At 38.3% G+C, this 144,179-nt stretch overlaps 4 protein-coding genes and 2 pseudogenes across 8 annotated transcripts; 4 read left to right on the plus strand and 2 right to left on the minus strand.

The window, feature by feature from the left end:
- Positions 1-28,828: 28,828 nt before the first annotated feature.
- LOC149845919 (uncharacterized) lies at positions 28,829-29,263 on the minus strand. Its single transcript, XM_089989782.1, has one exon. The coding sequence runs from the start codon at positions 29,261-29,263 to the stop codon at positions 28,829-28,831; it is 435 nt and encodes a 144-aa protein (XP_089845908.1).
- A 5,040-nt stretch (positions 29,264-34,303) lies between these two features.
- Positions 34,304-47,591, plus strand: LOC149845920 (cytochrome C oxidase assembly factor). The gene is made up of 4 exons (XM_089996079.1): positions 34,304-34,646; positions 35,049-35,161; positions 35,771-35,869; positions 47,432-47,591. Exons 2-4 carry the CDS (start codon positions 35,093-35,095, stop codon positions 47,471-47,473), a joined length of 210 nt encoding a protein of 69 aa, XP_089852205.1. The 5' UTR covers positions 34,304-34,646; positions 35,049-35,092; the 3' UTR covers positions 47,474-47,591.
- Positions 47,592-49,311: 1,720 nt separating this feature from the next.
- On the plus strand, positions 49,312-99,505 carry LOC149845921 (RNA-binding protein 1-like). 5 transcript variants are annotated; one of them, XM_089996081.1, is made up of 7 exons: positions 49,312-49,517; positions 59,983-60,095; positions 60,192-60,447; positions 60,548-60,609; positions 60,693-60,774; positions 62,074-62,186; positions 62,319-62,681. In XM_089996081.1, exons 1-6 carry the CDS (start codon positions 49,430-49,432, stop codon positions 62,166-62,168), a joined length of 696 nt encoding a protein of 231 aa, XP_089852207.1. In that variant the 5' UTR covers positions 49,312-49,429; the 3' UTR covers positions 62,169-62,186; positions 62,319-62,681. The 5 variants fall into 5 exon arrangements, with proteins under 5 accessions (XP_089852207.1, XP_089852208.1, XP_089852210.1 ...); XM_089996082.1 differs by having other exon boundaries at positions 60,195-60,447; XM_089996084.1 differs by lacking the exons at positions 62,074-62,186; positions 62,319-62,681 and adding an exon at positions 99,343-99,505.
- On the plus strand, positions 77,565-87,206 carry LOC149845922 (oligopeptide transporter 7-like; annotated as a pseudogene).
- An 18,649-nt stretch (positions 99,506-118,154) lies between the features above and the next one.
- On the plus strand, positions 118,155-132,244 carry LOC149845923 (oligopeptide transporter 7-like; annotated as a pseudogene).
- Positions 132,245-132,398: 154 nt separating this feature from the next.
- LOC149845924 (U-box domain-containing protein 44-like) lies at positions 132,399-137,198 on the minus strand. Its single transcript, XM_089997789.1, has 5 exons — positions 137,181-137,198; positions 135,460-136,975; positions 134,970-135,273; positions 133,725-134,215; positions 132,399-133,542 (listed from the first exon to the last, which is right to left on the minus strand). The coding sequence occupies exons 2-5, from the start codon at positions 136,672-136,674 to the stop codon at positions 132,538-132,540; spliced, it is 3,015 nt and encodes a 1,004-aa protein (XP_089853915.1). The 5' UTR covers positions 136,675-136,975; positions 137,181-137,198; the 3' UTR covers positions 132,399-132,537.
- Between the last annotated feature and the right edge of the window lie 6,981 nt (positions 137,199-144,179).

Raw genomic sequence — 144,179 nt, forward strand, 5'->3', positions numbered from 1 at the left:
GACCACAGTCCGCAGAAAAATATAGAACAACATAATATAGTGAAACAATATCAATGTGGCTTTTGTGATGCATTAAAATAAGTAAATGAGGAGCAATCTACACTCAAGACTTACACAACCCACAATGATCCATTATTTGATCATTGATGCATCATATACAAAAATCATAACAACATGTCATATATGCAATGATGTCCATGTGCTTTCTAATGCTCATTCATATATGTCAATTTAATAATGTGCATGAAACAATAACATTCATATGCATGTGCATAAGTTCACACATTCATGTTAAGTGTATGCATTCATTCAACACTCAAATTCATGTTGCATGCATTCTTTCATTCATAAATCATCTCCATTTGAACATATGAATATTCATGCAATAACGCATATGTGAAGCACACACTAATTTATAGTAAACACACACAACATATTTAGAATAACACCTTGAATAAGCATATCATGACAAATAGGCATGTGAGACACACATAAAACAAATAAATGTATGCATATGTACATGTTTCAAAATTTGCAGAAAGTTGCGCCTGAATTTTTGACACTCAGGCTAGTTTTGTTGAACCCAGCCTGCTGCACCTAAACAGGTGTTGCAACTGTTGCCCACCCTGCGCAACAGACTGATAGCATTGGTTGTGTTCAGCAGGGTGCAGCGCCTAGCTGTTCAGCCACAAATTAGTAGTCGGTTGGGGGTTGACAGACCCCAGCCAGTCTACATAAGTCTCTTTTTTTTTTTTTTAAACATTCCAGCACATACCTGTTGGGCCTAGCAGAAGATGGTTATGCTCAGCCTAGCCGAGCTGGGCTACCAACCAACCCAGCAATGTCACACAAGATAACACGAACAACTTCGAATGTGCAAGGACAAACTATGATTTGTTTTATTTTGGTTATGCTTGCATACAAATGTATATGGTCAATATCTATACACGTTCAGTTGTCATGTTCATAAATGTACATATGAACACCCAGTTCCAGACATGCATATACAGATTCTTGGCATCTAAAGTTTCCTATGAATCTATAAGAACAAATTGACATGAAGCATTAAATAGGGCATGATATTCTCGCATGAGCAGTAAAGAAAAATTAAAATAAAATTTATGGTTTAACATGTCAGCAAGTATGCATTAAAAAGACCTCTTGTAGAGTATCTACCCAATCGAGCCCACTCGACTGGGCCCTGCAGTGCCTTGATCGGGGTCGGATAGACCCCGGCTATGCTGAGGCAGTCCAACCTGTCTGGTCTAGACTGACAGATAGTAATTACTATAGAAAACCAATGTACATACATATGCAGATTTATAATCTGGTTTACATCACTATACAAATTTATATTCGAGAGTACATGTTTATGCAGATTCCTAATCAGGTTCATCAGGTTCACATGAATATGTAGATTCATGTAACGCCCCGGATTTCCAAAACAACGCTAAGTTAAAATTTTCATGAATTTCTTTTTTTTTTTCTTTGCAGCGGAACTTAGAAAAGCTTTTAGCAGCGGAATCAGACGATAATGAGTCGTCAGTTTTAGAAAACTCCAAGCACGTTGCAGGTATGTGGCCAAGCAACTCATTGACCACCAAAGTGTTCCATTTTATCGAAAACATATGTTTATTACAACACTACTGCTTAGAAAAGCAGTATAGGTTCAATAAAAGGAAGCAATACAACTCTGTCTAGAGAAACCCTGGAACTTGATGCCGCCTTGCTCCGCATATCGCCACGCAGGTCCAACACCTGAAATCCCCATAAAACGGGGTCAGAACCACTGATGGTCTGGTAAGTATGCAGTCATACATCCAGTCAACTCAAATACAATAATGACCACTCAGGGTCGCAATGCGCAATAACGACGCTCAAGCCTCCAAGACTTAGCGTATATCGCAAGAGCCTCCTCAGGGCTATGAGTTTGAACATCCGCTCGAGTCTTCATGACTTAGAGCAAGCCTTTTCCGGGCTGTGATTTGAATAGTCGCATAAGTCTCCACGACTTAGCCATGACCTCTTTCGGGTCTCAAAGTGATGTCTAGCTCAAGTCTTCATACTTGGCACATCCGTATCCCACGCATCTAAGGACAACTCCTCGAGCTTCGCTTAGTCGTGCGGATACAACACGGGTCTTTGCCCAGTCGGTCCAGTAGTATACCGAACATGACACCTTCACAAAGGTTATGCAGGACTGACTCAACACGTCATCCACTCATACATTCAAAGCATCGCTGTACCTAGAACTAATGCATTGTTTGATAATTAACCGCTCCCGCCTTTGGTACGCAGGTAGAGCTATTGTCCGGGCATCAACGCGACGTTCTGGGGGTTGATTATTCTATGTATTTTAGATACCCCAGAGGCCTGTTGACCCTATCCATAGTAGGGCAGTGTGTTTCAACTGGGAGAATCCTACTAGGCCCATATTCAGATGCATCCTCTACTTGCAGTAGTTGGGTTCAATCCTTAGATCTTAAGGATAACCACGACCCCAAAACCCATGAGTGACTGAGGCCATCGTGGACTCTATCAGGTCCAAAGTAAAATACATGTCACTCAAGGCTGTACCATCACTGTCATTCCACAGTGAGCATAATTCCTGAAGGGGTCTGCCAGTCTTACAATTACTTGGACAGAATCTGCATGCCATTTAGGCAGCCCGTGCTTTCAGCACTACGGGAGTATGTACCCGACCCCATTCAGTCTTCCCCAACACAGTCATTACTGAGGGGGTACCCCTAACACGATTTTCAACCGCGGGGTATGTGCGACCTTAAGTCTTATTCATATGCATGCAGAACACCGCTCTTTGGCACTTCGGCCACCACGAGCATCACACCTCTTTGGGTGGAAACAACACACTCTGGCTCTTCGGCCCTTACGAGTCTGGTTGTGTAACCGTTCTCAATGAGCATGCATATGACTCGATCTAAATAGATCGGCTACTCGGCGTATTTTTACGCAACGAGTCCAAACCTAGCCAAGGCGCAACCTCTACTCCGGCTCAGCGGCCCTTACGAGCAAGGTGCCCTTGCAGGCACAAGGATACGAGCCGATCTGGCATCGTTCCATCGACGGACATCATTATGCCGTTCCATTGGTTCCGGCAGCTCTTCTGCCAACCATTTCGTCAACACCTCCCCTGCTCTACCGGCAGTGGTGCGACGAACCCTTCTACGTTGTAGAGGGCAAACCATGAACTGGGTAGCACTCTGCTATATGTCAGAGTATCCTGCTACGTTCTTTCTGAGCTATTCATAGCTTCTTCAGAAATTTCAGCAGCACTTCCTCTCTTTTACGGAGAAAGCGTGCGTTTCTTTTATCCATTTCAGCGGCATCTCCCCTCTTTGGTAGGAAATCGCCACGCTTAATTCGGGAAATGGATGCGCACCGTTGTGCGTACTTTGCATCCATCAAGGTTGCAGGAACCCTTGGCCATAGCCAGGCCATACGAAATTGACTTAGTCATTACGTAAAGAGCATTTTGCCAAAAAACCGAAGCCTTTCCAATAGGGGCTTCATTCGTCAAGCAGAATCTTGAACGAGGAGCGGTCAAGGAATCGCATGGGCGATTTGGAGTTTGATCTCCATTTGAACGCTCATTTATGCGCTATATATGTAGTATAAGCAGAAGCCTGTGCTTTATACAGCGGCGGCGTAAAGAAATGCATATACTATTGTTCAGGGTGTGTAACTGAACGAAATATTCTACATATATAACAAAGCAGAAGCCTTGGCATCGTTCGACGCGACGGCGTAAGTAATTGCATAATCGGAAGTGCAGAAAACAGGGAGCCTTGGCATCATACGACGCGACGGCAAAGGTAAATTACATAGCCTGTGCGATATAAGACGCGTCGGCAGAATCAGCAGATATACACCTAGATCCGCATCCAACGATAGTTACGAGGCGAGCGGGTGAACACCGAAGTGTCCTAAAGGGCTCAACCAAGAACTAAAGCGAGATACCATTTTGAAGAACGCATATACTGCGTGTTTGAACATAGATATATCCGACGATAGTTACGAGGCGAGCGCGTGAACACCGAAGCGTCCTAGAGGGCTCAACCAAGAACTAAAGCAAGATACTACTTCAGAAAGTATATTCTATATACAAACAATCAACTACTTGAGAGAGATGGATCAACGAAGCGAACTTACTTCAAATCGTGGAAGAAACGGCTCCGGGTTGCTTCTTGGGCTTCGAGCCTTCCTTCGAGAGGTCAGACTAAGTCAGATGAAGCTGACTTAGTTGAGAAAGAGGTAGAGCAGGTCAAGCTACTCAACCTAAGTGGTTTGAACCTAACAGGGTTCAATCCAAGTCAACTGGGTTCAGCAGGTTCGAACTCAGCTCAAGTAGGCTAAGTCTGGGTTCAGAAACCCAAACCGGAATTAGGACTAAAAAGGACTTTGACTTTGACTTTAAACCCAACTAGGTTCAAGTCAAGTCAACTGGGTTTGGACCAGGTCAAGTGGGTTCAGACCCAGGTCAGGTGGGTTAGGACCAGGTCAGGCAGGCTCAGGCTAAGTCAGGCAGGCTCAGACCAGGTCAGGTGGGCTCAGGTGGGCTAGGCTAGGTAGGGGAGGTTTAGGAGAGAGAGAGAAGGCAAGAGAGAGAGGGGGGGTCGATTTTTATGAGAAGAGAGAGAGTGGGGAGGGCTATTTATAGCCCAAACCCACCTCCTCTTGGGTTTTTCCATGCCCAAACTACCCCCTTGGCTTCTTTTTAATTCCAAGAGGTTCCTTGGTGTGGGGCCCACTTGGATATTCCATGGGATATTTTTGTGGGTCCCACCAGATATTTTCTGAGGAATATTTCTGTGGGTCCCACCAATATTTCCGTGGGTCCCGCAAGAATTTCGGGTTTCCGGCGATTTTTTTCGAAAAATTCTGAGTACGCCATTTTCTTCGTATTGACGTAACTAAGAAAGTTGGCTCGTACGAATCTATTGATTTCGTTTAGTTAGGAAGTTATGGCTTCCCGAGTGTTTGAGCATATATTCGCGATTCGACGAATATCCTAAGTATAGCTGGCTCGCAGGAATTGATTCGTTTTGCATTCTGAGAAGAAATGCTATTTTTACCGGTAAATGCCTCATGAATTTTATTCAGATATTTTCTGAAAAATTGCGGGTCTTACATCATTACCCCCTTAAAGGAATTTCGTCCGCGAAATTCAGCTAAGAGTACAAGGTGAAGAGTTCAGGATATTTATCCCGCATATCCGATTCGGGCTCCCAAGTGCAATCATCGATTCCATGATGCTGCCACCTCACTTTAACAAGTGGAATGACCTTCGTTCTTAGCACTTGCTCCCGTCGGTCCATGATCTCCACTGGCCTTTCTTCTACCGTCATATCTTCTCGGATGTCAATGTCTTCATGTTGAATAACGTGAGAAGGATCATGAACGTACTTTCTAAGCATTGATACGTGAAATACATCATGTATTTGCGCGTATTGTGGTGGCAATGCTATTCGGTAGGCAGTCTCTCCGATCCGGCTCAAAACTTCGAAGGGACCAACGAATCTGGGGCTGAGCTTCCCCTTCTTTCCAAAACGAAACACACTCTTGGTTGGAGAGACCTTGATAAAAACCTTATCTCCAACCGCAAAAGTGAGTTCCCTACGCCGCTGATCGGCGTAGCTCTTCTGTCGACTCTGAGCAGTCAGTAGCTTCTTTCTGATCATGTGGACTTGCTCAGTATAATGCTGCAACACAATGGGCGAGTCCAAGGTTCGCTCACCCACTTCACCCCAATGGATCGGTGATCTACAGGGTCGTCCATACAAGGCTTCATACGGCGCCATCCCAATGCTAGCATGGTGGCTATTATTATAAGCAAATTCAGCCAACGCTAGGTGGGAATCCCAATCACCTTTCCATTCCAGCATACAGGCTCTGAGCATATCTTCAAGAGTCTGTATGGTTCGTTCTGATTGCCCATCTGTTTGGGGATGGAATGCTGTACTGAACTTGAGTTTCGTCCCCAGGGCTCTCTGAAGCTGCTCCCAAAAGTGAGAGGTGAACTTCGGGTCACGATCAGATATGATCGAAATCGGCACTCCATGGAGTCTAACGATTTCCCGAATGTAGATCTCCGCCAATCGTTCTGTTGAGTATCGAGTGTTGATTGGCAGAAAGTGAGCAGACTTGGTGAGTCTGTCCACAATCACCCAGATTGAGTCATGCTGTCTCTTGGATCGAGGCAATCCAACGATGAAATCCATCGTAATGCCTTCCCATTTCCATTCTGGAATCTCGATCCGTTGCATCTTTCCACCAGGGCGCTGATGTTCGATCTTAACTTGCTGGCAGATCAAACACTTCGAGACAAACGTAGCCACATCACGCTTCATACCCTTCCACCAGTACTTTCTCTGCAAATCTCGGAACATCTTCGTACCCCCAGGGTGGATAGTATATTTGCTACTATGGGCCTCCTGGAGTACTTCCTGTCTTAGCTCAGGGTTATTTGGAACCCAAATCCTTTCTTCCATCCATATTCCTCCATCTTCTTTCAAATGGAAGAAAGTATCATCTTTTTCAGCACGAGCTTTTAATTCCAAGTACTGGGGATCCTTGAACTGTTCGGCTACGATGCGATCGAGGAACTCAATGTGGATCGTCAAACATGACATTTGGATTCTACTTGAATCAGCCAAAAATGGCTTCCACTTGACGAAATCCTCCATCAACTTCCATTGTCCGGTTAGGCTGGCCAGAGTGCCAATAGTCTTGCGACTAAGGGCATCTGCTACAACATTCGCCTTTCCAGGGTGATAGGAAAGCGTGAATTCATAGTCTTTGAGGAATTCCAGCCATCGCCGTTGCCGCATATTGAGTTCTTTTTGAGAAAAGAGGTATTTTAGGCTTTTATGGTCCGACATGACCTCAAATTTCTCTCCATACAGGTAGTGTCGCCAGATTTTAAGCGCGAACACTACCGCGGCAAGCTCCAAGTCGTGGGTTGGATAGTTTTTCTCATGGACCCTCAACTGTCGTGATGCATAGGCGATTACTTTGCCATGCTGCATCAACACACAACCCAGACCTGTTCCTGAGGCATCGGTATATGCCACGAAGCCTCCCTGACCAGAAGGTAAGGTAAGAACAGGGGCAGTGGTAAGCCTCTGTTTGAGAACCTCAAAGCACTCCTTACACTGGTCAGTCCATTCAAACTTGACTCCCTTTTTAAGTAACTTCGTCATCGGTACGGCGATTCGGGAGAAGTCTTGTATGAACTTCCGATAATATCCGGCAAGTCCAAGGAAGCTACGAACCTCAGTGATATTTTCTGGCTGCTTCCAGTCCATCACAGCTTCCACCTTCGCAGGATCTACTGCGATTCCATCTTTCGAGATCACATGACCAAGGAACATCACTTTATCTAGCCAGAATTCACATTTTGAAAACTTAGCATAGAGTTGGTTATCTTGAAGGGTTTTCAAGACGATTTTCAAGTGCTCCACGTGTTGTTCCTTGTTCTCAGAATATACGAGAATGTCATCAATAAAGACGATGACAAAGCTATCCAAATATGGTCTGAATATCCGGTTCATTAGATCCATAAAGGCAGCAGGCGCATTAGTGAGTCCGAAGGGCATTACTACGAACTCATAATGGCCGTATCTCGTTCTGAAGGCAGTCTTGGGTATATCCTCTTCCTTTACTCTGAGCTGATGGTACCCAGACCTGAGGTCGATCTTGGAGAACACCCTCGCTGTTCTGAGTTGATCGAATAAGTCCTCAATCCGAGGCAACGGGTACTTATTTTTAACAGTTGCCTGGTTAAGCATCCGATAATCGATGCATAACCGAAGGGATCCATCCTTCTTCTTTACAAACAGTACCGGGGCTCCCCACGGTGACACACTAGGACGGATGAACCCTTGTTCCATCAGTTCTTCCAACTGACACTTCAACTCACAGAGTTCAGCTGGCGCCATTCGATACGGGGCTTTGGATATCGGCGCTGTTCCAGGTAAGGATTGAATTCCAAATTCAACCTCACGAAGTGGCGGAAGTCCTGGCAATTCCTCAGGAAACACATCGGGAAACTCCCGCACCACTTCCAAACTCTCAAGGGTTTGGTCATTGGATTTTTCCACCGAGAGACTCAACAGGAAGGCCACACAACCCTTCCTAAGGTATTTTTGTACCTTAAGTGCTGATATGAGCCTTTTCTGTGGAACTGGTTTGGATAATCGGTACTCCATCTTAGGCAATCCGGGTCGAGATAGAATCACTCTGCCCTCGCGGCACAGAATCTTGGCATTATTCTGAGCCAACCAATTCATTCCCAGAATGACATCGTACTGTATCATATCGATCAGGATGGCGTCAGTAGGCAAGTGTTGCCCTGCTATCTCAATATCCAAATTTTTCACACACCGAATACATTTGGTGCGTGAACCCAACGGGTTATATACTTCGATCATTTTATCAATCGGTTGCACCGAAGCGTGGAGTTGTTCGGTGAAATCGTCAGAGATAAACGTATGAGTAGCACCACAATCAAACAAGACGTAAGCTGCATGTCCATTAACAGGTACGGTGCCTTCAATCAGGTCACCATTTTCGACTTGTTCAGTCGTTACAGCATATACACGACCTGCAGCAGGCCTTTGTTCTATTCTAGGTGGAGGTCGTGGAAACTGAGAACGTTGTGGTGCTGGTCGAGAGGATCCGGCAGATCCGGCATTACCCCTCTGTTCATCTGCAGCCTTCTTGGCGCAATCCTTTATAAAGTGGCCCATCTTGCCACAATATAAGCACCCACCAATGTCACGAGGACATGGCTTTCCAGGGTGGTTCATACGACACCTTGGGCAGCTGAAGTTGGACTGCTGACCATTCGGAGTTGGGTTCTGTCTTGGCCTCATGACTTGTTGAGTGTTGTTCCCTCCTTGAAACTTCTTCTTTTGAAAGGGTTGTCGTGAACCCTGGCCACTTGGGAACGTCCTTTTACGATTCCCACCATTCACTATGGGCTTCTTTGCTACGATCACTTTAGATCGTGCCCAGTCCTCTTGGATTTTTGAAGCTGCTGCTACCGCAGCCTGAAAAGTTGAAGGCATGCTTGTTATCACTCGAGATCGCAGCCCTTCGCGCAGACCATTCACATATTTGTCGGTCCTTTCTTGGTCTGTTTCGAACAATCGAGAGCAGTAGCGCTCTAGATTCTGGAATTTGGTGGTATAGTCCATTAGACTCATACCGCCCTGTTCCAACTCCAGAAACTCCATCTTTTTCTTGTTTCTGGAATGCAACGGGAAGTAGTTATCCATAAAAGTCCTCCGAAAGTCAGTCCAAGGAATGACTTCGACTTGTGAGAACTGGATAAGTTTAGTGGTATCCCACCACTTCCGTGCATTATCTTTTAATCGATACGTGCCAAAGTTGGTCTTCTTCTCTTCTTGCACTCCCAGTACTGAGAAGGCACGTTCTGTCTCTTCGATCCAACTCTCTGCGAGCTCAGGATCGGCTCTGCCAATGAAAACTGGCGGGTCAAGCTTGAGGAACTTCTCATAAGTCACTCCTCCCAGGTGCTCGTTTCGTGGTGCGACTGGTTCTGGCCTCGTTTCACGGATGGCGGTAACCAGGTTGTTGAGTGTCTCCAACAGGAATCCTTGCGTATGAGACTCCTCGCTTGGTATGGTTCTCCTCGTCGTAGGAGCCATTTATCTATGCACACACCAGCACTTGTTTTTAGTTTCTCGATGTATATGAGGAAGTAAAAGCTTTATTTACTTAATATACATCACATTTACACAAGCATCGCCTTAAACAAAACGTCATGCCGCACTGGCAGACTTTAGGCGTTGAGAAACTATATACATGAGTCTATTGACTCCAAAACATCACCAGTCTCTTTAAGACTTGGATTTCTTTGATGAAGACGAACTCCAAAAGGTCCATCTATTGCCACATGGCCTTGGTGCAGGCACTACTAGCTTTGGCTTGGGCGGCACTTCCGCACTAGCAAGCGAATACTGGGGATATATGAGAGACTCCAGTCCACTTTCCCAGTCAGCAAGATCAAGACTCTGGGAGTCTGGAATAATGATTGGCGAACAGAAAGAATCCCCTCTTTTGTTCCTGCCATTTAAGCTCGGCATATGTGGTGCCGGATGGTAGCTTGGCGAGTGATATACCTCCGCAGGGAAGTTCAAATCAAAATCCCTCAGCCTTGGTAATTCATCAAAAGATGTTGGGGTATGGTTGCTCCCAACACTAGAGTGATGCGGTCCACTGACACGCGAAGTCTCATCCCTGAGACCCTTTGAAGCCCGCCGACCCATATCGGCGGTATATTTCCTTTGGCATTCGTTGGCGGAATGCCCATCTTCGCCACAATATTGGCAGTCTTGGACTTCATACGGGCATATCCACTCATCGTGCATGACCTTGCAGCGATAGCAATATCCACGCGAGTCATGAGTTGCCATCTATACAAAGATGCACCCAGATCAGAACAAAAGAAAAAAAAAACATATACTTACAGTGCGATATCGGGACCATGACGGATCTTGAACCAGGTTTCTCAGACACATGCTCTGATACCAATTCTGTAACGCCCCGGATTTCCAAAACAACGCTAAGTTAAAATTTTCATGAATTTCTTTTTTTTTTTCTTTGCAGCGGAACTTAGAAAAGCTTTTAGCAGCGGAATCAGACGATAATGAGTCGTCAGTTTTAGAAAACTCCAAGCACGTTGCAGGTATGTGGCCAAGCAACTCATTGACCACCAAAGTGTTCCATTTTATCGAAAACATATGTTTATTACAACACTACTGCTTAGAAAAGCAGTATAGGTTCAATAAAAGGAAGCAATACAACTCTGTCTAGAGAAACCCTGGAACTTGATGCCGCCTTGCTCCGCATATCGCCACGCAGGTCCAACACCTGAAATCCCCATAAAACGGGGTCAGAACCACTGATGGTCTGGTAAGTATGCAGTCATACATCCAGTCAACTCAAATACAATAATGACCACTCAGGGTCGCAATGCGCAATAACGACGCTCAAGCCTCCAAGACTTAGCGTATATCGCAAGAGCCTCCTCAGGGCTATGAGTTTGAACATCCGCTCGAGTCTTCATGACTTAGAGCAAGCCTTTTCCGGGCTGTGATTTGAATAGTCGCATAAGTCTCCACGACTTAGCCATGACCTCTTTCGGGTCTCAAAGTGATGTCTAGCTCAAGTCTTCATACTTGGCACATCCGTATCCCACGCATCTAAGGACAACTCCTCGAGCTTCGCTTAGTCGTGCGGATACAACACGGGTCTTTGCCCAGTCGGTCCAGTAGTATACCGAACATGACACCTTCACAAAGGTTATGCAGGACTGACTCAACACGTCATCCACTCATACATTCAAAGCATCGCTGTACCTAGAACTAATGCATTGTTTGATAATTAACCGCTCCCGCCTTTGGTACGCAGGTAGAGCTATTGTCCGGGCATCAACGCGACGTTCTGGGGGTTGATTATTCTATGTATTTTAGATACCCCAGAGGCCTGTTGACCCTATCCATAGTAGGGCAGTGTGTTTCAACTGGGAGAATCCTACTAGGCCCATATTCAGATGCATCCTCTACTTGCAGTAGTTGGGTTCAATCCTTAGATCTTAAGGATAACCACGACCCCAAAACCCATGAGTGACTGAGGCCATCGTGGACTCTATCAGGTCCAAAGTAAAATACATGTCACTCAAGGCTGTACCATCACTGTCATTCCACAGTGAGCATAATTCCTGAAGGGGTCTGCCAGTCTTACAATTACTTGGACAGAATCTGCATGCCATTTAGGCAGCCCGTGCTTTCAGCACTACGGGAGTATGTACCCGACCCCATTCAGTCTTCCCCAACACAGTCATTACTGAGGGGGTACCCCTAACACGATTTTCAACCGCGGGGTATGTGCGACCTTAAGTCTTATTCATATGCATGCAGAACACCGCTCTTTGGCACTTCGGCTACCACGAGCATCACACCTCTTTGGGTGGAAACAACACACTCTGGCTCTTCGGCCCTTACGAGTCTGGTTGTGTAACCGTTCTCAATGAGCATGCATATGACTCGATCTAAATAGATTGGCTACTCGGCGTATTTTTACGCAACGAGTCCAAACCTAGCCAAGGCGCAACCTCTACTCCGGCTCAGCGGCCCTTACGAGCAAGGTGCCCTTGCAGGCACAAGGATACGAGCCGATCTGGCATCGTTCCATCGACGGACATCATTATGCCGTTCCATTGGTTCCGGCAGCTCTTCTGCCAACCATTTCGTCAACACCTCCCCTGCTCTACCGGCAGTGGTGCGACGAACCCTTCTACGTTGTAGAGGGCAAACCATGAACTGGGTAGCACTCTGCTATATGTCAGAGTATCCTGCTACGTTCTTTCTGAGCTATTCATAGCTTCTTCAGAAATTTCAGCAGCACTTCCTCTCTTTTACGGAGAAAGCGTGCGTTTCTTTTATCCATTTCAGCGGCATCTCCCCTCTTTGGTAGGAAATCGCCACGCTTAATTCGGGAAATGGATGCGCACCGTTGTGCGTACTTTGCATCCATCAAGGTTGCAGGAACCCTTGGCCATAGCCAGGCCATACGAAATTGACTTAGTCATTACGTAAAGAGCATTTTGCCAAAAAAACCGAAGCCTTTCCAATAGGGGCTTCATTCGTCAAGCAGAATCTTGAACGAGGAGCGGTCAAGGAATCGCATGGGCGATTTGGAGTTTGATCTCCATTTGAACGCTCATTTATGCGCTATATATGTAGTATAAGCAGAAGCCTGTGCTTTATACAGCGGCGGCGTAAAGAAATGCATATACTATTGTTCAGGGTGTGTAACTGAACGAAATATTCTACATATATAACAAAGCAGAAGCCTTGGCATCGTTCGACGCGACGGCGTAAGTAATTGCATAATCGGAAGTGCAGAAAACAGGGAGCCTTGGCATCATACGACGCGACGGCAAAGGTAAATTACATAGCCTGTGCGATATAAGACGCGTCGGCAGAATCAGCAGATATACACCTAGATCCGCATCCAACGATAGTTACGAGGCGAGCGGGTGAACACCGAAGTGTCCTAAAGGGCTCAACCAAGAACTAAAGCGAGATACCATTTTGAAGAACGCATATACTGCGTGTTTGAACATAGATATATCCGACGATAGTTACGAGGCGAGCGCGTGAACACCGAAGCGTCCTAGAGGGCTCAACCAAGAACTAAAGCAAGATACTACTTCAGAAAGTATATTCTATATACAAACAATCAACTACTTGAGAGAGATGGATCAACGAAGCGAACTTACTTCAAATCGTGGAAGAAACGGCTCCGGGTTGCTTCTTGGGCTTCGAGCCTTCCTTCGAGAGGTCAGACTAAGTCAGATGAAGCTGACTTAGTTGAGAAAGAGGTAGAGCAGGTCAAGCTACTCAACCTAAGTGGTTTGAACCTAACAGGGTTCAATCCAAGTCAACTGGGTTCAGCAGGTTCGAACTCAGCTCAAGTAGGCTAAGTCTGGGTTCAGAAACCCAAACCGGAATTAGGACTAAAAAGGACTTTGACTTTGACTTTAAACCCAACTAGGTTCAAGTCAAGTCAACTGGGTTTGGACCAGGTCAAGTGGGTTCAGACCCAGGTCAGGTGGGTTAGGACCAGGTCAGGCAGGCTCAGGCTAAGTCAGGCAGGCTCAGACCAGGTCAGGTGGGCTCAGGTGGGCTAGGCTAGGTAGGGGAGGTTTAGGAGAGAGAGAGAAGGCAAGAGAGAGAGGGGGGGTCGATTTTTATGAGAAGAGAGAGAGTGGGGAGGGCTATTTATAGCCCAAACCCACCTCCTCTTGGGTTTTTCCATGCCCAAACTACCCCCTTGGCTTCTTTTTAATTCCAAGAGGTTCCTTGGTGTGGGGCCCACTTGGATATTCCATGGGATATTTTTGTGGGTCCCACCAGATATTTTCTGAGGAATATTTCTGTGGGTCCCACCAATATTTCCGTGGGTCCCGCAAGAATTTCGGGTTTCCGGCGATTTTTTTCGAAAAATTCTGAGTACGCCATTTTCTTCGTATTGACGTAACTAAGAAAGTTGGCTCGTACGAATCTATTGATTTCGTTTAGTTAGGAAGTTATGGCTTCCCGAGTGTTTGAGCATATATTCGCGATTCGACGAATATCCTAAGTATAGCTGGCTCGCAGGAATTGATTCGTTTTGCATTCTGAGAAGAAATGCTATTTTTACCGGTAAATGCCTCATGAATTTTATTCAGATATTTTCTGAAAAATTGCGGGTCTTACAATTCATGTATAAAAAAAATACATGCACATGCAGAACTATCATCAGGTTAGCATGAATACGCATATTCATGTTTAAGAGTACACGTATATGCAGATTTATAATCAGGTTCATAGGAATATGCAGATTCATGTTTAAGAATACATGCACATAAAGTATTATATTGCATGCTTACATGCATCTAACGATCCATAATCATGGTTCGTCAATGGAAATTGATAATATCATAACGCAAACACATAACAGGCAATTTTTATCATGAAATAAATTTTGTTTTAACATAAAAGAAAGCGTACACAAAAATTTATTTTTGACAAGGTGAATAAAATCGAAAACAAGTCTATGGAAGAGGATCCATTAACCCTTTCCCATAAATTTTACAGTAAACATGTAGATCTACTCTTTTCTCATGGATTTCTATCAAAAATCATGCAAGAAAAACCCATGTACATTCAATTTCGCACTTGATTCAAGAGAGGAGACCCGTACATTTACGTGAATTAAAAAGAAACAAAGAAAACAATGGTGAAAAAAATGGATGACTGAAGAAGAAGGCTCCTCCTTCTTCCTCTTCCTTCTTCTTTCTCTCTTTTCCTCTCCTCTCTCCTCTTTCTTTTCTCTCATTTTTTTTCTTTCTCTTTTCTTTCTTTCCTTTCTTTTTCTTTTTCTTTTTATTTAAATAGCCAAGAGGGGATGTGAGGCCCTCCTTCCTTCTCCAGCCCTCTCTAGATGGGCCGGAGAAGGAGAGTTTCCTCTTTTGAGGAATCTCTCTCTTTCTAAAATTTTCAAAACTCCTTTTTAGGTTGACTTTTCAAAGTTTCCAATTTTTTTAAAGCATTTTCTAAAACTTACTTTAGCCTTCTTAGGCACGTACAAGGACTCTATTTAGAAATCTTAAACATCAATATAAATAAAATCCAAAATTAATAAAAATTAATTAATTATCAAATATTAAATAATTAATAATTATCTATAAGCTTCCAAAAGTTGCCAAAAACAACTTGAAAAACTTCTTAACTCTAATTAACCCCAATTTAGAGTTTTTTATTAAATTTAAAGCTAGAAATTTGTTGGGCATGGTTTTGGATCTAGATTCAGATCCAAGATCCAAACCCATCTCCAAAAATCGAAATGAATTTTGGACTGGACCAAATCCAGATTAATATGAGTTTTGGATGAAGTTCATATCCATATTAATTTGGATCAAATCCATCAGATTCAGTCTGATCCAAATTTGGATTCGAACCGACAAACTGCTTCTTTTTTTTTTAAAACATAATTTTTAGGTCAACCGAAACTTGAATTTAGAAAAGTAACATATCATTGCGCTCAGCATTCTGAGACACATCTAACGATATATCACATGAATATAAATTTCAAATTTTGCCCAAAAATAACTTGAATTTTGCTCAAATTTTGCCTAAATTTAAAGGTCAAAAATAAAACTTTTTCCTATATTTTAAATGGATCATTTAGACCTAGTTGATGAGGCTTGGGTCAAGCCTAAACTCAAAAGCATTGGTCTAATATCGAAGTTGAAACAATTTTTCTCCCATACTTAGCGAAATTTTCGAAAAATCTCAAAACGACTAAGTGTGAAAATATGTGATATTACAGTCATAGAGGCTTGGAGCAAGTTTTAAAAAAAAATGAACTCTCTGATTGAATAAGATTTGACCACATAAAATCATGGTTGAAAAACTTTCATACTTTACAAAGTGACTTGGTCTGAATCATGTATCAAACAGATCAACAAGTCAAGAGACTGAACTAGTTTTGGGCCTAAACTCAGTTCAAAACAAGTGGGACTTGGTTTGCCTGGGTTTTTATCTGACACGGTTCACTCATCCAACTCATGTCATGTTTCAAGTACATATAATGTAAAAATATTCAAAAAAATAAAAAAACATGGTTATTTCATGAAAAATAGATATAAATATATTTTTATGTTTTTAATATATAATAATAAAAGATATGATATATACTTTGAATATATAATGCAAAAAAAATTACTCTCTCTCTCTCTCTCTCTCTCTCTCTATATATATATATATATATATATATATATATATATATATATATATATATATAGGAATTGGTTACTCATACCATCCATAATATTTCAAGCTATATTTTGCAAATCAGGCCCTATAGATGTGTTCAACATGATTCATTTGCTAGGAATGAGTTGTTAGATCATGTTTTCTTATGAAAAAATATAATTTTAAAGTCATTGATTTTTTATGCTTTATAAAAACTTACATGTCATAATCAGATGATTTAAAAGTTGAATATACTCAACAAACCATAAAGATCATATCTATAATATCATATTCCAATAAAATAATTAAAAATATAAAAAAATGACCATTTAAGATGTCCACACCCTCCAACTTCGGTAGAGAGAACCATATATATATATATATATATATATATATGTGTGTGTGTGTGTGTGTGTGTGTGAATGAAGATTGTGCTGCCCCCTTTTTCCTTAGGTCACTGTCAAGACACTCCAATATCATAGTTTTATATGTTTTATGCTAGATATGAACCATTAAATGTGTTTAATTATCATTGCTTATTTTAGTAAGAAGCAAGCTTTATCTTGAATTGGTTTGATGTAAAAATGTAAATATTTTAACATTTCATTTTTATATAATATCAACCATTGATTTTTTTTTCACCTCTTTAAAGTACACATCTTAGCATAAAGATGCTTAATAAAAAATATGTTCTCTATTGAATAAATAATGATAAATACATCTACTAGTTTATAGTTAGCATAAAACATATAAGGCCCTATTTGGAAATTAGTAGCTAGGATGGGAAGTGGCATTGAAGGAAGTGACAGCTACCACCTAGCTGCTAATTCCATGCTTCTGTGTAAATACAATTTCACTTGTATTCCTATCCCAAATGCCTTAACTCTTATACCAGCTATCAGTTTTCAAACAGCCACCGGGAGGTAGTTTAACCAACTTTTTGCCAAATGCTTTAACACCTTTCCTAATTCCTAGATTCCGAATGGGCTGGGCCCTAAATGATTTTTAGAGGGTCCTAACAGCGACCTAACCAAAAAAAAAGGGGCAGCACAATCCCTGCAGTGTGTGGGGAGCAATTAAGCAGTGTAAGTTGCATCTTCTTAACTAGACTTCATAAATGCATTCAACATAGTTTATTTGATAAGAATTAAGTATTGGATAATAATTTTTGGATATAAAAAAATAGAACTTATTAAGTTATCAATTTTGGTACATCATGGGGTGCCAATTTTTTCAAGATTTTAGAAAGTTTACATGTATGCCACAATCACATGATCCAAAACTTGTTGTCTGCTAAAAATTAATGGAGATCACATCTATAGGGTGATCAACAAAAAAAACAAAAAATTTGAACAATTAAAGATTCTATTAGGTGAGACTAGGTGCTCTCAAAACACCGTATCATTAATAAAACACAAAACACTTTTGCAAATATATTTTTTTAAAAGGTTTGAGATGGTTTAGGAGATAAATGGTCAGAAAGATCTCATATTATACCAAAATACTTATTAACTAAAATCAAGATTTTTTGTTAAATAGAGTTGATCTAAAACATGACTACTTAATAAATAAGCAATGATAAGCACATCTACAGGTGCACATCTCTCTCTCTCTCTCTTTATATATATATATATATATATATATATATGGAAAACCCAAAACAGTGGACAGGTTTTCCATCGAACTGTCTAATTTGCGCAAAATTAGAGCATTAGTGGTAGAAATGATTGCTGCTATTATGCATGATATCAATGACAGAAAAAGTCCAATAACAATGGATGCTTTGTGCATCCACTCTTATGGGTAGGGGTGTCAAGGGTCCGAGTACGGTGATCAATAAGAAGACCCTCCGAACCCAAAGGTCTGATTAATACATGTATCCGGGTATAGTTTGTGAAATTTTATATCAAACCTGAGCCGGCCCTGAGTTTCGATTTAGACCCACAAACATTTAATATAAAAAGGATAAAAAATATTATTTTACTAGGTATGGCATGGGTCTGGTTCATGTAGTTCTTATCGGGTCTGAGTATGGTTTCTCGAGTTTGATTAGACTCGGGTCCATATTAAAAAATTGGGGCTAATTGGGGCCAAGTCTGGTTTCACTTGGGTCCAAACCAAACCTCACCCATTGACACCCTTAGTTATAAGTATATATATATATATATATAGAGAGAGAGAAATACAACCGTCCAACCAAATGAAGGTATAACTACAACGGATGATAATCGATGATGTTCCTTCTCTAATGATCAAGTTTTTGATCGATCGAACTTTACATATTGGATTTTTATCATTTAGTGAATAACATGTTTTGGATTATGTATTTTCGATTTAAATATATTTTTTAATGTGATAAAAATCAATGGCTCAAGATACTTTATATTGTAAAGTTTTAAATGCATTGTGAAAAGTAGAAAAACATGTGTACATGTTATAAAGTCTTTGTGTAAACTATATTTTTAAAATAAATAAATTATAAAAAACTAATATATGAGGTTCGAAGGTTCGATGGATGAGATGAGATGCTCATGCATTGGAGTAGGGGAGTCGTTTGATGGTGGGTCCCCGTCCTTACGAGGGACGTGTAACGGAAATGAATTTCTGTTTCCGTTAACTTAGAAGCCCTCAAAAAACTACACACGTATAATTGGACGAACTAAAAGCTGGTACGTCTCCTTGTGGAGCTCCGCCGCGTGGTTGGTAGGAGCTGTCAGTGCACATGACGTTACAGGTTAAAACCCCAGTGGTATGTTGAATAATGTCTGGTGGGGTCTGCTTAAACCCAGCTTGCCTATAAAAAAAAATTAAAAAAACTGGTACACACAAAACAAACCTTTATTTAGGTTAAAAACAGGAAAAAACAGTACGGACGTTATGACTTTTGTGTATTTTAAAAAACATGAAAGAACGATTTAGTCGACTCGATCGAGTTTACTCGCCCAGCCACGTGTTGGGCCCAAAATGGTTTTATTCGTTTCTGGCTAATTTTATCTTACCAATGTTTTACCCCAAGAAACAAAAATGGCAATGGGTCGTATGACCCTATCCCGACCTGTACCGGGATTTTTTCTTTCTTTTTGAAAGGCAAGATGGGGTTAGGCAGACCCTTACCAGTTATACAACTACTAATACCATTGGAAACAAAGGAAAGGGTCTGATTAACTATTCAGGTCGGACCCATGAGGTTCAATTATTAAACAATCCAGATATAGTTTATGTTATATCAAACCTGGATCCAACCCCGGATTAGATTGAGATCTTTAATAAAAAAATATTATTTTATCAAGTATGGATCGGGTCTAGTTTATGTAATATTTATCAGATCCTGATATGTTTTTTCTTATAAAAAATTTGTTCTTATCCAAATCCAGATCCACTCCTCCTAATCGCATCAGGTCTGAACACCACTATTTTGGTAGAGGTCCAACCTATTGACACCGGAACTTAGGTATATGTGAGAGGTCAAAAAATACCAGAGGCAAAATTTTCAAAATATAATAATTTTTTTTCATTTTTTTTTTTAGTGTAGAGAAACCACCGCTATGGTTTGGATGTCCCGTTATGGGTTAAGAGGTGTCACATTGATTGTGCCCTGAATTGGTGTTTGCAGTGTAAAACTCCATGAATAGGTATCAGACTCTCAACCTCCTTCAACTTGAAAGCCTTAAACTATGCCCGGTATCCTATTTCTTTTGATTAGAAACACTACAAGAAAATCATGGATTAGCGATGGATGATATCCATCGCTAATTCGTCGCTAAACTGTTTAGCGATGGATTAGTGATGGATATCGTCCATCACAAATTTTTGCTCGTTATTTAGCGACAAAACTTATCTGGCATTACTTTCGTTGCTAATTTGTGATAGATTAGCGACGGACATGATTCATCGTTACATTTTTGCGACGAAAATTATCCGTCGTTAATTCGTCACTAAATTTAAAAAAATAAAATAAAAAAATTTGCTCCTTGTTGGGCGGTATTTCGGCAGCAATGCCGGACTTGTACCGCACCCGACAGGCGTTGCAAAGGGTCTTAGACCCGAACGGACCGACCCGCCACTGCGGGTCTTCTGCATAGAACCAGTGTGCTCTCCGACATCGTCGTCCTCCAGCAACCGGACGCTCTGCCTCGTTGTCGTCCTCCGTGAACCGGGGCGCTCTCCGGCGTCACCATCCTCCAGCAACAGGACGCTTTGCCTCATCGCCGTCCTTCATGAACTGGCACGCTCTTCGGCATCACCGTCCTCCAGCAACCGGCCACTCTGCCTCGTCGTCGTCCTCCATGAACCGACGCACTCTCCAGCGTCGTCGTCCTCCAGCAATCGACTGCTCTGCCTTGTCGCCGTCCTCCGTGGACCGATGCGCTCTCCAACGTCATCGTCCTCCAGCAACCAATCGCTCTGCCTCGTCGCCATCCTCTGTGAACTAGCGCGCTTTCCGGCGTTGCCGTCCTCCAACAATCGGCCATTCTGCCTCGTCACAATCCTCTGATATCATCCCTTCGACTTATGAAGTCGGTTTAAATCGCTTGATCGATTTAAATTTCGAACGGGGAGAGAGGTAAAAATTTGCGCTCTTGATGGGTCGATTTAAGTAAAAAATTTGTGACGGATTTAATGAGAGAAATTTTCCGTCGCTAATTAGCGACAAAAATTTTCCCTCGCTAAATCCGTCGCTAATTTATTTTTCTTGTATTGAGAACTAGCGACGAAACATTTGTCGTCGCTAATCCGTCACTCAGTAGCTACGAATTATCGATAAAAGATTTTCATCGCTAATCCGTCTTTAGTTAGCGACGGATTCATAATGAAAGTTTTTTCTAGCTAATCCGTCGCAAATTTACGACAAAAAAAATCCGTCACAAATTTCCGTCGCTAATTAACATTTTTCTTGTAGCGAAAGCATTTAAGGGCTTAGCCTTACAACCCTACCTTTTAAGTAAATGAAATTGGTTTAATTCAAATAGACCAAGACAAGTCAGAAAGAGCCCATAATTTGAACCTTATTAAAACTGTGCCCAATATCACAATCCTGATAGCATACGAGAACCACCAGACTGTGACTAAGACAGCATTAGCTAGGGGTGTCAACGGGTCGGGTTTGGTTCAGACTTGGGTCTAATCAGGTCTATTATAAAAAAAATTATACCCAGACCCAATAAAAATTTCATGAACCAAACCCGGACCATACCTGCTAAAACCATATTTTTCTATCATTTTTACATTGAAAATTTGTGGGTCTTAATTGGAACTCGGGTCTGATCCGGGTATGGTATAAAATTTCACAAACGATACTCAGGTTCATGTATTAATCAGACCTTCGGGTCTGGACACAGGTCTTAATCGAGTCTTCTTATTTATCCCCATATCTAAATCCTATAAGGTTTGGTTCAGGTCGTGTTCTAGTAAACCGGCCCATTATCCAGGAAGCCCTTTCAGGCAATTGCTAAAATCAATGAGGTCTTTGGGGCCTGATTTTGAAAGCCTGACCACTTGACTCACCATTTGATTGACCGAACTGGCCAATTGTTTGAACATATCAATTGCAAATAAACAACACTGGCTTTATTTCCCTAAAAAAAATAACATTAAGTTTTATCAATTGACCAGTTGTGAGGCAGTTGTACCTATTGTAGAAAAAGATAAAATAACAATAAAAAACACAAAAAAGTATAATCATTCAATAGGCCAGATTGGACATGAATAATTAGAAACCGATGGAGTAAACCTATCTCCCAAAGTTTGGTAGGTAAAAGATTGTTCAGAATGTCCTCTTCACACCAAACATCCAGACAAAACCAAGTCTTATTATCACCAACAACCAAGATCACCTCAATCAAAAGCTTTGAAGTTGTCTAGAACCAGCAACCAGTCTCTCCAAATAGCTGACCCCCTCTTCCAAGAATAAGATGCCGACCAAAAAGTTGTGAAAAGATCAGGTGCAATATGATTGCACAAATATTTGTGCATTAAGCACCTGATCACCCTTCATCTTGGGGACAGGCCCTGTCAGTTGTGGGACGCAAGACCTGATAGAGGGTGATGGGGGTGCTTAATGCACAATTTTTTGTGGAATCATATGGCACCCGATCCGGACTGGTTTCACCAAGAGGGACACATTCATGGTGAGAGTTGACAAGATGAGGACAATTGCTTCCCCAAAGGAAGTCTCGACAAGCCTTAGAAATCCTCCCAACTAAGTTCTTAGGCATACAAAACAAGGACATCACATATAGGAAGCAAACGCAACACAGATTTTATGAGTGTAGCACCCTGCAAAAGACAACAATTATGGCTCCCAAGACTGAATCCTTGACTTGACTTTGTCCTCAATGTCCTTCAAAAATGCAATCCTAACCCTTTTCCTTAACAAGATATGATCCAAATATGGCATTGGCAATGAAGAAATCTTGTATCCAAAAATAATCTCAGCACTTTCACAGGTCTCAACATCAGCATTCAACATTATTAAACTGCACTTGGCCTCATTGATCCAGTCTAAGTAGCCATGATGGAGTGAATGACCACGTTCGCCGTAAGACAACAAATTGCGTTGGAGATAACAATAAAGATATGACTGGCCACAATCTATTAGATAAGATTTTGGCAATGATCTTGTAAAAACTCTGCAACAATGAAACATGCCCCATATTTACAAATGTCTTTGGCCTCTGCAATCTTAAGCACCAAAATCAGGCATGACCTATTCAGAACATTGAACAACCTAGCATTTGAATGGAATTCTGTCACAAACTTAAACAAGTCTCCGATACAGTGGTCTCAAAACCATTTATACAAATCTAAGGGGAATCCACCCAACCCAGAAACTTTACCCTTGCCTAAGTCCCAAACAACCATTTTTAGTTACACCAAAGATAATGGAGTCTAAGGGTTGAAGCCTGATCAAGGGAAAACATAGGAGGAGAACCAGGCGAGAGACTGCTATAAATATTGTTGGAAATTTTAGCTGATTTAGTGAGTATGGCAACTGATCGGAGGCACGCATAAATGCATTGTCTTTCAAGTGATAGTTGTCTCACTTAAGATCAAGTCCTCGGTCCAAAGGGTATTCGTGCAACTATGCTTTTAGGATACGATCGCACTTTCGTCTTCTCATGAAATGATCATACCACATCCTCGGTGAGCTCAACAACCTTGACACGGACCACCTTGAATAACTTCTTGACTAGGGTTGAATCAGGTATAGATACAAGTATGAATATGGATCCTAATTGAATATGAACTGACCGAATTGGGACCAAACGAATTTGGGCTAACTGGATTTGGGTTAATCGGATTGAGATAGCAAGTAGACCTGGATCTGAATAGTAACTAGATCTGAACTTCAAACTTTGAGAACAAAAAGAGAAGAGAGAAAGCCGAGCTCGTGGAGAGAATAGAGAAAGATAGAAGAGAAGAGAGAATGAGAAGATTAAAATGAGAGAGGGTTGGGGTTCATATAGGCGTCCCAACAACTATCAATTAAGGCTATAAAGGGCCTTTAATATACCCAAACAACCAGAAATAAATGGGCTATGATTGGCCAAATACTCAACCATAAATGCCCAAATGACTAGGAAGAGAGGGTGCCAATTTTGGATCCAAAATGACCTTAAAGGGATCAAAGTCGACAAAGACTGGGTCAACTATCAAAGGTCAACCAGTTTGGGCAGCTATGGACCATTTGAACCTTTAATGCCCATGCAAAAATGTTGGGCAAGGTCCAAACGAATCATGGTCATTGTCCAAAAAGATATAAATAGTTTTAATGCAAAGTCAAAACCAATTTAATGGTTGGTCAAAGGTTAAAAAATATACTTGAGGATTAAAATTGCCTCAAATACTAAAAAGAAAGATCAGACCAAAACTTAAATCTAAACATAAATTTATATTGTTTGTGATCTAAGATCCAATATCAAATTATCAGTTTATTCAAGCACAAAAATTAATGCCCTTAAGGGTTATGCCCTGTAAGGGGCCACCCTTGTATATAAAAACAATAAAAGTTCTTACAACTTTCAATATGAGACTAAACTTGTGTACAAAACTCAAAACCCATAACTTATGCAAATGAAGAAAATAGGGCATGAAACTTAAGCAGTTTTGAGACATAATCCCAACAAATACTTGGCCCAGGTAAAATATATCATGAAAAAAATCAGTCACTTCATCGAGCAACTGATTATGTTCCACAATTTTGTCTTCAATCTTTAATGACTTTAAATAATTTAAACTTATACGAGACAAACATGAAAGAATTTCGTATTCATATCTCTCACCACCAACCAGAGAACCTGGAGCTTCTGCTTTCACATGATTTCCTCACAAATCCTCCAAATGTTGATATGATCCCTAAGGTCTCCCAATTTCTGAATGAGCAAGCCCCTCTCCATGTCACCCGCCACTCGAATATTATACTAGAGCTCTGTCACCCCTTGAATCTTACGATAATGATAAAGAAGCATAAGTGTTTTCCTTACCTTCAAGATGACCTCCATGGCATCCAAGATAAACTCAAACCTTTTTTAATTTTTTTCTAAGCATTTTTAGTAGCCAATTCAGCAACAATCATGGTGGTGGTAGTTAGGGGTGGGCAACGGGCCTAGCCTGACCTGCTAATGGACCAGACCATTGGAAAAACCCTGATGCATGGTCCACCCATTAGGGCGGGCCTATTATATTATATACAATATTATGTTATATATATGGGCCAAGCCAAGCCATGTGTAAGCTCGGTTCAGGCCAAGTCATATATGCCCTAATTTATATGGTCAAGCCCAACCCGTGATGGGCTGGGTCGGGTATACCCATTGCCTACCATTAGTGGTAGTGACAAAAATAGTGGCATCACAATGGGAAATCAAATTGGGAGAACTCTTGGAGGTTGAATCAGATGCAGGTGTCGATCCTCATGATTGAAAATTAGGGCATACACGGTGGAGGGAGGGAAGGACGAGGTTTTTAGGAATAAGGATGATGAGATTAGGGCTTTGGCTACCCCTTTCTTTTTCTCACACTCTCGAGTTTTCGCTCTTTTTCTCTTCTTTCAATTTCTATTAGGTTTTCATTCATCATGACTAAAGAGTGAAGAGAGTTCTTCCAGAGAGAGAGATTAGCATATCATTCTACATAGGCTAATGCTAGACTTATTGATGGTATTTTTTTTAGTTTAAGAAGTACACAGAAAGATCATCACTATCTACAATGCTACTTGATTGAAATATACCTAACTCCATTCACTGGGGCAGAAAGTGTTATTTCTAAATTGATCATCTTAAAAATGGTATCGTCGTCCTAAAGTCGTACTTAAGCTACTCTACCCTATCTAGAAACCCACAAGAGGTGTAAGACTCCTGATGTTTTCTTTCATAATTTTTAAAAAAAATTATTAAAAAATATCATAAATCAAAACTTTTGTTCAAAATATAAATTAAATTAGAGGATCTTGTCTTTCCAACAAGCTGAAAACCAGGTCAATACGATACCGAAGTAGGAAGTTATGACAAAAACAATGCAACTTGTTCAATAAAAATCTTGTTTTTCAGGTAAAACATACTTTAAATGCATTTTTTACCACCAAAATGATTGGATTTGATTTTGAATTAAAGTTGAGAATGTTAGTTTTTCGACTTATCGAACAGGGCCTCAATCTGACATATGGATAAAAATTTGTCGTCAAGACAGGTTACCCTGTTATAATAGATCTGAAGTACAAAATTATTTTATTTTACTTGAGGTTTTTTGGTTCATGATGTTTACCCTCTTCTTTTTAGCTAATTAATGTCTCTTTCAGGTTGGAGTTGTACTTTCAATGGTTTACATTTTAGAAGCACCCATCATGTTTGTTGGCTGCAAACAATCTAATGTTAATATAAGAGCAGGAGCGAGTCACTATCGAGTCTAGAGGGTTCACTTTCATTATTTGGTTTTTGTGTAATTATTTAGTCTATATTTTAATCTAGGGTCATATTTTGGGTCTTATTTCATAGTGAATCTATCTTAGATCTATATTGGTCATTGACTCATGTTTGGATCATAGTTTCTTAATAAATAGTAGAATTAGAGTTTCTAGGGTTTTCTTTATTTTTTGCTTCAACATTCATTATAGAGAGACAACCAGAAGGGATGGAATGAATTGTGAGCGATTTTTTTTGTTATTTTTTTGTTTTCCTAGTTTTCTCATTTTTCTAGGGTGTTGATTTGTGTGAGGATCCTCCAGCTCACTGCATCAATTTTATGCATGAGCGAGTCATTATCAGGTCTACAGGGTCCAATTTCATTTTTTGGTTTTTGTATAATTATTTAGTTTAAATTTTAATCTAGGATCTTATTTTGTATCTATCTTAGATCCATATTGATTATTGAGTCATGTTTGGATTGGATTTATCTTAGATTCATAGTAAAAATTAAGGTTTTTAGGGTTTTCTTTATTGTTTGCTATAAATATTCGTTGTAGATAAAGAAGGGGGAGATGAAATGAATTATGAGTAATTTTTAGTTATTTTTCTTATTTTCTTAGTTTTTTAGTTTTTGGAAGGGATCCTTCTGTTCACTGCATCACAATCTTACATTGATCTTAAGAAGATGAATGTGAACCCCATTGTTAAAACCCTCTTAAATGTGAGTCAATCCAAGAAGCTTAATGTGGAGTCCATTATTAAAACCCTCTTACAAGTGAAAATCTTCTTGTTTGGATGCCTGACTTTGCTCTGTAGTCCCCAATGACCTTATTGTCTTTTGACTCTCAGGTGAATTAACTGCTAATCAAGTATGTATGTACAAGTTCAGTTTATTGATAATATATGTTAATGTGATTTCTGTTTGCCTAAATCTTTCAGATTCTTAGTTCTATATGGGAGCAAACGATGACCAAATATAGAAACTACTACAACTGATGCACGATGAGGAAGGCTTTGATTGATGGGGTTTTTTTATCTCTTTTTTCCCCTTCATTACGAGCAGGGAAATCATGCCTGAAACAGACCTAGTCGCACTGGCTATTCAAGCTGAATCAGGGTTGAATTGACTTATTTTTGAGGTGGGATCAATTTGACTATTGACATGAAGCAAATAAATTTTGGACAATTCGATTCAAAACGACCGATTCAGTTTGATTCTAACAACGCTTTGGTGGGGTTTGGTGTTGTAACACCGCACTCACCTGTTTAGTAAGATAGATCTTCTTCGACATATGGGACCTCAACTTCCTCTTCTACGTACAAAGCTTCTCCAAGAACTTTGCGTATGCAAGAACTTGATAGATGACATCTAGCAAGGAGAGGTTTATCTTAATGTGCTTAAAAATTTTAAGCATCTCTTGCATGTTCACCCCTTGCTTGCCGAACGACTTCAGTTTCTTTAACGCCTCAGGAAAGGAGGCTTTTAGGATATAGGACTTGGAAGGCTCAGATGGGAAAGTCTTCTTGCTTTCCTAAGGTATATCTGACTGACTGCTCAACACTAGGTCTCACACTTTCTTTTGTAGCCTCCCTTGCTCTATATTGTGTCCCACTCCTAAAGGGTTATAACAGCTTGAGTTTGCTCTTGATGGGCATCTGTCATATGCAGGTTATGCATCGACTCCTTACCACAAGGGTTAACCAACGACTGACTAAGTAACGCTCCCTCGCTTCGCTTGCTAAGCGCCTTGGCGAGCTGTCGCATCTGCTTCTCAAGTTTGGCAATGGGATGCGTGTGGGAGCTTAAGTTTGCCTTGATGTCTGAGAAGGCCTGCAACATCTTGTCCTCGAAGGACTGACTAGATGCAGGGTTACTATAGGAAGGCTGGGCTAGAGGGTAGCTGGATCTCTGCAAACCAGACGCATAATTGCCTTGTCTGAGTTAGTTTTGGGAAGGGATGGGGGGTTGAACTTATAGATTTCTCTATGAGAAATTATGATAGTTTCGCCAACCCGAGTTATAGGTGTTGGGAAATGGGTTGGTTGTGGGCTTGGCAAAACCTTGCATCATCTGAGCTTGCTCCTGAAAAAACTCAGGGTATTGTGGCGTTGCGGGACAGTCAAAGACATGGTGTGCTGGGCTAGCACACAACGCACACACCTGCATGGCTGGGGAGGGATTCGACAATAGTTGATCCAATTTATGGGTTAGCAGGTTGACCTTGTTATGCAACTCAAGGTTTGTCCCTAACTCAAAGATATCAGGCTTCTTGGCTCCAACAAGAACAGGTGAAACCCTCTCAGATCGTGAAGTTGAAGCGTGGTGCAACGAATTCTCACTCAGGGTCTCAAACAGGCTCCACACCTCATCCTCACTCTTCAATATGAAAGTACCCCTATATGTTGCATCAACCATTTGACAATTCTTCTCGGTTAGCCCGTTATAAAAATATTTCACCAATTACCAATGGGGAACCTTGTGATGGAGACACTTTCAGAGAAGATCTTTCATCCTCTCCCACATCTCATAAAATATTCTTCTTCAATTTGTGAAAACTTGGTGATGACTTTTCGATACTAGTTTATCTTACCAATCGAAAAGTATTTCTTGAGAAACTCTCTTTGCATGCATTCCCAAGTAGTAATTTTAACTATATCTAAAGCCTTCAACCAGTGCTTGACTTTGTCCTTGAGGGAGAACAGAAATAGCGTCAACTTCATTGCGTCATCCCCAAAATTATTGATATACACCATAGAGCAGATCTCGAGGAACTCATCGAGATGACGATAAAGGTCTTTGTTGCTAAGGCCAAAGAAGGATGGTAACATTTGGATTATACTAGCCTTGATCTCAAACTGGTTTGCTCCTACATGAGGTCTCGTGATGTAGGAAGCAGGAGTATAAGCATTATGAGTGAAGTACTCTCTCAGAAGACAAGTTAATTGCTGATCCTCAGCCACATGGCCAAATCGATGGGCTCTCCTACAAAGGAACTCATGGTCCTCTAACATCTCCACGAGCTCGGGGTCAAGCGAGCGTCGCCCTTGCATACACCTCCGAGTAAACCAGTGTAGCAACCATCCTAAAAGTTGGTTTTCTACCTACTATCACACTAACGTGATCAAACCACACCACGAAAGCAGAAAAATAAGAAATAACAAACCACACACTTACAACCAACATATATTTTTACACAAAGCAAACTATGGATATGGTATCAATCTTGCACAGTCACCTCATAGGGGTAGCCTAATAAGTGGGTCGTGCAAGAAGAGTAAGATGGTCTCTAGGTTCACAAGCAGACAATTCTATAATCCTAAATGCAGAAAGCAAACTAATAGTCATAATCAATCAACATGAGAATAAAATAGCAATCCTAAATAACACAAATTAGGCAACAAAATGGGTACTCACTTCTTAATTCACCGAACCCCAACAACGACACCAAAAATTTGGTGTAAGTTTTATACAATAGATTTTTACAAGATATTTTTGATAAAGAAAAGTGTTTATGCAAGCTAGACACCAAATAATAAAAGCTGGCTCACACGAGTGGTGGAGTCTGGGTCAATCTCAGGAAACATGTTAAGTGCTTTTGTACCCCACACAAAACTACTTTTGTTGCCTTAAAAAAATAATAATTAATTAATTAACTAAATAAAAAAATAAGTGTTGCCCTCTGTAGAGGACTTACAAAGAATAATTAATGGTTTTATTACAGACCCAATGACTTAAATAAAACAAATCTTAAACTAAAAATAAAAGAAAAGGTCTTCAGTGCTTGAGCTGCTCATCCTCTTCTTGCATTTTATTTATACAATGGTATTCTGAGGGCTCCCTTAGGGACCTGAATGAGGGACCTTTTCAGGACCTTAAAGGACTCTTCGAGAGCGTGTTCGAGGGCTCACCGCATGTCTGAATGTTTTTCTAGAAGAATAAAAACACGAACACAAAAAACAAGAAGAAAAACTACCCAAAAATCTACGGTTAGTATGGAAAAAAATCACAAAAACATGCAATGAACTAACATGAAATAACAAAATATACTAAAGGACAAAATAGTAAAACTAACCATCTATTTTAAACAAAATGAACTAAGTGATTTAACCCCTAGTTGACTTAAAACAATCCAATGAGAACTACAAACTCAACTCAATAAACAAGTAAACATGAATGCAATCTAAGCACCAATTACACCAATTAACTATGAATTAATGACAGAGTTAATCAGACTATTAATTACTAGACCCGGTAGCTGCTACACCATACAAAACAAGAATTCGAAATCCGACTAAAAAAATCATGAAATAAGTAATTCTAAACTAAATGCTTAACTATGTTGATTTGGCACCCTAATCGGCTGAAGCTAAATGAGTTTAAAAATTGAAAAATGACCAAACCGACTGTGACACTCTCATTTATGAACAAAAGAAACTATGAACCAGCTGACTCAATAACACAACCACTATCTTTGTCTACACAGTCAAAGAAAAGTTGCATGATTTGATTCTCACATAGTACACCAGTCAAGAGAGATAATCCATTATATGTGCCAGCATAAAAAGAATATTCTTTTATCTACACATTCGACAATATATGTCACGATATGTTCTGGTGTAGCATGGGCAGCAACTCAATGTCACCCGAAACCCAGCGAGCGTGAATGAGATTTCACGATGGTTGTTTCCAGATTTCACAAAAAATCTAACTCAAGAAACTTTAAACTAGCGTGATATGTGATTCAAGCAGATCACGTTAGTTTAGTGCCTTCGAATCAGATCGTAAGGCGATTCAATGGCTCAAAAAAACAAATTATCTTGAATGCCCGCTACGCTGTGTTTTCAAGTCAAACATGGGAAAGGAGGACATACTAAAAAAATTTGATGAATACTCACTAAGAACAATGTCTAAAACTAAGCTACCATGCAGAAAACAATAGTATGTGATCAGACTAAATTAATCATAATGCTGAACATAAAATCTAATATTCACACTAAATCTAAGTTAGCAATATATCTACAAGAGATAGAGGAGAAGAGGTTTACATACAACTTACATCCGACAGACGGGTTGAGAAGAAGAAGTGACCTTTCCATTGCAATCACACACACCTCCAATCTCTCCGATGATGAGAGCAAGAAGAATCAACGATGATGAGGTGTAGAAGCAAGAAACAGAAAGAAAAAGAAAGAGGAAAAAGGTAGGCAACTGGTTGAGAGGAAAAAGGAGAAGATGCAGAGGTAGAGATGAGAGAGAAGGGCAAATCTCAAGAGGGAAAAAATGTCTCCCCTTTGCTGTAAAGCTCCTATTTATAATTAAAAGTTAGGGTTAATTAGGTGTTGTTAAAAAAAAATTAGAAAAAGTCCAAGGATTTGCAAATATTTTAGAAGACTTTATTTTCTAAAAATATTTTCTAAAAACCTATTCAATTCTCCAAAAACAGTTAAAAGATGACTCAAATTTGCTCAAATTAAGATTTGATAAAAATCAATAAAAACCTTAGCAAACAAGCATTTTTAAACATTTATCACACGTAATCACGCATGTAAACCTATAAAAATATATGCATAAAATTATGCATAATTAACTGTGCTATTATGGTTCCCACTGCCTTTTTCGCTCGACCATTGCTTTTTTCTGCTTCGGCTATATTTGCCAACTAAAATTCCTTAACTTATAAGTGATCATTTGTTTTATGTCATCTGTGATATCAGCCTAACAAAAGGTTTTATTTTCGTTATAAAAACAACTACCAGCCTTTCGATGCTCATCATAAACAAGGACATTTAAACATGTACCTCGGTAAAATTCTCCCATGCTCCTTACCCCAAGAGTGACATATATGCGATCACGAAAAGACTATAACAATCATAATCTAAGTCAACAACATGTAAAAAAAAAATAATTGAATTAACAAACATATAAGCAAAGTACTTACTCATTATCTTGCCGAGCAATATCATTCACAAGTATAATCGTCTAATCGGTGAAACAGTTGTAGCACATACATTCTGCAAAAAAAATGACCCTGCAACAAAACATTAAACCTGTTAAACCTACTGAGTACGAAAAAACAATCTTATTATTGTTAACTAGGTAGCGATAACATACTATGCTGATGACATTATCATATGTGGACATTATGGTGCGAAGTGAATTGTATAACATAAAGTCCTTCGCCTTCGGGTCTACAAAGAACTCACATTTTGATCTAACAAGAGTAGTCGATGGGAAGAATGCCGCAACCTCATTGAAATTACCAAAAAAGTCATCAAAGATAAAAAAACTAAAAAATTATGCGAAAGAGACTTTGGGGACCACAAGTTCGGGATCACGAAGAACCCTAGATTTTGTTCTTAAAAAGAAACAAAAATATTGAGATACTGGTACCAGATTGAAAATAACCCTAAGCAAAAATAAACCCTGATTCACACCCGGTACCAACATCTCAATCATAGAAAAAAGTGCATGTTTTAAATTTTAAAAGACATTTCACAGATTTTTTGTGTGATGTTATTTCATTTTTTATACGAAGTAACTCAAGTATTTGCATAGTTTCATAGTTCAAGTTTAAAAGAGTTTTCATATATTTTTATGCGAATTTAGAAATTTTGTACACAAAGAAACTCAAGTATTTGCGATGTTTGGAAGATTGAGTTTAAAAGAAAGTTCACTTGCACTTATTTTATGCGAATTTCATAAATTTTATGCGAGACAACTCAAGTATTTGCAATGTTTGTTGGCTCAAGTTAAAAAAAATACACCTTTTTTATGCAATGTTATTACATTTTTTATGTGAAGTAACTCAAGTATTTGTGTAATTTGGAGGTTCGAGTTTAAAAGAAATTTTACAGATTTTGTGACATTATTACATTTTTTATGCAAAGTAACTCAGGTATTTATGCAGTTTATCAGTCCAATTGGAAAAGAAATTTTGCAAATTTTATATGTCAATTTAAGATTTTTTTATGCGAAGTAACTCATGTATTTGCCATGTTTGGAGGTTTGAGAGTTTAAAAAAAGTTCTCTCACACTTATTTTATGCAAATTTTGTAAACTGTTTATGCGAGGTAACTCAAGTATTTGTGGGGTTTGTTGGTTCGAGTTAAAAAAAAATTATAGATTTTTTATGCGACGTTTACATTTTTTATGCTAGGCAACTCAAGTATTTGTGAGGTTTGTCGATTTAAGTTAAAAAAAAAATCATAGATCTTTTATGCAATGTTATTACATTTTTATGAGAGATAACTCAATTATTTGCGATGTTTGTCGGTTCGAGTTTAAAAGAAAATTCGATCACACTTATTTTATGCAAATTTGGTAAAATTTTAATTCATTAGATATTTGCGAGATTTCGAGATTCAAAGTTCAAGTTTTTATATGAAAACCCAGGCCATTCTCCGTCGCCAAGTGGTAGCTCCTTCAGTCATGATGAAATTCGCCATACTCGCACCACCAGGTGATTCATCGGAGAGTGGTTTTTGACAGGGTGATTTAGATTAAGCGTTAGATGTGGCAATGACTATCGGCGATGGCGGTGGTTAAGGTGTTTTCGATAAAGACAAAAAAACTACATAAAAAATGATAGGGGAGAAGGCTAAAAATAACAATATTTGTGATTTTGGACAATAGATGAATTTCTGAAATTTCAAGGTATTTTGAAAGAGTGTCATTTTTGCCATATAAGGTTATTTTTTTATTATATATACAGAGTAACGCTACGGTAATCAGAGTACCAACTCCTACTGAGTAGAAATCATGGTGTTGTATCTTCTAAATTAAACCTTATGGAAGTACTGAGCACAGCTTATTTCATAAGAATCATGCTTTGGATAATGTATTTTTTTGACAAAAAAAAACTAAGATTTTTTATGTTATGAAATTTTGATACATCGTGAGCCGTTGTTTTTTGAAGGATTTAAAAAGCATACGAAGATGCTATAACCACGTGATCCCAAACTTGTTTTGTAGAAAATAATGCTTATAGATGATATCTACAGGGTCAATGACTTCTGTTTTTCATTAAGATCGATTCTGGGTGGGCTCAATGAGTTAGGTTTTAGGCCTATTTTCTCCCCACCCCCACCACCACAAAAAAGCAGGCGCACACTGAAAGAGAAAGGGAGAACCCTACCTCCCTTCTTCCTCTGAACTGAGAGAGAGAACCCTACGTCGCTTCCTCCTCTTCTGTTCCTCTTCTGCGGGAGATCGAATCGCAAAGGGTGGGGGGCCAACCCAACGTGCTATTTAAAATTTTCGCCTTCATCTTCCTCCTTTGTGAATACCTTTTTGCAAGCATCCGCTCGACCGGCTGAGGATCGATTCACATAAGGAGGGGAAAAGGGGAGGCATCAAGAAACTCCCCTTGCTAGTCTTTCTTCCGACGGATTAAAGGTTTGATTGGTGACCTCCGCTTACTGTCATTATAGTTATCATTGTTGACTAATGAATGCCTGATTTCCTATTCTGTCTGTTAGAAGGTTGCTTTACTTGTTGTCCAAGTTGTTGTTGTTGTTGATTCAATATTTTATTTATACGTGGAAGATGGTTGATCAATTGGAGTATTAGCCCTTACAATTCTAAATACCTTGGCCATAACACATGTTGATAGCCTCATGCATTGTGCATTCAAACATCAGGGCACCCAATATCACCGAATTCGTCTGTGACATAGTTAGAATTCTAGCTTAATTTGCCTATTTAGGTATCAAAACCATGTGGTTTATAAGCTTATATCATTTCTTTTGTGACTGTTGGGAATCGACTTGATGGCATTGGTTGTTTTTTCTTACAAAGAAACGAGTTCGAGGAGAGACAAAGAGGGAGCTAGAGTGACGAGGATGTCAAAGTCGTGCAAAGGGTTGGCGATGGAGCTCGTGAAATGCCTTAGCGAGACAGACTGCGTCAAGGTGTTTGTTCCCTCCCACTGTGATTGTGGTCGATTTTGACATGCCTCGCTATCCTATTGTTGAGTGTTGTGAATTTTGTAGCCGTTCGACCAAAATTTATGTTTATTTTGAAACCATTGTTCTATTGTGCTTGCTCCAAAAACCTAAAAGTAAACGTCATTTCTATTTCTTTTTGTTATGTTGTTGAATTTACCCATTCATTGTATTTGGGTTTTGATGTTTATTACTACATGCGCTATATTAGAACTAAGTTGCCGGAGATCTCTCTCTCTCTCTCTTTTGTTTTTTAAAAATTTGAAGGATTGGAGCAAACTTATTTGCTTACTTTTATTTTCTTATAGATGATTTCATAGATAACCAATGCAAAAAAACAAAGAGAAGAAAAAAAAGGAAAAATGAAGAACAAGAACTAGAAATGGCTCCTGTCTTGGGTAAATGATCTTTTGGATTGCTGTCTATGTTTCAGCCTTCGTTTTTATGGGGGTTAAAAATTTGTTTGATCATGTAAGGTCTGCATGAGGAATACTTTTGAAAGGAAGGTCGTTTTAATTTGTTCTTTAAATTGTTGATGATATTGAGATTATCTTGTGTGTGAATTGGATGAATTAGGTTGAAAAGCGTTCATTCAGGGAATGTGCCAAAGACACGAGCATTCCTAGCGAGTGTGTAGGGCTGAGAGAAACGTATTTCAACTGCAAGAGGGGCCAGGTATGCATCCTTATACATTTTCTGGTTATAGCTAACAATGTTTGCTGTTGGTTAGATACTTGATCAATTCAGTAAATAATGTACCATTCAGGTTAACCAATAGGTTCATCTTCTATGTTTGCATATGCAGCCACTATCTCTGCCTTGCCCACTACTGCACCCTCTTCCCACATGCACACACACAAACATAAACATGCATGCACACACACTGGGATGACGACAAGTCGACAACAAACAATCTCACATACATCTCCATTTGATTGATTGCATGACTTGTACCATCAAGCAAGCTCACAAATTTCCAGCTACCAGGCCCACCATCACCTCCATGTTTACCACTTGGATCCAACTTTTCAACTGTGTTCTTTTGGACACATCCTGCTATGTACCTCTACACATGTACTCTCTCTCTCTCTCTCTATATATATATATATATATATATATATATATATAGCCTTGGATCACTAGGTGTTCAGTTGGTAATTGGTTTCCCTGTGAATAATGGTTGAATTGTAGTCCTAATTGCAGTGATCTTCCAATATGAACTCAAAACAGTACGAGCAAATGACTTGGTAATTGGTATGGAGGAAAAAATTTGGGTCCAAGTCTGTAGTTTGTTAGCATCCTGAAAGGCCTTTTAGAAAGTGAGTTTGTTTCATTTTCTTTCTAGGATGATCATCATGGTAATTTGGTAGTTGTACACATCCATGATTTTTTTCATGAGCATTGAAACAATATAAAAGTAGACACGATCTACTTGTATATACGAGTCTTGTATGAAGATCATCAACAAGCTAGATAGGAGTTTGCATGCTATATTGTACAAGCTTCAAAACAAAGGTGCTCTACCTTGAAGGGATTGATTTGATAAAGTTACTTAAAAGGTCATTAGGATCAAAAGCTCTTTGCTGCATTAGCTTAAAAGGAATTGCTCTTACATAGGATTTTATATAAAGGATCTATGCTATCTTGTTTTTTGTACCATTCTGTAGTTTTTTAGGTCCTTGAATGGTACTTCTATTTGGTGTTGTTGTAAGAGGGTCGTATTCATCTGATACAGGTTGACCAGGAGAAAGGGCTCACTTTTTGCATGATGTATATAAAAGATTCTGTGTGGGCTCAGCCTTCACTGCAGAAACTAAGAAAAGAGAGAGAGAGAAGAGGGAGATTCACAATGTCTGGGGGCGGCGCACGTTAACCCAACCTCCCAGCCCTAAACATTATAAATAGGGAAAAATACAATAGCTGAAAAAATTACAGACATGCCATTAATGAAATGGCTTGAGCATGTGTTAAAAGTTAAAACATAACGTGCGTATGGATCTGGATCTAGATCCATACGCATACCATATTTTAACACCCTCCCTCAAGTTGTACGTGGTCTTGGAGCATGTACAACTTGCTCTTCAAATACCAAAATTGATGTCCTGTTAACCCCTTGGTAAACAAGCCTGCCACTTGATCTTCTGTTCGAACATGACGCAGTTCTATCTCCTTCATCTCGACTTTCTGCCGTATAAAATGTTGATCAATCTCAATGTGCTTCGTTCTGCTATGCTGAATAGGATTACATGCAATGTTTATTGCGCTTTGATTGTCACATAGAAGAAATGATCGAATAATTGTCTCTCCAAGATCACTCAATAAGTGTCTAATCCATGTAGCGTCTGCCGTGCCTACTGCCATCGACCTGTATTCAGCCTCTGTACTTGACCGTGCCACTGCCTTTTGTTTTCTGCTACTTCAGGACACTAAATTGTGTCCAATATATACACAATATCCAGAGACAGATCGTCTCTCATCTGGATCCCCTGCCCAAGCTGCGTCTGTGTAAGTGATGATTTCATGCCCTCTATTCTGGTTATTGTTCTTGCGATAAACAAGTCCATCTCCTATAGTTCATTTTAAATATCGTAAAATGCGCTTCACAGCTTCCATATGACCTTCCGTTGGAGCATGCATAAACTGGGATACCTGATTGACAACATAAACTATATTAGGTCTGGTAAAAGTCAAGTACTGCAGCATCCCGCTGGTATCACTAAACATAACAATTTCAATTGAATTTTTTTAAAAGTATTATCTATTTTGAAAGTCATTGGTATGTTCAGTAATTTGTAAAAATGACATTGGCGACGCGTTCTGGTTTATGGGAAGTTGGGCAGCACGATAAATTTACTTTGCTACGTATGAACTTAGGTCTGATCACTGAGGCGTGGTTCTGTGTTCGGGACCGATTACTCTATAAGCGTTCGGCCCTTCTAATAAGAATAGTACACTAGGCCCCATTCTTAAACAACGGACCACACTCTTTTTATCGGTGGCAGCTACTACTTGGCTCCTTCTAGTTGGCTTAAATTAGGGATGGCAGTAAACTCGACCATTTATTATTTATCTTTTCTGAGACAAGTGGTGTAGGTTTTATGAAATAAATTTTTAAAACAATATTTTTGAATAAAATAATTTATGCTAGACACCAAATAATAAAAACTGGCTCGCACGAGTGGTGGAGTCTGGGTCGATCTCAGGGAACGGGAGAAACACTTTGTATTCCACAAAAAACTAATCTACTCTTTATTGCCTTGAAAAATAAAAGAATTAATTAACTAAGAGTGTAGCCTTTTGTGGAGGGCTTAAACAAATACAAATAATTAAGTGGCCATAGTACAAACCCAAAATGAATAAATCCTAAGCTAAAAAGAAAAAAAGGGGTCTTCAATGCTTGGGCTTCTAGTTCCTTTTGATGCCTATGCTTTATTTGATATTCCTTTACTTATTGTTGAGGGCTCCCTGAGAGGCTCAAAAGAGACTTTTGAGGGGACCTTTTGGGGACTTCATAGGGTTCTTTAGGGGCTTGTTTGAGAGCTCACTGCATGATCAACCATTTTTTTGCAAAACAAAAACATAAAGCACAGAAGAACTAGACAAAAATTTAATGTTAATTCAAAGAAAAATCACAAAACAAGAATCTAACTACTAATAACAAACTAACTACATGTAACAACAATGAACTAACATGTAACAAACTAATTCACTAAATGACAAAACAACAAAACTAACTAAATAACAGTAAGAATCTAACCGATGTAACAAACTAATCACTTGAACAGGAAAAACAAACTACTTAATCAACAAACAACCGTAAATCTAAAATTTAATTACTCTTGACAAACTAACTATCTAAAGAAGAATTCAAATAACAACTGATTGGCCTAATTATGAACTAAAAACAACGTGAACAATACTAATTTAACTAAACATGGCTGAAGCTAAATAAAGTCTGAAATGACTAAAATTTTAAAACACATAGATGCCAAACTAACTAAAAACAAAATATATTAATCTAATTAGCTAGAGTTAATATTGTGAAACACTTACTATGGCTGAAGCAAAAACGAAATTATGTGAACTTATGAATCATTGACTCACACGTGAAACAACTTAAAGCAAAATAGCATATAACCACCTTTGCAGAATACGCTGGTCTGCTGCGTCATGGTGTGTGTGCCATAAAACTCATATCTAGCATGCTTCTCGCAGTGCATACACAAAAACTAAAGTCCGATCACGAGTGATTCAATCATTCACACAACTCAAGGTGACTCAATAGTTTCAGCGCTATTGACGATAGTTTTCTCACAAGCCTGTAGAATTTCGTGTTAGTTACATTAGCTTATCCGTTTATGTTTATTCTTGCTAGAGTTAAGGGAGTTTAATTGCTAACGTTTTTAGATGCAGTTAAGACGTCTTATTTCAGTAATTAGTGCTTAGTTAAGTTCATGGTTTTCTCCCTTTGACGTGTTCTTGAATTTGTCTAAGTTAATCTCTTGCAAGAATTTTATTTAGTTTAGATTAGAATTGTCGTATGATATTAAATAGTTTTAGATACCACATTTTCATTGTTTAAAAATACATGAGCTCAGCCTTTGATGTAATACACTCGGAGTGCTGACTGGTTTGCAATTCGTCATCCCGGCTCTTTCTAGAAGATCAAAAGTGTATTTTTGTTGCATGAGTGTCAATGTGTCTTGTTGCCAAGGAAGTACCTCAACTCCCCTAAATCTTTCATCTTGAAAGTTTTCATTAAAAACTGCTTCACGTCTTGCACATGATTATCTAAGCTCTCAGTGATCACAATGTCATCAACATATATAAGAAGTATAACAATGCCTGTCTTTTGGTAAATAAAGAGCGAGTGGTCCAGAGAGCATCTTCTAAAACCATAGCTTTGAATTTGCATAGAGAAACTTTCAAACCAAGAACGGGACGCCTGTTTCAACCCATACAAAGATTTCCTTAGTTTGCACACCTAGGCAGTAGGATCCTTTTCGTCATAACCAGGAGGTTGCTCCATATAAACTTATTCCTTTAAAATTCCATGCAAGAATGCATTTTTAACATCCATCTAGCTAAGCCTCCATCCTCGGTCGACTGCTAGGGATATGATGACACGAATTGTACCCATTTTCACTATTGGACTAAAAGTTTCATCGTAATCTTCACCATATTGTTGTGTGAATTCCCGAGCAACAAGTCGCGCTTTATATCTGTCAATACTTCATTCAGGCTTATACTTTGTTTTATAAACCCGTTTTGAGCCAACTACATTCTTTCCTTCTGGCCGAGGTACTATTTCCCAAGTCTGGTACTCATGAAGTGCTTCCATTTCTTCATTCATAGCTTCAGTCCAATGACGAGATTGAAGAGCTTGATTAAAGCAAGTGGGTTTATCCTGTTTTGTGAGCTGAGACATAAACAACTGAAAATCAAGAGAAAAGGTCTCATAACTCACCCATCGTTGAATAGGATGCCTAATGTGTGACGGCCTTTGAGTCGGATCATTAGCGATGCTTTCCACATTCCTCTGCTTTATATTTTTGTCCCGTCTAGTGTATATCTGTCCAGAGAAGCGTTCTACCGGGGTTGGTTCAACACGCATCTGTGAGTCATCCAACCCCCTGCTCAAGCCAAAGGAAGTATAATTCGCCTGACATGTTTCTTCTGTATTAGCAAAAAGATCTGCGCTCATCCATGGATCATATATCTCTACTTCTCGAGATGGCAACGCCTCAGAGTCATTTACCTGAAAATTTTGTTCATCAAAAACAACATTCCTAGAGGTCCTAATACGTTTTGTAGTAGGATCATAGCATCGATAGCCTTTGTATTCATCCGCATACCCAACGAATCTGCACTTAACGGCCTTGTCCTGAAACTTATTTCGCAGAGATGAATCAATATGTACATAACATAAACAACCAAAAACACGCAACTCATCATAAGAAGGATGTTGCCCAAATAAAGTATAATATGGAGAGTGCTGATCCAGAAGTGCCATAGGAAGACGATTTATGACATGAACAGATGTATGAAAAACTTCTGTCCAGAGACTAACAGGCACATTGCTATCATGTAACATGCTCATCACACTCTCGACAATATGCCTGTGTTTCCTTTCCGCAACCCCATTTTGTTGAGGTGTATGAGGGCAAGAAACCTGTCGACTTATTCCTTTATCCCGAAGAAAAGCAATAAACTTGTTTGATGAATACTCGCCTCCACCATCACATTGTAAATGCACAATATCACAGGAAAGCTTTGTTTTGACCATCGAATGGAATTCTCGAAATACTTGAAAAACTTCATGCTTATGTTTCAAGAAATATATCCAAGTATAATGGGAATAAGAATCAATAAAGATAACATAGTAACGACTGCCGGAAAGAGAAGGAATAGGTGCGGATCCCCAAACATCGGAACAAATAATCTCAAATGGCTTTGAAGCCTTTTTATTAATAATATGAAACGGAAGAACATGGCTTTTGCAGAGTTCGCATGAGGAACATTTATTATTATCTAAAAATGAACATAAACTAGACTCTGAAAGAAGATTGTTGAATGCTGCCAAGAAATTACTAAATTTATTTATAATCATGCATGGGTTTTGAGCCTAATGAGAAAGTACATTGGTGGTGCTGAGTTGATTCGTACTACAGTTTCTAGATTTTGCTACAATTTTTTTGACAGTATAAAGTCTATTAAAGAATAGAGTTGCACTAAAAAAAATGGTTTCATCAGATGAGTGAAATGCATATCCTCATGTGCAAAAAAGAAAACCCAAAGAAATTGTAGATATTGTATTCAAAAGTGAATTTTGGGATTCATGCATAAAGTTGTTGAAAATAACTATACATTTAGTAAAGGTGCTTCGATTGGTTAACAATGAAGACAAACCAACTATGGGTTATCTCTATGAGGCCATGGATAACGTAAAAGAGGTCATTAGAGATAATTTGAATGAGAAGAAAAAATTGTACATACCTATATAAAACATCATTAATCATAGGTGGATTGGTTAACTTCATTAACCTTTTCATGTTGCAGCATATTATTTAAATACTACATTTAGATACTCCCCTACATTTAAAATGTACATGGAAGTCAACAAGGGACTTTTGGATTGCATCGAAAGGTTGAACCCTGATTATAGCATTCAAGATAAAAAACTTATGATAATGCATTGTATGATATGGGGAGACCTGCAACAGTGCGAAATCATGGTGCATCTAGGTAATTTATTTTGTCTATTTCAATTTTAATTTCATATTGTTATTTAGTTATGATGTTTTGTATGATTGTATCTGTTATTGTCTTATTGAATTATTATTTTCTTGTTTTTTTTAAACATGTGGCGGGTCAGGTTTGGAAGTGATGTTCCAAATGTGTGAGCTTTTGTTATTCACATTATTAACCAAACATGTAATGCAAGTAGTGCGAGAGAAACTTGAGTGTCTTTGCGCAAATTCATACCAAAAAAAGAAATAGATTGAAGTACAAAAGACTCAATGACCTTGTCTACGTTTGCTACAACTTACGACTGAGACAAAGGTATACAAAATTATAAAGTTTATTTGTCATTTTCATGTGTTTATTTAATTTTTTTTTATATAATTCAAAACTCAACTAATTTTAATTTTTTCATGTCATCTTTTTAGGCAAATCGAAAAGTTATTAGCAAGAAGGCACAAAGAAAAATTTGATCTGATCAGTTTGAAACATTTTGATGAATTAGATGCATGGGTTAAAGAAGAAGCATAAATTCTTTTGAATGAAGACGATCTTCAGTGGATTAACGTGGAAGGAGTACATGAGATAGATGATGAATACCTCACGTATCTTGGAGACGATGTGGATGTCGAAGAAGAAGAAGAAGAAGAAGAAGAAGAAGAAGAAGAAGAAGAAGAAAAATATAATGATGATGAAAAAAATGATTATGATTATTGAGGTTTTATATAATATGTTTTAAAAAAACTTGGTTATTTAATACTTAATTATTCATAAACTTGGCTTTGTTTTTGTTTTTGTTTATGTAATATGAAAGTATGAGTCTTGTGACATGTTCTTAATTGCAAGATTTTTAATATTTTGCATTTTTCTTGTGAGATATGCATGCAATATTATCTATGATTCTATATTAGTTGATGTCTTATGCTGATCATAGAGACATAAATGCTTCATATGTGATTTTATGGTTGTATTTTATGCAATTCATTATTGTTTCATATGATATTATTTTTTCAACATTTTTGCTATTTTTTTCTGATTTTTCTTGATTTTTTAAAAAAATTTATTGAAATTTTATGATATTTTAGGATATGATACTATGTTATTTTGGGCCCGATCGATATGGGTAACGATATGATACTTACAACCTTGATTTCCATCGTTTTTTCACCCAAAGAAGTGGGTTAAGGTAAAAAAAAGTGCATTTCCACCTACGTCACATGGGTGCGGGTGCGGGGATTCGGTACTTCCAAAAAACCCGGGTGCGGGGGTGCGGCAGGGGCAAAAATGTAAAAAATATATTTGTATATATTTATATATATATATATATATAAATATATATATATATATAAATAAATAAATATATATATATATAAATAAAGGGGGTCGGCGGGTTTTTTTCAAATTTCACAGCTGTCAGCTGCTGACAGAACAACTGCTGTTAGCTGCTGACAGAACAACTGTGTGTCAGCTGCTGCAGCTGTGTGTCAGCTGCTGCAGCTGTCAGCATATTTTTTTTTTAAAAAAAAATCGCAGCCCATTTGGGAAAATTTTTTAAAAAAAAATCCAAAAAATAAAATGGACCTAAATGATCCTGGGTGCGGTCAACGCACCCAGGATCGGGTTGACTGCACCCGGTGCCGCACCCGCACCCGCACCCGCGTCGAGTCGCGTCGAGGCGGGTGCGGCACCCTGCTAGCCGAATTCCTGTGACATAGATTTCCACCATTTTTCTATTCAATAAAATAGGTTAAGGTAAAAAATCTTTATTATGAGCAAAATTACAAAGTTATTATCCACAAATTTTTTGCCTTGTGGGACACTGCCCCACAAAGTTGGATCCACGAAAATTAAAAATTTATATCCACACTCCTCCAACAAAGATGGCATAAGATGATCTGGCATGATAATGGGGCACTCAAATAGTGAGTGAAAACCAATTGAAAATCGAGTGCAAATATTGTCATAATATTTTTGTTTATGTAATATGAAAGTATGATTTTTGTGGCATATTCTTAAGTGCAAGATATTTAATATTTTGCATTGTTCATGTGAGATAGTTGATGTTTGATGATGTCTTATGCAGTTCATAGAGACATAAATGCTTGATATGTGATTTTATGGTTGTATTTTGTGCAATTCATCATTGTTTCATGTGATATGATTTTTTTAGATTTTTTGCTATTTTTTGTATTTTTATTTTTTGTATTTTTTTATTAAAAATTATGATATTTTACGATATGATACAATATGATACAGTCTTAATTTGAGCCCGACCAATACGGGTAACAATACGATACAACCTTGCTTGTTCATTTTCCAATTTGTTGCTTCTTCTTCATGATGTAGCATATACTTTGAACTCGTGATGGTCTACTGGTCTGTCTTAGTTTGTGTATCCTATTTACATTGTGTTTGTATAAAGCTTAAAATTGAATGGACAATCTTTTTTTGAGAAGAAAATTGAATGGACAATCAACAACTATGAGAAGATTGTTGGGCTATCACGGTAGTCATTGTTAACATACCTTGTAGGGTAAATTCATTGTTGCGCACTCGCACACACACATATGTGGGTGTAACGTGGGTGCTTATGCACTCCTAAAGCACCCTAAGGGTGCGGTCAAGCTGCACCCAGCCATTTTGGTCCAATTTTGGACTTAATCAACTTTGACCAAGTCTATATTTGTCTGTTTAAAAGAAAATGAAAAACTTGAAAAACTTGTAATTGTATAATTGTAAATGCATTTGTGGAATATATATATATTCTCACCCCACACCCATGTTTTCTGAAATTGCTGTGTCGTACCTTTCACACCCCACCCACACGTGCACCTGTGTGACATGTGTGTGTGTAACATTGGTTAGAGAAATAAGAAACAAGAGAAGTTGTATTTCACTGAAGATGATGAAGAATGCCAATTTTTGGTGAATTGAATAGTCCAAATCCAACAATGTAAGATGATATTATGATGCTCTTCTCAAATCTGGTCTTGCATGGATTCCTGATAAGGTGGGAGTCCTTGAATTCTTTGGGGACCTATCAGGATTTATGTTTATGAGTGCCCATGTCCTGGTTTTGTATGCGTTCATCCTTGTTATTGAAGAATTTGATGTTTATTTCATAAAAAGTATCATGTTTAACGTGTACATGAAACTCTTCATAATTTTGGTAATTGATGTCCATGATTGTGTATGTTTATAATTTTATATTCTTGTCTACAATGGCAAACATGCTAAAATAGCATATTAAAGTAGTAGTACAGAATGATGATTCACACATCCAACCTCACATATGTATGCACCATTTCTTTTGATGTAATTTTAGCAGAAGATGATTCAAAGTTCCAGTTCTTATGAATTCACACATGCAGAAACATCAATTGCAGACATGCTAAAATAGCATATTAAAGTAGTAGTACAGAATGATGATTCACACCTCTAATCTCACATATGTATACCCCATTTCTTTTGGTGTAATTTTAGCAAAGTTCCAGTTCTTATGAATTCACACATGCAGAAACATCAGTTGCTGACATGCTAAAATAGCATATTAAAGTAGTACAGAATGATGATTCACACGTCTAACCTCACATATGTATGCACCATTTGTTTTGCTGTAAATTTGGACGAAGATGATGATTCAAAGTTCCAGTTCTTATGAATTCACTCACACATGCAGAAACATCAAGGGATGTGGTTTAATAAAGTTTTGTTATGGCATTCTACTTGTCTCGAGGATGTGGAGTGGACAATAAAAAAGTTGATTGATCCCATTGTTAGATAGATAATGGCAGAGGTAAATAATAAAATAACTCCCCATCTACGCTATTACCAAAGAACGTGATGTTATTCCTGGTAGTCTTCAAGCCTCGACTTTAATGTTTGAAATTACAATTTCATTCTAAAAAACATTGTATTAAGCCTCATAGGATGAAGACAGATGAGGAGTGCAAACATAATAAATTCATTCAATTTGGAGAGAAGTATTATCAGCTATACAAATGTGGCAATTTGGGACCTTTTTTTAAGTTGTGGAGTTTCAAAAGTGGTAATATAGAAGAAAAAGAGAAATAAACATGGTCATTTTCATAAAAAGTTTATAATGTAGATTTTATTGTACTTCGAAAAATAGTTTTGGGGTTAGCAAGATAAAACAAAATATATGAAGTACAAGTTTGGTGAGGATAGTGCGGCTGTTACAAGTGAGATAGAGGGCCTCATAATAGTGAAAGAAATTTTGGTACATAGGTTTAATATGCAACAGATGATGAGGCTTGATTAAGATATAACTATTAGGATCTTTGAGCTAGTTGGATGAAGTGAAGACCAGTATGCGATAAACAAATGGCCATATAATTACAGTTGCATAGTAGTTGCTTCTGAAGATGATGGACAGGTTGAACTAGAGAGGATTGGAGAGAAAGGACACTTTGTGGCTTGAATAAATTTGCCAAGTGGTTCTTGGATTCCAGCTTCTTTAGCTAGAATAATTATATGATTGTACCCATCATAGTGAAGGATATAGATGCAATTACAATTGCTGGTTACAAGAATTCAGGAAGCAATTATGTTTATATTCAACAGAATCTATATATTACAGGAGTGTTGCTGTTGATCCATCTATTTGTGCATTTCAAGTAAAACCACTAAAATTCTTTAAGCCTCTGCATATATGTAAATTCTAGATACTTTTATTTATTTGGTGAGATGTTTTCTTAAAAATAGGAACCTCACCACTAATTTGATAAGTGTGTCCCAAGCCATGCAAATTGTACATTGATTTGATCTATCATGTCAATGCTAGTTCCGACTGGTGTATAGACACTTACAGACTCTCTCTCTCTCTCTCACACACACACACACACACAGAGACAGAAGAAAACGTGCAAGTCCCATGCTGTAGCTGGTCTGCAATATTCTGGATGAGATTAAGTTGTGTGATATTGTTTTATAGAGTTTTATGGGCAGTGCTCATGGTTTTCAATTTTGTTGCAGGTGGATATGCGAGCTCGCATACGCGGAAACAAGGGCTACTAAGTGGAGAATTTTACATGGTTTCTGATATTGACTTTGTATACCCTAGTTTGATGTACTCTGGCACAGTGTAACTCTTAGATTCAATCCCTTAGTAAAGCAATTTTGACTTCTTGACTTACATGTCGATGCCTTTGGAACTTGTCTACACAAACGGCAACTACCTCTTTGATCCAAGTTGTCTTCCATCTTCACCTCCATTGTTGGTATGTGGTAAGCGGGGTCCTGTGCCAAGCTGAAGGCCCAGGTTCGAATCCCTCTACCACATGGGGCTTAAGAGATATCTGGTAGGGGTCTGCCTAACCCCAGCTTGCCTTTCAAAAAAAAAATCAGTAGCTAACAAATATCTAAATAAAGATTTTGAAAATCAACGTCACCAAAGAGTTGATAAGATCATGGCTGGCCATGTTTTGCTGCTCTTGTAACTGCATGTCACCGTTTGTTTTTTCTCAGACCAGCAGGCTGTGCTGCCCCGTAGCAGAAGAATGCCATTGTCCTTGTTAATTCACTCGCTCTGAGCTGTACAATCCACTCAGTGGATGTGGGGAAATGTTGGCTTGGGGTTGACCATGCAAACTATGCAATGCATGTGTGTGTGTGTGAGACCGGAGAATAGGAAAACACAATGAATAGGCAGACTGTTCAACTTTTTGAAGGTAAAATATTTTGCCAATTGTCAACAAAAGCTCAGGGAAGTAGAGACCTTCAAAGCCGAGACTAGGGCTGGGAAACAACACAAGCAGCTTGCTGTTCGGCTCATCTGGGCTCGTGAATTGAGTTTGGTGAGTCGAGCTATGAGTCAGCTTGATTAGTTAAATGAGCCGAGCACGAACATGGCAAGCTCAGCTTGGTTCAGTTTGTATAGGTTTGTTTTACATATTATATATATTTATAGATTATATATTTTATACATATATTATATATGATTTATATATGTATTATACATATATTATATTATTTTATGCATTATCAAGTTTTAAAAATACTTGAAAAAGTAATTTTTTTTAAAACAAGCCAGCTCATGATCCGCTGGTAAAGCTTGGGCTCGGCTTGGCTCAGGTCATGGCGAGATCAAGAGCCGAGTTCGAACAGGGGTATACCCTTAACAAGCCTAGGATAAACAACCAGTTTGGCTCGTTCATCTAAGTCGGCATGTGGATCAAAAGCAGGTCAGGTTCTGTTACAGATAGGGATGAAAATGGGTCGGATAGAGGTTGGAGTTTTTCGCAATTTTTGGCTGTTCTGGATCCAACTCCCCCTTGTATTAAGCTGTTCTGTATCCCAACCTTTGCACCCCTAGTTACAGATATATCCAAACTGAATCAGTCCATCTACATGTGCAGTGATCCAATAGGTTTGTGAACATAATGGATACGGGACAAGGACACAAATACCCCACATTGTAGACCGTTGGTTTTTCAAGGCTTATAAAATCATGCCTATTAGATGATCCAAACGTCCATTCTCACTTATCAAAACATTAGATCACATCTCTAAGGTTAATTTCATGAAAAATAAGGAAAAAACTGAATAAATGAAAAGTTCATTTGTACGTAAAAGTGATAACCCCAAACTAATGCAAACTGTAGATGGATCAGGTATGATCAAAACCCGTTTAAGTACCCAAACTGACCCGAAGCAACCCATCTGAAATGCATGTGGATTGTGGATATGAATTAACTCCAAGCCGACCCCGACCATTTTTCTGGACGCTATTTGAAGACCCGACCCGTTTTCAAGCCTATTTGGGAACAATTTAACATTTCTTCCAGTAGAAACGTGACACGTAAGCGTGGAAGGCTAGGGTTTGAATATAAATACGAGTCGGCCGTCAATACTTGGGTATGTTTTTCGAGTCGTCCTCTCAACTTCTTAGGGTTTCTTTCTTCTCTATAGTCGGCGGGTTCCGACCGGCTACTATCCGGTCACTTCCTTTCCGCTTTCCGACCTTCTTCGGCAATGGCTGACGGCTACTGGAGGTACTCAGACGGGCGGCAGGCGGTCGTCGCCGCTCCGATGGCTGGAAAACGGCCTCGTTCCGACTATGGTAGTGCTATATCTCTCTTTCTCTCTCTAAAACGTTTCTGAGTGATGCTTTTCTGCATTTTCACGGATTTGGGTTTGACATGTTATGTCTTGTATTAGCTCCGATTGGGGTTTAGCTTGCAATCCATTGGATATGATTTTGTTCGGTTTGATGTTTGCTTTGGGTATCGCATTTGAGAATGTTTCCTTTTTAAGTTTTTCCTTCTCATTGCTTGGTGGCGTGTGCTTGGTTTTGGATTCTGATCAAGAATTTCGTTGTATCCTCTTTTACCTGAATCAATATTCAGCGAGTGTTTTGAGATGTGAGAATTTGCAGTCCCAATTGGTTAGCAATCATAAGAATCAATGGTTATATTGCAGTAAGAACGAGAAGAATGTTCAGTATCTCTTCATGCCAAAATTCTTGTCAGAATGGATCATGGACTCTGAACCACCTTCAATTTTCATATATGCTTTAGGAACGAGTTTATCTCTCTTATAAAACTGGCTGCTGCTTTACTACTAAAGAATCAAGTGCACATTAAGTGTTGTCATAATCTTGATTGCTTGTTTGATGAAGAATAGTTCTGTTCACTATTTTTTTACTTGGATTGCTTCACCCCTGTTTAGGAATATCTGGTGTTGGTCAATAAAAAAACAAACAGTGTTGGCCATGGTTGGCTTTCTCGGAACTCTGTATTAGATTGCCCGTTTGCAGATCGTTGTCTCGAACAAATCATTTTTTTTTAATTTATCAAAAAAATATAACGAACTCATATATTATGATTTTATACCAAAAGAATAAAATAAGCTAAGGTCCTTAATCAATCATAAAGACTAGAGAAAAAGTTTTGCTAAATATGATTCATACTTAAATAATTTTAACATCTAAAATGAAATATCATCCCACCTTGTTCCTGAAGTAAATTACGTAGCATGTGAACTCTAGAGTACAAATAAGAATAATTATATATTTAATTCACTAAACAAACTAATTATACAAGTGAACTGCTCTCCTAGTCATCTAAGATGTACAGAATACCCCAACACATGATAAACAGAAGAGATGAAACAACCCCAGAAAAAAATACCAGATAACTAGTAAAAGAACAACGTTATGCATATCTTCCTAGGTGCCTCTATAATGAAACCAGCACTATGGATTTACCCACAAGTAGTTGCAAAATGAATTCTATAATCAGGGAGGTATGTTTCAGTAATCTTCAAAGAATTGAATTTCCCATTTCATAAAAAAAAATTCAATGAACTCTTCACATGGTGCACACTCACTCAACCCTTAATCTTTTATGATAGAGAATCATTGCAAATACACAGGTGATCTCATAATCTTCCAAATTGGGACTACGATCTCTACTTCTCTACCATGTCATAGCGTATTACAGGTCATACAAATTTTAAGGAAGAAACATCAACAATGATAACCAAACAAGCAATTTACAATTCCAATGTCATAGCGTATAATCAATAATCTGCTCAACATCTTTGTGTTGAGTAATGAAAAAATGATTGGATTTACAATCCACAAAATGCTCCAAATTAAAGAATCGAAAGCCACGTGAAACCAAGGATATCTACATACCAAACTAACATGAAGAAACTCTGGATTTGTGCAAGCGTGGAAAGGGGGAAGAAATTACCTGAATGACGTCTTTGGCGGCCATGGCGAGTTGGGCGGTGGAGAAGATGGCGAAGCCCATGGGCTGCTCACCTTTGTAGTTGATCTAGGAGGCCTCGTAGTTGGGCAGCCAACACAGGAGGTTTTGGATCTCCCGCTCCTTAATGTCGGCGGAGAGAGACCAGTGAGAGTGTGCCTTTGACCACCGAAAAATGGTGGAGGCCAGAGGTTGATAGACAACAAGGAGGGGCTGGTGAGAGTTGAGATTTGAGAGAGGGAAAGAGGGTTGAGTTATTTCCTTCAGGCTATGAACCTGCCGCTAGAAATCCAGTTTCCAATGTCGAAAAATTGTGCCAGAGGCCGGAGATGGGGGATGTTTTATAGGATAGAGGATAGAGGGGCCATGCGACAGTGAGAGTGAGAGAAGGAAACTAGAAAAGAGGGGTTTGGATGGCTAGGATTGAATGTTTGATGAAACCCATCCTATTTCAAATGATAGGATCCGTGCGGGTTGATAATCTGCCTTTCAATCACTCTTAGGGTTCTTGACTTCAGGGGTATGGTATATATTTTATTTTCTGTTTTTTTTATAACATTTTTTGACTGAGTCAAGTCTTTCGACGACTAAATTAAGTAGGGTGTTGGAAATTTCCTAGTCACAGTTTGACCTGGCTTTGGCTATATGATTGAAGTTGAACCCAATTTCTTTACTTAATCGGCACAGTTGGCTCAACCATATATAGGTCAGTCAACCATCTACAGCCTGTCTGGTCGGTTCACCCTGCTCCATGTAGGCTGGTGGCTAATTTACCTGCCCTAGAGAAGGTCTCTAATTGTATACTGGCTAATTTATTGTTTCAAATCAATCCATTGACTTAAAGTCTGGATCAAATGTACTATATTGAGCTTTGAAATTATTCATTATCAATAATGATGGTGGTGGTGATAGTGGTTTCTGTGATTATAATGGTGGCAATCACAGGAAAAGATTTTTTTCAACATAAATCGCAACACAGGTGAGTCACCCGAGTTTGACTTATGAACCGGATGAGTGTCGGTTCATAACAAGTCACCCTGGTTTTTGACTCGGATAAGTTTGAATCCGAGTTGACTTGCTGAGTATCGAGTCAACTCGGTGAGAAATTAAACCATGTTTTTTGCATTACAAAGGGGACTTAGCATTGTCATCAAGTGGGGTAATCAGGTGGTTGGCATGGTGTCTGAGGAGGGAAACATACTGAGATTGAGTTGGAGGAGCGATATAGTTTACCTTCATAATTGAGGAATATTTTGAGGTGGGTTTTCCATCCAATTCACGTGCCCCTTTGACATTCATAGGGAGATTTAGCTTTTAAATTGAAGATTATTTTTTTTCATTTTGATACCAGCTGGCAATGAAAAAATGTTATGAAACTCATAGTCATGTATGCACAAAGAAGACTAACGATTCAACAACCATTTGAAGATCTCAAATATTCTTAATAAGGGTACATCTAAATTCATGTTAATATTGAAAAAATTTATAATATGAAATGACATTGCAATATTATCTAATGCATGCCATTTTTAGCTTGCATGGATACAGAAGATCATATGTAGGGGAGAGACAAATTGTGGCTCTTTGTGTTAATTCTGACCTGTCAGCATACTATAAGTGCGAGATTTTAGCCTACAAGGGCACTCAACACTGTTCATTGGTGCAATTTCTATGACAATTGCCTCATTAAGGGCACAATGAATTTCATTTCATCTTTGGTGATGCAGCTGCAGTCTTCCAAAACTATGACATTTTAAGGAGGAAGCCTATACTTTGTCAGAGTAATAGGATGATAGCTTATGGTGGTCAGGACTCAACCACAAAAAGTGGGGTTTTCATCCAATGTAGTAAAATTGGAGGGACTCTCTATCTTGTCCAAGGAGGCAGAAGTGTCAAAACCCATCTCTGTCGACCACAAAAAGCTTACATGAGAGTAGTAATCATGAGTTCAGTGATTAGCTATATCATTGACCCATAGGTTGGAGTTAGTGGAATAAGGGTAGTTGTTAACTGGACACACTGAATTGCAAATAGTACAATAATATAGAATCATACTGAAACATGGATAAAAGAGTTAAATGAAAGGAGCTTAGTTGTCAAAGGCGCTAGGCGGTGAGCTCCTAAAAAGACTAGGCAGACTAGGCGGTGCCCCCAAATAAAAAAAATAAAAAAACTACTAAAATTAATAACAAACTACTAAAATTAGTAACAAACATGTATACAACATAAATTCAATCAACAATAAGCAATAGACAAATAATAACATCTCGTTGAACACTGTAAACTGTGAATTCTGTGTGTGGACTGTCGGTGCATGTGAACTTGTGAAGTGTGAATTCTGAAAAAGAACAATAAAACAGATGAACTATGCACAGACACAAATATATAACTTGGAAATATAACTCACAAAGAAAAATACACAACTCAAAAATATCAACCAAAAATACAACACATAAATATAACTCACAAATAGTATATAAACAAATTATATATAACTCAGATACAGTCAAACACAGAATTAGCAGTCAAGAGACCGAGAGACGAGCGAGAAACAAGAGGAGACAAAGACATGAGAGAGAGGGGGGTACACATGTCTTCTTCTGCCCTAACGAGAAAGAGGAGAGACAACGAGAAAAAAGGGGGAAAAGGTTTCCCCCTTTCATACAGTATAGTCAACGTAACAAAAAAAATTGGACTGACCTAAGCTTACGCCTAGACGGTCCAATCATAGGCGCCGCCTAAGTGAGCTAGGCTGCGCATAGGCCCTAAAATAGGGCCCCACCGCCCAGGTGGTGGTGCTACGCCTACCTTGTTTAGGGTCTGTCTTTGTCAACTAAGGAAAGGAGTTCATGAAACTGATTGTATTTGAACTTGTTTGGGATTTCATGATACTGATTTTCTTGGAAGTTATGTATTTTTTCTGCAATAACTGTTCATCTATCCCTTAATCATTATACTTTCAACTCAGTATATTTAGTAACTTGTTCATTCATGAAAAGCTTCAAGTGTCTGCCTTCAATGTTAAAGTTATAATATCATGCCAACATGTTAAAGCTCAGGTCATGCCTGCCATGAGTTATTATTCTGTCATTCTGACGAGATATAAGCTTCCCCCCTAAAATGTCACAATTTTGGAAGACTGCATTGTCCTTGTTTTCAGGAAATCATGATATAGCTGATGTCATTGGACTGTGTAGAAAGTGTCCAGTTAGGATGAAATCTCACACTTATAGAAGGCTGATAGGTTTGAATTGACATGAAGAGACACAATGTATCTGGTTTCTGCGTATGATCTTGATTATCTACGCCCGATAAAAATGAGGTGTATGAGATAATATTGCAATATTATTTCATGTTGCAATATAAAGGTGTATCCTCATTAAGAATGCTTGAGATCCTTTAAATGACTGGTGAACTGTCAGTCTTGTTTGTGCTTATCTATGTCACATAGGTGCGGGAGCGGGTGCGGCACTTTAAAAAACTTGGGTGCGGGAGTATATATATATATTTAACAGTTAACAGTAACACTAATGAAAAAAAAAATTATAATAATATCACCAAATCAATTCATCATCATGCATGCAATAAATCAAATTAACAATCTACAATTCTATTCTTTATTATAAAAACTAACGCCACAATTAAATCAATGATTTTTGCCATTGTGTTTTATTATTGAGCACAATCTTTGACCCATGGAGATTGGAGGAGAAACAAGGAAAACAGTATACTGAGAAACAGTGATTCACGTTATAAATATGAGAACGCAGTTAGGTTTAACCAAGAACTCTTTTAGTTGCCAAAAGTCTGAGACAGTATCTGGTGCTCTATAGTCAGCAGAAATTAGTTTATTCTTATCTCCGAAAAAGTTGTCGTTTCTCACAAAGTTTTGATATTTCAAATTTAGAAAAGTTTAATGCAACTACAAATTGACTATGATTTAAACATTAAAAAAATCATGTAATTGCCAAATATAGATGAACCATGGAAATCTCATGACAAAGATGAAGTTTACAAAATTTTCCTCAGTTAACGGGCTTCTGAATCACACATATATGGACCAAGTACTGGTCAAGAAAAGACCCAGCACTAGGTGGTTGGGAGGCAAAATTCACACACAGTCAAATTATATGGATACACATTATATATAAATCATACAAAATGGATGATTCAACATCATCACCCCACAGAAGAGAGGCCTTTGTAGCTTTTTATACAATTAAAAAATTTATCATCCAAATTCGATAAAGCTTGTAGTGGCCAAATTTAGTAAAATGAGGGGGTGACTGTGGTATATAACATCATAAATTTGTAACACTTAAGAAATAACCACATGATAAAAAAAGTGTGCGAGGGGAGAGATTGAGAGAGCGAGGTACACAGATAGAGAGGGGTAGGGGTTTAGCCGAGAAGAGCGAGAGAGACGAGGGGAAAGAGTTTGAGAGAGAGAGGGGTGCACCGAGAGGGGGTGGGGGTTTAGCTGTGTGTGTGTGTGTGAGAGAGAGAGAGAGAGAGAGAGAGAGAGAGAGAGAGAGAGAGAGAGAGAGAGAGCTCCTCGACGTGCCGAAATTGCCACGTTGAACCGGTCGCCTTGCTGCGACTGGGTTGGAGATGGAGAAAGAGGAGACATCGGGGTCCTGAGGAGGGGCAAAATGTTTTTGCTCTAATCCCCCTCCCAGTCCATTTCATCGGGCAATTTTTTTAAGTCCAAAAACTAGACATGTAAGACCTTGAGTGCGTTGACCACACTCAAATTCGGTTTGACTGCACTCAGTGCCGCACCTTCACTTGTCAACTCACCCATGGTCGGCTTGACCGCATTGGGTGCCGCACCTGCACTTGCACCCGCATTGCGTCGATGCTGGTGTGGCACTTTGCTGGCCGAATCCCTGAGACATAGTTGCTTATACATGATTGGGAGTTTCATCATTTTGGTGGTTGTTAGGTTCCTCCCAATGTTGTGAAAAGATTCAAGACGAAGTGAGGCGCTTCACCAAAAAATGAGGTGAGGCGTAAAGCGTAAGCCTCAAATTTTTTTTGAAAACTTCAAAAAAACTATAAAAATATCTAAAATTACACATAAAAAATTTCTATATTGATGAAGCAACAACCAACAAGAAATAAAAAATCTCAAATAAATACCGAAAAAATATGAGATTAACATGTAAAAGTAACATTAATGCAACAACAGAAAAAACGAATTTCATGTTATAAACGAACAGCAAAGTACATTTAACACAAAGTCCAAGTTAATTCGGTCTAATAGTTATGCTGACACAATTAGTGACAAAAAAGATTGCAGATAGAAAATGATAGGGTTAAAACAGAAACTGGCTGCACTGCACAAAAAGCATCAAGCACACATCCAGTCAGCCAAAAACTAGTCAAACAAAATCTTTTAATAGACTCAACTTCAAGAGGAAATAACTCTTGGCGTTAAAGACAGACCAAATGACTCTGAACCGATTCTCGTGTTTTAGTAGCAGTCTGCACTTTACACAAAATTGTGGACAGCTTGGTCACTGGCCTAGCCCATGTTTCACAGACCTAAATTTGGTTTTGAGCAAATACAGTGTTTGAGTGGAGTAGCCCACAAAGATAAGCCTAAAGCACACACAGAAAGTGGAGTAGGCCACAAAGATAAGCCTAAAGCACACACAGAAAGATTTGCAAGGCCAAGTGATCACATGTGAGATATCGTTGACAAATAAGCAATGAAAGCAACAACCTATTAGCAAATGTAAGTCAACATTCAAGCAATTGAACATACCAGCAAACCATTGGACGAGGTAAGAGCTGTAAGGACAGTGAGATACAATAACAGTATGTTCCTTTTACTAATGCAAAAGTGCATCAACTACCCAACATTACAATGATGCGTTATAAGTCACCTTAGCACCAAATCATATAGATTATAGAATATATAAGGAACATCAAGGTGTGCATTTTCTTTTTGATGGAATGTAGAGAGGGAGAGAGATACGAGAGAAAGCACACATTTTTAACAACATTGGTTCCTCCATACCTGCGTTATGCTGCCCGCTATACCACATATCATAGTCACAAATATCGCGAGATTTATAAAAATCTCACAATAATATTGCAAGAAATTGTCTGAAAGTTTAAAATGGCAATTCTTGCGGGATTTTCAAAATATCACGAGATTTATAAAAAAAACATAAATACCGCGGTTTAAATGCAATATTTATGTTTTAAATGGCTATTTATTGTGAAAATGCCGTGTTTTTATTTTTAAATAATTTTTATGAATATTTTTGAAAATGCTGTGTTTTGATTTTTAAATAATTTTTAAGAATATTTTCTTATAAAATTATTTTTTATATTTTTAACTTTATTTTTTTATTGCTGAGATTTTGCCAAAAATCGTGAGATTTATGAAAAAATTTCAAATTCTCGTGAGTTTTTGGAAAATGTTATTTTGCGGTTTTAAACTTTTGTTACTATGCCACATATTGGTTAGATCACAGAGCAAAGAAACTTTTGCCAGTTTGTCATGAAGTGGAAGTATGTAAGACGTAATATTTGCATGAAAATTCCATGTTATATATTGTTCATGTTATGTACTTAAACACCAGGACATCAATTTGTTTGTTGTTTGAAATGCTATGTATTTAAAGACCAGGACATCAATTTTTTTGTTGTTTCTTCAAAATCTTATCCAATATCTCAAATTCTCAATGAATGCAATCTGTTGTATATGTATTTTGTGTTATGCTGAAGTCAAACTCCAACAAAGGAAGTGGATTTACCACAAAAAATAGAATTCATTATGTTTTTTCACAAGTATTAATTTTTATATAATTGTATGCCTGATACACTATTGGGATGGTGTGAAAAGATCTATTTTATCTGGTAGTTACAACCCTATGTCAATGGAGAACACCCTTCTCTCAATTGTGGCGTGTTTGTTTTATTTCTGTGATTGGAAGTGACCAAGTAATTTTAGAAAAAAATAATAAATTGATGATCCAGTTTGAGTACCTATACATGGTAGACCTGAACAAAAAATTAGAGTAAGGCCTGCTGGTGATCGAGTTCATTGACTCAAATAAAACTATTGGGGTTGGATATTGCATCTACTTCAACAATTCACAGATTTACCTTGGATTTAAAATCTCAAAATTGATTAACGGGAATCTTGTTGAATGATATTTAGACTTGATATTTATGGAATCATGCCCGAAAATTTAGTGGAATATTTGTCCATGAATCTCATCCCTAAAACACAAAAAAGTGAAGCAATTTATTTATATCTGGGCATTGCATCCTCAAGAATTTCTCCAGTGAGCTGTTGTTGAGTATGGTTGGATACTGCATATACTTCAATAATTCACAGATATGCCGTGGAGTTGAAATCTCACAATTGATTAAAGGAAATCCTGACGATGACATTTATAATTTTATACTTAATGCTTATGGAATCAGGCACACAATTTTAGTGAAATATTTGTCCATAAATCTCATCCCAAAGACAAAAAATTAAGCAATTTATTTATATCTGGGCATTGCGTCCTCTAGAATTTCTCCAGTGAATTGTTATTGAGTGGGGTTCAAGGTAAACGTGACCTCTAAATGCTTGTATGTTACGATCTCACAGTTTTTGAGGTTTAATGAGAGTTGTACCATCATAACCAAGGGAACTTGCATTTGAATCCCCTGGATGTTATCCCCAGCTTGCCTATCCAAAAAAGAAAAAAGTGCTTCTCAATTTGTTTACCCTTAATCTTGCTGTAGATTATGTATTTGGTTTGTGTATTAAAGCCAATCAACATTATTGGCAACAAATTGTAATACTATGTTAATATTCGTAGAATCCAGCATCTTTGTATAAAACTTTGAATTTTTAAATTTTAGTGTACCCATATTATTAAGATTTTTTTATGAATTTTCTCTTTAAAGAAAGTTTATTCTATTTGTGTGAGCTGTTTCAGTCATCTTAGGGAAAGAGGGATTTTTTAATTGCCCAACAATTATTGATATTAACCCAATATTGGTAACGACAACTGTCATTAATATTGCTCCCATCCTATGTCACAGGGATTCAGCCAGGCAGGTGCCGCACCCGCATTGACGGGACGCGGGTGCGGCACCTGGTGTGGTCAACCTGACCCTGGGTGCGGTCAACACACCCAGGGTCATTTTTGTCCATTTTTGGTTTTTTATTTAAAAAATTTTCCCTTTGAAATGTGCTGCGGAATTTGAAATGTGTGCGGTCAACACACCCCGGGACCTGCGCCGGTGGGAACCCCCGACGCCCTTCTATATATATATATATAATTTTTTGCCGCACCCCGCACCCAAGATTTTTGAAAGTGCTGCACCCGCATCCATGTGACATAGCTCCCATCACTTTTGTGGGAGATTTTATATATATTCATTTTTGTTAAACATATGCAATGTGGAAAATAAAATAAAAATTTTAATGGAAAATTAAGAGATATGTCTATTATTGTTTGTCTGCAAGGATACTAACTAAAGTATTGGGAAACTATTAGTAAGAGAAAGTATGGAATTTTAATAAAATAAAATTTGTTTAGAAAAAGTCATAAAATTAAAATATCATTATTTTTTTGTATTCTATGGTATTTGAAAATGCCATTGTTTTCAAGGTGTCATGAACATCGCAAAATGATGTTTGGGGAGTAATATTGAGTTTATGAGAATGCTGTTGTTTATGGTTAACATTGGGCAACTTCTGTAACTTGGGCTTGATGAAGGAGCTCATTTGTATACATGGTTTTGTTTTCTTTTCCTGTTTTGAAATTTTAACTTAATATTATTCTCATGCTTTAGATGTGGGAGGCCTTCTTACTTACATGCCGCATGATGAGGACAGGTCAGGTCACAGGTTGATTAGAGATAATCAATCTATTGGAGCATCCTATGATCAATATCTTCGTAATGGGGTTTGTATTGAGCTTGAACATTGTATGAAGTGGTTGTCTTTCACATTGTTGCTGCTATGCATACACGGACATTAATATGTATGGGCATTGTTGCAGCAGATATCTTCTTATGGTGCTGGAGATCCTGGTAATGTTGCTGTTGGTGTCTTGGGAAGAGCTGCAAGTGCTGGGTTTGGTGCCCTTCCTGTCGATAATATGATGCGTCCTGGGGGCTTAGATCCTGGAATGGGTGGACAGGGCCAGAATGTTGGTTATGGGGGCGGAAGACCTGAACAGCCTCTTCCACCTGATGCCTCCAGCACTCTCTTTGTTGAAGGCCTACCCTCTAATTGTATGAGCAGGGAAGTTGCTCGTATCCTTTTAATTTGTATATGTATCAAAAGGGCACACAGTTCCTTATGTTTATGGTTATTTTCCCACATATTAGTGTTTAACCTTGACTTGTTCTCTAGATATATTTCGCCCTTTTGTAGGTTACAGAGAAGTGAGACTGGTGAATAAGGAGTCCAGAATTGTAAGCTAGCCCCTCTTGTATTAGTGTAGCTGGATTAGTAGCTGAATGGTACTTATCCGATTTCCTTGTTTATGTTCGTGCAGCCAGGCGGTGAACCACTTGTCCTCTGCTTTGTTGATTTTGCAAGTCCTAGCCATGCGATGGTTGCTTTGGATGCTTTACAAGGTGAAAATGATTTTTTCCTTAGCAAATATGTTTTTCTTTCTTTTGCCAAACATCCATTATATGGTCATGGTTTGCTCTTTGTATTGCTGCTTTTATTAATTGTTCCCTTCTATGCTAGAAGAATCTTTAGTTGTGCTTGTCTGCTTGATCCTTCTGATTGTTTAATTGATAGTAGAGGTTCATTACCAAAAGAGGGAGAAATAGTCTCTCCTTTTCTAAGTGCGTGTTTTGTCAACAACGGTGTTTGCATTCTTGCCAGATTTGGAGGTCCTTTGATCACTGTGAGCTTAGATGTTTATAAAAAAATATTGCTGTTCTTTGTTCCAAACCCAGAAAATAAAGAGTTATCAAAGCATAACAGGTACTGTTAGTATGGTAAGGGTGTGGAATTTTAATGGAAAGGAACACAAGTTGCCTGTTGCTCATCGATATAATAGGGAGTTTATAGAGATGCTTTTATAATTGAGCTGGACATCATGTATGATCGGTTAACGGGCAAGCCTGAAATTCTTGGGCAAGACTCAATTGTGCTTGTCCCAGATTTTTTTGCTGTTGAATTTCATGTAGTGTTCACATAGTCCTTGCCGGCAATCCTGCAAATGACACAAAATTGATGCTCAAGTTTGGCACCTAGTTGACAAGAAGTCAGGAGTTCAAAACCCACATTTGTGCATTGTTTGCTGTGAGGCCAAAGCTGGGTGTTCTCTGGTGGGCAAAGGGTGACATAGGGTTTTACGCCAATGAACTCAGTGAGCGAAGTGGTTTTTTCGTGGTTATTTGGGAAGAATGTTGGCATCTAGCTGAGATGTGTTGTTGAATTTTCTTTTAGCTATTTTATTTGTTTGGTTTTGCAGTATCATGTTCAGGTCTCTTTACCTATCCATATCCCATTTTGTGTCATCTTAATTTCTTGCATCAGTCTTTGGATAAGCAATTCAATATTCCCCATGTTCATTGTATAAAGTTTCTTTCCTTTCCATGTCAAAAGATTCAGTCTGAGTATCTAGATTCAACACCTGGGCTAGCTATTGAATTAATTGATGTGGTACCATGAGTGACTAAAAGCCTTAGGGAAATAAATCATTATTTAATGATGCTAAGAAGCTTTGTACTTCCAACACTTAATACAGCTTTTCTTGCTCCTCCTTTCTACGTTTAGAGTGTCATCTTTGAAGTGGCCTCTTCTGTGGCTTGCCCTATCATCTTTGCATATGTAATTGTCTGACATATAATCGAGGCGATGTTTTGAGGAACTGTCCGCACAGCCCTACGTCAAAAAATCACAATTCGGTTTTGCAGGTTATACTTTTGACGAAAATGATCGCGATACGGCCATTTTAAGGCTTCAATTTGCCCGATTTCCTGGTCCCCGGGCAGGTCGTGGCAGACGTTGATTACGCAGTTTATCAAAGGTGAGTGACACGCTTCTACGGTGAATCGTTATTGTCATAAATTGAAAAGCACCACGCTGAATCGTAGAGCCTATAGTAGTTATACAGAGTTTACGAGCAAGATAAAGGAAGTAACTGCGTAGATTTTTGCAGGTTTTCAGTAGTGAGGATTAGAGGCGAATTTATCCGTTTCTTAGGACAAGACAGATGTTACGTTTGAGCGAACTGTTATAAGTTCTTTAGATGTTACTAGTTTGGTTGTATCCGAACATCCTTGGTGGTTTTGGTGACGTGGCTGGCTGGCTGGTGCATGGTGCGATTACGGATTGGAATTGCAGTTGTTACCTATACATTTAGCTTTACTCAGTTATTGCTGTTATGGGTTGGTGTTCTACTGGTTTAAGAACTAGTGAAAACTATGGTGAAAGCATATATTAGAGAACGCGAGCTCCGGTTATGTTGCTTTCTAACGTGCCCCCCTGAATTCTCTTAATGTGAAGCCTTTCCTTGTTTTTAGTCTTGTTATTTATTGTTTTTTTTAATTATGGTCAAGCTTGGGGGATGATCCTGCTGATCTTTTGCTCAAAATTCATTACGAGGGTGCGGAAAGGGGGAGCTGGTGTATAGTGCGTCAAGCACCCCCATAAGATGCTGCATTTCTTTGATAACCAGAGGCAGTTGCCTCAAGTGTCAAAGATCCAACTCCAAAATCCCTCATCATGATGAATCGACTCATCATTGTCAGGGTTTCCTTCATCCCTTGCTTGGTAGATGTGTTAGCTCATCTCTTCTGCCATCAAGTGTTCCTCATCAGTTTTTTTTCCCGAAATTTCGAATGTTAATTTTCTTTCTTCGGTTGAAGAGTTTTTGATGTGTCTCGCTGTCACTAATCACTGATTTTTTAATCATCTTAGCATGAATTTTGATATCATACATTTTCTTGAAGTGTGCGTTTAGTATAAGTAATGTTTCTAGGTTCCTTGATGATCCACTAGTCATAAACGTGGCAATTCAGTGCGATTATATTCAAGATCATCCAAGTATGTTTCTGGCCGTTAAAAGTATGCCTTTATTCTGTTTGAGGATTAATCTGTCAAAGTGTGACAAATTATACTTTTGCCACGTCATTATCACTTCCATTTAAGATTTTTGTCTTTGTTGAATTGCATGCCAAATGGTGGGCCTTGTAATATATATATATGCCTGCTTTTTTGTTCGTTAGATTGCTTGACTTTGTTATGCCACCATTGAATGCAAAGTCAGCATTGAACAACTCTTTTGTGACATCTGTCTACCTTCAATGGCCGTTCACAGGCATTTTCCTAAATCCTCTTCACTTGTGGTTGACTTCTTTGCTTCGAAGTAGGAGACCTCCTTGATATGGATTCTTTCACCAATCTTTCTTGTACCCATGTTCCTTTTCCTACATGCATCTGGTGGATGACATGCTGGAGTTTCAAATCAAAATAGTGGGATTGATATTCTCGAGATTAGCTGGTTAAAAGTCTTCCCTCACGGTATTCCGTTCATATTGTTCTGCAAGATTTATGGATTTTGAGGATGATTGCAGAGCATGATAGGGTTTGGTTACTCTGTTGGTAAATGATCTTTTCGTGGTAGCAGTCGCCCTTGATTTCATGAGAAGTGCTATACATGAAATTGTACTTGTCATAGATGGTGTTATTGTTCATTGTTGTCCAATATACTAAAAAAAGACTTTTTCCCAACCTTTTTGCTCAGCGTCATATTATGGTAATGGTCATCATCGGTATAGGATGATTTTTAGTTAGGGTGGTGATTTTATTGGATGATACTCTTTGGATCGTTTAATCATGTGACGGTATTTGGAGATGCTTATATGTTGATCTATGCCGTAATTTATGTGATCTTCACTGTGCCTGACAGTGAATTGTAAGGGAAGACATCTAGAATTTAAAGAGTCAAAATATGTAACGATTGGCTCATTGCATTTGGTTGATTTTAATTACAATCTGCGCTGGAGCTGTTAAGGCGCCTTATGAATATTACACTTGGTTGTAAAGTGGTTCATATGTTGCCATGGCCAAAGAGGAGGAATCTTAAGCAGAAATTGGAGTTTGGTGTGGGATTTGTGAGTAAAGCTGCATCACTTGCTTATCTCGGCAATTTGAAAATATGCTATGCACAAAAAGGAAACCAATCTATACTGTATAGGATCCACGATTCCATGCCACTTTCTTTCTATTTGTATGTTCTGATGATGACTGCTGATAGACCGCGTGCTTGGGAGAATCATGTTTGTTGGGGGAAGTCATCAGAATGCTGGTATTGGCGTTAGGCATGCAATGGTATCCCACTTGTTTTTGTGAAGTTTAGTGTCCAATTTCGACTTGTGGTATTCTCTCTCCCCCATCAGGTTTTTCAAACCTTAGCGCATTTACTCTAATTATCAAAAACCTCTACTTCCTGATTATCAAAGCCGCCCGTTTTCACTTGTCAGACGTCTCTATTTATTCTATCAGTTTAATGAAAAGGGAAAAGGTGTTATAATTAGTTCCTAGCGTTTATTTTCCGTCATCAAAGGTATCCATGCAATCCAATGCCCGACTCGAGTTGGACACGTGAATTCAATTTGTTTTTGAAAAGCAGAGCATGATGCCATGCATTTTCTTATCGTTTAATTAAATAATTAATAATTTGTAATATTTTTTATTTAAATGTTGTCAAATTATGACAATAATGTTTTTGTTTAAATATTTTAAAATTATGCACAATAGAACGTTTTAATGCACAATAATTCTGATCTTTTTTTTTTCGTTGAGTAAGTTTGTTGAAGCCCCCTTCCGTTTATTAGAAGAAACGTTTACAAAAGAACTAGCTATGCGCAACCCGAAAAAGCATCACCCAGTAATGGACACAAGACCCAATAAATAAAATAAGAAATTTGGACGTATTCATATATTTCTCTGCTCCACTTCTTAGTCAATGCACGTATGACGCTAGACCCTACACTCGCTCTTGTCAACAGAAGCAACTTATTGTCCTTCCCCAGTTGCTGGCATCAGTTTAAAACCATAATACCATTGACATCCCTAAGGAAGATCTTTTACGGTACGATGGTCTAGTTGTTCTACCCTTTGCTGCATCCCACAGCTATTAACTCCAAAAAAGATTTCAGATTACAGTTAACTCCCCGCCGGTCAGTATGTGAAGCCCAAGGAGCGTATTCAAGAGAGGAGTCTTTTGAAAAAGAATGCTAGAGTAGACAAGTCAAGCTCCTGCAATCCAATAAACACCCTTCCTCATAATGCTGATCTCACATACTGTCCCTTGTAAAACATCCCAAATTTGATATGAATCTCTTTCCTCTTAGGTGGCGGTCAACGACCTGTCTCAAATGGGAGTCCTGGCCACAACTTAAAAATTCTGAGGTGATCTGGGTCTTTATAGAGTTTAAAGAAAATTCTCTACACGGTAACTTCTTTCTTCATGCTTGGAAATTTTTGCTTGAAGTGTACTTAATATCATGTCATACTCTATTCCTGACCGACCAATTCCTCCTGATGACAATGTGAAACACGTCTCCAGCGGTTGGCTATTTACCTGCCGATTTTTTCCCGCTCCTCGTTTAACTTGGTTGCAAACTATTATTCCCAAACTATTAGCATGGTGGATTCAAGGCTTCTAGTACGATTAGGTTAATCTTTAATCTGAAGAGCCTAAAAAGTTGGAGGTGGAGTCCAACCGAGATCCAGGAGACCTGAGCCATATTGATGGTGGACTGCCACCGCCTCAGGGAGGTCGCGGCCACTCTCAGGCCTTCCCCAAAACTAGCAACACTGCTTCAGATCCATGGGCACCCCCTAGTTCTCCTTCCGGCCATTGAAAGTTTCTTTGGATTAAGTGGTCTATGGCGGGAGTAAAGAACCAACAGCCCCCGATTCAGTCATTTTAGGGCGTTGCTGTAAACAGAAAACTCAGAATCCTAATCCCAGAGTAGCGCTATGCACAACTACTCGAGCCCTTCCTATTGATGGTTATCATGTGTTTTCCAGGGGGTTTGGAAGACCGCCACATGCAATATAAATTTATGTTCCAATCCCTGACCGCCATCAACGCCCAATCTTTTTCTCTACGCTGAGAGATGGGCTTTTCTTGATTACAGTCAACAACTAAGTTCATTTCAAGATCGTAACTCTTAAAAGTGCCTAGCAGGTTGCCGGTAAGACTCTGCTGACCAATGGTTGGAAGCCAGGTGTGTGCCAATATGTCTTGAAGTTTTCTCCACCATGCCTATCTGGATCCGCCTCCTGGATATATCACCGGAACTCTGTTCAGACGACATCCTTGCTGCCATATCAGAATCAATTGGGGCTCGTCCATATGTGTGGATTCCTTCACCCGGACTAAGTAACGCTGGCAGGGTGCATATTAAAGTTCCTCTGGGTTTTGTTCTCTCGCCGGAGATCGAAATCATGATTGAATCAGGCCGATCCTTTACACAGGAGTTTGTGTACAAGAACACCGTTCAATTCTGCGCCCTGTGTGCATATATAGCCCATTCTGCGGACCGTTGTGGGTCGAGATCAATCCTTAAGAAAAAACTGGCAGAACCAAAGACTAACGGGTGGATGCTATTCAAGGTCTCCTGTTGAACCCGAAATTGGCCACACCATCAGCCTCCTCTTCCTTCAGATCGCCTGAGCATAACCACCGGAAAGCATAATGGCACCCTCATCGCAACTGAGTACAACAGTTGGCCCCTGCCAGAAGCGATCCCCTAACTTTGATTCGGCGAGGGGTCCGACTCAGAATCCATCAGATCTGGCACCCTCCGCACCATGCTTGTCACTTGCCGGAGACGGGCAGCTGCCGAAAAAAAAGCGAGCAAACAGAAACAGCGATGATGCTTGATGAGGAACGTGTCCTTACTGACGCTGTGAAAGTTGCCTTCAGGTCCCCCGTACGAAAGGTGTTGGATCCCAATGCAAAGGCCCCAGCCCAGCAGGTGCTGACAGCTGTCTCATTTGCACCGCTCTTGATGGGCCAGGCCTGCCCGGTCCATTAGCATGCTGACCTGGTCCATTTGCGGGCCGACCCAGCCCAGCCCCGTGCCCACCCCTATGTGCATCAAAGTGGAACAGGTTACGCAAATGCAACACCAAGTGCAACGGCAGACAAAAGTGCCAAAAATTTGGGATTGCAATTACTTAAGACATGCACGGTCAAAGGAAGCTGCCAAAGTAGTATCATGGATCTGCTTTGTTTTAAGTGTCACTATGTTAATTTAACTTAAATATTCAAGATTCTTATATATTTGCATTGAAAAAAGAAGCTAGCAAATTGGCTATCTTGTTGGTGGTACAGATGTATAACTGGTAAGGGTAACAGTGACTACATCCATGAGCAGTGTATGATTAATCTACTCTTTCGCTGATTTTCCTTTTTGAGTCTGACATAATTAATACAGGTGCTTTGATTCTGTAAGAAAATATCAAAGTCTTCTATTTGATTTTGCACTATTCAATCAAAAGGGCCTATTCCGTAGGCCCTTAAAAAAAATTAGTCGAGAATTAAGCAGGTACCTCAATTAAAATATAAAAAAGTATACAAAATATACATAAAAAATATTTACTTTTTTTAGTAATATGATGTTTTCATTACACCAGTACAAAGTTGAACATGCTTTCACAAAAATATATTAATATACATAACTAGAATCAGAATATATATATTTATATTTCAATTATTCATAATATATTCAGTACAATCAACAAAATATGCTTTCAACCATTCATAGAAGTACAATAACACATACGTATATAAATAACATATTGCATAATTCATAATCCTAAACATGCTTTCAAGCTTTATAGAAAAATTTATCAGAAACAAACTAACATACACATAAAAAAGCATAATCAATTAAAATTAACTGTAAATACTTTTAATATTTCACAAAAAAATCCCAGAAGCAAAGTAACACACACACACACACACACATATATATATATATATATATATATATATATATATATATATATAAGCATGTTCACGATTTCAGAACAAATCACACAAACACATGTACATATATAATTATAAAAAAATAAAACAAATATATAAAAATAATAAATAACTAAATTACTCTCAACGGAGGCAGCTTAGTCACCAACTAGGCGCTTTAGTCAATACTTAGTAAGCAAAATTGATACCTTTTAAAGTGCTCGTCTAAGGATTGCAAAGCCTAGGCTTTTTACCGAGCTTTTGTCTCCATAGGTTTTGCATTAATTAAAGTTAATAATCCTGCAAAATTGTTTCATATGCTTTGATTAGACAACCCGATCCAGTGACAAAATAATGTCCTCCATTTCATTGTTAACTCATTACACTTAACAACTCATTATGTAAAGAATTTTTATTGAAATGAAAGCTTTCTTCCCGGGGATCTTAACGTTGTCATATACATATATGCACAAGGGCAACGACTACAAAATATTCCTTTTGCTATCATACAAATGACTATTTTTAAGAGGTTTTCCTATCTTGCAAATGTTCCGCATGAGGGGAGGGAGACATAGAGTGAAGAGGTTTTCCGTAACAGTGGTGCACAGTGGGAGAGAGAAGAGAGCGTTGCACTAGAGCTTAGGGATGGCCCTCAATCAGGGCGGGGAACCCCCTGCCTTGTGTCAAAATTCTGATCTCCATCTCTGCACGAGTTTTGATTTTAACCTCCATTGTAAGACTCGTATTTTAAAAAAAAAAATATTTTGGATTCAGGTTGAATCTGACCTAATTCAACCCGAATCTGGGTCACAACCGCGCTTAGCGTGGCCTATTTACACCCCCACAGGGGGGTTTTCTTTTTATCAAACCATAAACCTCTCTCACGATTTCTCCCTGAGCCACACCAGGACCTTGACGCGCTCACCTGAGCCCTGACCTCCCCTCGTCGGAGGCACGCCGAAGCCCCTTGTTCCTTCTTCTTATCGCCGACACACCCTGCCCCTCAGGTACGCTTCTTGCTCCCTCTTCCCTCTCCTTCTCTGTGGTGGCAATAGTGGCACCATGTGGGTGTCGCTGTTCCCTCTTCTTTTCCTCAGTCTGTCGCTGGCAGACCAAACGTCGCTAAGGGGGGGGGGGGGGGTGTCGACCACCCTCTCCTCACTCTTCTTTCTCCTCTATTTGTCACCGGCATACCGGATCTTGCCTGGGAGGGAGGGTGTTGACCATCGGCCGACCAGAGCCACCACAGCTAGTGGCGCTGGCTTGCCAGAAGGAAGGGTGCCGAGCACCCTCTCCACTCTTCTCTTCCCCTGTTTTCTGCAGGCAACCCAGAGCCACCTGTGATGGTCGCTCTGGCATGCCTGAAGGGAGGGTGCCGAGCACCCTCCCCCTTCCTTTTCATTTCCAGCAGCAGCCATAGGCTGCTCCTATTGTGATAGGGACGATCGACAAGGGGTGGCTGAGGCCGCTCCCCTGTCGCCCCTTTTGATTTATATCATTTACTTTGCCGCCGCACCGTATACGCAATTTTGAGCTTATGCTTGTATATTTTTTTTTAAAAGACGCAGATTTGTGCATCCTCGTCAAGTCTTTATTTTTAAAAAAGATTTTACATGCGAGATTTCAAGTTCGTACTATTTGCTATCTCGAAAGGCAAAACAACTATTTGGCGTATGCACATTTGCAACCAAGTTTTTTTCTCAGACCTGCTTAACGGAAAGACTTCGATTACGTAGTCGTAGGTGGTATGTACGTCCAACCCTTCTTTTTGGTTTCCGAAATGACTCAAATATTTCTCCGTCTAAAGCATGAGACTTTGAAATTTCTAAATAATGTTGGAATTTCTTTTCAAGAAATCAATATCTCTCTTATAGTAGTGGATGGAAGGTTTGTGGTAACCTCGTAGTTTGAAAATGCACGGTGATTAAAAAAAATCACATAAATGGTGATGATCACCTTCATAGGCAATATGCTCGATTTGGTTTAAAACACCAGAGTATGGGGAATGAGTCGTTAGTTAAAATAGAACCTGACATACCCATTCGTCTCTTTGGTTCTGTCAAGAAAAATGATAGGATGATACAAAAACTTCGATGAACAAGTTATTAACAATTATACTCTTCGAATAACAATGACTCAGTGTCCTCGATCATTGGAGTTAGGAAACTGAGCTAACAAAAATTATCCTAGGTGGTAGTTCCCATTGGCTTTTGTAGAAGTTCAGATGCATCCCTGCTGTGTATGTCTTTGAGAAATTCTCTCTCAGTCATTGGCTGTCCTCTTAAGACGAACTCAGCTATAGTTGTCTGGGGTATCAAAATACATAAAATAATAAACCCTCGAGCAGTCTCAATTGTTTTTAGGTTTCTCCTGTGCGTACTTGTAAACACCCCAAATTTTCACTCACCTCCCCGACATTTCCACCAAGCACCATCATCCAACCTTCGAAATCATCGAAGGGCAAAATGGTCATTTTCTGAGCCTGAAACTTGCAAAAGCCTAAATTTCATCTACAACTCTCAAAATTTCTCTATTTTAGCTCAGATGTTCAAAGTTTTATCCTTGATAGGAGACGAGAATCTCCAAATCCTGGTTTAAGATTACATTTCATAAGACATGTCATTGCATAACATTGCATGAACATTTCATATCACTGCACTACACAGCATGTCGTTTCGAGGTCCAGAACTCTCGATTTCAAAAGTTTTAATCCAGATTCGAATTTCAACTCTTTTCAAAATTAATTTCAAAACCCTGGGTCTTCAAAATTATCAATTCTTTTCATTTTACCCAGGACTCTAAATTTCAAAATAGTTTCTCAGGAAAACAATTTGGATAGCTTTCAATATGAATTTCAACCACTTTACCTCAGATCTTCCCATTTTGTTAGCAATTTCCAATATCATTCTTTTGCAAAATCACCCCACAGGGGCCAAATCTTTTCAAAATGTCTGTTTTGCCAATTGGTCCAGATTTTTATGAAAATTCCAAAAAGAGGTTTACTGTCTTGTCCTTATTTCAATAAAGAAGCAATGTGGGACCCACACTGAGGTGGTGTCACATAGGCTTTTCTTTTGAAAAACCTGAGTTTTGAAAAACCCAAAAATATAGGAGCCTTGTCCCTGAATTGGCGCCACTTGTCTTTTCTCTCTCCTCCCATTTACTTGCCATGTGTCAGCATGGGGTTCACCTAGAGGTGGCGCCACATGTCATCTTCTCTCTCTTTCCATTTCTTTGCCAAGTGTCAGTGTGAGGCCACTTTAAGATAGCGCCACATGTCCACCATCTTCACCTTGTGCCATGTGTCATTCCGAGGTCACTATGAGATGCCAAGTGTCATGTGCTGCCCTGTTAAAAAAAGTAAAGCTTGTCTCCTCTAAGGTGGCGCCATTTGAAGTGTGTCTCCTGCAGAGGACACATGTCAATCTCTCCCTTCTTCAGAAAAAACAGATTGACACATGTCCCTCCTTACTTTTCTCAGAAAAGTAAATGACACATGTCGCTCTTAGCTTCTTTCAGAAAAGCAAATGACACATGTCATTCTCTGCTCTTCTCAGAAAAAGCAAATGACACATGTCATTCTCTGCTCTTCTCAGAAAAAGCAAATGACACATGTCATTTTTTGCTCTCTTCAGAAAAAGCTAGAATTCAAACATTCAAATCCTTCTAGAGGTGGCGCAAATCCTGAACTTCACCTTTTCTATCTGCTCTGAGATGGTGCCACATGTACTTGTCCCTCTTTCTCTTCCCTCCGCCATGTGTCACTGCAGGATCTCCCAGAGGTACTGCCACATGTCCACCCTCCATTCCTTCAGAACCAACCTCATTTGAATTTCAAATCTGCCCTGAGGTGGCGCCATTTGAGAAGACTCCTCCAGTTAGCTGACACTTGTCAGAAGCAGAGCCATCCAAAACCGCCACGTGTCCAAATCCCCCTGCATCAGAAAAAGTAGGAGCAGCCCTCCTCTGAGGTGGCGCATTTGGCTTCCTCTGCTCCTGTCCTCCTGCCACATGGTAGTGTGGAGCCACCTTGAGGTGGCGCCACGTGTCAACCTCTGCTCCCTCCAGAAAAAACAGAAATTTGAATATTTAAACTCCTCAGAGGTGTCGCCACATGACATTCTCCCCTCCTTCCAGCTTTAAATCCCAAACACCTTTTGAGATGGCGCCATTCCAGAACCCCACTTGGCTTCATTTTTTTGTTTTATTTTATTCAAAATAAAAGTAGCCCACCATGAGGTGGCGTCACATGAGGGCTCCCTGCAAAAAGCAAACTTTGAATTTTAAACCCCAGATAGCACCCTCTGAGGTGGCGCCATTTGGGAGACTCCTGTAGAGAAAATCAAGCAAAGCTTTTGAAAATTTTCAAAATCCCCTGCTGAGGTGTCTCACCTACAAAATTATTATTTTATTTATTTCAAGAATCCAAGTGGCATGCCCTGAGATGGTGCCACATGGAGGGTTCAGATTGAGCCTGTTTGAAATTCAAAAATCTCAAAAAATGCTACAAATACAAGGTCCCACGCCCAGCTTAAGAGAGCTCATTTTGGATTTTGAACTTCGACCTAGATCTTCTTCAGAACACGATTTTGAATTTTGAAATTCACGCCCCCCTTTGGGCTCAGTGGAGAGGGTGCATTGAAGCACCAACCTCGCTCACATCAATCCCAATTTGATCTAGGCGTGGATCGATTTTTGTGAACCTTCGAAAGCCTGGATCGAAGGACGAAAGAAGCCGTTGGTAGCCGTTCATTTCGGGAGTTCCAAAGCTGCAGGAAAACACAAGATACACTTCTATCCCTATTGATTTTATTATAGTAATATCCTTACTCGATTCGTATGGTCGTTTTGAAGAAAGAGCTCATCCGAGGGATGGATCGAACTATTCTCGTAAAATGACACTTATCAAAAGATGCTTTCTTGATTAAATTTCCGCATTCCATCATGTTTATGCATTAACATAAGTTAGATTTACGTTTTATTTCATTTAAATAGCATGTTCCATGAATTTATTTAATATTTCATGCATTCAGCTTCATTTAGGTAACTCTCTGTTTTTGTCAGTCAGTCCACACGTCATTTCATGCATTTATTTTTCGTTAAAAATGCTGATAAAATCATAGTATTCCCCCTTAGGTGTCCCTAACAATCTGCCAAAAATTCGGAAGGATTTGAATTTGTTTACTACGTTAAAATTTCAAAATGGTGGGTCAGGTTTTGTTACCCGGGATACGTTTTGAAAATTCATCTCCGACTTGTAAAATCAGTATCTCTCTCATATGAGGTCCGATTTTCAATCCTAAAGATGTTCTGAACTCGGGATGATGTCTAGTTTTTAATTTGATTTTCTCAGAATTTTCTGATTTTTTTTATGTCTGACAAAAATTCGAGAGTTTGGGACACGTGTCAGAGCCTGATTTGGGCCTCTAAGACTTTGGATCGACTTAGGTCGATGGGTTCTCTTTGGGTATTGCTCCAAATCCGAATCTGTAAAAAGTGAATGTCATGTTCGGGATGTCCTTTGTTTGCATATGAAATTTTATGATTTTTAGAACAGTCTTAATAGCAGTTTCGGATTTTTCTTGTCAGTCTCCTATTTTATCACATTTGTCTGTTCTGTTGATTTAGGCAAGTAATGTCGCATTTTTATCTCTGTTCCTGTTGATCAAATGCCAAAATCATAAAAATGAAAGTTGTTCCTGCATCTGTCAGTAGTTTCTTATTTAAATATCAGAAATTTCCATGGTCGTTTGCTATTTTTTTAGAATATTTATATATTGATCAGGTCGATTTTACTTCCGTCAGAGCCAATATCCTGTTACCGAACTCACCGTAGTTCAACTTCCGAGGCTGTAAAAGCCAAAAGTGTTCAATTTCATGTCATTTAGCAGTCTGCAAAATATCAGATGTTTCTATGGTGTAATTTTTGTATTATCATATTAAGTATTGCATTTGGTTCGGGTTCATAGGTGAAATTCGCCCCTTTTAGGATTTTCTTTAAATTTCAGTATCTAAACCATGTCATTTCTTGAGTTTTATCATTCTAGGCTGTTTATCAGAATAGGTAGATGCTCCATACCAAATTTGACAGCATTTGGATTTCGTTTGATGCTCGGTTTAACCGTACCATCAAAACAGGCCCTCGCGGGACCCTGATACAAGCGAAAATCAAGCAAAATTCGTTATTTTTGATGAATAGTAGCATGTCAAAATTCTGATTTTATAGTTTTAATGTGTTTAGCAGCATGTCATCATGCTTCATACTGCATTGCACCATCATTTGGTTCAATTCGAATTTCAAAATCTCAATTTTACCAAAATTTCCTTCAAAAACCCTGATTTTAAAGATGTGACTTCAATATTAGGGGTATTTTGGTCATTTTGATTACAATTTTGAATTTCAAACTATTTCTTACTGAATTTCTTGCATTTACATCATTTCAAATATCAAGAAAGCATGAGAATAAGGTTTATATCCAATTAAGTCCAATAATTTCAGAATATTATTGGAAAATCTTGGAAAAACCCACATATCTGAGCTAACCTCATTTTCAGTTTGGCAGAGACATTCAAAAGAAGGAATTGAAGTCTGCAATTTCCCTTTCTTTCATTTATTTAGTGATGTAATAATGTAAATTTTGAAATAAGAGATTTAATTTTCTGCTTAGACTAGGATGCATATCATATAGTTTGAATTCATGCGATATCCTGTTTTTGTGATTCATGCATTTTATTTCAAAAGCACTATGAATGTACACGAATGACACGTGCACCAACTCTTAGGGAGTTGATGAACTCGGTGAAGTCCATATTTACGACCCTAGTCGAAATATGGACGAGACCCAGATCCATCATCTTTCTACCAGTCACATTGAGCCTACACTCTTAGGCTATCTTCCAAAATTCCACTGCATATTTCCAATTCTACAAAATATTTTAGAATGGACTAAGTAAATTATAAATATATTCACGGCCATAGTCGGAATATGTGACAATTCTACTTAGTTTAATCCTAAGATAGCATATTTTGTAAAAAGAGATTTTTACAAAATGACATTCATTCATATCACTTGCATCATGAAATCACTGGCTTCTTTCAAGATTTTCTCAAGAAAATTTCATTCTCCAGAAAATCGATTTCTCAAGAAACTCTGAAAACTTTCAAAGTTGGATTTTCCAAATCAAGTTTCCCATGATTTTCCCTGAAAAATATTCTTTTCTTAAGATTTTCAAAAAAGGAATTTCTCATCTTTCTCAAGATCAAAATCGATTTTCCAGTATTTTAGGGATAAGATTCTTAGGATTTCAGTTTTCCGAGTGTTGATTTTCCATCTCCAAAGAATTTTCCAATGAATCTCAACCATTTTTCAAAGAAAGCTTTCAAAACTCGAAGCTTTTCCTGACAAGCATCTTCCCTTCAAATGTTCACCCTTTTTCTAAGAATTACTTCCATTTTTTCAGGATTTTCAACCCTTCATGATTTTCTCACATCCTCAGAAACTTTCTTATGATTTTCAAATCCTTTTATTAGAGTTTTCCTGAGAGATTGATTTCCAATTTTCCTTAGAAACATTTTCCAACTCCAAAAGCATTTTCCAAGCATACATCATGTTTTCCCAACTTGCATTTTACAAAATCTCATAGCACATGCCTGAATTCTCTGTGCATTTAGGGTAAAACACGATTTTGATGATTCAACTAAGTCAAACATATTTTTGGTCTTTGATTCGATTACCCCTGTTAAAGGCGGCAGGAATGGTCGAACCTCGTACCGACAGGTCGAGCCCCCATCCCATGGATTTTCCCGCTATTTTAAAAACGGAGGCGAGTATTTCAAAACAAATTTCCAAAAATCCGATCAAGTTTGAATCGTGAAAGCATGTTTTCCTCTTTCTCTCCCGCAAGGGAAGGGAAGACGGAAAAATTTTACGACGATAACAGTACTCCCAAGACAATTAATATCGAAACAAGATTATCATGTTTATTTTACTTATTCTGAACTGCACATCACGAAAGGAATAACATATATGTTTGTTTTGTTTTGAATTTTGATATCTATGCACCTACCAATTTTTTATAAGTTTTACCCGTTTTACGAGTTCAGGTGATGATTAGGCCGGTATGAGAGACAATAACGTGATGATATCAAGATCCCACTATTTCTCTGAAGTTTCATTCTTGAGCACGTTTTGAAATTTTTCATAAGAGTTTCTTTTAAAATCCCTCTTTTGTATAAACTTTAATTATCAAAAACTTTGTTTTAAATCTATTTAGTTTCAAATGCTTATACAGAGATACAAATCTTTTGTGTAAAAGAAAGTTTGCTTGTAATGCGGCCAAAGTCCATTGACTTGTTATTTCAAACATCATTTTTCACTAAACTGCCATTTTAAAACTCTGAAAAAGATTGATTACCAAGCATTTAAATTTCTCCTAAAATATTACAAGTTTGAGATTTTGAGGCATTACATCCATCCCCGCCTCCTTTCCCGTTTCATGTCCTCCATCCCCGGTCCAAATGAAACCATTTCCCCTTGATCCATTGCCATCCTTAAAGAAGGATTGAGGATGGAACATGATGAGGCAAGGCGGCGATCGAGACGGGGCAGGATGGAGAAAGCGTAAGTCCATCCCCACCTCCATCCTTGGTCCAAATGGGACACGGTGGGGTGGGATGGTGAAAGCGTAAGTTCATCCCCGCCTCCATCTTCACACAGGTTTTGATTTTAGCCTCTATCCTCGTTTCATGTCCTCCATCCTTGGTCCAAACGGGATGACGTGGGGTGGGCCCCTTTTCCATCCTTACTAGAGCTAGAGTTAGCTCTACGATGCTGAAAAAGAGGCCAACCATGGACAAAAGAGGGTGAGAACTGAGAAGTGAGGTGTGGGAAGGAGATACTTGAATAGAAACCAAGGGAATCAGCCGATTAGAATTTGAATTGCCAAAAAATTGATTCCCTTCTGGTCGAATAGAGCCCACCTAAAAAAAAATCAGCCGATTCAATCCCGATTCGGCTTGAATTAGGCACACTCGGCCCTTTGTTTCATATTTTTTATTTTTATGTTTTTTTAAATTAAAAAAATTGTCCTATTGAGTTTGATTCAATTCAAGCCTGGATCAATCTATTCTCCGTAGTCGTTTTGAAAATCGATTCAAATCTAAAAGCTGATTCTGACATTGGTTTTCAGCACAAGATCAAATTGGATCATTACTACTGGGCAGTTGGACCTTGGACCAATTCTTTTTCTTGCAAGAGAGGACCACGGTAGATCTCACTGTCACAAACGGCGTCATAGCTTGCGTAATAACCCCAATCCCAAATTTAAATATATGAGAGTGGGGAACCAGTGAGAGTGGGGCCCATCCGATACGCAAATTGAAATATAAATGGACCCGGATCTCCTCTTCCCGGCAATCCATGTCGCCTGGATAATCCTGCGTCCGTCTTCTCTTCCCATCCAACGGAACAAGGAGGAAGAATCAGACCGTCAGATATCCGATCCATGGATATGACCCCGCTTCTCTCACGCTCCTCTAGGCAGCCGGAAGCCGGCGAGATAGAGGCGGCCGCGGAGGAGGAGGAGAATTAGCCGGTGGAGCAGGTGGCGCTGACGGTGCCGGTGGCGGACGACCCGTGCTTGCCGGTGATGACGTTCAGGATGTGGTTCCTGGGGACGGTGTCATGCGTGGTGCTATCGTTTCTGAACCAGTTCTTCTGGTACAGGAGGGAGCCACTGGCGATATCGTCGTTGTCGGCGGTGATCGCGGTGGTGCCACTGGGCCACCTGATGGCGAGGACGGCGACCGACAAGACCTTCTTCGAGGGGAGGCCCTGGGAGTTCAGACTCAATTCGGGGCCGTTCAACGTGAAGGAGCACGTCCTCATCGCCATCTTTGCGAGCTCCGGCGCCGGAGCCGTCTACGCCATCCACATCGTGAGCGTGGTCAAGGTCTTCTACGGGGAGATGCTCACGTTCTTCGTCTCCTTCCTCGTTGTGATCACCACCCAGGTAGCCACACTAGTCAGATTTTTTTATTTTAAATTTCCTCTCTCTCGAATATTGATGGTGGTGACGACGAATGGAGGTGTTGGGGTACGGGTGGGCCGGAATATTTTGGCGGTATGTGGTGGGTCCGGCGGCTATGTGGTGGCTGGGAAATTTGGTTCAAGTCTTGCTTTTCAGGCAAGTGGATCTATTTTGTTCTTTTAATTTTTTTCTCCATGATCGACCGAAAGCGAACCAACACAACAACAACAACAACTACGCCTTCATCCCAAAACAATTGGGGTCAGCGATATGAACCAAAAAAGAAATTCATTTTAGGTCTTCCACATGAATCCTTTTCCTCCAATCATTTCTATCCAATGCCATGTCCTCGGTGAGGTTCAAAGCATTCATATCCTTTCCTATCATCTCCATCCAAGTCTTCCTAGGCCTACCCCGACCTCTTTTAACTAATATATTTTCCCATTTCTCCAACCTTCTAACTGGAGCATCATTAGGCCTTCGCCGAATATGTCCAAACCACCGTAAACGATTCTCTTGCATCTTATTTTCGATGGGTGCAACACCTACCTTCTTACGTATCTCCTCGTTCCGAATCTTATCTTTTATTGTATTTCCACACATCCATCTAAGCATCCGCATCTCAGCTACACTCATTTTTTGAATATGATGTCTCTTGGCAGCCCAACATTCTGTACCATATAGTAAAGCGGGCCTAATAGTCGTCCTATAAAACTTTTCCTTCAACCACAATGGCATTCTACGATCGCACAACACTCCAGTTGCACTTTTCCATTTCATCCACCCAACCTTTATCCTATGATTTACATCTCCATCAATTTCTCCATACTTTTGAATGATGGATCCCAAATATTTGAAATAATCATTCACCGGTATTTCTTGCTCACCAAGCTTCACTACACTTCCATCACTACTTCGTTGCTTACTAAACCGACATTCCATATATTCAGTCTTACTCTTACTCAACTTAAAACCTCTAGCTTCCAATGTCTGTCTCCATAATTCTAACTTAGCATTAACCCCAGCTCTAGACTCATCAATCAAAACAATATCATCAGCAAACAACATACACCACGGTACATTTTCTTGAATTGATCTCGTAAGCTCATCCATCACTATCACAAATAGAAAAGGGCTTAAAGCAGATCCTTGATGTAACCCAACCGTTATCGGAAAATTGGTTGTCACCCCTCCACAAGTGCGGACATTGGTTACTACTCCTTCATACATATCTTTAATTATACTAATGTACTTGAGAGAAACACCTTTCTTCATCATTGTCCACCAGAGAACGTCCCTAGGTACTCTATCGTATGCCTTCTCTAAATCAATAAAAACCATATGCAAATCTATGTTCCTCTCTCTATATTTTTCAATAAGTTGTCTAAGAAGATGTATAGCTTTCATAGTTGATCTTCCAGGCATAAAACCAAATTGATTCTCCGATATCATGACAACCTTCCTCAACCTAGACTCAATCACCCTCTCCCAAAGTTTCATAGTATGACTCATGAGTTTTATACCACGATAGTTTGTGCAATCTTGTATATCACCCTTATTCTTATATAAAGGCACCAAAGTACTCTTCCTCCACTCATTAGGCATCTTATTTGTTCGCCAAATCAAGTTAAAAAGAATTTTCAACCATTCTAACCCTTTCTCTCCCAAGCATTTCCAAGCCTCGATAGGTATACCATCTGGGCCAACTGCCCTTCTTGATTTCATTTTCTTCAAAGCCTCTGCAATTTCTTTCTTTTGAATCTTGCGCATGAAGTCACGATTTATCTCATGAAAAGGAATGGAGAAGTCTCCAAGATCTTGAGCATGACTATCATTAAAAAACTTATCAAAATAATCTTTCCATCTCTCCTTAATCTCATCAGCTTTGACTAAAACCCTTTGCGTTTCATCTTTGATACATCTAACTATACCCAAATCTCTCGATTTCCTATCTCTCATCTTTGCAAGCCTATAAATATCCTTCTCGCCTTCTTTGGTATCCAACTTGTCATAAACCTCCTTATATACCTTAGCCCTCGCGTTTCGAACTACTTTTTTTAGCTTCCTTCTTTGCTATCATATACTTCTCCAAATTCTCATTATCACGACTCTTACTTAGATTTCTATAACACTCTCTTTTAACCTTAATAGCTAATTTGACATCCTCGTTCCACCATGATGTATCCTTACCTAGTGGTGCACCGCCTTTAGACTCACTCAATACCTCCTTAGCCACTTTTCTCATGCCACCCGCTATCTTATTCCACATTGATTCTGAATTCTCCTCGAGACACCAATCAACTTCCTTAACTACCTGCTCTACAAACATTCCTTGTTTAGCTCTTTTCAGTGCCCACCACTTAATTCTAGGATCTATCCTATGTCTATCCCTTGTGCGGCATTGTCTAATTCTAAGATCTAAAATTAAGACTCTATGTTGTGTAGCTACACTTTCTACCGGTATAACCTTACAATCGATGCAACAACCCCTATCTCTCTTTTTAAGTAGGAAAAAATCTATCTGACTCGTATTAACCCCACTTTTAAATGTTACTAGGTGAGACTCCCTCTTCCTAAACCAAGTGTTTGCTAAGATCATATCATAGGACAAACAAAAATCTAAAATCCTTTCTCCACTTTCATTTCTTTCTCCTATACCATAGCCTCCATGGATACTCCCAAATCCATCCCTACTAATGCCTACATGTCCATTAAGGTCACCGCCGATGAAAAGCTTTTTTCCATAAGATATCCCTTGTACTACTCCATCTAAATATTCCCAAAATTGATGCTTAATGGAATCATCTAAACCTACTTGAGGTGCATAAACACTAATAATATTAATAATATCCGTACCTAATACTAATTTAATAAGTAAAATTCTATCACCCTTCCTACGGACCTCAACTACATTATCTATAAACTGACGACTCATAACAATCCCTACTCCATTCTTATTCCTATTTATTCCTGTATACCAAATCTTATATCCCCAAGGTTCTATCACTTTTGCTTTCTCACCTACCCATTTGGTCTCTTGTAGACATAAAATATCAATCTTTCTCCTACACATAACATCTACTAACTCTACTAACTTACCAGTTAAAGACCCTATGTTCCAAGTGGCTAACCTAATTTTATGGTCTTGGACTAACTTCTTTACCCTCACCCGTCCAACAAAGTGAGGGAACCCTTGCCTATTTGACACCACACCCGGGCGCCGGTGTGACGCGTCGCTTCTGGGCGACGACCTAGCAACCCTTGCTCATTTATCACTGCCTCCGGGCATAGAGAGTACAACGCGTCGCTCAGTAGGGAACGCCCCAACAAAATTCTCATATTGGTTCATTTTCATAGGGTATGACTAAGTTTTTATGCTGGCTGTCACAGGCCTACCGCAACCCTCCTCTTTTATCCGGGCTTGGGACCGGAGGCGGAGTTAGAAAAAAAAGAAAAGAAGAATGAAGATACTATCTTATAAAAATGGCACGTAAATAGGGCTGCACACTAGCGGACTTTGAGGGCTCGAGCCGAGTGTGGATTGTTCGAATTCTACTCGTTTCAAAATCACTTTTTCTTGTAAGGCTTTGTCCCAACTAGGCTCGGTTCTGAGCTCGAGCTGTGCTTAAACAAGATTTATTAAAAAGTTTTTGGCCGAGCCCCGACCTTCTTATAGTTAACCAAAGAACCTACCATTTGAACCCAACACATTCTTAATAAAGACCAACGCCCTACCCAGTAACAATGCAGTTCTGATTTTTTTTTTACAAATATATTATATATATGGGGTTTGCAATGAATCAAGCTTTACCGGGCTCTATAGGTCGTTCAAGCTCAGCTCGATAGGTTGATCGAGATTCATACACCGGTTCATGCTCAACTCATTTACGAAGCAGACAATCCCAAAAAAAGCTTTAACCAAGCCGAGTCTGAGCCATCTCGGTTTGGTGTGCATTCTTATTCACAGAAACTCTCAAGTATGCCAAAATTTTGAGAAGCTTGCAATATATTTGTGTGAACGATCGCACAAATATATTGCTAATCTTCTCAATGATTTTAACCATATTTAGATGTTAGCAACCTGTTTGTGCAAACGTCAGGAAGTCCGCACAAAATATATTATGATTCTATTAAGTCATTTTAATCATATTGGAAGGTTAGCAACATTTGTGCAAAGAGATTTGCTTTGTGAATCTCTTCAATAATTTTAACTATATTCGTAGGTTTACAACACATTTGTGCGGAGCCTATCTAATGGTTCTAAAAAGTCAAGAATGAATGATTTTGGACATACTAAAGACTTTGACATATTTGTGGGTTTATGCACTTTCTTAAAAAAAAAATTATGGTTTTTTCATAATGCATCATTTTTATAGAACAACACGGTGATTTTCCTAAAAGAAAAATGGATCTGTCCATGAATTGGGCCAGACTAATTCAGTCATGAACTGACTAGGTGCAATGGGTGCGATTGGACCTGGACCTAGTACAACACTTCAAATCAGATCCAAGTCCAGCCTCGCCTGGGTTCGAATCAGATCCAACCTGTTGACACCCCTGTTGAGGGTCTTCGACCTCTTTTCACCCTTAGAATACTTCGGGGTACACAACGGTTGGATTTGCAATTCAGTTATGCTCATACCCTATGTTGTCCTTGTCTTCATGCCCCATCTTGGGATTTCAATGATTCAAGTTGTTTTGATCAAATTTAACCTTGGAGGTGTGATCTACATCGTTCATTTGGTGAATATGAATCACCAAAATCTGACCTTTGTGTGAGATTTTATGCGGATTTGGGAATCAATGGCTATAAACTTGTCAAAAATTGTTGTTCTAAAAATGATTATTTTGTTTTTAAACAAAAAGTGCAATCCAAAGATTAATCACTATCAAAGGGACTGTCCCAGACTAAGCCTTCAGAATGATGCATGTGCAGTGCGGAGCTTTGTTGAGTGGAAAACACATCGAGTGTAGCAGCGCGCAATATGCGTTGGCTTGATCGGTGACGTGCGGTGATAGCGCCACACGCGATAAACAATCATATTGACGTTATTGCATCTTTGGGTGGCGGCTCAAACGTAGAGCGTTGGTTGGTTAAGCAGTGCCAGCGAATCATAGGATGTTGCTTTTGGAGATTTTGTTAAGGACCTCTCGGCTTAGAGTTTCTCATGCGTAGCGGTTGGACGCATAAGAGTGTGTGTGTTAGGGCTAATTCTCTCAAGAATCACGTTAGGTGATTCCAACCGAGTATGGTGACTCGGGGCTAGGCGAGTGAATGCTTAGGTGCTGATGAATGAGTCTAGGTGGTGCTCTTCGCTAGGGTGTTCAATCATCAATTGGACTTCGAACTGGGGGCCACAAGGTCTTGTTCCTTCAATGACGGGGTTTTGCTATGTCGTACACATGAAACCGCAAGACACTTCATGACACGCAAGGTTAAGACAAAGTTTGTGCCTCTTTCAAAAGTGATAGCTGGTATAGGACGACTATGCACTAAGCAGCATTGACTACATGAAATGCACACTTGAAGATGCGCTGCTTTCGCTAGGCAATTGCGCACGAGGTGATGCGCAGAGCCAATGAAAATGATTCAGCCCATGAAAAAGTGTTGTGCAGCCTTTGGTTGTTGGGTTGTTGAGACTGGCAGTTTGGCGCATTGTGGGTTTGCGAAAAATTCTATGCCCGTGATAAGGACCATGTATGAGTACATCTATGCTGTTATATTTAATCAAAACAACTTGCATCAATGAGATCTATGAGGTATGACAATGGGGATGACCGTGACCAAACTGGTGTATTTTAAGTTTGCTGGTTGGCTCAACAATTCACAAGTGTCGTCACTCATAGGATTACTAAACCAAACAAGTGGAGCATGGCCTTTTCAACTTCGGATTAGGAAGGCTGATCCCTGGCTCGAGCTCGTCATGGTCATGTCTATCTGAGCTGTACTCGAGCTCATGACAAGCAAAGATACAAAAACCAAGCACATTCTAGTTTTTTAATATATATATATATATATATATATATATATATATATATATATATATAAAAGGGAGAGAAATCTAAAAATAAATAAATATATAAGGTAGGATTGAAAAGATGCAACCTACACCCATATGATTTCTACAAACCGGGATGCCACGTACACCCAGAGCACCTTATCATCACTGCATATGTATTACAACAATAAAATTGGATCCCGTGTGGTCAGCGGGGGCAGAGACGGAACTACACATTAGGACTGGGGCTGCCCCCCCCCCCCCCACCACCCAGGTAAAAAAAAATAAAATAAATTCTGGCCCCTAAGAAAAAAAATTGGTTTATGCCGCTGGTGCATGGGGGCTTGCTTTATCGTAAAGCATGTCCTCAACCGTCTATTAAGTGACCTGGTTATCGGTGAGTTTTTTTTTTCATTATTAAAAAAAAATAAAAAATGAAATTAGATCCCTAATTTTTTCTTGCAGAGCTCTCCACGAGAAGGAAGTCCAACGTAAGGGCAGGTTGACCAGAAATCAGTTTTTCCTCATTGCCTTCATGTGCAGCTTCGCCTACTACACCTTCCCAGGCTACCTCTTCCCCATGCTCACCTCCCTCTCCTGGCTCTGCTGGGTCTTACCCAACTCTGTGCTCGCTCAGCAACTGGGCTCGGGTCTACATGGCTTGGGTGTAGGTGCGCTCAGCGTTGACTGGTCCACAATCTCATCCTACCTAGGCAGCCCACTTGCTAGCCCTTGGTTTGCTACTGCCAATGTGGCTGCCGGCTTCTTTCTGGTCGTGGTCGTGTATGTGATCACTCCCGTTGCTTACTGGCTTGATCTCTACAAAGCAAAAACGTTCCCCATATTCTCAGACGGACTCTTCACATCTTCCGGCCAAAAGTACAACATATCAAGCATAATCGACTCCAATTTTCACTTGGATGCTGAAGCATATGAAAGGAACGGACCACTCTACTTGAGCACCTTCTTTGCCTTCTCTTATGGCGTCGGTTTCGCCTCTCTAACCGCAACCGTGGTCCATGTTCTGCTTTTTCATGGCAGGTGAGCTCTCTCTTCTAGTTTTTGAAACCCATGAAGTGCGTTGTTTCAGGCCACTGATCACTAATGACTTTAGTTTAGTCTTAGTCAACCACTTAAGTGGCATCAGCATTTCTTTTGGGACTGGTACTTATATTTTTGGGTGCTTTTGGACATTGCAGATTGAGATATTCAGGTTCATGGACTTTTTATGAAATTGAAGTTGATGAATGGTTCTGAATTTCATGCATTACCAGATATCTTCATTATATGAAATATCAGCAAATGTGCGTGTGCCAGCACGCACTCGCACACTCACTCTTTCCTGCAAACCTTATTAGGGGTATGGAGTTGCATTCTTCTGTATGCATGCCATATTCCTTCTTGTTAGGTGTTATTAGACTAAATAACCTTCATCAATAGCGAATGTCAATGTGTCATAATTAAGCTGTAAAACTTCTTGACTGAAAGTTGAAGACTCTAGGTTTTGAATAATGATTTTCATGCAGATAGATTTGGGCATTAAGCAAAGCAGCATTGCAAGAGAAGATGGACGTTCATACACGACTGATGCAACGGTACGAGAAGGTGCCTCAGTGGTGGTTCATACTCATCCTACTGATTAGCATGGCTGCTGCAATTTTCGCCTGTGAATACTACAACGAGCAACTTCAGCTACCTTGGTGGGGTGTTCTGTTAGCCTGTGGGCTTGCCATTTTCTACACTCTTCCTGTAGGCATCATTGCTGCAACAACAAATCAGGTACTTAATGTGGGGATATCTTAGCTCAACAACTACAGTGGGATACTGACCATCTCTGACTCAAATATTGGCCGCTTTGATTATTACAGAGGCCAACTCTGAACATCCTAACAGAGTATATCATCGGATACCTCTACCCTTGTCGTCCTGTGGCTAAAATATGTTTCAAGGTTTATGGGTATATAAGCATGAAACAGGCAATAACATTCCTTCAAGACTTCAAGCTTGGTCATTATATGAAAATACCTCCCAGAGCCATGTTCACTGCTCAGGTGACAAACTCTTTTCAGTTTTTTTTTCCACTCGATGTTTCCAAACTCTATGAAGTGTGAATTTCCACTTGATGCTTCCCTCTTTCTTTATTTTCTGATTCTTTCAAAAATAGGAAATTGCTCTGTTCCTGCATATGATAACGAACGTAGTCTACCCGATAAGCTTCGAATGACCAGCGTGGATCAAGCAACCATCGCAAAATGACATTGTTATTTGCATATAACTATGTTGAGAACTTTGAAGCTATATTAGTTTACAGTTGACTGGTTAATTAACTTAAGATTGATTGTTTAGATAGCAGGCACAGTGATCTCTGCTATTGTACATCTCGGAACAGCATGGTGGATGATGAAGACCATCCCCAATATCTGCAACACATCATTGCTCCCTTCAAACAGTCCCTGGAGATGTCCCTCTGACCATGTCTTCTATGATGCCTCTGTCATCTGGGGCCTCGTTGGCCCTTGCCGCATCTTTGGTGATCTTGGCATCTACTCCGGCATCAATTGGTTTTTCCTAGCTGGTGCTGTAGCCCCTCTTCTTGTTTGGCTTGCGCACAGGGCATACCCGGACAAGCATTGGATTCGGCTCATCAACATGCCGGTACTTATTGGTGCCACAGTGCAAATGCCACCCGCCACTGCTGTTAACTACACATCCTGGATAATTGCTGCATTCTTGTTCAACTTTGTGATTTACAGATATCATAGAAAGTGGTGGCAGAGACACAATTATGTTCTAGCTGGTGCCCTCGATGCAGGGTTGGCATTCATGGGAGTACTACTGTATCTCTCTCTTGGATTTGAGAAAACTAATTTGGAATGGTGGGGCAGTAATCTTGATATGTGTCCCTTGGCTTCTTGCCCTACTGCCCAAGGCGTTCATGTTAAAGGTTGCCCAGTTTTTTAATGTATTTAGGATATTTTTGCTTCATCCAAACAAGGGAAACATTTCCAGCAATGAACTCCCTCATGCTCAATGAAGGTATGGCTGTGTCATTTTGTCTTTTTGGGCTAGCTTGATAAAGCTGTAAGTAGGGGTGGCAATCGGGTCCGGTTGGCGGGTCAGCATACCTCAACACGAACCTGACCCATTTATTAAACGGGTCGGCTGTGGCAAACACGAACCTGACCCATTTATTAAACGAGTAACCCGACACGACACGATTAACCCGTTTAATAAACGGGTCGGGTCGACATGACCCGATTACACGACACAGGGACCCGTTTATTAAACGGGTCGACCCGATAACATAGACACGATAACCGACCCGAGTAACCCGAATAACCTGTCTAATCATACTGGCCTTCAGACTGATGAGTTAAACTAAAACTGCCAATTGATGAAGCAGAATGACATGTACGTTTCCTTTTTTTTCAAAACCTCATACCATTAACCGAGAAGATCTAGGCAATTTTGTGCAGGAAATAGAGTAACAAGAAACAAGCTGATGAGTAATTACGGACCATGCAAAGCAAGAGTTTTATCATTTATGATGGTTGAGAAATCGACATCCACGCACAATAAGCACACAATCGGATGGGAGATGTAGATATAGACAACAAAAGAGAAGCTCATGACTCATGAGCACTGCATCCCTCCAATCCCCTTTTTGTTTTGGGGACATGCATCTCTGCAAAGCAATCCCCATATTCTCAATTGAACTCACTGCAAGCCTTAACATGGAGGATGGTGATCTACCTTCTTTCTTCCCTTTCCTCTCTCTTCAGAACGATGATGAGTTGGGTGAGTCAGTGCCTTTCTGGTGATGACAATGGAGAGAACTGGGAACCCTGAGGTTGGTCTTGGCCCTCATGGATTTTAAGGTCAGCGAAATCCTCATTGGTCTGGCCAAGGCAGCCATTAGACGGTATACAACCAGCCTTGAGAGCGAACCTGAAATGCTGGCCTTGAGAGAGAACCTGAAAATGTGTATATGTAGAGAAGATTTGAACTTGACGCAGAAGTCAATGAAGATATTTTCATCATCTGTAGATGAAACGTACTAAAACATCTTTTGGCAGTCTTTTGTCCTTGTTTGCTAGAAAAAAAACCTTGCCTGTTCTAAATGCATCAATGACCAACATTTTAAGAAAAGGATTGTCTACACAGGCAACAAAAACCCGATCCTCATATTACAAAAGAACAATTGAAATAACCAAAATAATAAAAGTATACACATGAATGACACGAATGATTCACTAGATGCCTTACTAAATTTCAAAACAAAAACATTAAAAACCAAACTAGATGCAATGCCTTCAACATATTACATTATCCATGATAATTGTAAAAATCAGCTCCATAAACAATTTAAAACCCATAAAAACTAAGAACCAAATTCAAAGTTAGTGTGCATAAATATAACTGCTCACAATCAGTAAAAATTGCAATCCAACATTAGCTGAAAACGCAACTAATCAGCAGCAGAGGTTAGGAAACCTAAGGCACCAATAAACAACAAACTTATTCTAGATGCATAGAGGCGAAAAATGCAATTAATCAAAATGATTTGTACTTACACTATTGAAAATAAAAAAACACTCACTATTAGCCAGAACTATATCTTTTAATTGCGTGTTCATCATATACAATAACACGATACATGCACAAAAATGCATTTTGAATAGCAAAAAGTTTGATAACTGAGAATTAGAAAAAAGGAAAAGCACACACCTCATTAACTGCAAGTGTTTGCCAATTACTCTTCACTTTCTTCAGCTTCCTCAAGCCTAACCAAAATGCAGTCTCCAAACCAATTAACGAAACAAATAAAAATAAGAAAACAGAAAAGACTAAGAGAATATTCTCTTAAAAAGCTCACTGAATCTCCCAGCATTGCATATTCTCTCAACATTAGCTCACTGCCAGAAGCATATTCCATTACTATGGCTCACTGAGTTGGTGTAAGCAACACCTGGGCTGGAACAATCAAGTTGGTATTCCACTAAGAATACCAAGCTACCAACGGAGGGATAAAATACAGGACTAAAAATCAATCATCCATGTGAATTAATTGATGCCATTGGACCAAGCAAGGCACATCCTTACTCAACATAAACACAATGTGCATGGGTAATTACATGGACAGATATAAAACCTATGGTCCTGAATAACACAATTAGAAATAAAAATAAAAATACATATTTTACTTTTTTTCTGCAAATCTCAATATGAAATTATACTACCAACATTAACATAAAACATCAACATAAAGTCATAAACATAAAGACAACATAAACATAATTGTCTTACAAGTTACAACCATACTATAAACATATCCACCAAGTTGTCTTACAATCATCAAGATAAACATAAATAATTAAACTTTCACATCACAATAACAATTAAACATTAATCATCAGATATATTGTGTCAACAATCAACATTAAGATCAAATCATCAATTGTTTCAATCCTCCGAAGATCATGACCCTACACAAAAATATTAAAAGAGTAAGTTAAATTATTAAGATACAACATATGAAACAAAGAAAAACATAAGTATCAAGATTTTTACATGTACCTTACAAAATATTGGTATTTTAATTTGAGCATTCAACAAATTCTACAACTTCACTCGCGGTCACAGTTGGGTTCAAATCAATAATATCCTCTGTCAGCTCCTCTAATAATACTAAATTTTCTGTTATATCATAAAATAGTTAGTAACATATCATAAAATAGTTAGTAACATAGAACTCACTAATCAAACTCCACAAATTATTCGATACTTTGTATAAGGAAAACAACATAAGATTATGGATTACCATTAGCGTGAAACAACCAATCTCGAGTGTAAATTAACACTTCTATTATATCAGGTTTCAAAGAGCTTCTATATTGATCAAGTACTCTACCACCAATGCTAAAAGCAGATTCTGAAGCAACTATGGAGATAAGAATACTCAATACATCACACGCCATGAGAGCAAGATCTGGATATCGAAATTTATTTATTTTCCAATAATCAAGAACATTCAATTTAGAATTCCAATCAATTCGAGGCTCTTTTAGATATAATTCTAATTGTGACTTTTGTGCTTTATCCGCACTCCCAGAGTTCTCAAATAAAGTAAACTCCTACACAAAAAAGAAATTTTATTAAAAAAAAATATTGACAAATATAGTAATGAAAATATATGTATTAGAAGTAATTACCATAAAAAATGAGTTATCATTTGAACCACGTTCTAAACCATTATCCAGAAGAATTGAAGATTCGACATTTGAAGCTTTAGGACTGTTCTGCATATAAATATAAAAAAGAGCAAATATCTTCTCACGAACTTGTATCGCCTCACAAGAGCCTCCTGCTTTATTATATAAGAACTCCACAAACTGTGCTTGTATTATGGATCCAAAACAGTAGCCATAGCTAAGATTAGACTGTGATGTTTCCAATACTTTTCAAATTTGAGATTCATCTGTGTTTCCATGCATTTAATAAAATTATCTGAGCTTCACATACCTTTGACTATGCTTAAGTGGATTAGAAACACTTCTTGAAAATATAAATTTGATGAAGAATATGTAGATCCAGAAAATAAGCATGTCACACGATAAAACAACTTCAAGAAATCACAAATCTTTTCAACTTTGTCCCATTCTTCTATCGACGAACAATGCTTATAATTTGAATTACTCAACTGTAAATGAAGAAATGCACGACGATATATAATAGCACCTTCAAGCATTAAATAAGTTGAATTCCATCTTATAGGGACATCTTGTCTCAATCCTTTACTATTATTCAAAGAAACTTGCTTAACACACTCCAAAAACTTTTGTTTTCTACTTTGTGACTCTTTCACATATTTTATGCTCTCTCAAACTTTTTTAACAGAATCATCCATCTCTTTCAGTCCTTCTTGAACTATTAAATTCAAGATATGAGCACAACAATGAATATGGAAGAATTCAACATCACATAATAATATATCCTTCAATGTAAGCTGACTTTTGAACAACTCAAAAAATACATCATTTGCAGAAGCATTGTCCAGTGTAATCGAAAATATGTTTTTCTCTATACCCCATTCAGTCAACAATGTATAAATTTTCTCAGATATAGCTATTCCAGTGTGTGGAGTTGGCATTGCAGAAAAATTTAGATTTTTCTTTTGCAATATTGAATTTTCATCAACAAAGTGTGCAATGAGACATATATACCCATCAGTAGTTATAGATGTCCACAAATCAGATGTTAAACATATCCTTTCTGGAATAGATTACAACAAATATTTGAGTTTGTCTTTCTCTTTTTTATACATCTTTAAAACATCCGCCTTAGCTGTGTTTCTGCTAATGTGTTTGACCTCATCACATACATAGGTAATCAATGAACGAAATCCATCATAATCAACAAATTGGAAAGGCAATTCATGCTTAAGAATCATCGTTGTTACCAATTCTCGATACTTTTGTTGATCAAACTTAGAAACTTGTAAAGACATAGTTCCCTTTGATTTTGCAAGGAATAATTGACCTATATCATTAGTTTTCAATTTTGGACATGCAAGCATATGACACTTTAAATTTCCGGTCCCATTCTTGCTATCTGCTAGGTAGGGTTTGTTACATAATTTACATAGCTCTCTTTATCCCATCTTCTCCAATTGGAAGTTGCTTAAATACTTTCCAAACATTAGAGGTTAGTTTTCTTTTCCGTCTAGTACTAGAACTCTCTTCACCTAATACTGTAGATGGCGCAACACAAACATCCTCATAATTAATTTCTTCTGGACCTTCAGCAGATATATCCACAACGTTGTCCATTACTAATTGAAAGTAATATTTAATACTGCCTGAATAGAGTAAAAGAACATAGGAAAAAATTAATAGTTGTGAGTCAAAGGACCAGAGGTATCATACATATGATCATACATAATAAATGTGTGATCAAGACCATAAAGCTTAAGTTTCTTAATCACCACACTACAATAATCAATTAGTCGAATAGCAGCAAAATTGATAAAATATTATAGGTCACTAATCTCATCTGCATGCAAAATATTTTAAGTAAAATACAAAGACTAAATCAAATAGTCGAATAGCAAAAAAATTTCCTAGAGGAATATGAATCCTCAAGGTCAATCAAATCTTAATACAATTATGCAACAATGAATTAAACTATTTCAAAATATGTTCTCTAATGTTCTAATTCAAAACTATAGGAAGTCCAGCAGTAGCAGAGATTGAGTAATTTCCAATACATTCAACTTCTTCCCATTCAGATCCAGACATACTTTCTAGATGTGGATCTGGTCCTAATAACAATATAAATTCACATGAGGTTGATGGCGTACTTTCTAGATCCAGACATACTTTCTAGATTGAGGTTGATGCCATAGAACCAGATGGGGAAAAGGAACAGTGGAAAAGGAAAACATTTCAGGGGCTTCTATAATATATCCTAGTTTCAAAGGATCATAGAAACTAGAGACCCAGAATAAGAAAAAGAAAGAAAAACTCTGACCCAAAGGATAATCTCTTTAAAAACACCCAATTTCTAGTTCGTCTTTTACAATCAAAACCCATGTGCCATGTTAAGCAAATTTTAAGAGGCCTAATTCCTCTCCTTGGCATAAAAAAATAAAAGAGAAACAAAAACAGGAAAAAATTGGGTGTCCCAACAACAGGATAGGGAAAAAAATTGCTCCCTTGAAGAGCCTTCAAAATACAATTATGCTCCTTCTCAGTAATAAAAGCCATAGTTTAACAATCAACACCCTTACACACATTCAGAAATCCACCATAGTTTCTCAACAAACCAATCAACCTGTCCCTATTATTTTTACCAATCATGGCAGCTCAAAGTCTGAAATCAAAACCAGAGATAAAACCAAACAAGAAAAAGAAAATACTTGCTTTTCTATCATTTTTTCTTTTTTCTAAATAAAGATTTTAAAAGATTCTGAACCACAGAAGCCCCCCAGAAGAAAGCAACCCACAAACTGAATTCTGAGCCAGAGAACTCCCCGCTTCCTCTTAGGATGGGAAAACCAACATTTTTTACTTGCAATCTTGTGGGTCTCTAAAAGCCAATAGAAGAGCTTTTATAAGTTGGCTAATGAAAATTTCTTGGGAATATAAAATAGGGTTTTGACAACTATTTCAGGGGACAATGAGAGTTTTTTATAAGCTTTGAGGAATGCAAGGTACCCATGAAAAAGCCAAAATATAGGCAGAGAGGGAATGCATGCTGCCACCAGTCGTGCCTCAGACCCTTGGTGATTCTGGTGGCCTATTATGGAGAAAAATAAAAAGACCCAAGCATTACCGTCACAAGAATTCAACCAACACTAGAGAGAGAGAGAGCAATAATATACCAGTGTGACAGTGCTACCAAATGATGGGAATGAGAAGACCTTTCAAAAAAGCGAATAACAAACCACATACTTATTCCAGCCCCTTCTTCAAGATAAAAAAAATGAGGTGCCTTCAGTGGGAGAAACAAAACGTTGGACTTGCTTTGCTTGGGTGCCATTGCCAAACCAAAAGGAGGAACAAGAGGGAGGAGAGAAGAGGGTGGTGGTGTGCGCCTGTGCGAAGATGGCAACGAGGTGGAGAGGACTCAGAGGAGAGGTCTCGGGCTCTCGACTGCGACTGGGTAGGAAGGAAGGACTGAAAGTCTGGAATACAATACCTAACTTTACACTTTAGGGTTAGATAAGTTAATATATATAAACGGGTTGCGGGTTCGTGTAAACGGGTTGACCTGCCTACCTAACCCGTTCATTAAACGGGTCAGCCGGGTTGGCATACCCCTAACATGAACCCAACCCGTTTAATAAACGGGTTAGGCAGGTCGACCCATTTACGACAAGAACCCGTTTAAGCCAAACCCGAACCCGGCTAAGAAGCGGGTTGGCGGGTCGGGTCAGATTTTGCCACCCCTAGCTGTAAGCTTGTATATATAATGTTGTATGAAAGTTTCTTCCTCCATTGGTAAAGGAAATTGTATTCCAATCTTCCAAGTTCAGTTATTACATTCCTACTGTTGGCTATTTTGGATAGGATACACTTTTCTTATTTTTAGCTGGCTGTTATTCTTGTATTCTATCCTTGATACTTACCATGTTTATCTTGGTAAGTCCTTTTTACTTGATCGGTTTCTATCCTGGAAGATTGAGTTAGTTATTTATTATGAGGGATTGTAATATAATGGCATTATTTGAATATGAGAAAGATCAGATTGTTTCCTCCATGGATGTAGGCAAATGCCAAACCACGTAAATTCTTGTTTCTCTGTATTATCATGTGAACCTTCCATCGTGTTTTCCAACATGGTATCAAAGCACTTTTTTCTATCTCATATAGCATTTGATTGATCATTGCGATGGTTTTCAAATCCTTCTTCGGTTGTCTGCATCAACCCTTCCAAGGTATCTCTCTGATCTAGTGTGTTATTATGGATGTCTCCTTGAAAAGCTCTATGAATTTAAATGGAATAAATGATCTCAACTAGTCTAAGACAGCCAACCTATTTTTTAGTGGCAAAGGGAAGCTGAGACATGTAACAAAAAAAATCCCTCGTCCGAAACAAAATGATGTCGGTTATGATTTATGGGAGTCTGCAAATCATTTGGTGATGTCCTGTCTCCTTAATTCCATAGATCCAAGCATCACTGAGGGATTTCTTTTCTTAGAAACCACCCAAGAGATATGAGAAAGTATTCACGATGTGTATGGAGAACAAAATAATCTTGCTTGAATTGATCAAATTAAACAAGATTTTTTTCTCCACACTCAGCAAGAAAAACCTTTTCATACTTATCTAGGGGCCCTTAGAGGCCTATGGGACAAATTTTCTCAATATCGTCCCATCACTGCCGATCCTAAAATCATTAAAAGGTGTATAGAGGAAGATAAAATTTTCAAACTGTTGGCGGGTCTTAAGCCCGAGTTTGAATCCTTGAGAAGTCAAATTCTCATATCGACACTGTTACCTACCTTCAACACTGTTTGCTTAATCATTCAACATGAGGAGACCATACGAAAGGTAATGAATCCCTCCTCACAAGACACTGAATCCGTGACTGAGAAAATAACGTTCAAAGCATTTCACTCTCCCACCACCGCTGCCATCATTGATTAGAAAGACACTTCAAAAAGGCCAAAATTTTGTTGCAGCTACTGTAAGAAGGCTGACCATACAAAGGACAAATGTTGGGAGCTTCATGGCAGACCATCTAAAGCCACACCTACTGGATTCACTAACCAAAAAGACTCCTATGCAACAAAGTTAGTCTCTATTGATGATCTTATAAATGCCTTGCAACAAATTAATAAAGCACATCTTGCGGTTCGTGAACCAACTGACCCAACTCATGAAGTTACGACAAATATTACTCATTGCTTTACCTCCAAGACTTTACCTGAAAAATGGATTGTGGACACCGAAGCATCCGACCACATGACAGGACAAGTATCTCAACTTCATGATATTCGGTACACTACAGAGAAATCCGTATGCATTGCCGATGGGCGCAAAGTCCCAGTAGAGAGAATCAATACAACTCATTTTTTTGATAAATATGTTGTTTCAAGAGTTCTTTATATTCTAAAGTTTTCTTCTATCTTATTATCTGTTAGTCGCATCACTAGGAGCCATACTTGTTTAGCAATTTTTTCAGCTGACAATGTGATTTTTCAGGATCAAAGGACATTGCCAGTGATTGGTAAAGGGCACCAACACAATGGCTTATATTTTTTGGATGATAGAGATAAAGCACTTGTTTTCTACAACCCTAAAGAATTAAGCATGTTGTGGCATACAAGATTAGGCCATCCCTCATAAAGAGTTCAAAACCAGTTATTACCACATTTGCCATTTGTTTTGAGTGCATGTGATGCTTGCAAATATGCCAAAGAAACTTGTCTATTTTTTTTCCATTCTCATAGTACATCTGAGTTTATGTTTCAATTGATACATTCTGATGTCTGGGGGCCTGCCCCAGTAACATCACATTTGGGGTATAACTATTTTGTTACATTTATTGATGATCACTCACGAGCAACTTGGATTTATTTTCTTAAAAATAAAGGCAAAGTTTCAAGATTTTTTTTTTAAATTTTATTAACTGGTCTTCACTTAGTTTGATAAGAAAATCAAGGTCTTGCGGTTCGATAATGGAGGTGAATTTGTCAATGCCACTATGAGAGTTTTTTTTACTAAACATAGGATTTTACCTCAAAATTTTTGTCCTGTGACTCCACAACAAAATAGAGTCGCAGAGCAAAAAAATTGGCAGTTGCTTAATGTTGTCAGAGCAATTATGTTTGAAAAAAACATCCCCAAAGAATATTAGTTTGAGGCTATTATAATAGCCTGCTATATTTCAAATCGTCTGCTCAGTTCCTCTATTGAAGGACGTGTGCCTCTGAAAATGGTCTATCATAAACCCATATCTATTTTCCACTTACAAGTATTCGGATGAAAGGTGTTTGTTCACCTTCAAGCCAAAAGTAGAGATAAACTCGAACCCAAATAAATAAAATGTGTTTTTTTGGGTTATTCTACGGTTAAAAAGGGCTACCAATGTTTTGATCCACATCAAAACAAATTTTATATCTCAAGAGATGTTCATTTCTTTGAACATGAATATGTTTTCATGAACCTGCTACTTTCTTTGATGAGGTTTATCCGCAGGGGGAGATTGAAATGAAAATCCAATTGGTTCTTCCAAATGTTCAAAACTGTGATAGAATTTCTGCTATAGAGCTTTAAAACTCGCCTAATCCAACTCCAAACACCCAAATTGAGTCAAACCCAAACATTGCTGATGAACCAAATTCCAATGATGCTCCTATAGTTGCTCCCACTAGAAGATCTAGTTGCATTTCTAGGTTACCTGAATGTCAGAATGATTTCTACACCTATTTGGCTTCATCCTCATCCACACATTCCACGTCTCACCCCATGCAAAATTATTTCTCTCTTAAAGTTCTCTCATCGTCTTTCATATCCTATGCCTTAAGTGTTTACACTCACTGTGAACCCAACACTTTTCAAGAAGCCAACCTTGACCCTAAGTGGAAAAAAGCTATAGTAGAGAAAATTCATACTCTAAAAAAAATGGTACTTGGGAAATTGTCTATCGTCTGGAAGAAAAAAAACTTGTAGGATGTCGTTGGATTTATAAGATCAAGTATAACAACAATGGGTCTATTGAAAAGTATAAAGAAAGATTGGTTGCGAAAGGCTATACTCAAATAGAGAAAATTGACTATAATGAAACCTTTGCGCCTGTAGCTAAAATGAATTTCATACAGTGTGTGATGTAAAACATATTTACTCTTCAAAAACTGGGTCTCACTATTGGGAAATCACAAAATTGCTTTAATGGACATCTTTTATTGGTCTTATAAGAGCCAATAGATCATCATATTTAACATTTAAATAATTCACAAGAGGGCGAGGGTGAGGGTGAGGGTGAGGGTGAGGGTGAGGGTGAGGGTGAGGGTGAGGGTGAGGGTGGTGTGTGGTGGCTGGTGTTGGGGTTAAGACAAATGGCACTAATATGACACTTTCTATAATATAGCCCTTAGCCATCTAGTAGACTCAATCTAAGAGCCACAAGGCAATAAACCTAGGTAGTATATCATATCAGTTGGATCTAGTCGATGATGATTGGATTTACCCTAATCAAAGACATGAACGATAAGGTGCTGTCTATTGATAATAGAACACGTTATTTCTATAAAGTAGAATTATCATCACACACATATATTGGTAAATGCATATATTATCATGTTCAAGACCATGAAAGGGTAGTTTGCAAACTAAAAAAGGCTCTTTATGGACTAAAGCAGTCTCATCGAGCTTGGTTCGCTAAGTTAAGTATGACTCTTTTTTAAATGGGTTTTAAAAGAAGCTCTGCTAATCATTTCATGTTTGTTTCTATTCAGAGATCCAAAACAACTATCATTCTTATATATGTCGATGACATAATCATGACAGAAAATGATGAAGTCTTGATCAAGCAAGTAAAAAAGAGACTTCATCACAAATTCGAGATAAATGACTTGGGAACACTCAGATACTTCCTTGGTTTAGAGGTTGTCCACTCAAGCAAAGGAGTTTTTATCTGCCAAAAAAAGTATATCCTAGGTCTTCTTAAAGATACAGGGATGCTTGGCGCCAAGCCGATAGACACTCTTGTTGACTCTAGCAGCAAGCTAAGGAAAGATGATGGAAAACCGGTGGCAGATGTTTGCGAGTTCCAAAGGCTTGATGGTCGACTCATTTACCTCACTGTTACTCGGCCGGATATAACATATACAATCAACTTGATAAGTCAGTTCATGCATGAACCCAAAGAACCACATCTTGAGGCAGCTTACAAAATCCTCAGGTACCTAAAAGGTACGACGAGAAAGAAAATCTTGATGAAAAGAAATGATAATTTAAATGTTGTTGGGTATATTGATGCTGATTGGGCTGGGGACCCAAATGATAAGAGATCCACATCTGAATACTGTGTGTTCATTGGAGGAAATCTGCTACCTTGGCGTAGTAAGAAACAAAATATTGTTGCTTGATCGAGTACTGAAGCCGAATACCGCTTTATAGCTTTTGGAGCTTGTGAACTCGTTTGGATCAAGTCTCTGTTGTCAGATATGAGAATTAAAGTTGACGAACCCATGAAATTAAGATGCGATAATTAAGCTGCCATACATATTGGAGCTAATACAGTATTTCATGAGCAGACAAAACACATTGAGCTCGACTGTCACTTTGTTCGTGAAAAAATTTAGACTCAAGTCATTAAAACTCTTCATGTCAAAAGTCAAGATCAGCTTGCCGACATATTTACTAAAGCTTTGAAAAAAAAACATCTTGATATCATAAGAAAATTGGGACAGATCGATATCTGAACTTGAGGGGAAGATTGTTGGCGATTTTGGATATGATACACTTTCCTTATTTTTTATCTGGCTGTTATTCTTGTATTCTATCCTTGATACTTACTATATATTTATCTTGGTAAGTCCTTTTTACTTGATCGGTTGGTATCCTGAAAGATCAAGTTAGTTATTTATTATGAGGGATTGTAACAAAGTGACATTATTCAAATATGAGAAAGATCATATTGTTTCCTCTGGATGTAGGTAAATGCCGAACCACACAAATTCTTGTTTCTCTGTATTGCTGAGTGTGCGTATTATCATGTGAACCTTCCATCATGTTTTCCAACACCTACCACCAAGCAAAGGGAAGGTTTCCTGCAACCAATGTGCAATGTTAATTGAAAATGTGGGTTGATTTATATTGTTTGTTACAAGTGTTTCTGTTAAAATTGGAGGAACAGTGTGCTCTTTTTAGCACTCCCTCTTTATCCTTCTTTTTCCTTTTTCTCTTTTTTTTCCTGCTGCTAGCCAAAGCTATAGCCTATGGGCAATATCTTGGTTCTCGTTCTAAGATAGAGAGACTATACGATCGACCCCAATAAATAGTTTATTACAGTTAAACATTAAAGAATTTTATATTGCAAAGTCTCACCATCCATCAACCAGATTTGCTAGCAAAGCTTTTTCTGTAGCCACCATGTGTCATTGTCAAGTATATCCCACAAACAATGCAATTACGACCATACATTTAAAGTTTTTAGACACTTCCAAAGCTTTTGGACAATCACCCTTGTCCAAGCCCCAATATGAAAATCAAACTTAACATAGAATTCTGATGAGCAATTTGTACTTTCCTTTTAAAATTTCCTCTATTTCTGATGCACACTTTTTTTTTTCTGTAAATAGTAAAAAACAGACATGAAGTTGGCTTCTGTCAGCGAGTAAAACCTTGAAAGCCCGAAGGAGACAAAATGGTTGGATCTCTAACCCGATTTTGAACTAGTGTCAGGTATGGAATTCAATCCTGGTCTGGATCTAAATAAACCTGGTTGATCTGATCCAAAGGATGCAAATGGGTAGATCTCTATCCCAGATGTGAACCAATGTGATCAGGTATGGTCCAGATCTGATATGGAACTAGGAGCATATATATTGGAATCTGAGTCAGATCATAAATGCATACGGGCTGATCTATTTGGATTTAGGTTGCATCAGAGTAAACGCAATGGTTAGAACCAGTGCCAAGGGCTTCTTTACTGGATCTAGAGCTATATTGTAAATTCCTAGTCCAATCTGAAACTAGAACTCGACTCTCTTCAAAATCTACTGTTGGATTCTCAAGGGATTTAGAATAAGGCTATTTAGGTCATTTTACCCGGGTTAACACGGTTAATTGGACGGTTTCAGGTCACTTTTTGACATTTTTGCAGACAAAGGTGGCTCTATTATATCAGAAACTTCAGAAAAATTGGTATTTACCTAGAATTTAAGGGTAAACGATGGTTCTTGATATTAAAGTTTCACAAACCATTTTTTTTTATCGGCAAAAAAATTTCACTTACATATCTGCTGAGGTTTTTCTTTGAAAAAGCACATTTAACACACTAGGGATCGGCTCCTTTAATAGAGGTGACTTGCTCACTTCACCAAGTTGACAGGACGTCATGACCTCAAACCCCATGGCTGCACATTGTTTGCCACAAAGGCTGAAGCTGGTGTGCCCTCTAGCGGTTAAGGAGAACCAAGGGTTTTTTGTGCCAATGAACTTGTTTAGGGAGATGGTTTATAATATATATATATATATATATATATATATATATATATATATATATATATATTTGCAAAAACCACTTCAAGATTATAGACCTAGTCTGGCTCTGCCTGTCATACTTACTGTAAACTCTCAAAGCTTACTTGAATGTACATTTTGACAAATGTTTTTTAAACACTTGCACGTTGGGTCGTATTTGAGTTAACACTAACTAATGTTTTGAAGTTACCGTTTTACCCCTATAGCTGGTGAGACAAAATTACTAATTTACCTATAATGTATGAACAAAGTAAGTTTGATCTAAATGCACGGGGGTTGTCAATGGGTTATGTATTTAATCTAAAAAGTAAATTATCAAACAATAATACTACAACTCCAACTCTTAACCTCCAAATTAAAAGACGAGCCTAACCCCTAGGCCAAGCAACTTATTGTTGACAAATATTAGAAAAACCTTTATATAATTAAATTTAAATTCCACACAGCCAATCAACCTGACAAGATCCAACCCGGTGACAACACAACTGGTCGGTGTTTGAAAACTTGAAAATTCATATATACTCTAGTTCGGTTCGTCAATGGCTGAGCTGATAAATATCCAAACCCAAACTAAATCAACCTAACTAAATGTATCGTCGTTTGACCCAAAAGCCAATGTGGATGTAGTTGATAAAAGTTTTACTCATTCAAGATCCAATTAGCTATATTCATTATAGGTGTCTATGGGTCGGACCCTCGCTAAAATGACTGGATTAAGATCCAGATCTAACTCAATGGTGTGGATATCAGGTCAGGATTCAGGTCTAACCGGATTTTCATAAGAAAAACCATATCCAGATATGATAAGAATTACATAATCGGGACCCTGGTCAATACTTGGTAAAATAACATTTTTTAAAGTTTTTTAAATTGAAAAGTTGAGGGTCTTAATCGAAACTGTTGCTAGACCTAGGTTTTCGTATAAAATTTTATAAACCATATCCAATCCATTTAATAACCGAACCTCATGGTTCTGATCGAGATAGTTAATCAGATCCCCATGTTTGTAGCCAGAACCTGACCCTACCGGATCTGGTATGGGGTTAGGATTGGGTCATACCCGATCCTTTAACACCTCTAATGGTCATACGTGAATGAAAGAGAGAGATACATTAGAAATAACCAATTGGTGCTCCACTTGTCAGGCAGGAGCAGTTAGTGCACATTACATTATGTTGGGACGTTGCCAGTTCGAATCCCAAATGATATCGTTGTAGGTCCTAAACGCCAGCTTTCTCTGTCAAAAAAAAAAAACATTAGAAAGATGACAACAACTCACAACCCTCTACCACTAAATGAAAAAAGTAGAAGTTTCCTAAAAAAATAGGCACACATGGCCCACTTATATGGTTAGCATGGTCATTTTAATGAATATATAATTGAATTTAGGGATGGCAGTGGAACGGGGGCAGGGGTGGGGGACAAGGTCTCCACCCCCGCCCCGTTTCAAAATTCTGCCTTCCATATTCGCACAAATTTTGACTTTAACCTCCATCCTCGTTTCATATCTTCCATCCCTAGTTCAAACGGAGAAAATGCGGGGTGGGGGACAATGTCTCCACCCCCACCCTATCTCAAAATTCTGCCCTCCGTACCTGTTTCACATCCTCCATCACCGGTCCAAACGGGGAAAGGCAGGGCAGAGCCCCATTTCCCCTCGGTCCACTGCCATCCCTAAAAAAGGAAAGGAAGGTTTATTAACGAGGATCAGGGATTAGGGATGGAACAAGGCAGAAGAAAGCGTAAGTCCATTCCCGACTCCATCCCTGCACGACTTTTGATTTTAACCTCCATCCCCGTTTCATGTCCTCCATCCCCAGTCCAAATAGAGCGGGGCCCCATTTTTCATCGATCCACTACCATCCCTAACTGAATTTATTAAAAATAACTAAACAGGGTGTTCCCATGTGACTTATTTTCTACAGTTATGTCCAAAGTCTGTTTTGTTGAGTCTTGATGTAAGTGACAAGTCACTTATAACTTTCTTCGAGCCACCCTTGCATTTTGGTTCAGGTTGATATATACCCTGAAGGGTCAGCCCATAGATCTGAATTGTAATGAGCCAGTGTGCAAAATTATGAATGAATGCAAATGCGTTGAGCTTTTTTTTGTTCACCCTCATTGTGATTGCTTTCAAGTGATTGCAATTTCTCTCCATTTATTCTCTCTCGCTCTCTTGCACTCTCTATGATCAAAGCTTCCGCAGCGGCAAGCGAGCGATCGGAAGGCTTGCGATGGTAAGGAAGGACCGTCGTGCTACACTGGCCTATTAAAAAAATAGGCCCATGACTAGTGGTACCAGAGCCTGTTCTCAAGATGGGAAAGAGACTTAAGAGTCAATGTCGAGAGATGCGTCGATAGGCCGCAATTTATGAGCAAGACATCATGGTGCCCCCATACAACTTGCGTAGCACCAAAGGTAAGGCAATTGCTGAGACCGAGGAGATGGGTTCACCTCGAGGCCATGAGCAGATGACCGAGACTGTCAACAGACTAGTGGCTGATGTGACTTTGCATGAGGAATCAATTTTACGTGCAGTTGAGTCGTGTGGAGGACTGGATGATAAGGTTACGAACCTGCGAGAGCAGATCAACTTGCTGATTGGACATGTTACTTCGCTGACTACGACAATGACTATTCTGCAGACTGAAGTAGGGGAGCTTTACTTAAAGAACCACACTCTGCAGCAGACAATGACCCTAAATGACAGAAATGATGATAGGCCATCAAAGATAGATGTGCCAAGGCCAGCGAAGTTCAATGGTTCAAGGAATAACAAGGCCATAGAAAATTTTTTGTTTCAGGTGGAAGACTACTTGGACATTCAAAATGTAATGGCCGAGGACCTCAGGGTGAAGGCAGCAACAACTTTACTTAATGGAGATGTGATAGCCTGGTGGAGATGAAAACGTAGCGACATAGAAAGAGGGCAATGCGTAATTGATACCTTTGAAGCATTCAAAACTACTTTATGTTGAGGAACGTACAATGCTAAGCTTATTGGATGGTGTTGAAATTGAATCACACTGGAGCCTTGATAGACTACATCAGAACATTTTAGAAGCTCATGCTAGACGTACCCAATATGCCAGATGAAGACAAACTCAACTGGTTTATTATGAGACTATAGTTGTGGGAACAATCCGAAGTAGAAAGGAGCAATCCTTAGACTTTGGAAGATGCATATGTGACGACCGAGCGACTAGTGGATACACAACGCAAGTCCTTCACTTCATCGAGTAAGGCTCTGAAGAAGCTGAACAATAGAGGCAAGAAGGAGGATCGACATGACAATAAGGGTGAGGCATTGACTCAACACCATTTTGACAAGAGGCTGAATTATAAAAAGCACAACACTAATGACAACAAAGGGTTGGTTGTGACTTGTTGATTCTGAGGCGATAGATATATCACTAGGCAATGTCCAAAGTGCCTCGTGAGGGACAACAAACAAGCCAATGCAGTACAGGCAGAGAGTAGTGATGTCGAGGTCGTGCAACCGAGGATGGGAGCCATACAGATCATAAATGCAGTTAAAAGTTGTGCAATCGAAAACATATAGGTTAGCAAAGAACTCATGTATTCAGAAGTCATTACAAATGAAAAGTCTACTATGACAATGGTAGACTCTGGGGCCACGCATAACTTCATCTCACAAGAAGAGGTTAAGCAATTAAGCTTGAAACCTGAGCCAAAGCAGAGGACCATCAAGATGGTGGACTCTGAGGCCAAGCTAATTCTTGGTGAAGCAAGGAATGTGGCTATCTAAATTAGGAGTTGGGCCAACAACGCCAACTTCTCAGTGGTGTCTCTGAACGACTTTCAAATGATTTTGGGCATGAAGTTTCTTCACAGCCAGAATATGATGATGCTGTCGAGGGTTAAATCGTTGACAATCATGAGGCCAAACTTTTCACACATGGTGCAATGGCTTACTCTTGGAGGCAAGTTTTTAATGCTATCAGCTATGCAATTGAAGAAGGGTGTCAAGTGAAGAGAGTAGACATTCTCAGTTGATGTGCGCACAAAAGAAGGGAAGGTGGAAGCAAAAATGCCGCAGACCCTTGCCCCACTCTTGGCTGGATTTCAGGGAGTGATGCCTCCAAAACTGCTGAAGCGTCTGCCGCCGAGATGCGAGGTCGACCACAAGATAGAGTTGACCCTTGAAGCAAAGCCTCCTACCATGGTCCCTTATCACATGGGTCCGACTGAATTAAAGGAGCTACACAGGCAACTGGATGAGATGCTGGAGGCAAACATTATTCATCCTTCTAAATACCCTTTGGCACCCTAGTGCTCTTTCAGGCAAAACATGATGGTTTCAAATGGTTATGTGTAGATTATCATACGTTAAACAAGGTCATGGTGAAGAACAAATATCCGTTGCCACCAATAACAGACTTGTTCGACCAACTAGGCAGTGCCCGTATCTTTTCAAAGCTAGATCTGTGATCGGGTTACTGGCAAATGAGGATTATTGATGGTGATGATCTCAAGATGACTTGTGTCACTTGCTATGGTGCCTATAAATTCCTATTGATGCTATTTGGGTTGACTAATGCACCAGCCACATTCACGATGTTAATGAACAAGATCTTCTACCCTTACTTAGACAAGTTCGTGGTAGTCTATCTCGATGACATCATGATTTACAACAACAACATGGAGGAGCATGTCGGGCACTTACGAACAATGTTTCAGGTGTTAAAGGAGAATGCCCTTTATGTCAAGAGAGATAAGTGTCTCTTCGACCAGAAGGAAATCAACTTTCTTGGCCACATCGTGGGGCGTGGTTTGCTATGCATGGACGAGCATAAGATGAGAGCAATCTAGGATTGAAATCTGCTGACCAAGGTGCCAGAGTTGCAATCATTCCTTTGCTTGGCCAACTATTATCGGCGGATCATCGAAGGCTACTCCCTTGTCTTCACAGATTTGCTGAAGAAGAATTGAGTATGGCTCTGGACATGAGCTTGCCAAGATGCCTTCGATGGCTTGAAGAAAGCCATGGTGAGGGAACCAGTGCTGCGGTTGCTGGACCACTCAAGACCCTTTAAAGGTCCATACAGATGCTTTAGACCTTGTCATCGACAGAGTTATTATGCAGGAGGGACATTCGATTGCTTACGAGAGTCGGAAGCTAAATTATGCAGAGAGGCGCTACACTGTGCACAAGTGTGAGATGGCGACCATCGTGTACTGCCTCAGGACCTGGCGATACTATCTTCTGCATGCCTAGTTTGTCGTCAAGATGGACAATGTCGCCACAAGCTATTTCTGTTACGACAATGAAGTCATACATGATACTTCAAGTACAAGGTTTTGATGATGAGCAAAGTGAAATCAACTGCATTTCAGCTAAGGCAATGAAGAAATTGAAGAATTCGATGAAGAATCTTTGAAGACTAGTGTGCAAATGTTAAATTCATTAAAAGTCTTAGATTCTTGTAAGAGCCTAACTTAGAGTGCATATTTCGATTGCATTTCACCTAAAAAGTCTTAAGAAAAACTTTTCTAAAAGAACCTCTCATGAATTTTTTTTTAGAAAACTCTTTTATTAAATTTTCGTGTTTATTAGTCGACCAATAGACTCACCAGTCGACTAATCCTTTCGCGCCATATTTTCTAAAAAAGTCATTTTTGTCAAATTAGTCGATCGAAGGTTTTATCAGTCGACTGGACAAAATGTCTGTTTTCTAGAAAATTTAGCAGCAGTCGACTAATGACTTTATCAGTCGGCTGGACAAAACATGTGTTTTCTGAAAATTTAGCAGCAGTCGACTAATGCTTTTATCAGTCGACCGGACAAAATGTATGTTTTTCAGAAGATTTTAGCAGCAGTCGACTGAAAGGTTTTTCAGTCTACTGATGATATTATCAGTCAACTAATTTTATCTCTAGTCGACTAAGTTTCAAAAGTTCAGATTTTCAAACGGCTCGATTCACAGATCAGTCGACCGACGATAACTGTCAGTCTACTAATAACTAACTATTAGTCGACTAACTACTGTTCTAGTTGACTAATTTTGCCATTTCCCCTGAAACTTCAAAAAGACATGTCCTTTCATTTTTCAAACGTTTTGATTGTTCAAAATGGATTGTTTTGACACCCTTTCATACCCTCAACATATGAAAACTTTCAACTATAAATATGAGTGCATTCTACACTCAAAAACATCAAATCCAATTGAATTACTTCTTGCTTTTCACTCCTATTCATTCAAGTATTTATTTTCTCACTCACTTGATATTTTTCACTTCAGCTTTTCACTCAAATTCCTTTGAGAGATAGTGAATTCGTGAGTAGAGTATTTCAACAACCTTAAAAGCCAATTGCATCTCATTTGCATTCAAAAGAAGGGCTCATAGGTTGTATTGTAAGTTGTTACTTATTTCAATTTTCTGTAAAAGGAAGGACTCCTTGGTTTAAAGGAGTTGTTTGCTTTCAGTAGATGTGTTACTGAAAGTGGGACCGAATTTGGTCTGTGTATGATCTTGTAGTTACACAAGGTTGATAGTGGAAATCTCAAGCGGGTTTTGCCTGGGGACTGGATGTAGGTCGGGAAAGACCGAACCATGATAAATTCTTGTGTTTCTTTGTGTGATTGCTTTGCGAATTGCAAAATTCGTTAATATTCCGCAGATGATTTATAAAAGCACTATTCACCCCCCCTCTAGTGCTCGTTGCCTCGATCCTACTGCACTTTCATTTGGTATTAGAGCAAGTTTGCTATTATTTTGATTTGATCATCATCATAGCATGGCAACTACAACATCTCAGCACAAAGAAGGATCTTCCTCTGTTCGTCCTCCTCTATTCGACGGAACAAACTATGGATACTAGAAAGTGAGAATGACAATATTCTTGCAATCCATGGATCTCAAAATTTGGAGAGTTGTTTTAGAAAAATACCAAATGCCATCAACTGATTTCAGTCAATGGACCGATGAAGAAAAGAAGATTGCTGCACTTAATGCCAAGGCAATGAATGCATTATATTGTGTCATTGACAAGGTAGAGTTCAATCGTATCTCTCAATGCTCTACAAGAAATGAAATCTGGCATACTCTTCTTGTGACTCACGAAGGTACGTCAAAGGTAAAAGAATCTAAAATTGCTTCTTTAGTTCATAAATTTGAATTGTTTAAAATGAAGCAAAATGAATCTATATCGGATATGGTAATAAGAATGACCGATATAACGAACACTCTGAAATCCCTTGGAAAAGAATATTCTCAAGTGGATTTAGTCAAAAAGATCCTAAGGTGTTTAACTCCTGAATGAGAAAGAAAAATCACTGCTATTGAAGAGGCAAATGATTTAAACACTCTCACTCTTGAAGATTTGGTTGGTAATCTAATGGCATATGAAGTTCAACTTCAAGACAGACAAGAAGAAGAACCCAAGAAGAAATCTCTTGCTTTTAAGGCTACTTCTGACTCTGAAAATTCAGAAGAAGATGAAGATAAAGATATTGCCCTCATCACAAGGCAATTCAGAAGATTCATCAAAAAGGGAAGATTTCAAAGAAAGGTAAAGAAAGCAGATTCTTCCAATCCCAATGAAGTCAAGTGTTTTAACTGCAAAAAGGCAGGACATATCAAGAAAGATTGTTCTCTTCTAAAAATCAAGCCCAAGGACCAATTCAACAAAAAAAAGGCATTTCAAGCATGTTGGGATGATAGTGACTCCTCTTCCGATGAAGAATCAAATGAAGAAGTCACCAACATGTGTTTTGTAGCACAAGAAGATTTGGTAAGTCAATTTGATTATGATGAGTTTTTAGAAGCATTTAATGATTTATATGCTAAATTTAAGAGTCTAAGTTCTAAAAATAAATAGTTAAAAACTGAAAATTCAACTCTTGACTCTCAAAACAAAGCATTACTTCAAGAGATAGAAGATCTCAAGAAGGAAAACTCTTACCAAGCACTTGAGATAAAAGAAATTGGAGTTAGAACCAATCTCTTACAAAAAGAAATAACTAGTCCAAAAGAAAAAACAAATGATCTTCTTTCTATAGTGACAAAATTCACAAATGGTCAAGAGAATCTAGAAAGACTTCTTGGTTCTCAAAGATGTTCGGTTAATAAAACCGAATTGGGATATAACTTCTTTGATACTCAAAATAGACCAAACTATGTTGTGAAAAAACAAAGACAATATTCTCAACCATTTGTTCAGAGAACTAAATTTTCTAATAGAAATGCATCTAATCATGAAACTTATAATGCTTATAAGCCTAGACATGATTATTCTAGAAATGCTAAATCTTTTTATAGAAAGAATATTTATTATCAAAGGAAACCAAAATCCAAATGGATATGGGTTCCTAAGACTAACTCTCATGGACCCGAAAATAGAAAGGGGTCAAATGTTTTGTCTTCTAATTTTGTTGTAAGTACACAAAATAAGGAGTAAATAGCTATTGGATAGCGGTTGTTCCAAACATATGACTGGAAGGCCGGAGTTATTTTCCACCCTCCAAAATAAGGATAGAGGAACTGTCACCTTTGGTGACAATAACAAGAGAAAAGTAATAGGTATTGGTAATATTGGTAATCCAAAATTTTCCTTGATAGAAAATGTTCCTTTAGTAGATGGATTAATGCATAATTTATTATCTATTAGTCAATTATGTGATAAAGGTTTTCATGTTTCTTTTGAAAATGATTTATGCTTAATTTCTGATTTTCAATCTAAAAAGATTATTTTTAAAGGTAAAAGAAGGAACAATGTGTATGCACTTTATCTAGATGAGTTACCCATTTTTAATGAAAAATGTCTTACTGTTTCAAATGAAATTCAATGGTTATGGCACAAAAGACTTGGACATGTTAACTTTAAAATTATTTCCAAGTTATCCAAGAATGATCTTGTTAGAGGCCTACCTAAAATACCATATAAGAAAGATCACTTATGTGATGCTTGCCAAAGGGGTAAACAAATCAAGATTTCTTTTAAAGCAAAAGATATAGTTTCAACAAAACGTCCTCTTGAACTTTTACATTTAGATCTATTTGGACCATCTAGAATTCAAAGTTTGAATGGTAGCAAGTATGCTTTTGTTATAGTAGATGATTATTCTCGATTTACATGGGTGATTTTTCTAAAAAGCAAAAATGATGCTTTTTTCTGAATTTTCCAAACTTTGTAGAAGAATTACAAATGAAAAATCTACATCTATTATTAAAATTCGTAGTGATCATGGTGGTGAATTTGAAAATGAATCTTTTCTAAAGTTTTCTTATCTACATGGTATATCTCACAACTTTGCTTTTCCTAGAGCGGCTCCACAAAATGGAGTTGTTGAAAGAAAGAATAGAACTTTGCAAGAATGTGCTAGAACCATGCTTCGAGATAAAAATTTACCAAAATACTTTTGGGCTGAAGCAATAAATACAACATGTTATATTTTAAACCGTGTTCTTATTCAACCAATCTTACATAAAACATGTTTTGAATTATATTATGATCGTATACCAAAGATTTCATATTTCAAAATTTTTGGTAGTAAATGTTTCTTGTTAAATACTAAAGATAATCTTGATAAGTTTGATTCAAAATCAGATGAATCAATATTTCTTGGATATTCTTCTAGAAGTAAAGCTTATCGTATTTTCAATAAAAGAACATCTTGCATTGAAGAATCTTTACATGTTGCATTTGATGAGAATTGTGAGTAGGTTATACCTCTAAGCGAAGGAGAAGAAGTAATACTTCAAGAAGAACCTTTGATAGAGAATACTTCTCAAGAAAATGTTCCTCTTCAACCGGTTTGGAAAGAAGATCCTAATCATCCACATGAACAAGTTATTGGAGAAATAAAGAGTGGTGTCCAAACTAGAAGGCAATTAGAAAAATATATTTCAAATGTTGCTTTCATATCTAAAATAGAACCAAAGAATATCAATAAGGCTTGTGATGATGAATTTTGGCTTTTGGCCATGTATGAAGATTTTATGAGAATTAGAAGAGAACTAAGCATTTGCTCGTTTTTGGATTTATAAAAAATGCTGATTTTTGAACAAAATCTCAAAATCGCACTATATTAGTCGACCGATAAAATTTTAGTCGACTGATGCTTTAAAAAATTTTAGAATGAGTCGCACATTTTTAGTCGACCGATAAAATTTTAGTTGACTAATTTTTTTTTTTTAAATTTTAACTGAAGGGACCCGATACCCCTTGGATTTTTTAAACACCCTTTTTTTTGGCATCGTTTCATTTTTGTACCTTTTCGTTTTTTTTAAAGGAACAAAACCCTTAAAACGAAACCATCTCTCTCTCTCTCTCTTTCCTCTGTCTCTTCCGAAAAACCCTTGGAGTGCCGTTCGAACCTATCCTCTCTGGGATTTTCTTGCCGTGACAGGGAGATGCCGGAATTTTCTGGTCGTGACAAGGAAACACCAGAATCCTCTTGCAGTAACCGGCGCATCTTCAAATCTCGCCGGAATCCTCTTGTCGTGACGGTGTATCTTCAGCCATCGTCGGAATCCCCTTGTGACAGCCTTCTCACCCGCCGTCAGCCACCGTATCGTCCTCTATTTCTGTTGCATTGGTTCTCCTTTACGACACACGACAACATCTTCCTCCCGCCAGACGACATTTGGAAGTCAACATCATTCTCTGCAACTATTATTTTTTTTGAGGTGAATCTGTTTTTTTTAACCATGCCTCATTTGAAGACTGCATCTGCAAAAGGTTTAAGTTCTCTTCCTCCTACACCTTCTTCAAGACATGGATTTTCTCTCCGATTACTTCGAAATCCTCTTTTATATGATACTTTTGGATCGATTTCTGCACTACCTATTTTACCAGGCCGAAATGTATTGTTTCACCTGTTTTCTCGTTACAAAATAAGAGAATTATTTCCAAAAATTTCACATCTTTTTGATGTCTGTGCAGATACCCTTCATTATCCTTTTCTGATTCACTTGTTTTATACGAATTTACATTTTGATCATGAAACTGGAGTTCTGTCCTTTTTTGTTCATGATGTTGAATCGAGTTTGATTCTAAACTACTTGGAGAAATCCTAGAAATTCCATCTTCAAACACTCTTTTCAATACTGTTGAACTGAATGATGAGAGAATTTTTGAACAAATTCTTCTTCCAGGTGCACCTCACTGCCCTCCTTTCAAAAATACTAATCTTCAAACTCGTGCACGCATTGCTGGATGAATCCTTGCCCATAATGTTCTACCTAAAATTGGTTTTTTTGATTACTATTCTACAGATCTTTCTACGACTCTTTATGTTTTATTTGGAAATATTTCTGTAAATTGGGCCAATGTGTATTTTACTAATTTGTGAAAACAAAAATCATTTCTTCCTTATGGATGTCTTTTAACTCGTATTTTCAGACATTTCAAAGTTCCCTTAACTAATGAAAAATATATTGAGCAAAAGGAGTTCTTTGATCAAACAATTTTTAAAAGAATGAAAATTAAATATTTGCCTCCTTTAAATGTTGATCAAACTGAACCATCAATTTCTGAACCCTCACCATCTTCTGCGACACCTTCATCTCAAGCAAAAAGAAAGAAATTTTCTACAAGTCAAGACAATGATGAAGTTTTGCAGTGACTGGAAGCTTTGGAGCTGCATCAACGCACTTTTCATGAAGATGTGACTCAACAACTATCTTCGATTCAGAAAGAGATTACCTCAATCAAGGATTTGCTCAAGTCACTTTTCTAATCTTTATGTTCTGTCTTTACTAAACTTTGATACTTTATGGGTTGTAACATTTTAAACTTGTATCTCAATTTTGCTTATGCTATTTCTGCCCTTACTCTTTTTGATTCTGACAAAGAGGGAGAAAAAGATAAAAATCGAAATTGCAGGAGATCTTGCATGATGAATGGAAATGCAAACCAATCAATATGTAATATGTGATATATGTGCTTTAAATGTGCTAACTTTTAATGTTTTGCAGCATATTGATAAGGGGAGTAAAATCTCCATCTATGTATCTAAATGCTTCATCTTTGATTAAGTTTGTCATCATCAAAAAGGGGGAGATTGTTACGACAATGAAGCCGTACATGATACTTCAAGTACAAGGTTTTGATGATGAACAAAGTGAAATCAACTGCATTTCAGCTAAGGCAATAAAGAAATTGAAGAATTCGATGAAGAATCTTTGAAGACTAGTGTGCAAATGTTAAATTCATTAAAAGTCTTAGATTCTTGTAAGAGCCTTACTTAGAGTGCATATTTAGATTACATTTTACCTAAAAAGTCTTTAGAAAAACTTTTCTAAAAGAACCCCTCATGAAAATCTTTTTAGAAAACTCTTTTATTAAATTTTCGTGTTTATTAGTCGACCAATAGACTCACCAGTCGACTAATCCTTTCACGCCATATTTTCTAAAAAAGTCATTTTTGTCAAATTAGTCGACCGAAGGTTTTATCAGTCGACTGGACAAAATGTCTGTTTTCTGGAAAATTTAGGAGCAGTCGGCTAATGACTTTATCAGTCGACTGGACAAAACATGTGTTTTCTGAAAATTTAGCAGCAGTCGACTAATGCTTTTATCAGTCGACCGGACAGAATGTATGTTTTTCAGAAGATTTTAGCATCAGTCGACTGAAAGGTTTTTCAGTCTACTGATGATATTATCAGTCAACTAATTTTATCTCTAGTCGACTAAGTTTCAAAAGTTCAGATTTTCAAACGGCTCGATTAACATATCAATCAACCGACGATAACTGTCAGTCTACTAATAACTAACTATTAGTCGACTAACTACTGTTCCAGTCGACTAATTTTGTCATTTTTCCTGAAACTTCAAAAAGACGTGTCCTTTCATTTTTCAAACGTTTTGATCGTTCAAAATGGACTGTTTTGACACCCTTTCATACCCTCAACGTATGAAAACTTTCAACTATAAATATGAGTGCATTCTACACTCAAAAACATCAAATCCAATTGAATTACTTCTTGCTTTTCACTCCTATTTATTCAAGTATTTATTTTCCCACTCACTTGATATTTTTCACTTCAACTTTTCACTCAAATTCCTTTGAGAGATAGTGAATTCGTGAGTAGAGTATTTCAACAACCTCAAAAGCCAATTGCATCTCATTTGCATTCAAAAGAAGGGCTCATAGGTTGTATTGTAAGTTGTTACTTATTTCAATTTTCTGTAAAAGGAAGGACTCCTTGGTTTAAAGGAGTTGTTTGCTTTCAGTAGGTGAGTTACTGGAAGTGAGACCAGATTTGGTCTGTGTATGATCTTGTAGTTACACAAGGTTGATAGTGAAAATCTCAAGTGGGTTTTGCTTGGGGACTGGATGTAGGTTGGGAAAGACCGAACTAGGATAAATTCTTGTGTTTCTTTGTTTGATTGCTTTGCGAATTGCAAAATTCATTAATATTCCGCAGACGATTTATAAAAGCACTATTTACCCCCCCTCTAGTGCTCGTTGCCTCGATCCTACTGCACTTTCAATTTCTAGACACAAAATAAGCTGATGCCCAAGCAAACTTGATGACAAATGTTTCTAGCTAAGTCCGACTTCGTTTTAGAGTATAAGGTGGGCAAGACCAATGTTGTTGCTGAAGCCCTGAGTCAAAAGGCTGAACTGGTGGATGTGCGGGTGGAGCCTTCTGAAGTTCACTTAGAGGGCACATTATTGGACCGCATCCGTGAAGGAATGTAATAGGATACAACAACGTAACACCTTATCTCTCTGACACAAGCAGGAAAGACTCCGTGATTCTAACTACAGGATGACCTTCTCGTGACTAAAGAGGGATGCATCTTCATGTTATGGTGGGGAAGCCTCCGCAACGAATTGCTTAAGGAGTGCCATGATACTTTATGGGCCAATCATCTAGGTTAGAAGCAGACCTTAGTACTCCTTGAGCGCAGCTACTATTAGTCGCATATGAGAGACAATGTGGAGGGGTATGTGCAAACGTGCCTTGTCTGCCAACAAGACAAAGGGACCAACCAAAAGAGTGTCAGCCTCTTTGAGCCTTTACCTATTCCAGAACATCTTTGGAAAAGCATTTTCATGGACATCCTTGTTAGTCTGCCAATGGTAGATGGCTCCAACTCTATCCTGATAGTAGTGGATCGTTTCTCTAAATATACCACTTTTATCTCAGTTTTCAAGCATGTTGTGGTATGAACTGTTTATCTCAGTTTTATCCTGATAGTAGTGGAACTTTTATCTCAGTTTTATCAAAGAGTGCCCTGTAGAGAAGACTATAGAGTTGTTCGTCAAGCATGTTGTGAAGCACTAGGGTGTACCAAGATGCATTATGAGCGATCGCGATGCTCGCTTCATGGGCAAATTCTGGTATGAACTGTTTCGGCTACTCGACTCTGATTTGCTATTTTCAACAAGTTTCCACCCATAGACCGATGGGCAAACAAAACGCATCAACAAACTATTGGAGCAGTACCTTTGGCACTTTGTTAGTGCTAATCAGAAAGACTGGGTAAATCTCTTCAATGTGGCCTAATTCTGCTACAATCTTCAAAAGAGTGAGTCTTCAAGCGAAAACTCGTTCGAAATAGCCATGAGACAACAACCACTGACCCCGCACAATCTAGCCGTGCAAGAGAAGGAAAGGTCATCCTTTGCTTATCAGTTTATTCGAGACTGACACAAGCAGATCGAGCTGACGAAAGCGTTTTTACACAAAGCGGCCAAGAGGATGAAAAAGTGGGCGAACAAGCCCCGCTGACCTGCTGGGTTTCGTGTTGGGGACCAGGTGTTGGTGAAATTCTAATCAGATTACACAAATATTTTATGTGGAAGGTACCACAGGCTGATCAGGAAGTATTAAAGTTCATTCACCATCACTAAGAAAGTGGGCAACCTAGCTTTCAAGCTCAACTTGCCTCTAGACTTCAAGGTTCACATGGTGTTTCACGTGTATAACCTGAAACCATTCTATGCAGACGAGGGAGATCCAGAATGTAGCATGCCACAATGTGCTCCTATCCTGCAGGGGCCTTGACAACACAATAGGCCGAGAAGCGTCTCAGCAAGATCGTTAGCCACAAAGTCAATTACTTAGGCGAAGCAAAGAAGTACCTGGTGTAATGAGATGAGACAGTGGAGCCAACATTTTGGATGAAGAGCCGCTATCCGACCGAAGTTAGAGCATACCATGAAGTAGATGGTGCCGAGGGCATCACATGATTTGAAGGGGGGAGCCTATTCTCCTATGATCTATTTTGTACAGTTGTGTTTAGAGTTTATTTTTTTTGGTTGAGTCTTTATGTAAGTGTCATGTCACTTGTAACTTTCTCTGGACCACCCTTCAGGTTGATAAATACCCTGAAGGGTCAGCCCATAGATCTGAACTGTAATGATCCTGCAAACAAAATTGTAAATGAATGCAAATGTGTTGAGTTTTCTTTTGTTTACCCTCCTTGTAATTGCTTTCGAGTGATTGTAATTTTCCTCTTCTTCTCTCTCGCTCTCTTGTACTCTCTATGATCAAACCTTCTGCAATAAGCGAGCAATATTTAGACTTACGACAGTAAGAAAGGATCGTCGTGGTGCACTGACTTATTGAAGAATTAGGCCCATGACACTGGGTGTTATTTAATTAACTAAAGTAAAAAATTTGGTGGAATTTGCACTCTCAAACTTTTGATTTGGAATGAATTAGACCTAAAAGTTTTGGAGTATTTGAAAATTCCTCATTTATTTATCACTTTGTATTTGATATTTTTCCCAAAATTTAATGGGTTCAAAATGTCACATGATATATATATATATATTCCGAGATTGAGAGATATGTGACATTGCATCGGACCACGTTCAAGTTCAGTCAAAATTGTCCATTCCTGTACTTGGAATGCTGGATACTGATTCTGACCCACCAACTCTAGTGTATCTTCTCTGCCCACAAGCCAGAGGTCCAATTCTGCGCCACGCCAACAAGTTTCAAGAACTTGAGACAAATTAAACACGCCCCATTTATTACCAGTAGGTATGCACATAGCCAACCACATATCCACACTAAATTATAGACCAACAACAACAACAACTACGCCTTCATCCCAAAACAATTGGGGTCGGCGATATGAACCAAAAAAAAAAAATCATTCTGGGTCTTCCACATGAATCCTTCTCCTCCAATCATTTCTATCCAATGCCATGTCCTCGGTGAGGTTCAAAGCATTCATATCCTTTCCTATCATCTCCATCCAAGTCTTCCTAGGCCTACCTCGACCTCTTTTATAGACCACGAGAGGAAAAAAAAGGAAGAAATTCAACACATGTATGTTTTGTTGGGTCATGCAATCATTTTCCCCTAATTAAAAGGATATAATATTTACAGAGAAGTAAACTAGAAAAGGACTAATAAAATATCTTAAGCCGTGTTTGGAATCTAGGCACCGAGGTAGCTGAAGTGGGAAATGTGGAATACCCATTGCCAAAGTCGTTTGGGATGGATGCAGTTATAGGAAATGATAGAACTGGGTTGGTATTTGATACCCCCAGTTCCACATTTCACTTCCCACATACATGAGGTGGTAGTTGTCAAAGCTGCATTCCAAACAGTTGCACGAGTGATAGTGGTAAATCTTTAGTTAAACCATTCCACTTATCCCAAGCAACCATGTGGGTTTGCTAAAACCATAAATTTTGGGGATCCCTAATTGGGTCCTTAGCTATCACCAACTGGAAGATTCCAAACAGGCCCTTATGAGAATCCAAAACGCCCGCTCCATATCCATACTTGACATGTATGGTGCTCCCATCTAAATCTTAAGGCCAAGCTGACCCAGACTTGGTGTCGGGGAAATTGATCTTATTTTAGCCAGTCCGCGTACCAACAAAGCTAGGTTACTAATTAAGCTTAAGGCTTGTAAATTTTCACTAAAGTTATTCGAGTCATGCCAACTTGATTATGGTTATCGTTGAGCTAGGGTTAGGCTTGATGAATGGGGGCTGTATACCAACAGAGCTAGGTTACTGAGCTTAATTAGGACATGCCAACTTTGGTTAAAGTTATTATAAGGCTTGCCAACTTGGTCAATAGCTATTATTGAGCTAGGTCAAGTTGAGATATAGGAGTTTTAGGGTGGACTGGTTGATATAGGAGTCCTAGACTGGACTGAGCCTATTTATATTCCATACTTTTTATCAAGTGGGTAAGCTTTCTCATAGGCTCATACCCTATCTCAGTCAAACTTGCTCTATTATTGGTGAAATAGAACTCATCCTTCCTCTGTCGGTAGAGAAAATGAAGACCTGCAAGGTCTGACCTCACCCTTTGTTGGCTTACTACGTCGTTCCTGGCTACCTTTTTCACATGGGTACTTCCCTCTCTTGGCTATGTTGGATCTTTCCCAAGTCCGTTCTCTATCAACAACTGGGATCAGGCCTGGGCATTGGTGCTCAAGGCATTGATTGGTCCATAATTTCATCCTACCTAGGCAGCCCTCTAGCCAGCCCTGGTTTGCTACTGCCAATGTTGCAGCAGATTTTGTTCTTGTCATGTATGTTGCGACTCTACTCGCCTACTGGCTCACTGTCTACACGGCCAAGACCTTTCCCATATTCTCATATGAACTCTTCACTATTTTTGGCAAGAGTATAACGTTTCAAGCATTATCACTCCAGACTTCAAATTGGATCTTGCTGCATATTTAGAGGGCCCCCTCCATCTCAACACATTCTTTGCCATGACATATGGTGTTGGATTTGCCTCATTAACCCCAACCATTGTTCATGTTGCACTCTTTCATGGCCAGTGAGATTTTTTCCCTTATCATGTCATATACCTGCATTCCACCTAAAAAAGGAGTGATAAGCAAAACCACAATGAAATTCTGGTTCCTAGCAAACTGCCACAGATTTGCCAACATGAATTCAATACAAATTCTAAAACCTTTTGTTGTTAAAGGCATAGGACTTGAACATAAACCTCACCTTACATGTTCCAGGAAAAATATGGGAGCTAAGCAAATCGGCCTTCTAACATGAAGTATGCAAAATTATAAGGCTAAGATGCAAAAACATCAAGTAAGTCTAATAGTGGACAATTACAAAGGCACAATAAACACAAAAGTGCATAAGCACAAGGTCCACGATGGGACAATACAAAAAGCCTCAAAAGGGTAATACCGATAAGTAAAAAGTATAAATATTATTGAAAAAGGCTTGAAATACAATGAGAGAACAAAGCAAAACACCCCTTATTTATATACAACAAAGGAGAGAGGGGAGGCCACTGAGTGGGTCCCCAAATGGCATTCAAATAAAAAGAAAAAGAAAAGAAAATACATTTAAGAAGAATAAAAACAAAACTAAAAATATAGTTGTTTCTAGAAAACAAATATATGTATATATGAAAACATGAAAATGTCCCTATCGTGCAAAAAAACACAAATTATATATATATATATATATATATATATATATATATATATATATATATATATATATATATATATATATTAACAATCTCCCTCAAACTTACGAAAAAATAACCAAAAGTTTGCTAAAGAGAAAAATAAAATGAGGAGTAGGAAAAAATTTTGTGAATAAATCCACCAACTGGTACTCTGATGTGACATACGATAATATAATAGTTCCTCGCAGATATTCATCATGTATGTAATGATAATCCATCTTGATATGTTTAGTTTGCTCATGAAAGGTATGGTTGCTTGTGATGTAAATTGCACTCTTGTTGTCGTAGCACATCTTCGAAGGAGTTAAGATGATTATTCTTATGTCATTGAGAAGACTTTGAAGCTACACAAGCTCTATGGTTGTTGTAGCCATTGCATGATATTCAACTTCAATTGAGGATAGTGATACTTTATGTTGTTTCTTGCATTTATATGAAATCATAGTCACCTAAAAATACACAAGAAATGGTAGTTGAGACTCTATCATTGAGATTTCCACCATAATTAGCATCAATATAGACATGCAAATCAAATAAAGAAGATGAAGATAGAAAACCCCCCTTGATTATAGTATTCTTGATATATCTGACAATTCTCAGGACAACATTCATGTGCACAGTAGTAGGAGCATGCTGAAACTGACTGACTGAGTGAACTTCATGAGCTATGTTTGGCCGAGTGATGGATAAGTATGTGAGTGACCCAACAAGTTGACGTTAAGAAGTAAGATCATCAAGTAGAGTCTCATCTTCCAGCCTCAATTTAGCATTAATTACTTATAGGGTTTCTATCTTCTTATCATCTGAAATACCAGACTTGGTACAAATATAAGCATCAAGTTTCATTTGAGAAATGATGTACCCTCTAGGAGAGTACACAAGTTCAATACCTAAGAATTATATTAAGAAAACTAAATCAGATATATCAAAATTTTCTTTTAAAATATTTTTAATATCACTAATTCTTTGTTTGTCACTTCTAGTGATAATCATATCATCTACATAAAGCAATAGAATAACAACCATAAAACTTGTACTTTTAATAAAAAGAGCAGTGCTAGTATAACATAAATGAAAACTCATTTGAGTTATAACATTATTAAATTTATTATGCCAAGCTTTTGGAGCTTATTTTAGACCATATAAAGTTTTTTTAAGTTTAAGGATTTTATAATTTTTTAATATAAAATCCTAACGGAGGATCCATGTAAACCTCTTCATTTAATTTACTATTGAGAAAAACAATTTTCACATCTAGTTGGTAGATGAGCAATTTTTTAATAAATGCAATGGCTATGAGGATCCTAACACTAGTCATTCTATCTATGGGGGTGAAAGTTTCTTCATAATCAATATCATATTCTTGAGATTACCCTTTGGGCCACTAACCTAACTTTGTATCATTCAAAAGACCTATCACTCTTGGTTTTAATCTTAAAAACTCATCTACATCCTATAGATTTATTTCCTGTAGGTAATGAAGTTATTTTTCATGTTTTAGTTTTTTCAAGAGCTTTAAGTTCTATATTTATAGCTTCAACTTATTAAGGAAGATTTTTGGCTTCATTATGATGTGATGGTTCGTAATAGGAATGTAATGCTATTAAACATGACATATATTTTGGTATTAATGTGTCATAAGAGACAAACCTATTTGGTGGGTTGGAGAAACGATTGGATCTCCTAAGTGAGGTTTCTTCTAACGATGAATTTTGAGTATATTTTTCTAAAGCATTTAGAGGATTCCTTTGTTCACGCCGGATATAAATTTGCATATGTTTATCAACAATATCATTATTTATAGATGGTTCTTCATGCACATTATCATCACCATTTTTGTTGATATTTAAGGGATCATCCCTTATGTCATCCAAAGAATCATCACAACAATTCAACTCTTCTTGTGGTAAGAAATCAAATAAAAAAGGTATAATCGACTTCATTGTTTTCTTTGGTCTTCTCAAAACCATTTTTATTTTCTAAAAATGTTACATCTTTAGAAACATATAATTTGTTACTCTTAGGATCGAAACATCTATATCCTTTTTTGTTTTCACCGTAACCCATGAATACACATTCAATGACTTTTTGAGACAATTTATCTCTTTTATAAAAAAGCATAAAACACTTACAACCAAAGATCCACAACTGTTTGAAGTTAGGTGTTTCTTTTAAATAATTTTTCATAAGGGGATATATTTTATAAGGATGATGAGACCATTCTATTTATTCAATAAATTGATGTTAGAGCAGTTTCAGCCCCAAAACTTTTTGGAATGTCTTTAGAAATAAGTAGTGTCCTAGTGGTTTTTAAAATATGTCTATGTTTTCTTTTGGCTAATCTATTTTGTTGGAGAGTTCTAGGACATGATTTTTTGCGACAAGTTTTATTTAATTTTAAATAATTTTGAAATTCATTTGATAAGTATTCACCACCCGAATCATATCTAAGAATAGAGTTGTTGTTTTGAAATTTATTTTTGACAATCATATAAAATTTTTTAAAGAATGAAAAAATATTTGATTTGAAATTAAGAAAATATATCCATACATATCTAGTGAAATCATCAATAAAGGTAACATAATATGAACATCCTCCTTTTGATATTATGAGAGAAGGTCCCAACATCCGAATGCACTAATTCAAAAGGTTTCTTAGAGACAAAAGTTCTATTCGAAAAGGGAGTGGATTTCATCTTTCCAAAGATACAATCTTTACAAACTAATTTTTTTTCATTGCATTTTTTTTCCAAAGGGAATAAGATACATCTTTGAGAAGCTTGAGTGTCCAAGTCGTTTATGTTAAGTTTCAATATTTTTATCTTGGATATAATTACAAAAAGAGTTTAGAGTAAGGTTTAAATAGTTTATAAAGTAGAGATCTCCATTCCTATGGCCTTGCCCATTCTGCTTCCCAGACCGGAGATCCTGCACGGAGAAATTCTTAGATAAGAAGGGGGTTCCATATCCATGATCGAAAATTTGTGAAACAGAAAGAAGATTTAAAGTTAGTTGAGGAACAACCCTTACTTTTGACAAAAAATTTTTTAGAGGAATTTAAAGTTTCAACACTTTTAATTTGCAGAGATGTTCCATCAATAATTGAAACATAAGAGGTTTTTGAATTAGTACATAAGTCGGATAAACCACTCTCACGAGGTGTCATATGAAAGGAGACCCCAGAATCAAGGATCCAAGAAGGCATACCTGGATGAGAAGATGAGGCTATTGCGGCACTCGATGTAGATGGAGATTTGAGTAACATTTGAAATGCCTCCGATAATTGAGCAAGAGAAAATACATATTTTTCTTTAATTGGTTCTTCCTTCCTTAGTGCAGTTTCTTCAACGAAAGCGATTTTGTTCTTAAGAGTTTCATATAACTTAGGATAATTAGGTCGTATATGACCCAGTTCATGGCAATAATGACAAATAGCCTTCTTGTAGCCTCCTTTATAACTATTTTGTCTCCCAAAGTGTGGAGGTTTGTAGGTTTTTACATGATTGTCGAGCTTGGATACAACTAACACTTCATCTCCTCCTTTTATCATGCCAAAGCGAGTCTCCTCTTAGCATATTTTGGCAATAACATCCTCTAAAAGAAGGCTTAGATCTACGAAAGAGAGAAGATCTAACTTATTCATATTCGAGCCTAAGTCCATGTAAAAATTAAAAAAAGTATTGTTTTTTCCATTTGCTCTCTCTTAGTTCAACATCTTCATTAGCAACCCACTTGGGTTCAAGAAGAGATATTTCATCCATAAGGGACTAAGAGTGCTAAAGTAATTGCAGATACTCATGTCCCCTTATTTGAAGGTACACATTTTTTTTGAAGAAAGAATTGTTTGGAAAAATCTTTTTGTATATACGTACCTTTCATGAAAAGCCATGCCTCGTTTGCCTTGTGAAATTTAGCTATGTTAGCATATATTTTAAGCTAAACATTGTTCATAAACCATGCAAGGATTTTGACATGTTTATTTTTCTAATCTTTTATCTTGGATTGGTAGTCCTCAATAGCTTTTATGCGAGCAATTTCTTGACCTCTTTCCATCTTGATGAGTTTGAGTTGAGGTTCTGAAATAGAGCCCATCATATATCCTCAAAGTTTCTTGCTTTCGAGGTTATTTTTCATGGCAAATGCCCACATCATGTAACTGATACTATTCAACTTGAAGAAAAGATCAATCTTTTGCTCATTTTTCATCATGGCTTAGAGAGAAAAAAAGGAAAAGAGAACATAAGAACTCCTCTACTTAAATTGCGACAAGAACGTTAATCTCTAAATCACGATTTATCAATAGTCACCTTTCAAGAGACCAAGAGCACAACCTTGTTCTAATATCATGTAATAAAGTATGTGAAATTATAAGGCTAAGATGCAAAAACATCAAATAAGTCCAATAGTGAACAATTACAAAGACACTAAGCACAAAAGTGCATAAGCACAAAGTCAATGATGGGGCAATACAAAAAGCCTCAAAAGAGCAATACCAACAATTAAAAAGTATAAATATTATTGAAGAAGGCTTGGAATACAATGAAAGAACAAAGGGAAACACACCTTATTTATATACAAGGGAGACCATTGGGAGCTCCCCTCGTAGCGTTGTTGGGGAGCTCGCAACGGTCATATTTATGACCGTTGGGGCCCCAACGACTCTATGAGTGGGGCCCCAAATGACATTCAAAAAAAAAAGGAAAAAGAAAAAAAGGAAAAAGAAAAAAAGAAAAAAAGAAAAAAAGAAAAATACATTTAAAAAAATAAAAACAAAACTAAAAATATAGTCGTTTCTAAAAAACAACTATATGTATATGTGAAAAGATAAAAAAACCTCTATCGGGCAAACTAACACAAATTTTATATATATATATATAACAGACTCATGAGGCAGTACAAGCGCGTACCAGAATGGTGGTTCATACTCATCCATGTGATCAATGTGGCAGTCGCCATTTTTGCTTGTGAGTACTACAAGGACCAACTTCAGCTGCCATGGTGGGGGGTAGGGGTGGCAATCGGGTCGGGTTGGCGGGTTGGCGTGTCAGCATACCTCAACCCGAACCCGACCCGTTTATTAAACGGGTCGGCTGTGGCAAACAAGAACCCGACCCGTTTAATAAACGGGTAACCCGACACGACCCCCCAACCCATTTAATAAATGGGTTGGGTCGGGTAAACGGGTTTTCAGGTTCGCGGGTCAGGTTGGCAGGTCGGGTTGGCGGGTTGACAGATCGGGTTGGCAGGTTGGCGGGTCGGGCAGACGGGTTGGTGGGTTGACCCACCCGTCTAACCCGTTTATTAAACGGGTTGGCGGGTTGGCATACCCCCAACCCGAACCCGACCTGTTTAATAAACGGGTTACGCGGGTCGACCCGTTTATTAAATGGGTTGGCTTAAGCCCAACCCAAACCTGCCTAAGAGGCGGGTTGGCGGGTCGGGTTGGCCGGTCGTGTCAGAAATTGCCACCCCTAGTGGGGGGTACTGTTAGCTTGCCATTTCCTTCACTCTCCCCATAGGCATCAGCACTGCAACTGCCAACCAGGTAAAATCTTCTTCAATTTGCATTGGTTTCTTGGAAGGTTTCATAATTGGAATCTAACTCAGACATTCTGATTCGTGAGAACAGACACCAGGTCTCAACATTATAACAGAGTACATAATTGGTTACCTTTATCCAGGATATCCAGTGGCTAACATGTGTTTCAAGGTGTATGGCTACACAAGCATGACTCAGGTTCTCACATTTCTGCAAGACTTCAAGCTAGGCCATTACATGAAGATACCTCCGGTAACAATGTTCATGGGTCAGTGAGAAGCTCTCTCGTTTACTTCCCCTTGGAATAAAATTCATATTGGAATCTGTGAATACAGAAGCTGCATAAATACTCTTCAAAGTAGGATGTTTGCAGTTTAGTAGCACAAAATTAGCTGCATAACTACATGCCAGGAGAGATACTAGCAGATCACGTCTTTCCACATCAATGTCATGCGCAGCTACATAAATGGGTCTAGTTCTTTGATGTTAATTCTATCACTTAATTTAGGGTTCAAATGTGGCAAAGATTGGGTTCTCTTAAAAGAAAAGTCTGCAACAATGAACACAAATATATCAGTGCCACTAGGCCCACTACTAGGACTGAAGCGCCTCTGTGCTTTCATATAACCATAAAATTTACCCTTCATACGAATGAAAGTCTGGTTCCAATTTTTCATTCCGGATACAGTTAGACAAAAATGGGTGCTACCATTTCGTCCTTTAAGGTGTCTTCTCATATTTCATATGAAAGGAGGTGTTGTGTTTGGTCTCCTTCCATGAAAACAAAGTCCGACTCCTATCCCCAACATCAGACTTTGTTTCCACCGGGCATGGGGTATCACATTGAAATGGAATGCCTTAACAGGTGACTGTAGGGCCATAATAACGGCAAAGCTTCCGTTCTATGCAAATCCCCACTTAACAACCAACAACTTTCATCTATTTAGGAAACTGAAAGTTCAGAATGACTAGACTACCATACCATGAGTGCGTGGAATTCATTAAGCATGAACCAGTCATGCTCATGCAGACAAACCAATACAGTGATGCCTGTCAAGGAAGGTTGGTTCTCATGGATGGAACTGGCCGGCCCGACATATGATAATTGTGAGCTGTGCCTCTACACAGCCTCTCATCTCTCCTCTGTCAACTTTTTGGCATGCAGCCAGTGACAAATGCTACTCAGCTTGCCACAATAATGTTCCGAGTCCTTATATACCCATATCAAGGCAAAATTGGATTGGCAATCAGGAAAAATGTTCTCTGGCCTACCAGCTCGAGGCCACAGACAAGTTGTGAGTCAACCCTGATGCCAGTGTATGCTCAAAAGAACTAAATCACCTACAAATACAGTGGACATCAGATAAGTACATCGCTTCAAAACCTGACTTTGCAATTAATAGAGTAATTTTCAGATGGTAGGAACCTTAGTTGTCATAGGCGTTAGGTAGAGCCCTTAAAAAGGCCTAGGCAGTACCCAAAATAAAAAAATGTAAAAAAATATAAAAAATATAATAAGAAACATATATACAATATAAAATCAATCAACAATAAGTAATAGACAAATGGTATATTGTTGAACATTGTAAAACAATTATATAACCTCAACCTGCTTAAATAAATTAACAATTGAATAAACAAACCATACAACTAACAATGTGAATGAACAATACACAAAAAGTAAAATCATATATACAAAAAAATTAGCAACAATAGACATAATACAAACAATAGACAAATAATATGTTTTCTTCTTCTTCTTCTCAACAATAAACATAATATAAGCAATAAACAAATAACATGCCTTCTCTTTCTTCTCCTCGAAGAAGAAAATAAATGATGTCTTCAAAAGAAACTAAAAAAAAAAGCCAAGGCGATCGCAACCTAGGTGGCGCCTAGCGGTAATATAGGGCTCCACCGCCCAAACCTGGTGGCCCAGGTAACAGAGTGTTAGAAAGTATGTGGAAATGAATTACAAGAATGCATAATGCATTCATAAGATCCAACATTGGACAAACACAACCCCATAATAGAGAATAACAAAATGGTCCACTAAAGAACACCACAAGAAGCCTATGAAGAGGCATAAGTTGCATATGCTTCATTGAATGAGGGCCTAAAAGGCCATAAAATACATGAGGGATAACCCCTCTATTTATACACAAAGGAGAGAGAGAGAGTAAGAGAGAGAGAGAGGACCTTGGGAGGCCCAAAACGAACTCGTTGGGCCCCCAACGGTCACATTTGTGACTGTTGGGAGTCCAACGACTCCTTTGGTTGGGCCCCCAATGCAATGCATTAAATGCATTTTATATTTAATAAAAAATAAAAATGAATAATAAAAAGAAAATAAAAATGAATAATAAAAAGAAAATAAAAATGAAAAATAAAATACTCTAAAAAGATTAAAATGCCCCTAATGGGCAGAATTACAAAAATACCCTTTATCGGGTATGATAATTACATATATTTTAACACCCTCCCTCAAATTTTACGTGGGGATAACAAAAAGTTTGAAGATATAAAAGGAGGGTTCCAAGTCTTCAAAAATTCTTTAATGGAAGTCATCATCTTTATAGCGCATGAAAGAACTTTGCAAAGTTTAGCCTTTAACTGTCTTCAATGATCATCCCCAAGCTCCATCCACGATGTATCATAGATACTCCTTTCCTCTCATCTTGGCGATCATGTAGAACAAGCCAAGAGAACTCCAAGTAAAAGGTATCTTTGTATCTTAATCAAATAAAATAGACCATAACATTGATTAAGAAGGATATATAATTTCATCAAAAACAACAATTCATAAGATATTTCATGCATTTTAATTAAATATTATGCAAAAATGATTTAAACTTAAATATTCTATGATAAAACACAATATGTTCTTGAAGAAGGATATGTACACAAGGGCTACACTAAGTAGAGAACACAAATAATTGTGAAGATGTCTTCAAAGATGTGCACTACAAGTTCCAACACCCCAAAGAAAAACGTGTACAAAGACACATCAAGAATACTTGAATAAAAGTACACAAAAGTACATGTGAAAATCTCTATAAAAAGAGATTTTGTATAATACCACAATATAAGAAAAATAAAGTGTGCACAAAGGAGAACACTCATAAGTGCACAAAGGCACGAATACACATGCACAAAAGCATGAAAAATATGAACTTCAATATATGAGATCCCAAGAGGGGCTTTACAAAAGCACATAAATCAACACTAAGGAGACTTTTTATCAATAAAAGATAAGTTAACGATTCTTCTCACATCTTTAGAGAGAAGAAATTCTATGCCAAATAAATGTCATATGAGAATTTGCAAGAACAAGATTACATCAAAAATATCCACCCAAGAGCCAAGAATAAATGTTATTTGAATAGAGAACCTTACATATTGAGGAATTTCTCACTCAAATATTTACAAATACAAAAGCTCACTAGGTGGCCAAAAATCATAAATATTTAATATGCAAAGTACCTGAATTCCCTATAGGGTAAATGCCAAAATGTAAAGTTGATTTTTGAATATGCATATCAATGATATGATCCTTTTATCGATAAATATTTTTCTTTGCAAGTAGTAAGGATTAAGGAAAAACTCATTTAGAGGGAAATCCCATATGATATATTCAGCTCAAAAACAAATTAAGAATGAAATTTTGCAAATTTCAACAATAGTTCATCTACTACAAGCAACCGCTTCATTAGTCCTCCAAAATTCATAAATCAAGTATATAAGCTACTAGAACAAGAACATAAATATAATGCCATTAAAGGCCAAAGACACACACAAAGGTGTGTAAAAATACCTCTTGTCTACATGTAATAATACTTGAAATGAGTGTATCAACGACAAGAATAAGAGTATACATGCCCACATGGAGTAAAAGCATCTCTTATGTACGTAAAAAGACACTCAAAATCAAGTATGTTCAGCTACTAGAACAAGAGTACCAAGCCAACCACGGGCTAAAACACACACAAAGGTGCGACAATCTCTTGTCTACATAAAATAACACTTGAAATGAGTGAAAGAAGCCAATCATGGGCACACATCTCAGCGACTCACAAATGCCAACATGGACTAAAATCACACACAATGATGTGAATCAACGTGCCTTGTCTACATATAATAACACTCAAGAAAAGTGTGTTCAACTACTAGATCAAGAGAACAAAGCCAACAAAGGGCTACCAACACACAAAGGTATAATAAAAAATCTTGTCTACATATAATGACACTTAGATAAGAGGTATAAAAGGAGAAGACTTTTGAGGCAAGAAAGCTTGTAATATAAATACAATTAAAGAACATCAATTTCTCAATATACCTTAAAACACTAAGGTTTCAAACTTTAGACATCCATCACAAGTATACATAATTAAAAGCATCCATAAAAACAACGACCACAAACAAATAAGTGACACACTCATAATTAAAGATCACATAACAAGTCATTTTAGAGTCAAACTACAAGTTGACAACCTAAAATAACATAACATGAGGTACTCATAACTCACCTCAACAAACATCTCTAATATAACAATAACAAGGCCAAAAATGATTGATGCATCATATAACAACTTGTGATGGATAAATATAAATGTCACAAAAAGGCAATGAACACATAAGGAAATCATTTTCCAAATAGGTGATTTTACAAAGAGGGCTGATTTGAAAATAAATAAATCAAAAGTCCAATATAATCAATCACAACAATATGCCTTATAACAACAATTTTGCATAAACATGAATTATGCTTAATCATGATCAATTCTTTAAAAGAAGTCATTTATACCAAAAAGGCTTATCATGCAACAAACACAACATGAAATATTAAGCAACATCATGTGTAAGAATCGATTTGGAATAATCAAAGAGTCAAAACAAGCCTCAACTATGATAGATATAAAGTGCAATTATATGCACACCAAATGGTAATAGATGCACTTTTATGCAGTACAAGATGTTGAATGACAATAATCTTGAATGAGCAAATAACAAATTTAGGCCAATATAGGCATTTATAAAGATGGTAAGATTATGAAGTTTGAAAATCTTATGAAATCCACTATTGTAACTTAAAAATGATGCTCACAACCAATCTCAAAAGATCCACAAAGGTTTAAAGTATTAATGAATCTTTGAAGGATATTATGCAAGAGAAAGATACTCACAAACAATCTTCTCACAACAACCATAAAATCTTCACAAAAGAGTATATACTCACAAGAAGATTATAAAGACCGAAAGACTCCTTAAAGAGAGCTCAAGCACAAAAACACACAAAATTCCCAAAGAAGGGGGAAAACTTTATTAAAGTAGGAGAAATCCCAACAAAGAAGAATAATAGATTTATTAAAAAACCTTATGACAAAATAAGATTGTACTATGGCATAAATCTATAAAATTAAACATTTATTGAGGAGGAAAAATTCAAAACTCATAAGTTTATCAAAAGCATATGACTTAATAGGTTATTACCAACTCCTAATGCAATAAGTACGCAACAAACATTAATGAAGACCATAAATTTTACAATGAGACAAATTCTTTAAATCAAATTGAAGAATCTTTAAGAGTATAAAGATGCAAAGAAAATCACCATATTCCATAAGACCATTTTAAAACTTAATTCAACCAGTATTATAAAAGGCCTTCTTAATCAAATATTGCTCATATGAAAAGGACACATTAGGTAAGTGAATCAAAACTTAATAAGAAATTTTTCATATATGTCAAGCATTTTTCCAAAAAACTACATATCTTACAAACATTTTAATCTTAATATACATTTCTTTAACGACTTACCATTCATATAAAAGGTATTCTTACAAACAAAGTTAGGTATAAAATATAAATTCAAAGCTCCAGTGGTCATAAATTTTTACTGACCCATTAAAGCAAGTTTTGAGCAATCATATATCTAATTTTTTGAAAAACAAGTTCACTGGTTTTTAAAAATTATCATTTAAAATTTTCAAAGAAAAACATATGAAAAAGTATGTATACGAAAAAGATTCAATGGAGTATCAAGTAACTCAAATTCTTATAAAAAGACATAATGACAAAGAGAACACATGAAAAATATATCAAATTCTTCATACGACACTTAAAGAAATAGAATGCATACCGAATAACTTTAAGAAAGAAAAAAGAGAGAAATGAATACTTCACCATTTTTCTTTTAAAATTTCTTGAATAAGCACACTTCTCGATGCACCAAAGAACAACTCGATCCCAACCGAGCTCTGATACCATATTAGAAAGTATGCGAAAATGAATTACAAGAATGCATATTGCATTCATAAGGTCCAAGATTGGACAAACACAACCCCACAATGAGAAATAACAAAATGGTCCACCAAGAGACACCACAAGAAGCCTACGAAGAGGCATAAGTTGCATATGCTTCATTGAATGAGGGCCTAAAATGCCATAAAATACATGAGGGATAACCCCTCTATTTATACACAAAGGAGTGAGAGAGAGAGAGAGGACCTTGGGAGGCCCAAAAGGAACTCGTTGGGCCCCCAACGGTCACATTTGTGACCGTTGGGGGTCCAACGACTCCTTTGGTTGAGCCCCCAATGCAATGCATTAAATGCATTTTACATTTAATAAAAAAGAAAAATGAATAATAAAAAGAAAATAAAAAATAAAAATAAAATACTATAAAAAGACTAAAATGCCCCTAATAGGCAAAATTACAAAAATACCCTGTATCGGGTATGATGATTACATATATTTTAACATGGAGCTGCACCTAAGTCGCCTAGGCACCGCCTTTGACAACTAAGGTGGGAACATTAATTGCTGGGATTGTGTACCTGTGTACAGAATGGTGGCTGCTGGAGTCTCGCAAATATCTGCAAGACATCCCTCCTGTCATCTAGCAGCCCTTGGACTTGCCCTAGTGACTGTCTTCCATGATGCTTCTGTCATATGGGGCCTCATTCGTCCACACAGTATCGTTGGTGACCTTGGCACATATGAGGCTATCAACTGGTTCTTTCTAGCCAGTGCAATTGCTCCTCTTCTTGTATGGTTTGCACATAAAGCCTATCCTGATAAGGAATGGATTCGACTCGTCAACATGCCTGTGCTTATTAGAGTCACTGGAATGATGCCACCAGCCACCGATGTAAATTACACCAGTTGGATCATCGTTGGTTTCATATTTGGCTTCTTGGTGCACCGTTACCGGTGGGAGTGGTGGCAGCGCAATAATGTGCTCTCAGGTGCCCATGATGCTGGGTTGGCTTTCATGGGGGTGTTACTGTATTTGTTTTTGGGGTTGGAAGACACTAGTCTGACTTGGTGGGGCAGTGATCTTGATGGTTGTTCCTTGGCAACTTGCCCCACAGCAAAAGGTGTTTTTGTCGAAGGATGCCCAGTATTCTGATAACCAAGGACATACTGATGCAGCCATCAGAAAAAGGAGAGACACTTTCGAGCCTGAACTTGGGTACAAAGATGTCGCCAATAGTGTAGGCTTTTCTCCACAGAACATTACAGGAATAGCAGTCACAAAAGCCCGTGATATGAAAAAGCATGTACATAGACAATGAATTTCATGTATTCAATAGCAAATAAGTACGTGTACAAGGTACAATGACAATTTTATTTTCTGATAGTTGGAAAGAATCAGGAAAACAATTAGATGCAAATAATTTAAATATTACAGATCTAAAAATATTAAAAGAAAGATGACTGTTCGGCCAGCACATCCAAGTGAGCAAGCACCCTAGCTGCCAAAGATTTAGTAACACCATCTCCCCTCTGTGTCATCTCAACTAGCTGAGTCTGAGCCAATGGTCCAAATTTGCTCTTGTACTCTTCAAGCCGAAAAATCCTCTCAATAACACGCAGTGCTTTCTCAGGAGTTTCACCACAACCCTGTATGCTTATTAAATTTATGATTGGAGCAATTGCTGATTTCTCGTCAAGCACTTTGCTTCCACTTTGTAGTTGCTCACCCTCTATAAGTGTAGACAGTGACTGCAGTGCAGCCTCGCACACACACATCTCCTGCAAACCCAGTGCCCGCACTAGTGGCTCCACTGCGTCTGCTTCCAACAGGCAGAATGTCGACTCAATAGAGCAAACACCCCCATGAATCCGGCAACCAGGTTCTGGTGGCGCCCAAAAGCACATGAATCTTCGCTGTCTCTCTGCAGGATGACTCAGCTGCTTTGAATTTTGTGAAAATTGAGCAAGTGACAATGCTGCCTGCCGCTTTGCCTTCGGAGTCCCAAAGCTTAATAATCTTACCAAGATCAAGATCACACCAGCTTCAGCTGCTCGTTTCTGCAGGTTGATGTTCACTGATAATGTGAACCGTTGTAGGGCTCCAGCAGCTCTCTCAAGTAACAGATGGTTCTGGGACAAACCTTGGTGGCTTCCTGAGTCGATGATTTCCCTGATCAGTGGCATTGCACCCAAATCAAGAAGCAAATCTGTTATCTGTGTATTGTTAATGGGGAGATTTTCTACAACACCCATTGCTGCCGCTTTCACCTCATCATGGTTAGATGTTCTGACAATGCTCAGCAAGGCCTCCAAGGACCTTTTACTCACATGATCAGCCAGAAAGATGCCATCACAATCTTGGGTCAAGCTGAATAACAGCTGCACAGCACTTGCCTGGACTCCAAGATTACCATTTTCACAAAGCTGCACTAGTAGTTGAATTGCTCCCACCTGCAAAAACCATGCAGAGCAGTCACAATAACTGCAATCAGGACCATTGCACAAGCCAAGCTAGAACAACAAATCCTAGAAAAGGGTACAGAGTATGATTGCTACTCCTGAAGTAGGAGCATGATAGTGAGCACAGACATGCATACATCCATACATAAAACTGATTTTGAGATAATATGAACCTCTCTTAGTTTAGCCCTCATCTCCGTTGCTGTGGGGAGTTGGCACATAGCATAAAAGGCCCGCAGAATGCTTTGCTGAATATCAGTTCCTGTAAAGCTAATTAATGCAAAGAGCCTGCAGATATCAGTATCAGATTGGAGCAACACAAATGGAGACCCACTCGTTTTAGGTGAAGCAGCCGATAAGGCAAGATTCATAAATGTTACTGCTGCCTGCTCTCGCAAACTTAAAGATGTTGCCTTGGGAAGGTCTAACAGGTCCAGAAGTATTTGCACTGCATTTTCTCTGATCATATGAATCCCATTCCTTGGTAAAGTTGAGAGATTGCTAAGAGCTTCAATGGCCGCTTTCTTTGATTGTGCATCTCCATTGGAGATCATATCCAGAAGAGGTGTCAGCACACCATCGTCACAAAGAGCTGACTTGCTAAAATCAGTGAACTCCATCTCAGCTAGAGTTGACGCCATTGTCACCTTAACATCATTGGAACCTGCATCATCAAAGCTTTCAGCACTCACAGATTGCAATCATAATAGACAGCCCTAATAAGCAAGCTCCATTAGAGCTTGCTGCTTAAATCTGACATGCATATTATCAGATCAACACAAAGTACAGGGAAATATTTAGGGAAGGAATAAATATATCACCTGAAAATAAGGAAAAAAAAAGGGAAAAACAAAAAAGAAGTGCAAATTTAGGCATTTCTATAACTGGTAATATTTCAGATACTTGAGATGGACTTAAGACTAGACAGGATCAGGTCGAGCTCTAGCATTGGTATTAACAGGGTCAAGCCCAATGGACCTAGGTTTTCCTCAACCCTTGTAGTAGTAGGCTTGAGCAGGCAATTTGGATCCAAGCCCAGCCTGTTTGATGCCAGACACCCAAAGCCCATTGCCCATTGGGTTGCTCAATCTGACTTGAGCCCTACATGAAATAGTCTAAAATATCTCTATAATTTATCTCATCTTTGTAATACATTTGCATACAAGCTGCAAGTCACTAACAAGGTTGGCTCAACATATTCATCGTTTCTGACAGTAACTTAGTGATAATTGAAGCCGGCATTCCTTTTCCAGCCCTTTTCGACATAATGATTGCTAAATTACTGCATGGAACATAAAGAATTTGCAGAGCTTTATGAAAAACAGATGTACGCTTGGTGGTAATTCAGTGGCTGAAATGCAGTAAAGATGTTAGGCTTGAAGCTAAATGCAGTAAAGAAGAAAATTAAGAGAAATTACCAGAATAAAGCCTTTGCAACAAAGGTCCAAAGTAATTTGCTTTTGCCATTAGTACTACATTCTGGTCTAATAATGAAAGACTTGCAAGAAGTTCACTTGCAGTTTTAGCAGCCTGAGGCTCATCACATTTTGTCATAGCAACGAGGAAGAGGATGCTGCCCTGTACCCTCCCAATCCTTTGAAGGACATCCATATTCTTTGACAGTTCAAATAGCAAAGAGACAGCTGACATGCCTTCTCCAATAGCGCGGGAAAGAGCTCGGACTGTATATTCGATGGCATTATCCACAGTTGCAATTGTTTCCTGCAACATACACCAACTACAACTCATAAAAAAACCAGGATTATTCCAGAGTAACCTGACAATCAAGACATATCGTAATGATATTTCTGTTCTCCACAACAGACTGATGCTAAGACACTCATTGCATTATATTAAGGAAAAGTAAACAGAACAGTGTAACGAATAGTGACTCGGTAAAAAACTTACCTTATATTCATCACTATCCCTTGCCAAGAGGCAAAGCAAGTCCAAAGCTTTCTTCCTAGTCGAAGGCTTGTTTCCACCGAGTAACCCAACAAGTACAGGTATGTAGTTCTCCATCACAACACATTCTCGATGGATGCCTCTTTCTGTACAGAGAATCTGAAGCCGCTCAAGTGTGTCCAGCACTTCGTGTTCTTCATTTGAACTGAGTCTTGGTTTCATGGAAGCGATTATGATCATGGTGTTTCTCTCCTTCCATTCCTCAATGGATTTACAAAGGGTTACGTTGGGCCGGAGTTCACCACCTGCTAAGGGGATCATGGTAAGGGGACATACCATGTTGCCATCTGCAAACCATTTCTCTATAGCAGTTCTCTCAAATGTCTGGCCAGAAGCTGTCTCTACAGGATCAACCATAACTTCGTGAGTAATGGGGCAGTAAAAGGACTGCAACGGCTCCAGCGGTTGACTGCCCAGTGAATTCTTTTTGGTGTAATACTTGGCCTCCCGCTCCATAGGGGAAGAAGCGATGTCAGCTCGAGACAGCAATGCAATTATCTGTTCCATCTGTATAGCCTCCGCTCTATCCTTCCTGAGCAGTGCATCCTCCTTCTCTCTCTTGAATTCCTCAAACTCCTTCTTCATCGCTGATCTGTCTTTCGAGACACCAACGGACTCAGATATCTGGAGCATTAGCTTATTCGCATAAGCACGATCAGAACTCCTCTCCCGTATCCCCAACTCTATCTTCTCCAAGACCTCTTCCTGAGCAACCGCAGCCCTGAATTCTGCCTTTTTCATACTGTCACAGAGACTTGTGATCTCCTCTCTTGCAGCCAATGACAGATCCAGAGATGCTAACGGGATCAAGCTCAGCGCACGGCTGAACTCGTTGGTAGTTTCCTGTATAACCTTGATGACCCTCCTGCAGGTAACCAGGAGATAAATCCTATTCCTCTTGCCACACTCTGCCACCAATTGCTTCACCACCTTGATCTCCCTATCAAGAGCCTCCACCACCGGTCTCATGCTCTCCGAATTGTCGACCTTCTTCTTCGTTAGCTCCGTCAGGACGGGAACCACTCGTTCCAAATAACCCGAGAGCTGTGCGAAACTCTTCTTCTCTACAACCACATCCTTCGCGGCGGAAACCGTCTCCGCTATTTCTTCAATAACCTTAGCCAGAGTCTCCGAAAGAGTAAGGAAAGCCAAATCCATGGCGGGATCTCCTGGCAACTGAGCTCGACCACCAACAGAACCAAACACTAAAAAGCACTATACAGTCTCAAAACCCTCGGTTCCCAACTCATACAGACCGTTTTCAGCGCTTTCCCGCAACAATTCATGCCCAAATTCCCTCAAAAAATCAGAGTAAACATGAACGGTGTTTGATGCTCACGCGTTTTAAGAAATTCATGGCCAAATTTCCCGCACAAGAGCTCATTCCGGCGAAAAAAAACGCTCCTTTTTCCTCTTTCTCAATCAAACATCGACGGAAGCTCAAGAAAAACACATTTTCCTACTCACAGAAGGGAAACAAATTCGCTTTTTGAACAAATGATTGCGAATTGAGGTCGGGTTTCTCGCTGAATTCAATCGAAATAGAGAGAGAGAGAGAGCACAGAACCACTCGAAAGAATAGCCCGATAGAACGATTAAGAGCTCAAAAAGCGAACAAGCAAAAGGGAATTAAGAGAGAAGAAGTGAGGGACAAAAGATCTGACCTACTATCGCGATGTTTCTGCTTCATGGAGAGTAGGGATCTGCACAAGCACGGATGAATCCTCTCTCTCTCTCAGAGTACAGAGTGAGTTGGTGGAGAAGAGGGAAGCCGCATTATATGAGCGACTTTTTCGCTCGGCCGTGCCTCACGCTCTCACGCGTGAATCCAAAGTGCAAAAATGGGGGGGGGGGGGGATAGACAAAAATTATCTCGAAATGGAAATTTTGATTCTCATCCAAACGAGAGAATGGATCTCGTGCGCAAACTAACCAAACATCAGAAAATGGAAATGAGAAACGGAATGCAATTTCACATTTCAAATCACAAAGTGGAATATGTGATTCAGAATCAAATCACATGAGATACATCTCACATTTCGGTTATTAATTTGGGCTTTTGTTTTTTCAGAGAAACTCTTAGTACTAAAATCGCTCAACGAATATGTTTGGATAGTGGCATTTAGGAGGAATTGAGAAAAATTACTTGTAGAGAATCCAGTGGACATTGAATGAATGGGGAGAAATCATTTAGGATTTTAAGGGCCTGTTTGGAATCTGGTAGCTGGGATAGAATCATATGTGCGTTTATGTATTTGAAGAAGTGTCAGCTGATACCACCTAGCCAAATCCTTCTTTAGTGTAAATACAAAAGAGAAAGGGCCTCACTTCTAGGGACTAGGACCAAACCTTATAGGGTCCGGGTATGGTGATAAATAAGAAGGCCCAATTAATACCGTGGTTTGGATCCAAAGGTCCGATTAATGCATGGATCCAGGTATAATTTGTGAAATTTTATACTAGACCTGGGCCTGACATGAGTTTCCATTAATTCTCACAAAATTTCAATGTAAAAATGATAAAAAATATTATTTTATCGGGTATGGGCTGGGTCTGGTTCATGTAGTTCTTATTGAATTCGGGTATGGTTTCTCTTATAGTAGACCCAATTAGACTTGAGTCTGGATCCGATACCATACCCAAAAATCTGGTCCATGTCTAGTTTTACCTAGGTCCAAACCAAAACTCGACCGGTTGACACCCCTATTCACTTCCCACCCCAAATGCGTAAATACCCATCCCAACTACCAGATTCCAAACAGGACCACCAAGGTAGTTTAACTAAGATTTTACCTCAGGAACACCAAATGCATAAATATCCATACCAGTCATCAGATTCCAAATGGACCCTAAAAGGAATTGAAGTCCTTTTCGAAGAAAGACTTAGCAATTGTCTTCTTTCTTTGAACGAATTCAAAACAAGGATTTAGAAGGAATTGCTTGGTGTGAACTCTTTTTACTTTTATGATTATGTCAATTCCTTCCTTACAAATAATGTAATGCAAGAAATAAAAGACCATGAATCCCATTGGTGTCATTGCTTTATCATGGTTGGGACCTTGTTCTCAGTGAGGGTTTTCCTTTGTCATTAACAAAAAGGTCCTTAAATCTTCTAATTGAGAATAGAGGGGGGCAATGGGTTGGGCACCCCGATGGACTAGGCCAACCCTACCCACCATGGATCAGGTTTGGGTCAAGGTTTTAAGCTCTGACCTGTTAGCTACCAGGCCGAAACCTGATCCGTTATATATATGGGTCAGGCCCAGGTTGACCCACGGTATTCCTGAGCTACCTAATTAAATTTTTTAGTAGCTCGTTGCATAGTAACTTGATAACTATAACTATTTATTTAATTAGTTGCATTTATCATGTGAGAAATATATAGACAATTAGATGACTGCATTAACCTTTTATTTAATTCATTATTTTTTATATTATAGGAATTAATTTATGATCTTCATTAAAAAATAATGAGTTTTGGTGGGGTTGGACCAACCAACTAAACATTGGTCCATTGGGCCAGGTCATGGGCTGCTCTTCAAATCCGAGCCTGTTAAGAACCAGGCCAAAACCCGACCCATTAATAAATGGGTCGGGCCATCTTCAGGCCAAACTGCACTTAAAACCCAATGGGCGGGGCCAGGGCCAGGCCCAATGCCTACCCCTAATTGAGATATCTATCAAATTTGGATTCCAATATAAAACTTGTAACCTCAAATCTAATCCATTTAGCCAATCAAATACAGAATATTTTAATGAACCAACAATATGGTATTGGTTAGATATCTAATCCAAACCCACTCTATTGTCATCCTTACAAAGTCACAGTTCAACAATTTTGTCAACGAACTAGGATCACTTAGAATATTTGCAAAATATCTATGCAAACATTCAAATACGGTTAAAATCATCAAAGAGATTCACAACATATTTGCACAAACCTCCTCTCGTTTGCTTAAATATGTTGTGAACCTCCAAATATGGTTAAAATCATCAAGGAGATTCACAACATATTTGTGATATATTTGTGTGGACCTCCTGACGTTCACACAAATATTTTGCGAACATCCGAATATGGTTAAAATCATCTATGAGATTCACAACATATTTACACGGACCTCCTAAAGTTCGCACAAATATGTTTGAACCTTCAAGTATGGTTAAAATCACTTAGTAGAATCACAATATATTTACGCAGACCTCATGTTCACACAAATAAGCTGAGAAGCTTCAAAAAATGGTTAAAATCATTTATGATATTTGCATAATATCTATGCAAACATCTTAATATGGTTAAAATCATCAAAGAGATTCACAACATATTTGCACGAACCTCCTCATGTTTGATTAAATATATTGTGAACCTCCAAATATGGTTAAAATCATTGAAGAGATTCACAACATATTTGTACAGGCTTCTTCATTTCACTACAAGAAAAATGTTAATTAGCGACGGAAATTTGCGATGAAAATAATCCATCACAAATTTGCAATGGATTAGCTAGAGAAAACTAGTCGTCCCTAAAATCAGAATTAGTTACAGAATTAGCGATAGAAAATTTTTGTCGCAAAATCCGTTGCTAATTAACAATGGAATAGCGATGGCAAAATTCTGTCTCAAAACCCATCGCTAATTAGCTATGGATTAGAGACGGAAACAATCTGTCTTAAACTCTATCACAACTTCACAATGGATGAGCGGCATAATTTTTTTTCCACTAATTAGCAATGGTGTTTGAGACATAATGTTTTCGTCGCTAATTTTTGATGTTATACGGCCCATCTAGGGCACAAAATTCTTTCTCTCTCTCTCTCTCTCTCTCTCTCTCTTTGATTACCCTTCTCCTCCCTCTTCCCTCACTCCTCTCTCGTCAACTCGCGCCACGCCGGAGACCCAGCAAGGCCGCCGTCCTCCTCAGGTATGCTGAGGATCAACCGCCTTCTCCCCTCTGTTCTCCTTTCCCTTCCCTTCTTTTTTCCCCCTTCCTTTCTTTCTCCTGTGTTTCCCCTTTCGTTTGAACGTCGGCCATCATCGATGCCCTTCTGACGAAGATGCCAATTCTCTTCTTCTCTTATCGCAACACCCGACGACGGCCTAACCGACTGTCCACGGCCAGCATACTTGGGATTCACACCCAACTATAAGTTGCAAGGTTCACAAAATAGTAGCTAGTGCGATTCACACCCAACTTCTCCAAATGCATCACATGAGCTGGTCTTCATGCCCAGATGCACCAAACAACACACGACTAGTTGGTTTTCATGCCTAGCTGCTCCAACACGGTGCAATGGAGGGCGCATCTACTCACCCAACTCCAAGATGCTGACTTTGGGGCACCCTAAACATTCTCTATTCTTGGACATGTTCAAGTGGTGCTCCCATACCGGAAATCATGATTTCCATAAGGGCCACAAATTCATAAGTTCCTAATTTTTAGTTGTTTTCTTTTTCAAGCCTCAAGCTTCTTTCAAACTTCCATTTTTTGCAAAAATAAAATAAAAAATAGAGGTAGACAAAACTGTTTTCACATTTTTTCTTGAGCTTTTGTATGGGAGATGATACGCGACGTTCTCATTGGTCACAACAGAGGCCAAACGGGGGTAAGGCAGGGTGGGGCCCATTTCTCTCTGTCCACTGCCATCGCTACTTGTTTTGCCAGAACCCCCTTTGCGTGTCCTCGTGAAATTATCCATAAGTTTAACTCAAGTTTCTATTGATTGAGTTTAGGTAAAATTCATAGAGAGTCTAGACTGACTTGGCTCATCTTTTCAAATAACACTGGGTTTGAAATCAATAACACAAGCACATTGTATAAATATTAAAATTATATTATATTTCCTATATATTCGTGCATTGTAGGTGCGTAACTGAGCATATGCACAATGCTTAATGCTAAGCATCGCATGCAACTAAAAAGGCCAATAAAAAAAACACAATAAGAAAATGAAAAATGCAAATGCAAAAGAATGCAAATCGGGTAAATACCCGTGGTGAGTAAGTGATGCAAGTGCATCACATGTTATTTACTTTCTTGGATGCAACACTTTCCTGCTCATACACTCACTTAGTTGTGAATATGTAGGACTGTTTTGCTGGAGTTTGGAGATCATGCTTATCATGATTTGAATATATAAGAATAGAAGTGCTCTTATTTTTGTAATTCGGATTTCATGCTAGTCATGGTAGTAGTTAGCAGGATATTGGAGAGTGTTTACTGCATGTATATGTTTGACATTATTGTGATATGAATGATTGAATGTATTGCAATGTTTGACATGATTATCCATGCTTGCTTGAAGTTATTTTCTATTTAATTATGCATTCCATATGAAATTGTATCATGAAAACATGCTTAAAATGAATGTATCATGTGTGTGCGATATATCTATATATATATATATATCAAATCATTACATCTACCATCAATATATGATAAATTAAATATATTTTTCATCATATCATTATTATGATTATCTTTAAACTGGTTAAGATAATATCCATAACATCATAGGACAAAATGTCTGCAAACCGTAAATGGATGTACCGTAGGATAGTTGATAGTAAAGTATCGCTTGAATATATGGATGGTGTTGACAATTTTATTGAATTTGCAACGGCAAGTATCAGTACACTGGATCCCACCAGTCGGATCAGGTACCTCTGCACGATGTGTAAGAACAATCGATTTGTAGAACCTCATAGTGTTAGACATCACCTATACAGAAAGGGTTTTATTAGTGGTTATCAAAATTGGACGCTTCATGGTGAAGAATTTTAGAACAATTTTGATGCACGGGTGGATGTGGTGCACGATAATCCATCTGTGGATTTGATATTTGATGCCGCAAGACCCGAACTGAATTATGCTATGGGTCTTAGTGATATACCAACTCGGGTAGAGGAAGAAGCAACAAACGATGCAACTAGTAGATTTTATGACTTACTTAGAGATGCTAATGAGCCACTATGGAATGGTTGCAAGAGTTACACTATCTTGTATGCAGTTCTTCAACTACTGAATTTGAAGTTAGAGTATAATTTGAGTCAATCATGTTTTGACCGTCTGTACTCTATTGTGAAGAGTATGTTGCTCAAAGATAAAAAATTGCCACAAAACTTCTATCATATAAAGGTTATGGTCAACGCTTTAGGTATGAGGTATCAAAAGATAGATGCTTGTTCAAATCACTGCATGTTGTATTTTAAAGATCAAGAAAAGAGCAGATCATGTTCGTCATGTAGGCATCCTCAGTTCAAGCAAAAAACAAGGAGAAATGCTAGCATGGGATCAAAAGAAGTGTCATACAAGTCACTCCGCTACTTCCCTCTCACCCCTAGATTATAACAATTGTATATATCTTCGACAACAGCTAAGTACATGAGATGACATGCAAATAAAGTTCGATATGATGAAGACAATATCACACATCCTGTTGATGCGGAAGCTTGGAAGCACTTTGATCATACTCATCAGACCTTCGCAATGGAAGTGAGAAATGTTAGGCTCAGTTTATGTACAGATGGATTTAATCTATTTGGGGGTTGATCAACCCCATACTCATGTTGGCTAGTATTTGTCACCCCACACAACCTTCCTCCAAGCTTGTGTATGAAGCGTCAAAATCTTTTCTTGTCTTTATTGATCCTTGGTCTGATGTCTTCAGACCAAAATCTTGGTGTATATTTAAGGTCATTGATTGATGAACTAAAAATATCGTGGGATGACGGTGTTCTCACGTATGATGCTCACAAAAAATAAAACTTCAATATGAAGGTTGTTGTTCTATGAACAATTAGTGACTTTTCTGTATATGGTATGTTATCTGGTTAGAGCACACATGGGAGGTTGGTATGTCCGTACTGCATGGAGGATACAAAATCTTTTAGATTGACGCATGAAAGAAAGCCGTGTTGGTTTGATTGTCACCATCGTTTTTTACCCAGCGACCATCCATTCTGATGACAAAGGAATGTGTTCCGAGCAAACATAACTGAAATAGAAGGTTCACCTACATGGTTGTCTGACATAGAGATTTTAAGATGATTGTGATACTTTCCATATAGACTGACAGATGCCCGTAGTGCGATGACCTTCCTTAGATTTGGGAAGGATCACAATTGGACAAAGAAATCTGCATTTTGTAAACTACCATATTGGTTGACCTTATTGATATGACATAATTTGAATGTGATGCATGTAAAAAAAAATGTGTTTGATAATGTGTTCAATACAGTAATGAATATTAAAGGGAAAACAAAAGATAATCTGAAGACCCATATGGATTTAAAAGTAATATGTAAAAGACCAGAATTGAAACTCCAAGAGTACAATGGCAAAGTACTGAAACCAAAGGTAAAGTACATGCTTGAACCAGATCAAGTAAAACAGGTATGTCAGTGGTTGAGACAGTTGAGATTTCCAGATGGATATGTCTCTAACATTGTTCGGGCTGTGAAGATAGATGAGGGACAATTATTTGGGTTGAAGATCCATGATTATCATGTCATTATGCAACTATTGATTCTCCTAGCATTTCATGATATGTTAGACAAACCTATATGGAGAGTATTATCCGAGTTGAGTCAATTTTTTAGAACGTTGTGTGCATCAAAAGTTATAGTAACTGAGGTAAAGAATCTCAAGAATTCTGTCATCACTACT

Source organism: Nuphar pumila, chromosome 2 (assembly GCF_984573655.1).
Source record: "Nuphar pumila chromosome 2, dmNupPumi1.hap1.1, whole genome shotgun sequence".
In the NCBI taxonomy this organism is placed as follows: Eukaryota; Viridiplantae; Streptophyta; class Magnoliopsida; order Nymphaeales; family Nymphaeaceae; genus Nuphar; species Nuphar pumila.

Coding starts and splice junctions, on each gene's coding strand:
- LOC149845919 (XM_089989782.1), bottom strand. CDS start 29,263: ATGTTAGAGGACCATGAGTTCCTTTGTAGGAGAGCCCATCGATTTGGC.
- LOC149845920 (XM_089996079.1), top strand. CDS start 35,093: ATGTCAAAGTCGTGCAAAGGGTTGGCGATGGAGCTCGTGAAATGCCTT. Junction 35,162..35,770: donor GCGAGACAGACTGCGTCAAG/GTGTTTGTTCCC, acceptor TGGATGAATTAG/GTTGAAAAGCGTTCATTCAG. Junction 35,870..47,431: donor TCAACTGCAAGAGGGGCCAG/GTATGCATCCTT, acceptor ATTTTGTTGCAG/GTGGATATGCGAGCTCGCAT.
- LOC149845921 (XM_089996081.1), top strand. CDS start 49,430: ATGGCTGACGGCTACTGGAGGTACTCAGACGGGCGGCAGGCGGTCGTC. Junction 60,096..60,191: donor ATCAATATCTTCGTAATGGG/GTTTGTATTGAG, acceptor GCATTGTTGCAG/CAGATATCTTCTTATGGTGC. Junction 60,610..60,692: donor TGAATAAGGAGTCCAGAATT/GTAAGCTAGCCC, acceptor ATGTTCGTGCAG/CCAGGCGGTGAACCACTTGT.
- LOC149845924 (XM_089997789.1), bottom strand. CDS start 136,674: ATGGATTTGGCTTTCCTTACTCTTTCGGAGACTCTGGCTAAGGTTATT. Junction 134,216..134,969: donor GTTGCAAAGGCTTTATTCTG/GTAATTTCTCTT, acceptor TTGATGATGCAG/GTTCCAATGATGTTAAGGTG. Junction 133,543..133,724: donor TGAGGGCTAAACTAAGAGAG/GTTCATATTATC, acceptor TGGTTTTTGCAG/GTGGGAGCAATTCAACTACT.